The 144,179-nt window shown below is 44.5% G+C and overlaps 2 protein-coding genes across 3 annotated transcripts; one reads left to right on the top strand and one right to left on the bottom strand.

The window, feature by feature from the left end:
• The first annotated feature begins 34,157 nt into the window (after positions 1-34,157).
• On the top strand, positions 34,158-110,589 carry FER1L5 (fer-1 like family member 5). Its single transcript, XM_054997242.1, has 48 exons — positions 34,158-34,242; positions 34,773-34,828; positions 35,955-36,046; positions 36,642-36,750; positions 38,442-38,567; positions 40,241-40,369; positions 42,026-42,088; positions 43,734-43,784; positions 44,792-44,822; positions 47,387-47,502; positions 49,360-49,480; positions 51,197-51,297; positions 56,276-56,404; positions 58,085-58,198; positions 59,099-59,276; positions 59,420-59,544; positions 61,518-61,618; positions 63,089-63,278; positions 64,236-64,391; positions 65,369-65,503; positions 65,785-65,948; positions 68,122-68,236; positions 69,202-69,304; positions 69,467-69,630; positions 70,859-71,035; positions 72,893-73,022; positions 76,396-76,577; positions 79,448-79,600; positions 83,437-83,535; positions 85,108-85,269; positions 86,621-86,786; positions 89,348-89,401; positions 90,836-90,903; positions 91,063-91,185; positions 91,660-91,791; positions 92,125-92,280; positions 93,330-93,421; positions 94,596-94,766; positions 95,773-95,921; positions 97,312-97,451; positions 100,173-100,261; positions 101,132-101,227; positions 104,820-104,961; positions 107,294-107,393; positions 108,862-109,067; positions 109,668-109,777; positions 110,007-110,154; positions 110,327-110,589. The coding sequence occupies exons 1-48, from the start codon at positions 34,158-34,160 to the stop codon at positions 110,417-110,419; spliced, it is 5,892 nt and encodes a 1,963-aa protein (XP_054853217.1). The 3' UTR covers positions 110,420-110,589.
• A 3,892-nt stretch (positions 110,590-114,481) lies between these two features.
• Positions 114,482-132,705, bottom strand: LMAN2L (lectin, mannose binding 2 like). 2 transcript variants are annotated; one of them, XM_054997574.1, is made up of 9 exons: positions 132,549-132,705; positions 131,840-131,958; positions 127,100-127,217; positions 126,380-126,462; positions 122,222-122,254; positions 119,026-119,187; positions 118,792-118,906; positions 117,394-117,513; positions 114,482-116,531 (listed from the first exon to the last, which is right to left on the bottom strand). In XM_054997574.1, exons 1-9 carry the CDS (start codon positions 132,703-132,705, stop codon positions 116,389-116,391), a joined length of 1,050 nt encoding a protein of 349 aa, XP_054853549.1. In that variant the 3' UTR covers positions 114,482-116,388. The 2 variants fall into 2 exon arrangements, with proteins under 2 accessions (XP_054853549.1, XP_054853550.1); XM_054997575.1 differs by lacking the exon at positions 122,222-122,254.
• Positions 132,706-144,179: the final 11,474 nt, after the last annotated feature.

The following is a 144,179-nucleotide window of genomic DNA, read 5'->3' as shown; positions in this document are numbered from 1 at the left end:
TGAGTTCTTCAGGGAGAAAACAGAGGCAAAAAAGTCATTAAGTCTGTCTGCTTTTTCTCTGTCCTGCATCAGAGTTTCTCCATCTACTCCCAACAGCGGTCCAATTGCCTCTTTTACCTTGCGTTTACTTCTCACATATCTGTAGAAGTTTTTCTTATTGTAGCGAGCCCTCCTGGCCAGACCCAGCTCATACTGAGCTTTGGCCTCTCTGGTGGCTGATCTGCAGTGCCTAGTAACCCTCATATACTCCTCTTTAGAGATCTGTCCTTCTCTCCATTTCCTGAACATTTCCTTTTTCTCCCTTAGCTTATTCTGGAGCTCTCTGTACATCCACATCAGTTTCTTGGAGCCCTTAACATGTTTCCGTCTTGCTGGGATAGTGAGGGCTTGAGCTTGCAAAAGCTCATGTTTGAGAAGGGCCCACCCTTCACTCGCTCCTTTCCCTTCCAGCACACTCCCCCACAGAATGACTCTCATCAAGCCTCTGAGGGCCAAGCTACACATGACGAATGACACTTGAACGGCAAGTGGATTGAGTGGAGGGCAAGTGAACAGGGAGAAATACACTTGCTGTTCAAGTGTCATTCGTCATGTGTAGCTTGGCCCTCAGTTCATCGAAGTTGGCCGTACAAAAATCTAACCTACGAGTCTGGCTACGAACTTCCTTGGCCCCCCACAGCAACTGGAATTCAAGGAGGACATGGTCACTTCCCCCTAAGGTCCCCACCACCTTCATTAGATGAGGTTGGTACACTGGACATTCTCCCATTTCAGAAGCTACCGGGCCTGTCCTCCAATAGCAGCAGTAATAGTACAAGACCTGCAGAATATTTCTTGCTCCCTCTACAGCAAACTCCAAACACGTTTGAGCCCTGCACAGTCCTTCTTCTGTTGCCATTGTGCACATAGTGGGATAGCTTTTTTAATGCCACTTTTAATCACTTTTGACATTTTGCTATTCTAATGTTTTATGTCCCTGACTCAGATGACACAGGCGAGCCTAATCTTATTAGAATGTGGAAGCTAAGCAGGTTCGATTCTGGTTAGTACTTGGATGGGAAACCACCATGGAAGTCACAGTTGCTACACAGAGGCAGGGAAGTGGCAAACCATCTCTGTTCATCTCTTGCCTTGAAAACCCTACGGGATGGCCATAAGTTGGCTGGGGCTTAACATTTTACACAGACACAATGTTTTATGACTGTTTTTAATCTTCTTATGCTGTTTTGTTTGCAGTTTTATAAATTGATTTGAGTAGAAGTTTTCTATGCGGTGAGGACCCATAGCAGAAACAGCAGGTTGAGGGTAGGGGTTAGAGCTAGAAAATCAAATTGCTCAAGGGGAAGGGTAATCCCCTTACATATTTCTTTAGTTCATGCATTTTTATCCCACCCTTACTCCAAGGAGTTCAGGAAGACATACACAGAACAACCATGCATACTGAGAAAGAGAGTCATTAGCCAAAGCTCAAATGGGGATTTGAACCTGGGTCTTCCCGGTCTTAGTCCAACGCTATAACCACTACACCATACTGACTCGCACTTTCCTCAGCTCCTTTCTAATTCAGTATCTTCTTCAGTCTGACTGAGCATTTTTCTCAGAACTTTGGTAACATTGAAAGGGGACACAGCTCTCATCTCTCCTGGGCAGTGTAAGACCGAAGGCTACAAGGGAGGCTGGTCATTAACAGGTGCCTTGTGCTTTCAGCAAGAGCCAATTACCCTGCAAACACTTCAAAGCTGTCAGGGCTGTTTGTGGAGAACTGCCACAGATTAAAGAATGCATCTGATGCTGTAGACAGACAATGATGATTTAGAAACAATTCCAAAGTCCCATGGACAGTTTGGGGGAGACTAGAGCATGTCTATACAGCACACGGAAGGAAATCAGATAAGAGAAACCAGTCTCTCTAATAAAATGAAGTCACTTCCCAGTCAAATAGAAGATGCAGAGAGAGAGAAAACCCCTCTGTTAGGAGAATCCTGTTCCTGAGAGCAACAACCTATAGTTTTCTTCACTAACCCTCGTTTCGAAGACATTTGAGAATAAAATACACGAGAATAAAAACATACAAAAGACAGATACAAGAAGAAAAACTAATGGGAGCCTTGGGATGAGTTGCCTTAAACATAGTTCTTTCGAGCCCCAGTTGTTTTTAAAAGGAATGAATCTATAAAAACTGGTTTTCATTCTAGGAGTGGAAAGCCTCAAAAGCTGTTTAATCTTCCCTCTGCCAAAGGCTGGTCACCACAGGGAGCCATGCTTCCCACCAGCACAACATTGGGCTGAACATAGACATCTCTGGGATCTCATTTAGGCAGCAGGTGAAACAAGTAAAGGGAGAAAAGAAGAATCCGCTTGTGAATACATCCTTGAAATTAATGGGGACAAAAGCTATGCCAATTTCTTCCAGGAAAACTTGCTGTGTTTCATCTGGCAAGAGAACAGTTACAAGAGACATGGTGGGTGCATCAGCTGTGTACAGTGGTCTCATAGTATGGTCTGAAAGTACATGATACAGCAACTTTGATGATGTGAAAAAGATCTGTGGATAATCTTGTCTCTTTGCACATTGTGGATTACCCAGGTAAGGGCTGAGGTCTCCACCCATGTCCTGAGTGTAATAATCAGACGGACGTTATGGATTCTCCTCCATTCCCACATGTGCAGTGTCCAGTTTAGATCACAGCTGTGACATGTGTGGAGAAGGGGCTTCAGTTTCCCCCCATGCCTTTTTTCCCACTTGTAAAGGTCCCAAGGGTGCATTATTTGGCTCGATGCAGAAATTCATATGTGACTGTTATACATGACACAGGGTGGAGACCCTGGGTCCAACCTATGTTCTCTGGAATATGTAGATCAGCATATTACACTTAAGTAGCTGCCCCCAAAGGGAATTTAAAGAGATAAATCAACAGGAGCTGTTCCTGGGGAATCTGAAAACGTGATTAACAAGAAGAGCCATTCAAATTAATGAAAAATGTGCTATCAAGGTGGGGCTGAGTCGATTCGGTTTCATTTTCTCGGCCATGTCGGACGCTCCTCTTCGCATGTCCGAGAGGAAGCGTCCGAGCAGCCTGACCGGGCGGCTGATCTGCAAAGATTAGCCCCCAGGACTCCCAGGGAGGGAGTCAGGGTCCGGGACGCTGTGGGAAGAACCCTCTGGCAAATCCATGCAGGGGGTAAGTTGCCCGTTTGTCCCCATGGAGACCGGCAGATGTGCGCGGCACCTTGCGTGCTGCCGGGCCAAGGAAAACGGCAAAGAACAGGACTAGGCGGAAGCCTGTAAGTAAGCGAATCCCTTCTGTTATTACAAGCGTATGTGAAGGAGTGGTGGGATCTGAAGTTAAGAAGACTCGGATTTCTTCCCCCTCGCTGAGTTTCAGAAGGTTGGCGGTCCCCCCCCCCTAAAATGGCAGCGAGAAAGCAGAGTCCCGCTTTGGGCAAGTCAGTCTCGGCTGCCCTGCAGGGAAAAGCGGAATCGCTCGAGGACTTGGTCAAAAGGTCGGTCATCGAAGCCATAAAACCCTTTGTTGACAAGCTGAATGAAACAGATCAAAGGGTGGGCTTAATTGAGAGCGATGTGAAAGCCATTAAGGAAGTAGTGGGGGGGGGGCAGAGAAGTCTGCTCGGGAAAATGCGTCACTCATGAGAGCAATGAACAAGGAGCTAGAGCTGGTGGAAAACCAGCTGATCGGGCTGCAAGTGGAACGAACACAGACTGTTTTGCGTCTCCAGAATGTTAAAGAGGAGGAAAACGAGGATCTAAGGGAGCTTGCCTCGGAATTATTGGCGTCATCCGCGAGGGCAACTAAGGAAGAGGTAAAAAGCGCCATTTTGGAAGTCCGTCGGGCTTCTTCAAAATATGCAATGAAGCAGCAGCTGCCTCGCGAGATTTTTATTGAGTTTTCATCTAGGAAGGTCCAAGACACTATCCTATTTAACTCATATAATGCGGACTTGGACTTTCTGGGAAATAAAGTCAAGATACTGAAGGACGTTCCATTTCTAGTTCGGAAAAGAAGATTTAAGTACAAAAAGCTCGCAGCTCTCCTGAGGGAACGAGGGATAAAGTATAAATGGCTATTTCCGGAAGGAATCTGGTTTAATTATAAAGATCAAGCTTACAAGATAAACTCAGAGGATCAGCTAAGGGATTTTGTGGACAAAAATTAAGAATTCGGGCAAGATACCATGCAAAATGAAGAAGACTCGAAGCCTGAAGGGAGGGGGGAGGCAGCGAGCGCAGTGGCTGTAGCTGCTCAGAGAGAACTGCGTCCAAGGCCTAGGGGGGGGAAGAAGAAGATTTAATATGGGTTGTATTTTGTATTTTGCAAGGTCAACCACTCCATCATTACTTTATGAAGGTTTAAATTTTTAACTATGGCAGTATGAAGGGAAAACATTGTAGTGTAGTGTTTATTGTTTGTATGTTACCTCCCCCCCTTTTCCAGCCCTCCTTCCCCTTTTCTTTCTTCTTTCCCCTTTCCTAGTACTTTTGTAGTTTTTTATGTAGGTTTTTGTCTTAGATATTAAAATAAAAAAATTTCCCCCCCCAAAAAAGGTGGGGCTGAGTCACAGAGGATGTGCAGAATTTTCTGGGAATCCAAGGAAAGCAATGCAGGTCTGGGGGAGTGGAACTGGTGAGTGGCACATGCAGATACCAGGTGGTGGCAGCTGCACACCTGCCGAAGCCAAGGTTTGTATTCCTTGGTTCAGAAGAAAGAAGATCAGCATCTTTTAACACTTGCCTTTAAATAAGGCAAACAAATGTTTCAGAGTTTTTCAGGCAAGCATTAGATTTCTTCTTCAGCTCTTATTTCCTACCCACCCCTTTACCTGGTAGCTGTTGTGATAATGGTAATGGAGGTACTGGAATGGTCTCCCTTATCCACCAGTACCTGCAATGTTACTAAGCAACAGCAAAACTACATTTCCCAGCATCCCTGGCCTGGGGTGCTGCTGCGGCAGTGTTTATTCCAAGTGCCAAAGAGAGGTGAGTGGAGGAGAGAAGGGGCAAACCTCTGCCACAATTAAAAAAGCCATAGGCGCTGCCATCATTTCTCAAAGACATGCTGATTGGTAAGATATTCTAATTAGTGTTGTCAACTCTGGCTCAGGAAATTGCTGAAGACTTGAAGTGATGCCTAGGGAGGATGGAGTTTGAGGAGGGGAGGGAGCTTAACAGGGGTGTGATATCACTGTTTTTCCTAGACTCTATGATATACCATAAGAGTTCACCCTTTGAATTTGCCATTTCCTCCAAGGGAACTGAACTGTGTGATGTGGAGATAGGACTGCCAACTCCAGTTTGGGAAATTCCTGTAGATGTACAGGTGGATTCTGGAGAGGGTGGGGTTTGCTTGGCCGAATAAAAAGCCATAGAGTTCAATGTCCAAACCAGCCATTTTCTCCAGGGGAGTTGATCTCTGTAGTCTGGAGATCAATTGCAATTCTGACAGACTTCCACGTCTCACCTGGAAGTTGGAAACTTTACCTGGGGACCAGTTGTAATTCTGGCAGTACTCTAGTCATTAACTTGATGTTGGTAATCCTAGTCCTAATACATTTTCCTGACAAGATTTTCTAAACCAGGAAGGGCATGGTTCCAAAAACAAAGGTGGTGGCTATCACCCAGTATCCTGTCAGCATCCATCCATCTGAATCTATCCGTACACTAAAAAGTGGATGTTTCTGATATCTCAAGTACTGGCTGTCCTTTCATCTTGGCATCTAGGATGGATCTGGTAAGAGATTTAATCAGCAAAGAATCTTGCAAGAACACCTCAGCTGATGGCCAAGTTACTTCGAATGTGTTTGTGTGCGCGTGTCAATATTGCCAGGTTACAAATCACCTTAAACAATTGAGGTAGGTGAGATTTATGATGACAAAGGAAATCCTTCTTTGCTACTATCACACTGCCTCATAACCTGTAAATTGGTTCTATGGCACGAAACTTCTGTCATCTCACAATTCTCTCCCTGGTAGATCATGTGGTCAGGGCCTAGTTATTTGTGTTGTTGGGAGAAAAGATACAGGTAACATTCCGGCAACTTTATATTTCCCCACGCAGGGAAAACCTAACAGGTCGACATACTAATGTGAGTGATGGTTGTTCTGTCAAAAGCTGCTCTGCCTCAGGAAAGGGTTCTTTAAGGGATTTGGCAAGTCAAAAGAAGCCCACAGAGGCAAGATATCAACACAAAGTGATTTTAATTAACCTTTTAACACAAAGCAGCTAATTAAGGAGGCAAGACACGTCACAATATAACCAGAGAACAGTTTTTTACATCCCTTTTGGTCACGGGGGGGCTTCCCACAGTGACAGCCATGACCCCTGGCCTGGTTCCCCAGCAACTCCTCATCTCTAGTGAAATCCCAAATGCCGCTGCTTCCTCTTCCCTTTTATAGCATTTAATTTAATTTAATTTAATTTATTATATTTATATTCCGCCCTCCCCGCTTTCGCAGGCTCAGGGCGGATAACAAATACAAACATGTTTAAAAACATTTAAAAACATTAAATAATACATTTAAAAACATTTAAAAACATTAAATATAACAATTCATGCTGCATAGTGGTTCATACATGCCTCTGTGTTTGCATAGGGGTGATGGTTTAACCCCTCCTTCACGGGGGGGGGGGCGGGCACTGCCCGGCGTTAGCCATATGCCTGGCGGAATAGCTCTGTCTTACAGGCCCGGCGAAATGCAAGCAAATCTTGCCGGGCCCTTGTCTCGCAAGACAGAGCATTCCACCAGGTCGGGGCCAGGACTGAAAAGGCCCTGGCCCTGGTCAACGCCAGGCGGGCCTCCCTAGGGCCAGGGACACTTAAAAGATGTTTTCCGCCAGAGCCGAGAGTCCTCCGGGGCTCATATGGTGAGAGACGGTCCCTCAGATACGTCGGTCCCAGTCCGCGTAGGGCTTTGTAAGTTAACACCAAAACCTTGAACCTTTTGGTTCAAATGAAAGAAATACCGAGTTACATATCACTTCATCCTTATCCTTGTGTCTGTCCTTTAATGAGTCTTCCAGATCCCATAACATTGAAATGTAAACACCAGATGAATTAAATGGGCAACCTGTTGGTTGCAGCATCCCAGCAGCAGCAACTCCCTGGCAATCCACAAAATCATGTCAGCTTGAGAAGCTCCCTTAACCTCTTATCAGGAAGGTTGAACTGACAGCAGCAGTTAGTCCATCCCATGGCTGCCGACACAATTTTAAAAGAAATTGTAGTTTTTAAAAAATGGATGCAGGGCCATAGTCTGGATTACGAGTATTCCCTGGCTGTCCCAGGAGCTCTCGTTTCTCCCTTCTTGCCAAAATCAATTTGGATCTGTTTGACCAACTTAATATGGAAGCTGGTAAAGGTTTTGGGTCTTTCCACTATTGGGGCAAAGGTTAGGGTTATTTTGAGAGTAACAGCCATGTTGTATTTGTGTCTGCCTCTACAATGTATCCATTTTAAAAGGCTTGAGAGTGCCTTTGATAGAACTCCCAGCATTTCATCTGGTTTGGTCCTTAGACATGGGAAGGCTCTCGCTTTTGGATCCGAGCCCTTAAAAGGAACACAAAACAGCAATTGTTGGAGTGAAGTTTGATGCCCATCCACAATAGTCTACAATAAAACCAAAGTGGTCCATGAATCTTTCACTTACCTCTCAGCAAGAAGAAAAAGATCGCCTGGTATAGTGTTGCTTTTGTCATTGTTTCTATAGCAGCAGCAGCAGCGCTTTCAGATTTATTTTCATTAAAAAAATTATAATTGGATCTAGGGCTAGTGAATTGGAGCATACCACATTGTTTCTGATTCTCCACTTTGCTTGTACAAGGACGGATTCAGCAGCAAAAACAGATGTGCCAATTCATGGTTTTAAGGACAGGGTTGTTCTTTCCTTCCAGTTTTGTTAAAGGAGTAGTTCAATCCAAGCCCTGGAGTCCAGCATGTTAGGAAGATGGCATTGGTGTAGTTAGTGAGTATCCTATGCCCTCTCATTAAAGCAATGCAATACACTGGGGACCATAGGAATACCCACCAATCACAGAGTGGCATACTGATGACACCCATACAGTGTAAGGGCCAATCAAAGCATGATGGTGCTGGCATACCTCCCCGGCATCACCCTGTCTTCCATCTACCCACAGAATATTGTTATTATTATTTATTCAACTTATAGTCCACTCTCCCTGCAAGTGAAGAAGAAAGAAGAAAGAAAACACTTTGCACCCTGTGCAGTGGGGGATAGGGGGCTGCAGAATGCACGGTAGGAGATACCACCATCCTCAGAGCTCCAAATGTATGGGCTCAAATCTGCACTGAAACAAATTTCCCCCCTTGAAGAGAGACACAGAGGAAAGTAAGCATGGCCACTCTATTTATTTACCCTATCATCCTACTTCTTCACTTTGCTTTTCTGTTCAAATCTCTCTCATCATCCATTATGTGTAACTGCTAATTCAGTTGATTTATGACAGATTCACATCTAGCCTTTCTGTCTCAACCCCTTTCTTTTCCCCATTACACCAAGAATCTACACTTGAAAGATTCACGACAGAATTCATTACTAGACCTCTCTGCCTCAGCTTCCCCCCTCCTCCTGTAAACTTTCCAGTGGGAAGAGTTCCCAGTTTGATCTTCCTCACAGATATCTGAAGAAGTGAGCTGTGGACTCACAGAAGTGCACATTGAAATAAATGTTGTCAATCAGCCTCTGGACTTATATTTTGCTACAACATACTAACACCTATCCCTTTGCCAATCATATCATTCTGATATCTCCAAGACTCTGCTGGCAAAGGTGCGGGGAGCAGAAAAGCTAAAGCATCTTCCAGGCAACAGTTCAGGTCTCCAGGAGGGAAGAATGTCCCAAGGTACACCTTTTTGAAAGGCAAACAGAACACAAATACTAGGACGCACAAAGAGGACACACAACAGAACATTTAGAGAAGGCATTCCTGTTATCCCCCCACCACCGCAGATAGCTCACTGGGGGACAGCATTCCTGTAACACCATCACTGGCTGGCACTGAATGGGGTCCATCCTGCCTTCTACCTTGTCAGTGAATTGTCTGGAACAAACTAAACAAGGACAATAATAAGAGGTGGTATGAGTTCATGCAATGTGAGAATTAAGAGGATTTAAAAGGATAGCATCCCCTTGATTCTCTTTCATTCCTACACGTCTCACCTTCCCCTATATATTTCCCACATGTTCTACCTGCTAGAGGAGACAATGTAAGCATTGGGCCAACCCATCCCATTGTGGGTCTGCGCAGTGGGACTCATGTCTGTATTCCTTATTGGGCTGTTTCTTGGGGTTTGAATCTTGCAACATAAAAGATGTCATGAGCATATGTTAGGATTAGCGACTTCCCGGTGGGCCTAGAAATCTCTGGGAATTACAACTCATCTCCAGGCTACAGAGATGAATTTCCCAGGAGAATATGGCAGCATGTGAGGTTAAGAACATAAGAGAAGCCATGTTGGATCAGGCCAATGGCCTGTCCAGTCCAACACTGTGTCACACAGTGGCCAAAAAACCAGGTGTCATCAGGAGGTCTGCCAGTAGGGAAGGGACACTAGAAGCACTCCCACTGATTGCCTCCCCAAACACCAAGAATACAGCGTATCACTGCCCTAGACAGAGAGTTCCATCTATATCTTGTGGCTAATAGCCACTGATGGACCTCTGCTCCATATGTTTATCCAATCCCCTCTTGAAGCTGTCTGTGCTTGAAGCTGCCACCACCTTCTTTGGGTGAAGAAGTACTTACTTTTATCCATTCTAACCCGACTGCTCAGCAATTTCATTGAGTGCCCACGACTACAAGTTCTTGTATTGTGAGAAAGGGAGAAAAATACTTCTTTCTCTATCCCATGCATTGAGCTCTATGGCATTAAACCTCACTGGGACCCATCTCATCCACAAACTCCACCCGTCCCAGGATCTTCCCCCAAATCTCCAGGAAATTCCCAACCTGGAGTTGGCAACCTGGGTATCCACAGCACCTGCAAGTGATTGTTTTCTGTCTGCTTATGCCACTGTATGTAACATAGTGACTGAGAGGATGAACTGGGACTTGGCAAGTTGCTGGTCCAACTCTCATCTCTGCCACAAACTCACTAGGCCTTCAGCAAGCCATTCTCTTTCAACATCAGTCTTCTATCTACAACAGGAGGATAAGAATCATATGGCCTACCTTACATACCTGTTGTAAAAGTGTAATAATGTATGGGAAGGACTTTGAGCTCTGAAAACACTACACAAATGCTTATTACTAACTCTGTGTGTTTTTGAGCTCATAGGTCTATTTCCATAATCCTGCCCCCCCCCCGCCCGACTCCCTCTTTCATCAACTGTGAAAAGGTAAGATTTATCTGGAAAGGAAGATTGCATCTAAATTTGAGGGGTATTTCAAGAGGATCACTGCCGGCAGCAATAATTATTTTAATTCCTTGTCAGTACATCTTTGTATGCCTCATTTCCCAGTGTCTGTGTCATATGGCATGTTTTGCTCTGTGCTGTGAATGGAATTTGGCCATTCTCAAAAGCACCAAGTCACAGAAAGTTACAGTCGCTCAATAGTACCGACTGGCATCTGTAGGCTCTGACATCTGAAACATGCTGCAAGTGGCTTGTGCAATTATCTGTGTCATTTCAAAATATGGAAAGAAGCTGTGAAAAATGGGCTCTAATTACAGTGCTTTTGTCATGGCTTTGGGGTGGCAGTGGTAAAAAGTCTCATCTCCAAAAAGGAAGGGGGGAAAATCCTAAGAGAATATGAAAATAAGAACGTCAGGCCTCCATCAGCTCCTCCTGATGCTGTCAATATGAACAACTTCAACTCAAGTATTCTTTATAGGACTATTTTTGAACTTTGTTTCTGACACCACTCACGTCTTTGGAGATCATACGCACAGCTATTCTATTCAGCTATTAACAATAGTTATGTCAATTAACAGATCGTACGCATAACCAGGGCTTTTTTTCTGGGAAAAGAGGTGGTGGAACTCAGTGGTGGAACTCAGGAGTTGGACCACACAATGACATCACTTTGGGTTAGCTGGAACAAAGGGGGAGTTTTTTAAAGTTTAAATAGCCCTCGGTGAAAATGATCACATGGCTGGTGGCCCCGCCCCCTGATCTCCAGACAGAGGGGAGTTTAGATTGCTCTCCGCACCACTCCAGCGGCACAGAGAGCAATCTAAACTCCCCTCTGACTGGAGATCAGGGGGCAGGGCCACCAGCCATGTGACCATTTTCAAAAGGTGCCGGAACTCCGTTCCACCATGTTCCAGCTGAAAAAAAGCCCTGCGCATAACCCTTTTGTTCAGCTGCTAACAATGGACCCATCAATTAATCCACATCAGGGGCCAACAGTTGGCTAGGTCAGTCAGCTGTTAGAGGCCCCAAGAATCTCAAGGCCCTGGCAGCTTACCAACCCAGGTAACCACTGGCACTGCTTGGGCGAGTATAATGTTCATTCATGTGTTCTCTTCATTCTGCCTCTTGCCAGAACTCTCAGCTGGTTAGCATCTTTCTTAATACCAATCCACCCACTTCCAACTCTGTTGAGCACCAAAGAACAGTAAGGACAGTATGATTCTTCATTAAGAATCATCTCTAGCTGTAGGCAGAGTTTGCATTGGGATTGCATTGACTGGATCCAAGCATTGGGGCTGAATCTCATCTCACCACGTTGATCACCCTTAAATCAGCCTGCGTCTGAAAATCACGTTACAGACCAGACTGAAATGGATCGTCTGGGAATCTCTGGAGATGAACGTCCAACTCATTTTCAAACACCTGTCTCCCCCCCACCACCACTAATATTTTTTACATTTCTGCAACTTGAGAATGTGAATAGGCTCCTTGGAGGTTATGAGGGTTCCTATTTGTACGCTTCATCCTTGCCCTTCCTAGCTGATTAGATTGGCAAGTGGGGAACTGAGCTTTTTTGTGGCCTCTAGAGGGAAAAGGTGGCTCGTGCAGTCTTGAAAGAGGCCTGGTCCTTCAAAAAAAAAGGCAGCTAAACATCTAAAAGCCCATCTCTATACTTGGGCAAGGTGCTCAGAGGAAAGCGCTGGAGACTCATCTTGAGAGGTTCCAGGATGATGCATTCTGTGATTGTTTATATGCATTCTTGGCTGGTCTCTCTTTAACCTGATTTTTGCACACTGACTGCTTTAATTGCCCTGGAGGACAGTCTGCACAGGTTCTCTTGAATCTCTCAGCAGCTTCCAACATGATATCCTCCCATATCACCTTGACAGGATGGAGCTGGGAGGCGCTGTCCTGCAGTGGCTCTGGTTCTTCCTGGAAGTCAAGTCTCAGAAGGTGAAGATGAGGGCTACAGCACCACTTCTTGTCCTTAGACCTTTGTGAAGCTGCAGGGGTCTCCATGCTATTTAATGTCAAAAAGAAACCACTTAGTGAGACTGTGCAGAGCTTTGGGCTATACAACCACGAGTATACAGGTAACATCCATCTCTCTCTCTCTCTCTCTCTCTCTCTCTTATCTAATCCTGAGTAAGCTAAGGAAGTCCAAAAACAGTGCCCAAGATCAGTGATTGAGTGGGTGGGGGTGAACAAGTGGAATCCACAAGACAAAGGAACTATTGTTTGGAAACATATTTGATCCGTGACTGTTTGGGGGATGGATTGCACTCTTGATTCAGATGCTCAACATCAATGCAATCTTGGATCTAGTGCTGCTTCTGAATGGTTGGGGGTGGCAAGAAAGAGGGCTTTTTACCCACTTGAGCTGCTGCACCAGCTGCTCCCTTTCCTAGACTAAAAGGACGTGCTTGCAGTCAACTCATGCATTAGTGACAACCAGACTGCATTATAGTAATGTGCTCTGCGGAAGGAGCTGTCTTTGAAAGGCTTTCAGAACCCCTTCCTGGTTATTAACTGGTACTGGTTGCTCAGAGGATACGACTCCAATACTTTGTGCTGGCTCTCGCAAGACAGAGAGCTGGATTTTACCTTAAAAGCACTAAGTAATCTGAGACCAGGTTATCAAATTACTGCTCCCATATGAGACACATTCAGGCAATCCATTTTTGGAAGTCTTGCTTCATGTTCCTCTGCTGTTTGAGATGCAGACAGTGCTTACACGGGACAACGTTTTGATAGCTAAAGCATCAGGGTCCTTCCAGGGCAATCCAAAATTCTTACTGTGTCCAAAAAGGTGGGAAAAATAAAATGATTTACATTTGCAACATGAAACACGGATCTTTCAAATACTTCTAATGAAGTGATTATGGGTTTCATAAACAGGCCACAAAAGTGTCTTCTATAAGGAACATGGGGAAGGACTGTAGCAAAGTAGTAGAGCACATGCTTGCATGCCAAAAGTCCCAGGTTCAATCCCTGCCTTCTCCATTTTAAAAAGGGATCTTGAATAGCATGTATTAGGAAAGACTGATTGCTTCCATGAGATGCTGGAAAGCCACTGCCAATCATTGCAGACAATACTCACCTGTATGGACCAACGGTCTGATGTAGTACACAGCTGATTCATATGTAGCTGATAACTCCCCCAGTTTTTTGATATCCGGATTCAGCCATTCACAAAAATCCTCACAAGCGCCATACTTGATCATGCCCGCTACCACTTGTGAATATGAAGAACAGTTAGGAAAGTTTCCAAAGTACACCTTATCCAAAAGTCTTGGAGTTCTGGATTTCCTTTCTTGTTTCGGACATGGAACCTGCACATTTAGAATTCTTCAGTGGTCCATTTTTAAACAATTACAAATAATGTACAATGTCCTGTGTTTGGAAGGTTGCCAGAGTTTTCAGTTTCCTCACTCTATTTGGGTCTTTTGCCCTTCTCTATATTAACCTCAGGATGTGTGTGCTAATAAAAAACAAACAAGACAATTGCCAAAAAGCCATCTCAACATGCTTTCTGTAAATAAAGACAATACTTCCTATAAATGAATAATAAAAGAATACATATTGTCCATTCAATGTAGACTCCACCCAAATCTTCCTTGATATCTAGTTTCTAACAGATGACTAGCCGATGCATTTTAGGTTACAGTTAGCAGCCTGTCTGACCCTTCATAACCCTTAATACAAGAGCTGAGGGGGAGGTTCCCCTTCACTTTTAATAAGCAATCAGTCCACCACTACACTGGGCAGTATATTGTAGTGAAAACTCTTTGTCGGCTAATTTATGACACATCCTATTGGAACTCGAACGTACCTTTGTAAATAAGAAGAGGGTTTCATCCCTCCTCCTTTTGTCAGTCATCTATTGTAGCCCCCAATTGCTTTCCTTTCATAAAGATCCATCACCTGCGCCACGGGGATTTTTAAATGATTTGCTCTTTAAAAGTGGTTAGGGAATGAGCTAGGCATTGAGGTAATTAAGTTAATTAGGATCAAGGAAGATATCTGAAAGGCTAGGCTCGTGCCTGCCAGTGGCATACGCTGTTCTGGAGAAAGGAGGCAGATTGGAAACAAAACCAAGAATCTATTGGGGAGGCAGAACTGGATGAAGCAGAAGGAGCTGAGGACCTTTCTGCTCCCTGTTATGTGCCAGCAAGCATGGTTTTGCATGCCACAGAAGGTCAAACCAGATGAGCTGCTGGAAGGACCTCCAGGGTGTTCATAACAACCTGTCCTGCCGGACTGTAGGACCAATGCCAAGAAATCATCAGTAGAGCATGATATAAGTTCCCAAAGAAAGGATACAGCATTTTCTAGAGTGAATCACATATAGCCGGATGATGTTCTCTGCTCCCACATTGATCTGTGCCCTTGTCGTGCCTGCTTCTCTTAGCCCGTTGTTGCTGTGGACTTGACCCACCTGCCTATGACTGTTTCTGGCCCTTGGGGACTATTGTTTGCTGGATCTAATTTGACCTCTCAGCCTCAGGACAACCCGCTGTTTCAGTTTCCTGCCTGGCAAGCTGGTTTCGTCAGATGCAGTTCCAGCTGCCCCTTCTCTGGGTTCATATTTCATAAGTAGACCCTTATAAATTATTCCCATGCTACAGACAGTAGGGAAATCTGAGCCAGTCTAACACCCTTGCCAGTGAGTTCAGGACAGAGGCAAGATGTGAACTGCAGAGCTTCCTGGTTCCCACTGGTTGCCATTATGGCAATCAATTTCACATGCAGCTGCACTATACTGAGTCTGACCATCTGTCATGATCAGCATTGTCTACTCTGACTGGCAGCGGCTCTCCAAGGCTCGATAAGAGGCCTTTCACATCTCCCACTACATGATCCGTTTTAACTGGAAATTCCAAGGATTGAATCTGGGACCTTCTGCATGTCAGGCAGATGCAGTATCTTTGAGCCACAGACCCACCTGTTAGCTACCTCTGGCCTTCTAGAGAATCCTTTATTTTTCTGTTGCTTACTTTCATGCAGCTAAAGGCCAAAATCTGAATTTTTAAAAAGAGAATCCAGTCTCTGTACTACATCAAGTGGCTTCAAACCATGGCCGTTTCCACACATCCCAGCATAGTGCTAAACTCATGCAATGAAGGCATCTTCCTGGCACGATTTCTGACATCATCATGTCATGAAAACGGGTTCGTGGCACAATGATGTCAGAAATCATGCCAGGAAGACACCTTCATTGCATGAGTTTAGCACTATGCTGGGACGTGTGGAAACGGCCCATGTGGTCAGAAGAGGCAGAGAGAATCTTGCTTAGATGATGTGTTAATCATGAGAGCAACAACCCATCATCTCCCATACCACGCCTACTTTTAACAACATTTGAATTTTTATATGGGAATAAAAGACAGGTATATGGAGAAAAAACTAGTGGGAGTCTTGGAGTGGCTTGCCTTAAACATAGCTCTTTCAAGCCCAAATTGTTTTTAAGTGGAGTGAATCTATGGAAACCGATTTTCATTCTAGGAACTGAATAAACTGTTTAATCCTCCCTCTACTATAGGCTGGTCATCACCACAGGGAGCCGAGCTTCCCACCAGCACAGCATTAGGTGGTTTTAAGAACACCAGCTGAACACCAACATCTCTGGCACTTCCTTTAAGCAGCAGGTGAAACAAGTAAAAGTCTTTGGAGAAAAAGAAAGATCAGCTTGTGAATGCAACCTTGAAATTAACAGAGAAAAATGCTCTGCTGATTTCTTCCAGGAATGCTTGCTGTGTTTCATCTGGCAAGAGAACAGCTACTGCCAGGTGAAATTAAGGGTGGGTGTATGGAATGACCCCACAGTGTGGTCTGAAGGCATGTGATACAGCAACTTTGATGAAGTGAAGAAGATCCGTGGATAATCTCACCTCTTTGCACATTAGAGATTCTCCAGGTATGGTCTGAGGTCCCCACCCATGTCCTGAGTGTAACAGTCAGATGTGATTTGTGGGTTCCAGAGCACAAGTTGCCCAGTTCAGATCATGACTGTGGCATGTGTGAGAAAGGGTCTTCAGTCTTCCCTCTACACTATTTTCCTAACTTTTAACAGTCCTGGGCGGGGGGCGAGTATGCTATTTGGCCTCTTGGGGAAACCCACACGGGAGTCCCTGTTTATTACACATCTTAGAGAGATGGTGGGGGGGACCCAATCACAAGCACAGAAGCAGAACTAGTGGGAAAAGTGGCAAACCTACTAGCTACACAGAGAGAGGCAAAAACACATCAACTATGGGATGTATATGAAGTTAGATGTAATTATTTACCTAATGATAACTTACCATGGTGGGTTTGCAAGCCAGTAGCCTGTATGAAAGAGTTGAAATGGAGATTTTTTAAATATTGGAAATTTGCTGAACCAGTTTCAGCATCTGGTTTTGGAATTCTGAATTCCTGTATCTCTTTCTGAATGTGAAATTTTACCTCCAAATTAGAGACCTAGACCTAATTCCTACATGATTTGTAAGTAGCATTCACAGCTCATGTTTAAGAGAAATTTGCTTCTTACTGGGATTCTTGGAGCGAGAAGGGAGAGGGGGGAGATCCACAGATGAACCTGGAAACAAGCTAAGTTCGTGCACTTACCCAAAGCGGTTTCGGAATGACCTGCGGACATTTCTATTTGGTTTTAGCAAACTTGAAATATAAAAGCTTGATAAACGATCAGCACTTAGATATTGTCACATATGAAATACCATTGCATGTCATCTATAAATACTATTTACATGTCAGACATCAGATACTGCCAATAACAAATGAGGAAGTGGTGCCTGAACCAGTAGTGGCAGCGCTGGCAGTGTTCTGGCCTATCCTCCTGGTTGCTTCAAAGGCAGTGGCTCACAAGGAGTGGAGCAGGGCAGAGCAGAGAGACCCAGCACTGTCAGCATCCCCCACCCTCCCACAGAGGGGGACTCAGGAGGCAGAGGGCCAGTGGGAAAGCAGACATGGCATCATCCCATGTGGCAGCAGCCTGTGGCGCCATCCATGTGGCATAAACACAGGAGTCCTCTGGGAACAAGAGCGGTGCAAGATCTCACTGCCAAGATGGGACTAGGCAAGCTCAGACCAGAGGAGTGCAAAGAAGTCAGGCCTGTGATACAATAAGCTCTACCTCCCCTTACCTCTGACCTTGGGGAAAAATTGGGTGCCCAGCAGGCTTCAGGCCAGAGGGTGGGGGGCTGTACTCTCCAAGGTCCTGAAAGTCGGGGCTAGCTCTTTAGGAATCCACACAACTTTCATAGGATCTAAAACACAGGCATAAAATAGTCAGTGGATAATTAATAATACTTACCATATATACTTTTTATTATTACAGCACTTAGCCAGTACGTTTATCATATATATAGCACTTGAAGTGCACAAAGCACTTACAAGCACAATTGTGATCCTTACAACTGCCTTGTAATAATAATAACTGCACTTATATGCCATTCTTCTAGACAGACTAGTGCCCTACTCAGAGCAATGGACAACATCAGTGTTGTTATTATCCCCATAATACAGCTGGGGAGCTGGTGCTGAGAAGATTGGCTTATTCAAGGCCACCTACAGAGTTCATGGCAGTAATGGGAGTCGAACCAACAGAGTGCTGATTTGCAGTCCAACCACCTAAGCACTAAGCTACAGCAGCTAGTAAGGTAGGCTAATACTGATATTCCACCATGCTGAAAGGGGTGACTGCTAGCATAAACACCATGTAGTGAGAGTTCCTGGTTGAGATAAGATTTGAACCTGCAGCATCCAGGATTCTATGGCATGCTTTTCATAGCTATGTACAGTAGCTCCCAAATCTTTAGCCAGTATTCAAACTTTCCAAAATATTACTGTTGCAGAGGAGAACTGAGGGGACTTTCAGCTGTAACCTGGTAATCTAGCATACAAGAGATCAAAAGCAGATACATCTACTGATGTGATCAAAGCAAACTGCCCCCCTCCTCTGCACTCTGCAGGGTGCCCATTCACTGTGGCTTCAGCTATGCTACAGACTTGAACAAAAGAATCAGTCTTAGGTAGCCACCAATCTTGCACACATTAGATTGCAAGAAAATATCTGCACAGATCTATAATGGTCTGACATTTACAACTGCTGTTCTGAATTGTGTTCCTTCGTGTAACAAGGAAATCAATCCCATATAACTTCAAATAGCAAAGCTCTTGATAAATTAAGGACCAGCCCCCTTCCTTTCTTCAGAAGGCTTCTCCACTTATGCTACTTAACCAGCCATGGCAGGAGCCAGAAGCAATCCTGCAAGATGGGAAGATCCTTAAGCTCTCTAGAAACGGGAAGGGAAGGAGGCCCACTTCCTTAAAAATGGTGTTCTGGGCAAAAAATAATTAGCTTCTCCGGCTGGATGCCAGCTGAAGCTGCTGTCAGCAAGTGGAAAGGCCAGTATTTGAATTTTAATAGTTTTAACCAGACACCCTGCCAGGAAAAACATGATGTTCTGTGAATATTAAGTTTGTTCAACGCAGGACACATCAGAGCCCCCTCTAACTAGCAGAGGACTGTACATCAAGAGTAATTACAATACCATGATTCAGTGAGCCAGTTGAGGCTTGCCAGTTTCTTGTCTAACCCAGACATGCATGGGCAATTCCAGAGAACCATCACAAGAAGGGGGCTCAAAATGGCAGTTCCTGAAATATTCAATGAAGAGCATAGTTCATGCAGCAAAAATGTAATTGTGTACCAGATCTTATTTCTGGTGTCTCACACAAGAGAATCCAGAAGCCTGTGGCTGGTTGGCAGGATCTTAAATGGTCAACCAAGGAGAAAACAGGCAAGAAGAAGCAGATCAGAGCTGGCCCAGTTGACCCAGCAAAGAGATTAGTAGCCAGCAGCACCTGGACAGCTCCAAACACAGCAGCAGCAAATGACCGGGCGCCAGTGAGCACCTAAATATCCGGGACACAGTGGAGACTCCTCACAAGAGTCCTGCTCAGTAAGCATCAAAAGGAATGTGGCCCTGGTTTGCAGGTGCAGACAAGGACACTGTCTGATTACTTCAAATTATGCCTCCTAAACTGTGCACTCTGGTGTGCATGAAGAAAACAGGGGCACAAGCTGAGACAACTCTTCGCTTAACAAAGGATGTTTTAGTAAGAAAATCTCTCCAAAAGCACCAAGCCTAAACTGAGATTGGTGCAATATACAATAAGCTTTTATTTCAGCATGTCTATGAGCCCAGCTCATCCTCAAGTCTTTGAGGTGACTGAAACAGTGCTGGTGCAACAAGATAGATCTTTCTGACTTGCACTGCTCCAAAACTTCCCCAAAAATGCCATAAAACACACAGATAGGACAATGCAGTAAGGTCCACAGTTACTGTTGTCAGGGCTTGCCACTGCTGCTGCTGGGCGTGGCACTGGGCAGTCTGCTCCTAACATCATAGGGGGGCCAGGGATTCTGCAGGACCCTGCTCTGTGGAAGGAGGGGCGGTATACCTCACCCAGACTCCCTCTCAGTCCACTCGCTGGCCTGCTCAACCTGGCCTGCTTACCCTCTGCGTCCTCTTTCATTTCTTCCTCCCAGAGCTCTCCTCCAAACCTCCACACTTGCATCACACTGCTCTCACTCCACATCATCACTCCTTACTCACACTCATCACTACAGGGCTCTTCCCAGCCAGCTTTTATAGGGCTTCCTTCTACTGCCCCACCCCTCTTCCAGCCTGGTCTTGGGCTGCACCAAGCAGTTGCAGCTGGGGTAGCTGATCTGGCCCCACTGACCAGCACCAGCTGTGCCTTGTTCCCTGGCTGCCCAGCCTCCCTGCCTTGGCTGATTGCTGAAGGCCTGTCCAGCTGCAGTCCCCTGGCTAGCAGCCCGGCCTCCCTGGCTGAGCTGATGGCTGAAGGTGGGTCCAGCTGCAGCTCCTTGGCTGGTTGCCCAGGGCTTCTTGCAGAGTGCCTCCAATAGCCCCACCTGGAGTGGCTTGGCTTTTGGCAACTCCTGGGCCAGGCTACTATTTTCTAGCTGGGGCGTGGCTTTGGGTTGTTGGGGCTGCTGCTGCTTCTCCTCCTCAGGTAAGGTCTTTGGGTGGGTGACTGCTGGGCTCCCAATCCCTCTGCCCTTGCCCCTTTCTGCCTTGCTTAGTCCCCTTTCCTTCCCTAGGGGAGTGGGACTTGCTGGCCTCTCTCTGTCTCCCCCTGCCTCCTGAGGCCCTGGGCTTTTGCCCCTTGCCCCTGGCACCGGCAGGTTCTGGCTCCATTTTCCCGTGGGAGGGGTTGACCTGCTGTCCCCCGGCTGCCCCCTCTGCCTGCCAGTCAGACCGGTTGACCTGCTGTCAGCTAGCTGACCAGTTGACCTGCTGTCAGCTGGCTGACCAGTTGACCTGCTGTCTGCTGTCTGCCCCCTCTGTTTGCCTGTCAGCCCGGCTGACCTGCTGTTCCCTCCTACCAAGTCTGGGAGCTGGGACCCAGACCCTGGACAACTGCTAGAAGACATCTCAGCCCTAAGTGCATGTGGTAGAGCTTCCAAGCTCCATTCAGAAAGAGTCAGCCCCAGGTACAGAAGATGACACCCTGTCTGTTGCCATAGAGGGATCCTCCTCTGAATGTATCCTGCAGAATTGGGGGGGGGGGTAGGACTAGCCTTTGATTTTAATTACATATTTGACAAATGTATAAACTGTTGCCCTCAACTCATACAGAGTATGGGGTGCCAGGTCTGGGTTGGGAAATTAGTGAATATTTGGGGCTGCAGCCTATAGATGGCAAAGTTTGGGGAGGGAGGGATCTCAGCAGGGTATAATACCTCCAACCTCCAAAGCAGTCATTTTCTCCTGGGGGGTTGATCTCTGTAGTCTGGAAATCAGTTGTGATTCTGAGAGATCTCTGGACCTCACCTGGAAGCTGGCAACCCTAATGTGTGATAGCTCACAATTGTTATAAAACCATCACTGTACATCATTAAAGACCAAGGCATACAATGTATCATCCCCCCAACCAATTAAAATCAAGACTGAATGCTGCCTTCCCACTTTCTCTGAAAATTCAAAAAAATCTTCTGCTGCAATTATTACTTATTATGCTGCACAAACCTCAGATATTAATGGACTTTTCTTTATCATGGACATTTTCTAGTAGAAATACTCCCTGCTTTTGTGTGTTCATTCATTGCAAATCAATAAAAACAACATCTCAGGAAAAAATGAAATAATTTCAGGACTAAAAAGCATACCTACCTATACCAAGTTTGCTACCTTTATTGCTCATTCTATCTATTTTTGAACAGACAAAAGATTTATTCAGATCTCTATTTTTTTTTTATCTAACAGCAACATTGCACAAGAGACCAGCTCCCAGTAGAGGTAGATTCTGCCCATAAGTCTGAATAAGACTCACTAAGAAGATGAAAAAGGAGAAGATCAAAGAGGTTGCTTCTATCTGAGATTCTTCTAATAATCAGTAAGGAGACTGAAGGCTAAATGAGATCTGATCTTTTGTACCAGCATCTCAGGACACACAATAGGCTTTGAAACAGAACAAAAAGCACTACTGAATGTCCAAAGCATTATAAGCACAGAAAGACACAAATGTTTCCTTTGCAAGAGTTCAATTTAAAGCTTTTTTTAAAAAAAAGTATTGATTCTTCACTTCTTAACATCTTCAGTATTATCAGTAAAGGACTTTGATCTTCCACAAATGTACAACTGCTTACATGTCATTTGGCCTTAAGGAAAAACAGGCTGCATCCAGAAGCCATAAACAAACAAAGATTTGTTCAGAACAGACACAAACCTGACTTATTATTCAGTTTTACTAAATCCCTTTTCAGTTGTTATGTTTCTGGTGCTCCTACCACAAATATCAGGGTGATTATCTTGATACATGCAATTGCAGTTTTGTCTGAATCGGATAACGCATGTATTTTCCAGCTTCAGTACATGCATATGCATATCCTAGAAAAATCAGATTTCCTGATCATGCTTTGGCCAGTTGAGATAAAATGGCAATCACCTGTATTGAGACAATTTTGTTTAGTGTTTACTCCTAGCACTCATGGTAGAAGCAATGGAAACATAATGACAGAAAAGAGTTTAACCCAAACGACATGTAATGTCGTTTATTTGGACCAACCAAGATAACACAAATCAGCGTGCAAGCTTTCAAGTTCTTCAGAAGAATTCTTCATCAGACTTGACATTAAAAGTGGAGAGGGAACTTTTCAGGCCATACTCTTCTTCAAGCCTCTTTTCATCCCACATAGAATGCTCAGGAGTTGATAACAGATTAGATGGTTCCGGGAAGGTGCATCTTTATGGCTTCTGAGAAGGAAAAATGGTCCAGTTGAAAATATAAAAAGCAGTATTTGATCAAATATCTCTCTGGTGCTGAGTGGAACACACAGGTTCCTCAAAAGGCTGAGAACAAAAGGAAAACACGGTAATTACATTTTTTAAAATGGCAATTCATTCAAATGATGCAATAGATAAAGAGTAAATGGAAGCCGAACTGGGCAATAAAATTTATAAACTCAAAAGACTTGGGATGAGACAATGTTTACAAGGTTTCTTGCCCTCCCTTTTCCTCCCAGATCGTCTTGTTCCCATTGCAGAATCCTTCTATTTATCTAAATTCAGTGTTTCCAGGTAGATAAGAGATTGCTCTGCCTAACAACTCCCTTGCAGAATATATTACTGTTTTATGACAAAATCCAGGCATATCAGTTTCAAAAAGGAGGCCTTCCCTCAAATCGAACCTTCAACATGGCTTGATAATGCTGTGATCAGAGATCTGTTGTGCTAATCTGTAAAGTGTCTACATTTCTAACAAGTTCTGAGAATTATTATTGAGGTTTTGTCACAGCAAATGTATTGATGGTGTCTTCCTCCCTCCCCAAAGACTGCCGAGAGCTGCAAACATTTTAACTGTGTTTGTTTTGCTTAGATCCAGAATTTTGCATGCTCACCTGTACACATAGCCTCTGCTTGCACCAAAGAGGTTCTCCTCCAAGGAACAAAAAGATACAAGAAGGAGGCAAGCCTACCTTCCTCATATATCTAATTTTTACACATGTATCAGAATGATTCTACTTTGCATCAAATATTCGCTGACCCTTGGGCACTCTTTTAGCCTGTATAACCCATTGAGTGTTTTAAAAACGCTTTAGGTATCATGGGGAAACCAGATTCTCAGACTGATGATTCAACTCTGGGTTGAATTTCTACATTGTGTTTCACTTTGATTTTATAATCACTGTAATAACCTTTTTCTTTTCACTTTGGAATTATGTAGAAGTGTAATTACTTCGGGTGTCAAAAATATGCAATGTATAATCTTGTATTCATTTTTAGGTCTTCTGAAGAAGCGTTCTGGGAGAGATTTCAGACTGATTTCCAAACTAAGGGGTGTGACAGGCAAATGTAATTAACTGGGCCTATAATCACCGTAATTTCTAAGGTCTGGCCAACATTTATTTTGAGAACTGCTGCAACCCCCACATTGGAGTCAATTTAAGACTTGCATGTATTTCTCGTATGTATCATTACAGTAAGACCTTAACTTCTTCCAGTCTACTTAGTTGCTACACCTTAACTTATGAGAGTCCAATAGTGCAATGCTTAAAAAAAAATTACATTCCACTCAGCCCACTGAAGTCAATGGGTTTTAAATGGTGTAACTCTGCTTAGGGTTACACTGCAAAAGCACCAGGCCAGAGGAGCTTCCTCATTCTTGACAGACTGCCTTGTGGAGGTATTAAACTAGTCACATTATTCTTCCTACTTCTTAAAAAGATAAACACTCTAATTATTCTACATTAGCATAGACAATGGGAACCCTATTAGCTTAAGCCTCCATCTTAAGGTACCCATTGATCCAAGTCACCATAAGATAAGTATCAGTCCTAAAGACCCTACCAAAAGGGCAAGATTCTCTCTCCTAGGAGATTTACAATGCAATCCTAAACAGAGTTATGCCAGTCTAACCCCATTGGTTTCCATGGGTTTAAACTGGAGTAACTCTGTTTAGGATTGAGCTCCTAGGAATGCAGTGTGTTTTCCTGCCATGGAATAATTTCCAAGTTCATAGTGCTTTGTTCTGAACAACATATAGGACTTGTGCAGCTATCCAGGCCTTACAGATCTTGGAATCCTGTGTTGGAATGTGGACCTTACTTTAGGGATCCTGCAACTGCACTGCACCTAATCCTTGACTCTTTTGCCATTCTGGGACAAAACAAGGCTGCTGTTTCCCTGGATTTTGGAATACTTTGTATTCCTTAAATTATGAGTACCAAATAAGTAATTTTGATTTCCCATCTGTGATAAGAAGGTACTATTTCTTTCTTTTTATATTTTATGACATGATTTTTTTTCCCATGGACCAGCCTGTTTGAGTTAAACATTATTTATAATCAGGCATAAAACCTGAAAGAAGAGAAATTGAAGCACCCTCAAAAGTTGGGGATAGGTTGAGAAAGAACTAGAAATTCTGGGAACCTGTTGAGGATGCAAGGTGCAGAGGATAGCAAAAAGAAAAAATTCCATGTTTGGCCCTTCTGTTCTCCACTCTTTTCTTATTTCTATTCTATTAATGGAAATAGAAGACAAGGTTTTCCCCCTCCCAACAACTCATCCATTGAGTCTCAGATGCAGGCAGATGAGAAACAGCATGTCTGGCTAGTACAGAGAAGAGAAACTGGCAGAAACGTTGCCAAATACATTTGAATCCAGGGAAAGGAGAAGCAATGCAGCTGTGGTGATACAGGCTCCTGTCCCGACTCCCTCCCCCAACTTTTGACGGGTGCTGTACCAACTAAGAAAAAGGGAAGAGCCACAGATCATGGGGTTTTGGGAATTACCCCAGGCGAGCAGCAAATGATCAAACCCATGGGTCTTAAGCTGTACAGGACTGTCATAGATCATTAGTCTTCATAACAGCTCTGTAAGGTCTGCATTATTTCCCCCATACTGCAGATAATAAGATTGCCAGCCCTCATCAGGCATCTCCTGAAAAATTGGCAGGGGCAGGACTTACCCTAACAGTGACCTTCCAAAGCCCTGACATCACTTCCAGCTACATAACCAGAAGTGATGTTACCACGTCATGGAATGCTTTAGGATTCACCCCAATGGCTGTTAAAAAATAAAGGAGAGCCCAAATGGCCTCAGAATGCCTCTTCAGGGGAAGGAGGGACCCCCTCCCTCCCCCTCAAGCTGTTTCCCTGTGTTAAAATAGCACAGTGGGAATTTTCCCCCTATTTTTGCTGCTCCATGTGCACAGACTATTCCACGTTGAGCAGAAAAAACGGGGGCGAACCTCTCTCCTGTGCTATTTTGACATCGGGAAATGGCTTGAGGGGAGAGGGAGGCATCTCCCCCCACATAGGCATTCTGAGGCCAGTTGGGCTTTCATTTATTTTTTTAGCAGCCATTCCCCAAAGCTGCTGCGTGGCTGCAGGGAATCTGAGTTGGGTTTGAGGGACCCAACTCTTTAAACACCTGCACATCTAGCTTGACCCTAGGAAATCAAGATTTCTTGGGTTGTCGCAAAAAGGTGAAATATTCCATTCTTCCCCCCTCCCTCTTTTTCATTTAATTAAAACTTTTTTTAAAAAATGCATGCGGGTTGGTTAGGGGGACCCATGGCAACCATTTTGTGGTGGCACCTGCTGTCCTCTCTCAAAATCCCCAAAGTACCTGCAGCACGAAGGTCCAAGACCTTCCCATCCTGCCACCTAAGATCCTTTTTAACAAGAGATGCCAGGAATTGAACTGGGGATCTTGTGCATGCCAAGCAGGTGCTCTATCACTAACAGCCATCTTGTCACTCTTGGGGTGGGTGGAGAGAGACACAATGAAAGCCTCTGACTCCTGCCTCTGCAAGACAATGCAGCAGAACACTGAATTTCAGGCTGTGCCACGTTTGCCTTTTAAAAATAACACATCATACTGACAAGTCTGGCATGACAGTCTCATTATACAGGAACACATCAGCCAAACTCTGATCTTGAAATTGCAGGTGTCGCTAGTATGTTCACTTCATGGGTAAAACAAAAGGAGCTTATCCAGCTCCAGGGCCTACTAAATGCCTTCAAATGTTTTGTAGGAGGTAGAAGCAGTTTGATACGGCTGGCAGATTGCTATCCTGGTTGATAATAATCTGCTCAGCTCTGCTTGGGGAGGGATGAAGGCACATAATAAGAGCATCCTGAAGAGGGTGGGTTCGCTGACTAGTGGGGATGTTAAATAGGGTTGCCTACCCTGAGTGGTGAAATTTATGGAAATTTGGGGGGTGGAGCCTAGGGAAGGCGAGAGACCTCAGTGGGGTATAATGCCATCATCTACCTTCCAAAGGAGCCATTTTCTCCAGGGAACTGATCGCTGTATTCTGGAGATCAGTTGTAGTTCTGGGAGATCTCCAGGCTCCACCTAGTGGTGAGCAACCGGCAAGGCAATAACAGTGTTCTCCTAAACAGAGTTGCATCCTTGTAAATCCATTGAAATCAACAGGTTTAGAAGGGTGTGACTCTACTGAGGATGGTACTGTAAATTTCCCAGCATGCTCCAGAGATCCTATATCAAAGCAGCCATTTTTTAATCCATTAAAGTGCAGGCATTTGGGGTGAGGGGAATCTGATTTTTCTCCCCTCAAGTGTTTTTCTTCACCCTCAAATGGTTTCCACTGCCCACAAAATATTTCTCTCAAGAGTTAGAAGTTTTCATGTCCCCTCAAAAGGTATTAAATCAGGAGTTGCTCTTCCAGCTTTTCTTTTATCAGTACACCTGTATTTATTTTTTCATTTATACTCCACCTTTGTCTCCAATGGAGACTCAAAGTGGGTTCTCCTCTCCTCTGTTTTATGCTCATGACAACCTGTGAGGTAGGTTTGACAGAGAGGGTGTGAGTGGCCCAAGATCACCCAGTGATCTTCCATGACAGAGTGAGGATTCAAACTTGGATCTCCAAGATCCTAGTCTGACATTCTAACCGCTACACCATACTCACATTGACTAGTACTTGTGCCATTAACCAACAATCTTCCAACCCATTCCTCAGAACAACTTTAGATCTGTTCTTAATATTTTTATTTTTTTCACTTCATATACACAAATATATGTATGATTTTAAAATGTTTTTAAAACAATGTTGCCAGTCTGCCCTCTAATTCACAGTTTAAAGATATGCAATAGCACTAGAAAAATCGATATTGTCATTTTAATTTTGCAGCTCAGGTTGCACTCGCTTGATACATTTTTACTTGGAACCAAATTCCATTGACTTCATTCCCATTGATTACTGAGAAAATGGCAATTATTCTCAGACAATAGGTTTAAGCCCCTTTGATATAAGGTGGGAGGGAGACTTCCAATATTCAATTTAGCACAGATAGTTTTTATTTGTTTAAATGATTGTGCAAAACCACAGAAAACAAGAAGTCTATCAGCCGTTATTAGCTAATACAGCAAAATGGAAATTTCATGCAGGGGCAGATTGACTCTTTAACTCAGGGGTCCCCAACCCCCGGCCTGTTAGCAACCGGGCCGCATAGGAGGTGAGTGGCGGGTGAGCGCAGAGCCAGCTCCAGGGAGCAAATGAGGTAAGGACCGTCTCGTTGCTTGAAAACAAGCTCAGGGCTCCCACTGATTCTGCACTGTGGTGAGTTGTATAATTATTTCATTATCTATTATAATGTAATAATAGAAATAAAGTGCACAATTGTATCATCCCGAAACCATCCCCCCCCAACTCGGTCTGTGGAAAAATTGTCTTCCATAAAACCGGTCCCTGGTGCTAAAAAGGCTGGGAACTGCTGCTTTAACTTGCCTGGAAAGTTTCCAGGGGGCTGCTGGGATGAAGCAAGCCAAGCTGAGCCCCAGAAGCACTGAAGATGCCACGGAGACCTCCAGGCTCAGATCCGGGCAGCTGTGGCTCAGTGGCAGGTGAGCCTCTTCCCTTTTCCGTCTACACTGCTGGCCAAGGGCCACTCAGCTCAACTTGCTCCCGGGCCCTTTTAACACCCTAATCCATGTTATACCACTGAGTATAAGACAAGGGGGGATATATGGGGAACGGCCATCATACCCCACCTGTGAGTTTTTCCAAGGCTTGAAGACTTGAGGGATCTTAGCCTGATTCCGCAAGCCAGCTTTTATGCTCTTAATGCTTCTGTGATTTGGGTCAAGACAAGTATTGCCGATGTTTAGAAAAAGAAAATCAAAATTGCCTCCAGCCCCTTACGAGGCTTAACAAGGGAATCTAAGTCCTGAGCGATTCTCTGATGAAAGCAGCAATGTATATTATTAGGATTCTGATAAAAGTGGAGTCGGTTCTGGATCAGCAGGCCGCCATGCTTCCTCGCAGTGCTTTGAACTCCCTGCAGCTTTCTGAAAGACTTGCAGGCACTCTCAGTTACTAAGCTTAATACTTCTTCCTTTTTTTGTAAAAAAAAAAAATCACTTGAAAGATTTTTCAATAAAAATTTCTACCAGGCTGAAACGCCAAATCTATAATTTAAGTCCCCTGTGCAATCACAGCACCACTTGTGTTACTCCCCCAGCCAGCCTTGTACCTGCTTACCACAAATTGCTCTCTCAACAGTCCCTGGCTATTGAATGATTGACAAGTCTTAATACCATTAACCTAGCAAAGCAGACAAGATGAGGGATTTTGTAAGAAGGCAATGGGCTCCGAAGAGTGTCATTTAGGATTGCACTTTAAGAGTAGCAGAGTGGAAGGCAGACAGATCGGATTCCTGGGGCACAGCCTATCGGGAAGCCTTCAGCCTCACTGGAAATGCGGCTGGACTTCCAGGGGGATTTTGGGAAGAGAAGATGCCATTTGGATTTTTCTCCTCAGGCGCTGAAATGTCATGGGCTATCTCATTTTATACCTTTCCAGTTTTGCTGGAAAACCCATCATTTCATACCACACCTGCCAGTTTTCTTACTTAATCTCATTTTAATGAACTCCATTAAATGTTTTGTTGACGGCACATGGAACTCTTGGGAACAGATCCAATAAGATTTGACACTCTTTGTTAAACCTGAGGGAATCATAATAACCCATCACTGCTTCTGTCTTTCCATTTCATTGGTTTTCTGGTCTATGACGTTGCTTGCAAATGCTCCTTGCTCAATGCACCACGTTTGTTCTTTCCAACACCACCATTCTATGATTCTACTACAGCTTTGAGCATGGCAACTTACTAGCAGTGGAATCCTATGTCAAGTTACTCCAGTCTAAGGCAATTGATCTTGTTAGGGGAGTTTTTTTAAAATACTACTCCGCTTCCAATTTATGAGTCCCCTACTACCACTGACCCATATATATTTCAAGACACCAAACACAGTGATTACAGAGGAAAAATGGGTTTATTTCTTACATGGAATAACCCCAGGCACTGCCTCCATTAGGGAGAGACATGACCAGTAGCATTGGAAGGCCTTATCTATCCTTCAGTACAGATTGTTTACAGAATAAAAGATCAGAGGTTAGGATGAAACCCTGTCAAAATGACACATACGCCTTGTCAGACTGACGCAGAATGACACATTTTCCCAGAGAGCATGACATCTGACAAGTTTGAATGATAAATGAATTATACAAACATTTGAAAAACTGCAGCCATGTATCTGATATATTCCTTGGGAAGGAATTCATTCAAGGTTGAAGAAGGCTGGAGAAGGTCTGACTCTACCTGGAACTGCCGCAGCCCACCTGGTGAGGAAGGCTAGCTACAGCCCTGGTGGTGGAGAGTGCCCTCAAGTCATAGCTGACTTAATGGCAACCCATGATGGGGTTTTCATGATAAGAGACACAGAGGTGGTTTGCCATTGCCCATGGTCTTGTTGCCCTACCATTACATTAATATCCTGCCTTTGATCCTGACTTGCAGGATTGGCTATAAAATATAGCCAGTAACATAAACCTAAAACAATAATATAAATAAAATAGATGTTGTAAACATATGCTTTTACACCCTTTAAAACCGGGAAAGACTGCTCATGAATCTCCCATCATCACTTTTAGTTTGATCTTAAATGTGCCGAAAATACTTCCCCTAAGGAATAGTGGGACTCTGGTGAGAACGCTGAGAATTTTATGAGTAGAGAGAGATCCCTAGTCTCCTGTGCAGAATTTGTGCAGAAGACATGGCTGTAAATATGCCTAAACTTTATCTAACAAGCAGAGACATCTTGTGACCATATAGAGAATCAGCAGATCGCTTCCATGTAACTTGCAGAGCACTGTAATGTAAACTGCAAACAGATTTTAATTTTCAAGAGAGTTAAAAGTGTTAAGGTAATAGAAACCACTTCCTTTACATTGATACTTTTTTGTCCCACTATTGCCTTGGATCAAATACGTTTTACAGGGGTTTGAAGCACTACAAAAACTGAGGTTGCCAACTGGTCTAGAGAAAAACATCCTGTCCTTTAATAGAGATTAATGGGATGTTATTTAACTCCATGTCATGAAAAGCTTCAACTGTCCATTTATATTTCCACACGTAAAGCTTCTGTTAAAGAGTCAAGACATTTTTCTTCGGGCCAGCTGGCCACCCTAACAAAAATCTACAAAACCTTTTTGACTAGAGTTGATGTGACAGGTACGCATCTAATACGCAACATTGTCTATCACGTTGCCTTCACCATTTTGAAAAACTCTGCGGCTATCATGTTTCCAGTGTATGCCAGTATGTGGTTAGAGACTTGGAGCAGAATCTGGAAGACCCTTTCTTACTCTGCCATGGAAGTTTGATGGGTGACCTTGGCCAGTCACACACTCTCAGCATAGCCTACCTTACAGGGTTGTTGTAAAGATAAAATAGCCACTGTATGTCCCCATTAGGGAGAAAGGTAGGGTATAAATGAAGTACATAATTTCCATATGATACAGCACATGGCTGATGTCATCTTTGATTACTAGTTGTGGGCATTTAAAAAAATGTGACCCCCCCCCCGACCAAAAATGCTACAAATGTCAAAGGACTTTTCTGCCCATTGCAAAAATGGGTAGATATGCTGGGCCTTTTTTTTATTATTTTACTATGATGTGCTAAATTGCATGGAAGTTGCTTTTTCAGAATTGCTCTCTAGTTCACAATGAGAATCTGATTTCTTTCTCACATAACATTTAAAAAGTACCACCTGTTGCAAGTGCAGCAATCACACTGGTGTGATTAAACAAAAGCTTTATTAATAGAACTAACAAACTTGATAAGAAAGAGAAGAAACTAAATTTAGCTGCTTGTTAGCTGAGAGGGTTCTCTAGAGAATTTTTAAAGTAGCCCTGCTGTCCTGTCTAACTAACTTGCTGCCCCTGGCAGGATCTTCTTCTTTGCGCACATGACATTGAGTGGAAATACATGTTGCAAAGTACCTGGGGACGCTCAAGTGCAGGATTTTATATGTGGTCCTCAGTTCACATGCAGGCTGTCTTGCTCGGTGCACATCCATACCGCTTTCATGGGAGCTCCCTTTATGTGATTGCATCTGCGGTCTGGAGGGCAGAGTGCCAATTCAGCACTATTTTCACTGCAGGTTCCTTTGCCTTGCCAATTTGCATTTCTTTAAGGTGTGAGAAAGTGTCAGGATCTTCATTTCAATGAAAGGAGGAGGGGGAAACTGGAATACTTTTAGCAGTAGAGGAGGAACTGATATTGAATATGTGAATGTATTCATGCAGAGCAAATTGAAGTGTGACTGCAAGCGAGTGCATGGAAAGTTGGAGGGGGGACACATGAAATGAGGTTCACTTGAGCATCCCTAGGTACTTAATAATAGTAATATTGATTTATATACTGCCCTTCAGAACAACTTAACACCCACTCAGAGCAGTTTACAAAGTATGTTATGATTATCCCCACAACAAACACCCTGTGATGTCGATGGGGCTGAGAGAGCTCTGAAAGAGCTGTGACTGACCCAAGGTCACCCAGTTGGCTTCAAGTGGAGGAGTGGGGAATCAAACCCGGCTCTCCAGGTTAGAGTCCCACGCTCTTAACCACTACACCAAACTGGCTCTCAAACTGGCTCTCTTAGTAACATGTATTTCCACCCACTGGCATACTCCAACACCAACTGCATCTGAAAACTGGTGAAATATGGAATTTTAATACTGCATTAACCAGTAAAAACCATTAGAATGAAATCCACCAGATATTTTGAATCAGTTCATGGACTGGTCACAATCAAACAAAAATTTTGTGTGAAACCCTCTGAGTTTGGCTCTCTGTGGAAGTTAGTGGGGGAAAGATATTTTGTTCATGTGAGGAAGCGGTACGAAGTTTCTAAGAAGAGAGATTTCTGAGGGAAAGGGAAAACGTTTTGAGGAGAAACGTAGATGGAAACTATCCGAGGGGGAGAAGAGTCCTGTGCAGAGAACAGAGCAGCCTGGGAAAGAGCCTAAAGCAGAGCCACGGCCTCTGGAGATTGAGAACAACACCAAAATGCCAAAGAACACCACCACCACCACCACCACCGAGAACCAGCTATGCCAACCTATAGGTGGGGGCTGGTGATCTCCTAGAATTATAACTGGTTTTCAGTGGGCTCTGTAGTATCATGCCCTCCTGTGCTCCCTCCCCAAATTCTGCTACACCGCAGGATCCACCCCCAAATCTCCAGGAATTTCACAGCCCAGAATTGACCATACTACAGCTCTTCCAGTGGTAGGAAAGTTTGAGAAAGGCTTGCAAAAAGTCTCAGAGAGATAATAAAGAACTGCATCACCTCTGTTGTTCCAACTTTAACATGAGTTGCCTAAATCTGAGTTTTATATATTGTGTCTGACTTTATTGACCTATCTCTCCATGCTGAATAAATCCAGTTTGTATTTTATACATAAGAATAGTGAATAGTAAATGGTGATTCTCAGAGGATCTGGAGAGCTGCTTTGTAATTGCATTTTCCTTTATTTAGTAATTATCTGTTTGGTTAGGATCAGTGTAAGCCAGTGGGGTGGAGGCACTGCTACTTTTTCTTTTTCATTTCCCCTTCTATTAACTAATCAATGTCTCATACTTTCTTTCCTCAGTGGAGTTGATTGGAGAAACTGGGGTTAAATATGCATGAAGCTACCATATAATGAATCAGAGCATTCGTCTATCAAGGTCAGTGTTGTCTGTGGTGACCAGCAAGTAGATCTTAAGGGTCTCACAATGAGGTTTGTCACATCACCTGAGAGCCAGTTTGGTGTAGTGGTTAAGAGTGCGGGACTCTAATCTGGAGAGCCGGGTGGAGAGCCGGGTTTGATTCCCCACTTCTCCCCTTGAAGCCAGCTGGGTGGCCTTGGGCTAGTCACAGTTCTCTGGAGCTCTCTCAGCCCCATCCACCTCACAGGGTGATTGTTGTGGAGATAATAATAACATACTTTGTAAACTGCTCTGAGTGGGCATTAAGTTGTCCTGAAGGGCAGTATATAAATCAAACGTTATTATTATTATTATTCTTTCAACTGGAAATGCTGTGGATTGAACCTGGGCTTGTCTGCATGCAAAACAGATGGTCTACTGTTGAGCTATGGCCCCTCTCCAATTGTGACATCAGTTGTTAGATGTTTTGCTTTGTATTTACTATTTTATGATGTCATGCTGCATTAGATCTACTTCCTAGATACAGAAGAACCTTTAGAGGTTGGGAATTCTGACAAAGACTAGTAGGGGACTTTGAAACTGAGTGTAGCAGACTGCTAGAAAAAGACAGAATTGAGAATAGAAAGGATTTGTTAGTAGGAATTTGAAGGGAATCATAATCTGAGACTATAAATTAGGGAGGAAAGCACCAAAGGAGAGCTGAACATGTTGAGTCTGGTTATTGTGTCCGCTCACATACCACCAGAAATTGCTGACAATCCTGACACCTGTGTAACTGCCACCTTCAGAGGTAAAGCATCACTATATTCAAGTCTATTTTTGAATAACCAAACGTATTCTGGTCATGGCTGCAAGTGCACCACATTTTTGTAGGAGCACAGAAAAGCCGCTGAAAACGTTATTGGCCCTTTGGCCCATGGGAACATTAGAACGGCCCAGGGAGCGAGCAGAGCTGAAGGAATTTTATTCGCTATTGGGAAGACCTACGTCCCAACCTGGCTTTCCATTTTGGATGTTTCCATCTTACACTGTTGGGTAGAATTCAGAAGTTCATTGGCTCATAACTGTCATTGTCAAAGTTCATTGATCTTTCTTCCACTGGATAAATTGCATCAGAGAAGACCAGCTCCTTTCATAAGCACACACGGGAATTGCTCTAAAGTTCTGTCACAAAGAGCCCACAGGTTTATTTTCCCCAAGGAACCCACTGTAGTGTGTCATTCAAGCTCCTCTAGTGCATTTTCATTCATCCTGTATTATTAAACTGTGAACCAGAAGAAACCGAATGTCAATATTTACAGGGTATTTTGTTTCCCATAGATGTCACAAGAAGCACAAGAGTCATACAGAAGAACCAGGATCCCATTTGGAATGAGGTGAGCTCCTGAGACCTGGTGATGGACTCGCAAGGTTTGGGGTTTTGTCAAGATTTGAGATGATTCCCATGAATTAGTCATGTATGTGAGATACTCAAACACCAGGGTAGGCAGGTGAATCTGGCAGAAGACAGACAGACACTTGGCAGTCTGGTGGCTTTGAGAAAGAGTCTAGTGGCCTCTCTTTGTGACAAGTTGCCCAGAATTAATGAAAGCAGCAGATCTGTCTTAAAGTGACACGGGATTGACTTTTTGGAGTAGCCTCGAAGCTGTAAGATTTTCTTTTGGCCCACAGCAACAGCAGCTGAGGCCTAAGATCTCAACTTTCCCAGTTGACACATAATTATTCTCCTGTTAATTCCCCATCCTTTCATCCCCCTCTCTCACCCTTTTCTTCTGGTGCCTCTTTTATTTATCCCGTGGACTGTAAATTCACTGGTAGCATAAATTCACTGGGGAGCTGTCTCTCATCTGTATAATCTTGTATCACACAGATAATAGCTTGGATTCTGATTAAATGTTACACTAACGGAAGGGAAGGTGAAATTTCTGTCCGTTCCTCTTTCTTGCAGCAGATGCCAGTTTGCTCCTCATGCCATCCCTGAGGGCCCACTGTTCACCAGGCGCAGAATATGGGGGAGATCAAGAGGCTGTACTGGGAGGGGCGGGGGAGACAGGAACGTTCTGTTCTGCTGATGGAACTGCCTTTTGTTAGCAGAAAATTTAGTCTGACTTCAGCCCAATGTAATTGATTTTCTGAATGTAATTATTTTTAATTGCTTATTATGTATTTTTCTTAATATTATGAAGAAAAGATCATTGAAAATTCCCATTAACAACTCATTTTAAAAAAAGAATTCCACACATCTGCAAACAAAGGAGACAGTAGGTCTGTCTTCCTGTCTCCTGAACTGTTTTACCAGTACTGGCAGGAAAGACATTGGTGAAAAGATGAGAGGAAGAAAATGAAAAGGCTGAAGAAATTTATATCTTATTTTCTGAGAGGTGCCCATTTATCTCAAAAATATGCCCAGTTCTCCCATTGAACAGTAGAGGTGAACGCTACTTCAAAGCAACCTAAGAAGTAACTACCTTGTCTTGACAAGTCTTTTTGCTTACCCTGCAGACTCTTGTGTGGTATGTGGAAGTCAACACACTGGACAGCTCTTCTTTTGTAGATGTCCACCTACAAGACTGGAGCAGTTATGATGAAGACAGGCAAGTTACCAAAATTGACCAAAATGGGCTTCTCCAGCCATTGAGATGCTGTCCTGTCTTTTCTTCCTGATGTATTTTAGGATGATAGTTTCATACTTTCACAGCTATAAATTACAAAATGCATATATCTTTGTGAACAGATATTGAGTGAAATGTAGGGATTCTGATTCATGCATGCTTTCTTTTAGCATAGAAGTAAGATGAACTGCAAAGGTGTTTTCTCCCCCAAGGACTGCTTTTCAGTTTTTTCCAGTGGACAAATTGTAAATCTGGGGGCAGGGCACTGAAAAACAAAATCCCATTGAAATATTTTCTCTTTTGGAAAGTGTGAAAGGCCTTTAAAGACAGGCTTTTAACTCACTCAAAATGTGTAGTATTAAGGGTGCTTTGCTTTGCTTTGCTTTGCTTTGCTTTGCTTTGCTTTGCTTTGCTTTGCTTTGCTTTGCTTTGCTTTGCTTTGCTTTGCTTTGCTTTGCTTTGCTTTGCTTTAAAACCATCTACAGCAGGGGAGCAGAACTCAAAACGTTAAAACTTTAAAATAATGTTTATTGCATGGAAGCTGTATGCTGACTCCTGTATTTCCCTTCTCTTCTAGCTCCTTTGGATCTGCCAGTGTGCCCCTAGCAGCAGTTATTGAAAGACCAAACAGTATCATCGCTATGAAGAAAATGGCTCTTCGGGATCGTTTCCACAAAGCAACAAGTGTAAGCCAGAAAGGAACTATGATAGGATTTGGAGATCTGTCAATTGTTGTGTTGTCTTCAGACAAAAGTTAGAGTTCCCTTCTGTATTTGATTTTTCCTTCTCTTGTGTTGATGTAGATTTTGAGTCATGTTACAAAAATGTCACCTTTTCACGCATTGACTTGAGAAGTGTGAGATGGGGGCAGGCTCACTTTTTCCTGAACAGTTGGGTAGAATGATTGCCTGTAGATTTTTCTGGAAATATCCATGAGTAAAAAATATATCTGTTAAAATTTCTAACCCACTCAAACTTGTTTCTAGCTCAGCTGCCCCTCCATACACATACACATCCCACTGTAAATTGCTTAAAGTATATCAAGCACCTGAAAAAGGGAGAACCAGTTTGTATAACCTTCTCTGCTTTATTGCACCGAGGCAGTTATTCAGCATGAAAGAGAAGCTATTTGCAAGCCTGAATAAAGGGACAAAAAACTTTTTTTGCAGAGGAAAGGCATGAAATATTTCTAAGGGGTATCAAATGGCTGCAAACAACCCCCTCCCTAGGTTAGGATAACCTTTACTTTTTGAGCCCTATTTTTCCCTTTATCTGTGTACAAACTAATAAGAGTTGATGTTATTCTCCATTTTAGTGTCTTATCTCTATAAAGGCATCCCTCGTGCCTCCTGAGCCAAAAATCCCGCAATCAAGAAAAACTGCTTTGAAGAAATTACGTAAGTGTATAGGAATGGGTCCAGGACTTAGGCCAATATGTAAGTTGCTTCCACATGGAGCTCTTACTCTGCCTTTCCTCCAAGGCAGCATTTTTAAATACTGGGCTCAAATTAACATCATGCATTCAACTATTTTCTGTCTTCGTTTTGAGCTTCCCAAACCTGCCTGTAGTAGTATCTCTTTGGGAAGACTGAATTCAAAGCAGGTTTGGAGAAAATATGAACAGGAGCAAAATAGTAAAGAGTCCAGTAGCACCTTTAAGACTAACCAACTTTATTGTAGCATAAGCTTTCGAGAACTACAGCTCTCTTCATTTCTCAAAAGCTTATGCTACAATTAAATTGGTTAGTCTTAAAGGTGCTACTGGACTCTACTATTTTGCAACTACAGACTAACATGGCTAACTCCTCTGGATCTATGAACAGGAGCAAAATGCATATTTTTGCATGCACATACAGCTTTGATATGCACAAAACAACTACTAGGGTTTTCATTACTCTGATTCATGCACACAGTGGATAGCACATGTTCCCAATATACATGATTGTAGGACTCCTGGTACATGTTGATGTAATGTCAGAAAAGGGCTACTTGTGGTTTTTAGGCACATTTGTATTTACTTTGAGACAACATCCATGAGACATCTGGAGCAGTTAAGATTACATTGTTGTTTCTCGGGGCTTTTTTTCTGGGAAAAGAGGTGGTGGAACTCAGTGGGTTGCCCTCAGAGAAAATGGTCACATGGCTGGTGGCCCCGCCCTCTGATCTCCGGACAGAGGGGAGTTTAGATTGCCCTCCATGCCGCTGAGCGGTGCGGAAGGCAATCTAAACTCCCCTCTGTCTGGAGATCAGGGGGTGGGGCCACCAGCCATGTGACCATTTTCAAGAGGTTCCGGAACTCCGTTCCCCCGCGTTCCCCCTGAAAAAAAGCCCTGTTTTTTTCTGATCATTACCAGTTTGGTGTCCCGTTACTACGAAGGATTCGGTAGAAGAAGAATTGGCTGGGATTCAGAAGGCAAGCGGCGACGCTACATCAGCACCTGAAAGAAGCAGCTCTCCTCCAACAGCCAAGAAACCATTATCAGACAAGAAACAATTCTTTCAGGTAAAACAACATAACTCCTGAGATGAAAAGAGAGCTGCGGGTATGTTTGTGATTCCCAGAATGGGAGCTTAATGCTGGACCATGCCTAGAAAAGGGAAGTTAATAATCAAGAGATTAGGGCAATGATTTCCAAGCAGTATTCCATGGTTTCATAGGAAGGCTTTCAGAGATCCCTTTATGTCAAGATCACTATCTCAAACAAACTTCTTCTCTGAAAGTCTAATTTCTCTCCTTCCCTCCATCTTTCCTCACCATCTTGCACTGTGGATGCAGGACTCATCCTGCCATCCATTAACATCCTTAGACTAGATACATAGATAGAGAATGATCTCTCTTTTCTATCCAGTATGGAATTCCTACAACAAAGAACTCTAATTTCTTTTCTGAGTGTAAAACCCTTTCTGCATGGGCCAATTTCACCAGTTCAGTTCCCATACTGCAGCATTTTGTGTGTGTGATCATCTGTGCCTGATTTGCTACCATGAGTAGTCACTCCAACTACTATGTGGCTTTTCTGCAGCTCTGGGGCGCTTATGCCCTGACCTTTTTTAAAATCCATTTTTCAGTCTTCTGTTTCCCATGTACGTTCTTTATTCCATCTTTTAGCATTCCAATAAATTGATCCAGCATTCCAGCAATGCATCAATTCATTGCATGTGCAAGAAAAAGTGGGGGGAGGAAAGGGCTGGTGCTGTGATGAAGCCAATGATGGCATCAGTGACGAAAGTGACAGCACTCATCAATCCTGATGCATTTTGACATGATGCAGACTAAAAAGAAGAGCATCACACTGACCAAACATGAGAAGTGCAAAAGGGCCCAGACAAGCCGATTCCATGCCTTTCAGCTTGACTTCCGGGATAGTGAGGAGGGGCTTAGTTTCTTTCCTCTCTTTCCCACGCATACTCAGCCACACAAGCTCCCACACCTCGTGTTTTGCTGCAAACTATGCAGCTCTGCTAATAAGTCTAATCTACCGCATGGGGATGTTGTGAGTATGAAATGGAGAGAATTACATGAGCCACTTTGGGTAAACATTGTGGAGAAAGGTGGGATATAAATGAAGTAATAAATAAATAATAAATATAGCTGAACATGGGGGAGCAGATGAAGGTGGGTGGGAATAAGTAAAGGAAGCAGGGAAAGGTGTATACATGGGGGCTGCCAGAAGGAGGGAAAGAGGAATTAGTGTGGGGAAGGGAATACAGGGGAAAGGGAGATACTCCCTGAAAGTATCTCCACTGCACAACTGGGCCTGGCTCAGCCAACACCACAAAACTCATCCAAAGTTTTCCAAGAGAGAGGGTGCCAGGGGAGGGAAAGAGGGAAAGTGGAAAATGGAGTGGGGTGGGAGTGGGCAGATAGGTTGGCTAGTGGGTGGTAAGGAAAGGAGGTGGAAAAGGGAAGAGACTGTGGAGGCTACCACAGGGAAGGGAAAGACAAAATAGCAGGGGAAGAGAAAGTGAGATGTCCCTGCAAGTCCTTGTGGATCCCCCACTTGCAATAATTAAATTGATCACGTTGCTATAGCTTAGAACTTACCCACAAACCTTGAACCAACCCAGCAATATCTTCTGAGTCATTCTATGAAAATCTCCCAAGTTTGACCAATAGCACATCATCCCACAGACTCCTGCAGTGAGTAACATGGTTCCTTTTCTCTCTTGTTGCAGGTACGAGTATTGATCATAGAAGCCCGACAATTGCAAGGAAACAACATCAGGCCAGTGGTGAAACTGACAATTGCTAATCACACATTCAGGACAAGAATCAAGTTTGGGAATACCCCTTTTTTCAATGAGGTCAGCATGATGTGGGCTCCAGCTTCAGCTCTAGAGGGGACACAGTGCTTAGGAGAGGAAGGGCTTCCAGTTTTAGAGACAAATAAATTCATTCCCAGAGACCTCTGACATGGCGCCAGTTTGCTAAGAGAGATAGTAGAGAACACATAGAACTTATCACAGGGCTTTTTTTCTGGGAAAAGAGGTGGTGGAACTCAGGACTGCACAATGACGTCACTTTGGTTCAGCTGGAACAAGGGGGGAGTTTTTAAAAGTTTAAATCACCCTCAGAAAAAATGGTCACATGGCCGGTGGCCCCTCCCCCTGATCTCCAGACAGAGGGGAGTTTAGATTGCCCTCTGCACACGCTGTCTGGATATCAGGGGGCGGGACCACCGGCCATGTGACCATTTTCAAGAGATGCTGGAAGTCCATTCCACCACGTTCCAGCTGAAAAAAGCCCTGAATTATCATATGAATCATATCCTTTTGTCACAGATTTCTAGACTTTGAGAATGGAAACACAAGAAAACAACAGTTGTAGAGAACAGCAACAATTCCCCTCTTTCTGCTACCATGCCACAAGCCCTAATGCATGGTATCTATATAGCCATAGTAGAAGAAGTAGGGTATTTCACTGATGGTTAGGAGGAAGGGGAGATCTTCCTTGTTCTGGTTCCATACAGATCCACTGAGAGCAGAACCACAAGTGACAAAAGGCACAGATTGGACACTTGTCTGCTTCCCTCAAGTTTTGATGGGAAATGTAGGCATCCTGGTCTCGCAGCTTCGCTCTCTGACTGCTGTTCAATGGACTTTCAACTGTCACTTGTCCAACATTCTGCCAAGCTGCCTACATTTCCCATCAAAACTTGAGGGAAGCAGACAAGTGTCCAATCTGTGCCTTTTGTCACTAGTGGTTCTGCTCTGAGTCAAAAGACTGACTAGTCCATACTGCAAGCAGCTCCTGGTTCAGTAAATGTGAATCCTAAGAAAGAAGAGAGGACCCATAAGTCATGCAGCAGGACTGGAAAAGGTGCCTGTCTGAAACCTCAGTGATCAGCTGCCAATCACAGTGAATAGCAGGGATGAGCAGTTTCCCCCAGCTGATGGGGATTCATTTACTCCTGGGAATTAATTGAAATGATCTTCCCCTGAATCTCCTGGTACTCCAGAGAGTAAAGAATGAAGGTTCCTCCCTTTCCCTCCTTGATCCACTTCATAAGTTTAAATGGCAAGGTTTAATTGGTTAGATTAATCTGCAAAATCTTTAGTTGATTATTTGGGGATGGCATTTTTAATAGGAGGATTTCTGTTTGGGGGAGGGCAGTTTTCATCAGAGGTGTGTCTATTCTTGAGGTTGTTTTAGCTCTTGTGTTACTGTAAAAGAAAACTGAAAAGAAAATGTTAAAGATGGTCTTTGCTACTAAAAATGAGTGATAGGTTTTCTCCCATTTCTTTTAATTATTCAAAAAGGTACCTGTATTTTGAGCTTTTAGCTAATATGCAAAGTTTGATTCTTCAACTAAAAATTGTGTAATTTGTTGGTGACATAACTAATAATTGTATAATATTGTTTCTCCTGAACAGTTATTACCAAATACTAAGAGTGATTTACTTGGTTAGTTTTTCTCAGATGGTTGTCCAGAATTGATTCACTTTGTTGGTTTTTCACAGATGTTTGTCCAGAATTTCCAGGAGACACCCTCTGAACTGTTTGATGAATTAATAACCATACAGGTAAACAAGAGACTCCTGCTCTTTTTCTCTCCATTTACACTGGAACCTTTTACGTGATGCTGGGCCATAAGCTGCTTAGAGACCCAACAGGACGGAGAGAAGGAAGCAGGAAATGCTGGGATCAACATCTGAGGGGAATCCACCAAGCAAAGGAACAAAATAAAACAGAAGTCCAGTAACACTTTACAGATTAAAAAACATTATTCCTCAGGCACTTTTGTGAGTCAGAGTTCAGGTCTTCAGAAGCAATGAAGAGGAAATCATATTCTATGTTTTTCTAGGGAAAATGACCAAAGGGAGGGGGAGGAATTGGGGACAGGAACTGGTTTGATGTGAATCCTGTCATAAATCTTTCAAGTGTGATTCTCTGTGTATGAGACTGGAAGTGATTGGGTTGTTACTAGGCTTCCCAGTTGCGGTGGTGGGCAATCTCCTAGGGATTTGCCCCACTGCACGCTGATCACTGCCATCAGCAGGAGGCAGTGAAAAACCCTGGCGATTGCCCGCCACCGGCCAGCAACCTAGGATATCACGGACCAGATGAGCTCCCCGTGGGGCATGATGGCATCACTTCCTGAAGTGATGTCATCACGCCAGCTGTGGGCATACTCCTGTACTTTGCCAGAGCCAGTTTTGGCCCCCAGCAGGCTGAACTGGTTCCACGCGAAGTATTCATGCTGCAATAAATGTTGTTAGTCTGCTGCTCGACTTCTGTTTTATTTTGATACAATAGACTGACATGGCTCCATCCCCCAAGGAAACAGGAGCCTGGAATATCATTCTGGAAGGGCAGGTCAAAGCTGACTGTTGTTGCCCTAGCAAAGTCCATGACTGATGTTGAAGCTTTCATACCCCTTCCAGGTCAAGGGAAACCAATGAGCTTCCTGAATGGGTAGAGTCATTCTGAACATCATTCCTCTGAAAACCCAGCATCCATATTGATTAATGGCTTGCTGCAATGGGCCATTGGACTGAAAGTTCCCAATTCTGTCCCTGGCAGCTCTTGAAACAGTGAAATATGAAATGGTAACACTTGCTCAGTATGCCAGGTAAAATGATGGTACAGTCCTCCAGTTCAGGTGTTGGAACATAGAGGTGGCTCTTTGTGTGTAGGAGCCAAACTGTAGTTACAGCAGAAACAAAAACTGCCTTCCTGTGCCACTCTTTGAATGCAGTTAGGCTTACTTGTTGCATGACACTGCATACTTTCCTCCCTCCTCCACAACAACTACCAGCAGCAACCAGGGATATGATGTGGGGCTCAGGAAACACACGAGGAACTACAGGATCTGGGAAGAGAAAGAAAAAGACAACAGGAAATTTCAGTTTGGGTAGATGCTCTGTGCCTGCTTTAACAGTAGCTGTGAGGACCACACATTCTCCAGATCTGAAGACCGGCTACCCCATCTTAGTCTCAGCTTAGCTTTTACAATAGAACAAGCGAGGCATGAACTGCAGCAGAAGTGGTAACTCCAGTAAGTTCTCCTGTGTAACCATGCTCCCCCTTTTACAGCTGTTGCTTTTTCATTCTCCCACTTCAAAGCAATAAAAACAGTCAAGCCCTGAGTTCTGGTTTGGTTTTTTTATATATTTATATAGTTTTATATGTATGGTTTTTATATTTATTTGTATGTATTTTATATAGGTGCTGAACTCAAGGGCATTACGGCCAGATTCCCTCATTGGTGTCTTCAAGGTGAGGCCTGCTGCTTTAGCTGATGTCAATGGAGAGGCAGAATTAGGAAGCTAACTGGCATTGTATTGCCCTGATGATAAAGTCTTGGTTACCACACTAAGCACCCTGCCCTGGATAGCCCAGGCAAGACTGATCTTGGAATCTAAGCAGGGTTGGCTTTGATTAGTAATTGGATGGGAGACCTGCGAGGAAGGCCAGGGTTGCCGAGGCAGGCAATGGCAAACCACCTCTGTTAGTCTCTTTGCCTTGAAAACTCCAGTGGGGCGGGGGGGGGGGGGCTCTGTAAGTCAGCTACAAGTTGAAAGCACTCTCCATCACTCTCCACAATGGGAGAAAGCACTCTCCATCACTCTCCACACTGTGTTTTGGGCTGAATCAATTGGCTTCATAGACACGGAAAATAAAATTCTTCACTTTAGTTTTGAAGCTTTGATTTGTTAGCCCACCATACCAGATTATCCATTTGTTAAGGAGGTGCTGTAGCAGGAACCAAACTCACTGTGACTGTCTGTAATCATTAGTCTATTGAGGATTATTTTCTAATTCACATAAAATATAGTATTTTAACCGATTAAATGCCCATCGTTACAATGAAGGAGGGAGGGCTTGTGGCCTTGGGCTTTACAGAGGTCTCGGAGGAGAGCCCAGTGTCATAACACCACAAGAGCCCAGATGGATCAGATCATTCTATGCAGCCAAGCTTCCTGTTCCTCAAAGTGGCCAACCAGTTGCCCTCAGATGGTCTCCAGGCAGGATATAGAGACCAAAGTCCCCCAGCATTAGCACTGCAGATTGTTTTTACTTCTTGTTGGATGCTTATAATGATTTTGTGTCCTTACAACTTTTGAGAAATGAAAAAAGTTGAATTTTCAGATTTTAATTGTTTAACTTGACCTATTAATTTCAAAGTCTGAAGATTGATCAGATTTCATTGCAATGTCATTTCAAGAGCTCTGTCCTCCGTCCTTTGACAATTCCAATGATATCTTCTATTTCTCCCCCTGCAGATTGAAATTGGGCTTGTGTATGAAGCACCAGGTAAGATATTGTGGCCTCCAGCAGCACTTAAGTCCATTCCTTAGGAAATCAGGACCCATCAGTAATCAATACCTATGTGCAGGGCAGGATGCCAATTCTGTGCAAGCACACGTTCCAAATAAGCACTAATGCATATTGTTGTTGCTGTTATCTTCATTTATACCCTGCTTTTCTCCCAGTGGGGGCCTAAAGCATCTTACATCATTCTGCTCTCCTCTATTTTATCCTCACAACAACCCTGTGAGGTAGGTTAGGCTGAGAGAATGTGATTGGCCCACAGTCACCTTCCACGGCAGAGCAGGGATTCAAACCTCAGCTTCCCAGATCCCAGTCCCACACTCTAACCACTCTAACATGCTGGCTCTCTGTTAAGAATAACTGTGGATCTTAAATAATACTGCTTAATGCCCTCATTGACCAGATGGATTGATGAAGTTCAGAAGCTGTTGTGCATAAAACTTGCTGCCCTCCAATGCCACAGGTCTCTTTTTTTCTCCTTCCCCTGCTGCACATGCTTTACTGTGCTGGCAGCAGGCATGGGATACAGGGGCAATCTTAGTGATTCCGGGGTCCTGGGCAAGAATCCAGGAATTGGACCCAAAATCACTGCCTTCATCCCTCCGACACCCCCTGTGCTGGGGCCAAGGAAGGAGTGGCCATTGCCCATGTGAGGATCTTATGCTTATTTTGGCTTATTTTTCATTTATATCCTGCTTTTCTCCCTGATTGGGGACCCAAAGTTGCTTTTCATATCGTTCCCCCCACCTCCACTTAATCCTCACAACAACCACCTTGTGAAGGTAGGTTTGGTTTAGAGATTGTGACAGGCCCAAAGTCACCTAGTGGGCTTCTGTGGCTGAGCAGGGATTCAAAACCAGTCATCCCAGGTTCTAGTTTGACACTCGAAGCACTTCACCATGCCAGCTCTCCCTACTGAGCCATAGTGTCTTTCCAGGTCAGGAAAGACACTATGGGGAGTGTCTTTCAGGGTTTCAGTGGAGACTGAAATCCCTTTCCCTTGTATACTGTGGTAGGTTTCAGGAGCAGCGCCAGGGTTTCCAGTGCCCGCAGCTGGCTGGCCGGCTGGGCACGGGCACAGGCACGCGCACGCGCACACACACACACACACACACACACACACACCAGCCTGCGTGATAATGTCACGTATGACGTCATCATGGACATGCGCATGAGCCAGCCCGATTGCTGCAGCGGGCGGCTGGGATGGCACACGGGTGGCCTCCCAGCTCTCCCACTCAGTTGCCCTGCGCCGCCCCAGATGCCCGCTCGCGGCTGCTGCGCCTGGCTGGGGGCATGTGCTGGCAGTGGCAGCAGTGGGGGGCAGGAGGGCTGGGAGGCTGCAGCTCCGTGGCGCATGCGCACACCCCCAGCACCTCCTCTGGTGCCCCTTCCGGCACCCCGCACCCTGAGGCAACCGCCTACCTGGCCTCAATGGGCACGCCAGCCCTGGTAGGTTTGATTGAGAGATTGTGACAGGAAAATTGCACAAAACTCACGGCACAACAGCGTCTTCTTAGCACGATTTCCCATTTAATGGCATGATTTCTGATGTCATCGCGCCATTAAAAGGGAAGTCGCACTATGAAGATGCCATTGTGGCACAAGTTTTGCGCAATTTTTCAGAGGCATTAACAGGCATGTGAAAACGGCCCTGGTTAATTCCATTGCATCAAATCCACCAATGCTGCTGTCAAATGTTACCACAAATTCACAAATGCTACCACGAGCCTCACACATTTTCCCTAATAGATGTAAAACAAACTTGGTCCTCAAAGTCTGTGTCTGTTCTCAGGTTATTTTATGATTGCTTGAATTTGAATATTCACTGAATATTTGATATCAGTATTTGATATCATATTAGAGTTGATTTCAAAGATTACTGTAATTATTTTAAGTGTAACAGTATTTAGCAAGGCTATGCTGAATATTCTCTCCTTTTAATTTTCAGGTTAATAATAGCAATTTCAAGGGGAGGGAAATAATTCTCAAAAAATACCCTATGCAAATATTCTCCTTTTTCCAGTCCTCTTCAGTGTATTTTTATTTTCATTGGTTGCTGCTTTTCCTTTTAGACAGATGAATGATCCCAACCTATTGGTGATCACATAGTGTATGGGCACTATCGCTACCTTATATGGCCAATTAGATTTGACTGCATGATTATATATCACTGAGGACAGTAGAAAACAATTGCAGGTGTGGGATGCAAAAGCACATAGGTAAACATCTTTCCAAGAAGCGCCAAAAATGTTATTTCAAAAGCCTGGTGTTTTTCAACACTGCCAACATTTTTGTGGGAAATTGTGAAAAATTTCAGCTCAGCCTAATATTTAATATTTGAAAGTTTCTGCTTTCCATGTGAATGATAATGTGGGTTGGGGAAACTAATCCCGATTAGTTGCTATCTTATGTTGAATTTTGATTGTAAGAAAATATTCCTCTGATCATGTCATCAAGTGAGTCCATCATCAGCCCACAGAAATTGAAGGCAGATGGCCACTCAAAATGGTATGAATATTGGCCCTGTCATTTTCTTGTCCTAGGCCACGTTCTGTACTCCAAATGGCTGAGTCTCTATGACCCCACTAACCTCAATGCTGGGCTAAAGGGCTTCGTGAAAGTCAACTTATGTGTCCTAGGAGCCGGGGACCGTGCACCGGTAAAATCTCAACTTTACAACACCTTTTGGCTCCTGGACAGGAGCACAAAATGAGCAATCAAGATCATGCAATAGAATAGGCAATTTTTAAAATTGCGAGGGAGGACCCTGTGAGGAACTGCAGCAGGGAAAGGGGGGAAATTTACCTACTACTCTATTCCAAACTGGAATAGCAAACTGAACCTACCCTGTTCTATATGCATCTAATCAGGGCTTTTTTTCTGGGAAAAGAGGTGGTGGAACTCAGGACTGCACAATGACATCACTTTGGGTCAGCTAGAACAAGGGGGGAGTTTTTAAAAGTTGAAATCGCCCTCGGCAAAAATGGTCACATGGCTGGTGGCCCCGCCCCCTGATCTCCAGACAGAGGGGAGTTTAGATTGCCCTCCGAGCCAGTGAGGTGGAGTGACTCCCCTCTGTCTGGAAATCAGGGGGCGGGGCCACCTGCCATGTGACCATTTTCAAGAGGTGCCGGAACTCCGTTCCATTGTGTTCCAGGTGAAAAAAAGCCCTGCATCTAATAGACTAATTTTTTCTATGCACCAGGGATTGCCCAGCTAAATGGAAATTTCCTCCTTTGCTGTTAAAGGGAGTGAAGCAATGTTTTCTTTTCTGTATGGAAGAATTAAATATATTTTCAAGATGATAGCTGAAAAGATGGACATCAATTTGCTCCAAGGCTTAGCGAGGGCAGAAGGCCATGCCAGGTTGAGTTGGTCCCCTTGAAGTTTCTCATTGGCTCAGTTCCTGCAGCCTAATACAAAAAGGCATTTTCAGCCACTGAATACTGATACAGGGTGGGTAGAAAATCAGAAGTAAGTGATACTGGCCAGAGGTAAGCATCAGGATAGAGTTTTTTGTGTGCAATAACTTTGAGCGGGAGCAGTCTACCTGAGAGAGGAAAACATGGAATTTCAGGAGGAGTTTTCTTAAAGTTCCCCAGCTATTCTTAACTTGCCCCACTCCTACTTGGGTATACAGTTGGGAGACTAGAAACCACCTACAACTCTGACCCTGTCAGCTGCAGAGAGGACAAGAAGCAGTAAGTTTTGATTACTGGAAGGTCTATTTCCTAATTATAAACTTAGTGGGAGAAGCTGAACAAGAAGGAGATTTCACAGCCTCCCTCGAAGGTATTTGAGGAAAAAAGTTGGGTTCAGACAGAGACAGGCAGTCCTTAAGCTCCTATGCTTGGAAGCCGCTGCAGCTCTTTCACACAGCACCAGGGTAATGTAAGAAGTTGCTTCCACAAGGCCTAGTTCATCTAGTGCAGGGGTTCTTCCCAACCTATTTGAGCCTATGGGCACCTTTGGAATGTATTGGTTGGTTGGTTGGTTGGTTGGTTGGTTGGTTGGTTGGTTGGTTGGTTGGTTGGTTGGTTGGTTGGTTTCTGCCCCACCCTCCCCACAGATGGGCTCAGGGCGGCTAATAACATTCAAAAAATACATTAAAAGTCACAAAAACATAAAATCAATAATAATTTTTAAAAGTCATTAAAATAGTCCAGGAGCAGGCTATTTAAACAAATATTGGGAGTCCGTGTACGGGAATAGCAGATGGCCGAGGGCAGCCCCAGAGGAAGTGGTAGTCTTAGATGGAAGGAGGAGGACACCCGCTGGCACTCAGCCAAAGGCCCAGTGGAACATCTCTGTTTTACAGGCCCTGTGAAACTGTAACAGGTCCCGCAGGGCCCGGATCTCCAGTGGGAGAGCGTTCCACCAGGCCGGGGCCAGGGCAGAAAATTCTGACACAAGGTAGTGGGCACAACTACAAAATGGCTGCTGCAGTAGATGGAGTGCATTTTTCAAGAAAGATTTGTGAGGCAGATCAGAGACCTTTTTTTCTCCTTCCCCATAGGATGCAGATAAGATAAAGGAAGACCAAGATGGAGAGGACAATATTCTGAAGTCTGCAGCAGTGCCATCACACATGGCCACCCTCCAGCTCTCTATCTACCAAGCAGAAGATATTCCTCAAAGTAAGGGTCAAGAGTGGCTTTTTTTGTCATGACAAGGGGAGTTCTTGCCATGCCAAATCCAGATATTTGCACAAGAGAACCATTTAGGGAAGGAGGAAAAGTTTCCTACATATGGTTATGTCTCAGCATTTTTGAGAACTGTTTCATTCACCCAGGAGATAGCTTCGCAATGCTTTTGTAAAACACATTTTCTTAAACTGTACAGAAACGTGCACAGCTTCCTTCATTTAGGGCAAAGGTCTACAGTCTAGTTCAGCCTGGGGGCACTCTGAGAATGTTGAGAACAGATAGGGATGTTACGTGGGTAGTGATGGCTGTTACAGACCGCCTTTAACGCTGTAAAAAACCTGTCTCCCTTCATAAGAAGTGTGTTCTATCACCACCGGGAAAAGAGCATTGCCAAAGGCCAGTGAGCTCTGTCTGAGAGACAGGTGCAGGAACCCAATGTCTTTTTACTGAAACCCTTACATTTAAAAACACACACACAGGCACAGTAGGACAGGAGATATAAACACGACAGAAAAAAACTGGTGCTGTGGAAGAATGCCTGAAGTGACACAAGCTAGGATGAGAAGCTCCACATATTTTATATCCCTTTGGAGTCTTGTAACCTAATCCTCCTCTGCCCCTTGGCTACATGTGCTACAATAATACAAGTACTGTCAAGGCTACATGATACAAGTACATGGCTATATGATACAGGTACTGTCATGTTTCCTCCAGTGGGGCAATTATGGCTCCCCAGCAGACAGGGAAATCTAGAGTTACCTTACCTTGCTCTAGGTGGGGCCTGGAGATCTCCTAGATTTACTACTGATCTCCAGACTAAAAAGATCAGTTCCCCTGGAGAAAATGGCTGCTTTGGAGGCTTATACCCTGCTGAGCTCCTTTCCTTCCTCAAACTCAGCCCTTCCCATGCTCCACCCCGAATCTCCAGGAATTTCCTGATTCAGGGTATGCAACTCTAAAAATGGAATAGAGAGGAAGGCTTAATAACCTTTCCAAGCTGAAGTCCAATTGTAATGAGAGGGGCGATGTGTAGTTTTCTTGAAGGAAAAAAAAACCACCTGGGATATCTGTTCAAGGAACGTCCAGTGTCTTGTGTAATTAATGCAATTGAACCACTAAGAACTTTGTAAGGAATGCAGCTATGCAGGAGCAAATTTCAGACATTCCAGTACCCGTGCAGTACTAGGGCATGTGAAGCCCAGGAAACGGCAGAAGTCAGCAAGGCAAGACTAGCAGAAAGGCTTTCTGTTCTCTTCTCACCTGTGGCATAGTAGGTTACTCTGCGGGTGTTATTGTGGATCCTTGAGCTCTGTGGCCTGAAGCATTAGCAAAGAGGCATGGATGGACAGCACAGTTCAGATATGCTCAATAATAAAAGGAAATGTTACTATTAACCATTCCCCTCCCCACCAACCCAGCTTTCCTGAAACAATAAATTTGGCTACTGGCCCAAATTTCTTCTACAAAAAACACAGCAAAGAACTGGCTGGGATAGCACATATTTTATTAATATGAATAAGAAGGCTCAGCTCTTTTCTCCTAAATGATGCAAGTGACATCCTTATTAGGTGACAGAGAATAGGAGAGAGCTGCATTAAAATCCCTGCTCAGCCAAGATGTCTTTGGGTATCCATTGTCTTTCAGTCATAGTATCCCGCTCTTTAAAATACGCTAGTTGTCCAAGATGCTGCTTGCTTTCTTCTGCAGTGGAAAAAGACAGCACCAATTATTTCCGAACAAAAGATGATGTTGGTGATGGAGATGATCTTGTCGACCCTTCAGTAGAAGTTAATTTTGCAGGGAAAACAGTAAGTGCAGTGAAGCTCTGATTTTCTGGGAGAAGGAGAGCAGTGGCTAAGCAGAGTGGAAAGCCTGCAATTAATGAATGGCATCATAAATTATAATTTGTTGCAATCTTGCATAAATTACTAGCCCACTTATTCACAAACCTCTACAATATTCACTTGTGGCATAAAAAAGCCATGTTTTATCAAGCTTCCATGCCAGGTCAGTGAAGGTAACTCTCACTCACCACAAATAACTAGGCACGTAGCTGTTTGCAAACCTGGGGTTTTAGTAGGGGTGTCAACTGCCAGGTGGAGCCTGGAGATCCCCTGGCCTCTTACAAGCACTACCACTATCTCTCTCTGGAATAGTGTTTAACTGAGTGGTGGTGATCATAATCTCTGACTATCAACTTCATATGCAGTCCAACTAGGAATGCAACATGAATATGAAAGCACAATGCCTGCCTGAGAGTCTAGTTTATGTGAGGGGTTGGACATGTGCAATGTTGTATATGTTTAAATTGGCATGATGTTTAAATCAGGCCTCGGTCAAGTGAAAAGGACATACCACTTCTGCTTGTTGGCCTCTATTTAGCACCAGGATGTCATGAAAGCTCGGCTGAACAACACGGCTAATCTATGTTTATCTGGCTTCTTTTACAACATGCTCAGCTACGGACCAGAGTTGTGTTTGGGAGTGCTAACCCTGCATGGAACCAGATGATGTCCTTTCCTGTCCAGGTGAGCTGCAATGTTCTGAAACGGGAGGAACTTGCTTGTGGTAGGGGCCAAACTCCCCTTCCTGCCACTGGTGATGCTAGTATTTTGGGGAGGGGCAAGTGTAGCCCCTTCTCATCCATGATCCTGATGGCTGTCTGTTTCCTCCATCAAAGAATGGAGGGGAAAACACAGAATGAAATCTGTTTGATGCAAAGCCTGAACTTTGATTGTGTCTCTGGTCATGTGAGAAGGTGACAGAATCTTTTGGACTGCCTTTTAAATGCATATTTAGATGGTACTGAGAATTTTGGACTGCAGATTGTTTTCCTGATCAGGATGCCTTTCCATTGCAGGTGCCTTCCACATGTGATCTAATCAAGTTTACCATCCTTGACGGGCAAGTAGGAACACTTTGAGATCATATCTCAAATGCATGCAATATCTTGACTATATAAAGTCCCCCAAATCAAGAATCCATAGCTTTTGTACAGCACATTGCCTAGTGTTCAACGTAGTAAATATATCCTAACTCAGACCTGACTACACATTACATGAAAATGCATACAATAAGATACTACTCTTCTAGGCAGATTAGTGCCATACTCAGAGCGGTGAACAAAGTCAGTGTTGTTATTATCCCCACAATACAGCTGGGGAGCTGGGCTGAGAGAAGTGGCTTGCCCAAGGCAGCCTTCTACACTCGTGCCACTCATGGGATTCCAACCAGCTGGGTGCTGATGATTCTCAGCCTAACCACTTAACCACTATGCTACAGTAGCTCTCAATAGAGACCAGATGGCAAGCAGCTTCAGCAGAAGTGGGTTTGAAACACTGAAATGTTGAGCAAGGAAACGATTAAACACCTCTTCTCCTCACCACTGCTTCTGGGCTGAACATTATGCCCAATCAAAACTGATGTGCCTCAGTAATCCTTACAACAACCTTCTAAGGTGTGCTTCTCCATATTGCATTTTGCCTACTGAGATAAGATTTGAACTAAGGGATTCCAGGTAGGCACAGGAAGGTCTCAACAATTATAGGTATTTAAATAATGAATTGTGCTATTGTGTAAGCCAAGCATAACCTATATTCTGAGGCCATTCAGTCTTCCACACTGTTCTCAGAGAAAGGCAGACTTTTCCCCCCCTCAAGGGTGACTTGGCCAGCAGCTAGGAACATTAGGTGATTCTGAGAGAGTGGTGTGGGCATAGGCATTATGTTAATGCAAAAAAAAAGTTATCTAATTCCTGTAAATTACCTGATTTTTAAAAAAAGTTTTTTAAAAAAAACACTTTTAAAAATATCTAACCTCTTACTGTTGAGCCACAAAGAAAAGAAAGATATAAATATTTAAAATTAATAAATAAGTTTTAAAGACACTTCTAAAAAATACAGTAGTTAGTTCTTTATTGTGCCCCCTGCTATAGTCATTATTATTAAAAAAAAAATCCCTGGGATGCCATAGAGTTTCCAGATGCCATAGAGTTTCTGTAAATCCCCCCAAACTTTTCTGTTTCCCTTTGTTTTCTAGGGATGAATATTCAAAAAGCAATATTCTTGGGACCACCTTTCTCAGCCTATCCCAGAATTCTTTCACGGGGTCTGAAACAGATGGTAAGTAAATTTCAACCAGGCCTTGCCCAAGACATTTTGGTTGAGTCAGAAAGTCCAAATGGCAGCCCTTCTACCATGACCATGGGGGCAGGGATCCACCGCTTCCAGCATCTGCCCCCAGTCATCACTCACTCGGCTGCCAGTGGGGTGGAGGGCTCAGGAACAGGGCTGGAAACTCTGGAGTAAGTGCACTTCCAAACGCTCCTGCATCTCGCTGGGAATGACATCATTTGTGGCAGGATGTGGTATCCATGGATCATGCTGGGAGCCAATTCAGTAAAAATCACCCCCAAAAAACTAAATTTGGGGGCAACTTTTACTGAATTAGCCCCCAGTGTGACATTCATAGTGTGACACAGGGCCATTGGGTTTGTCAGGTCCCCGACAGCTCAAACCAGGGGGTGGAGGGGTTGAGGAGCATCAGGAGGACTTACCTTACAAGCACAAGTGTGGCCTCCACTTCCTTGTCACACCAGGAGTGATGACAAGGAAGTGCTCCAAAGCACATGGGAGAGCACTTGCGGGGAGGTCCCAGGAGTGTTCCTTGTGTCTTTCACCCACACCGGGGGAATGGGATTCCTGTGCAGGAGTGTTCTGATGCACACATGAGGTAAGACTCCACCAGTGCATCCCCAACAATCCCCCCATCACCCCACTTTCAGCCCTGGGGGACCTGACAACCCTAGGCTCAGTCCAGTACAAGGCTCTTCTGCACAAGCCTCTTTGAAACAGACAGGAGCTACGCAAGAGCATTACACAGGGCACTATCAAGTCCAAGACAGGCATATCATTTTGCCCTCTTACACTAGGCAAACTTCTAGCAGTTCTTCATATTGCCTGTGGCCACTCCAAATAACAATGGAGGAAAAATAAAGGCAAAAAACTCCAACCTAGTCACTGGCACATCACTTCTTTGTACAACCTGGAAGTGTCAATGGGTAGCTCTACGAATTGCTGGAAACTCTATGGTAAAATCATAGAGATTTACTGTAGAGTTGTATATATATATCAGGTCCCCGACAGCTCAAACCAGGGGGTGGAGGGGTTGAGGAGCATCAGGAGGTCTTACCTTATATGCACAAGTGTGGTGTAGTTGGTAAAGTGGACTGTACTACTTGAGTGTAGTCAGTGGCTGGCAACCAGCAGGAATATAAGGAGGATGCTGTCAGCACAATGGCATTACGTCACTTCCAGCGAAATCCTAGAAATGACACCATGCCTCTCTAAGCATTGCCAGAAACTCTATGGTAACATAACCCCATGTCACCAACAGCAATTTTTACTACATGTTTCTCCCACTAGCTGCCAGAACAACTGCAGGCAAAAGGAGCTTGGAGGGGGTGATCTACCACCCCCAGTGGATAACTCACAACCTCCAAAAAAGCTCTGAAATTGTGTCACCTCTTGTTCACAAAAGCCTAGACAGGCTTCTCTTATGCCCTATCTGTGTTCTTGGATTAGATCTGAACTTCCAGGCTGTGCTTCCCAAGTTAATTTCCTCCTGTTGATTTTATCCAGATAGGATTACCAGGCCTCCAGTTTTATCCTGACCTTCTGTTTGTGCCTTATTTTGAGGACCTTGGAGTGGCAAGTTGAAATCTCAAGGTCATCAACTAACCCACTTGCTTGATAACCTTTTCTCAAACTTCTGTGCATATCTACTCGTTAACCACAGGAGATGTAAATTGGAAATGGGAGGCAGAAATGACACCAATCTGCATTTTAGATTTAGCTCATAGTTAATCTCCATTTGTTTTTTAAAAAGTGTGCTGAATATCCCAGCTCTTTAAACCTTTAAATCTCATGATTGTGAATACACACATCCACAAAGGCCATCCCTAATGGTGTCCTGCCAACAAATTCCCCCGCCCCAGCTGTTTCTGCCTGTGCAGGAGTTGCCTATGAGGGGTCAGTCTGTGTGCAGAGACCTTTTCTAAAGTGATCAACTTTGAACGAGTGCTGACCTTTCCCTTACCACATGGTCTTGGATGTTGGGTTGCTAGGTCTCATACCCGTGAGCTTTATGTCACATTGAATAGTAGTACTTGCTAGTGACTTCTGCTGGATGTTGGGGCGGACGACAGGAGCGAATGAATAGGGGATCCTTTAGCCACTCTGCAGGCTTTAAACATATTCCATGCCATGTGACATTAATAAACTGAATGCTGTAGGAGCAAAAGAGAGCACAGAAGAGGATAACAGATCCTCTTGCTGACCCTTGGAGTAATCCCTAATGCCTGGAGTAGTTAGAGCAGTGTAGCTGGGTGAGAGAGATGCCACAAGCTGCTGAAAGGAAGTGTCAGAGATCTTAGATCTATACAGCAGGCAATAGGGTGGCTCTCTGGGATTGCCTTGTTTTTGTGATCAGGGCCGTTCTGGATGGTAGAGATGAAATCCAGCCCTGAACTGCCTGCAGGTTCTTTCTCTGTTTAACAGATCTCATTGGTGCAGAGAGCAGGAAATCGCTACCTGGACCACAGAACTCGTAGTTCAAACCCATTAATATTTCACTGGGCTTTGTGCAAGAGTACGTGCTGGTGGGTGATGCCCAGTGGGTCAGACTTTTCTATATACTGCTCTGTTGCCTTTAATAGTGTTCAAAACACATCTCCTCTCCTTGCCTCTCAATAGAGTGCATGCATGTTTTCCTTCTCCTTTTCTCAAGGTTTTATTGGTTTCAGGGAATGCTGCAGGGTTCCTGCCATGTTTTGGACCCACCTTCCTGCCCATCTATGGGAGTCCAAGGGAGTACATGAATGAACAGGATTTTTATGAGGAATTCAGCAGAGGGACAGTAAGTCTCATTCTCCAGTGCTGCAAATCTACCCTGCAAATCTCAGTTAGTTTTCCTCTTCCCTTATCGATGTTTCTCTTATAAATCCCATTCAATTGTATACCATCTACCGTACTCTTTGTATAGGGCTTAGGAGAATTTTATCTTAAGTATAACTTAAATAATATTAATAATGTAGTCGTTTAGAAGGAGCATTACAGAGTTTAGTTGAATGTAAACTGGAAGAACTGTGGGCTGAAACTGGAGACGTCATTAAGAAAGATTACACAAAGACTATTCCTATAGCCAAAAGAAAGGAAAAGCCTCGATGAATGACTGATGAAACTCTTAAAATTGCTAAAGATAGACAAGAATCAAAAGAAAAAGGTGACAAAAATAAACTTGCCTTCCTGAGGCAAAGAGGAAATAAACGAACCTTATAAGCAGTGATCTCCCTGGCTCTGTAGAGAGGGGAAAGTGACAAAATCTTCCAATCACTTTTAAAACTCAGCTTCCCAGCTAACATTGCGACTCTCTTCATATGCTCCTCTTCGTGTAAATTCATCTCTTGTAGTTTGACTATCATGTTTGTGACTTGTAATGAGAAGACAAAATTCAACAGAAAAGACAATAAGACTAGGAAAAGTTGAAGGCAGTAGAAAAAGAGGAAGACCAACGTGAGATGGATTGACTCAATAAAGGGAGCCACAGCCTTCAATTTGTAAGACCTGAGCAAGGCTGTCAGTTATAGGACATTTTGGAGGACATTCATTCATAGGTCTGTCATAAGTCAGAAGTGACTTGATGGCACGTAACACACACAGTTTCTAAGGACTAAGCTTCTTGAGATGGGAAATATTAATGGTGTTTGATTTGAATATTAGGGAAAGCTTGCTGGGGAGGGAGGATTCTAAGTTCCTCCTTTGTCTCTCTTATAATTTAAATAATTCTCCTCAAGCTGCAGCTAGCTCTGCAGGTGGGAAAAGACAGATGACAATGCTTAATAGCTGTTTTCCTCCATGCAGAGCTAATTGCAGCTTCAGAGGAGCTATTTAAATTGTGGAAGAGGAATGGGATGAAAAGAGTTAAACACCCTTTCCTCCAGCAACCATTCCTTAATTTTCAAACCTGCTGATTAGCTTTTTAAAAAAATACAAACATTTTTTACCTCAGAGTTTTCACATACTGTTTAATATGACCTACATTTACAATCCAAAGCAAACTTTCTAGGGAATATGTCCCATTGAATTCTGTGGGGTTTACTTCTGAGTAAACATGTTTAGAAGATCACCCTGAATATTTAGCAAGAATTTCACTTATGTTTGAAATTTTTCTCACTAATCACGAGACCTAGAATCTTACTTTAAAAAAATTCTCAGGGGTACACTCCTGGGAACCCCCTTAAAGAGTATAATCAGATTATACTCTGTATGTAGCATTATGCTATTTGTGTTTTCTAGATATTCCTCTGGTATTGAATTTGAATTGGCATATGTTGGGGAGAATACACAAGTTCTTGTAGCCCAATGGCCTCTTCTTCAAGCTTGGCACCTTATCTCCACTTCTGCAACTTTAGACAAAACTAGAAGATGGGTGTGAAAGGCTTCTTATACTCTCTGCCTGCTGTTTATTATTCTTCTGCTTCATAGTTTCCTCTTTTGAGCCTTCTTTCATGGCCTTTTTGTTCTGTATATATTCCAGGAAGAAGGGGTAGCCTATCGGGGAAGAATTCTCGTGGAGCTGAACACCATCATGGAAGCAGTTCCTAATCAAATTATAGAGGACATTCCTCAAGAAGCAGTTAATAAAATAGAGGTAACCATGGAACAACATATACTATATATTCTCTTATAGTATGCAAATGCAAATTCTCTTATAGTATGCAAATGTGGGAGACATCTCATTTGTGTCAAGATTTGGACTTTACAGGATGTAGCTTTGGTGATGGAGCAAGAAAGAAAGGAGGACACGCAATATAGGTCTTAGGGTATGGTTGGAAGGAACATGATGCAGCCACCTTGTTGAAACTAAGTAAGTTTGTATCTGGTCGTCACCTAGATATGGGAGTCCTCTGTCCTGTGATGGAAGAAAGGTAGAACAAAAATAGAGTGGAGAGTTGTGGGGTGGAGATATAGGGAACATGACATCAGTGTAAACCTGGAAGTGGCATAGGGTAGCTCTAGGAATCTCCAGAGACTCTATTGTAAAACCATGTTTTTCCCAGAAGTGACCTAGCAATGCAGCCAATGTCACTGTTAGCAGGGAGGCCATAATGGGAGGCCTGGTGGCCCTAGATAAAAATGTGATTAAATAGTAAGAGAACTTTCTGGGATTATGCCAGCAGCATCAGGACTTCTGGGAAACATTGCTATAAGCTCCCTTTCATCTACAGTCTCAGTTTTGCCCGTCCTTCCCCCCATCATGTATAGTGAGATATCACCCCATGTTGCTCTTGGGCTGATTTGTGAAATGCAAAGGCCTGCTGAAGCTGGGTAAGTTCCTTGCCTAACCTGCATATGAGTTAAAAGAACCGCTAGGTCAGAGTTTGGGTGGGACTGCCTCCTAGGAAGCCAGTTTAGGTACTGGATTGGAGAAGCAAATCCCTTCTCACTTTTTCTCATCTCATTATATGCTACTGCCAAGGACAAATGGTCTTGAGCCAGCCATTTGGGGTGATGCCTTCCTTTCCTTCTTTTCTGTTCTTTACTTTGGTAGCGCTACATGTCCCGGCACAGGTATGGGCTCTGTGCTGTCTTTTATTCAGCTACCATGTTGGATGATATCAAGGAACTGATCCAATTTGAGGTCAGCATTGGGAATTATGGCAACAAGTTTGATGGGACTTGCAAGCCTTTTGCTTCAACCACTCAGTACAGCCAAGCAGTGTTTGACGGTAAGGAGTTTGTAATAAAAAGGAGAACTGTAAGAGTAACGAGAGAGAACAAATGAGCTGGGAATTTCGTGAGCGGAAATCCTGAGAAGGAAAGTGTTGCTTGACTGAGAAAGGAAGTGTCATGATGACTAATTTCATTCCAGGTAACTGCTACTACTACCTGCCCTGGTATGACACAAAGCCCATGGTGGCCATAACCTCTTTCTGGGAGGATGTGGGCTATCGGATCAGCTGTCTGAACACCTTGGAGTTCATGTACAACAGGCTGGTGAGTTTAGGCACTGGCTGTGTAAAGTGTTCAAGGCAACCAGCTAAACATGCAGTGATGGGGGGGGGGTTAGGGGTAAGTGGGTTGTGTCTCTCACATGATCTTCTCATCCAGCACTCTGTCTCCAACAGAGAAGAAGTTTAAAAGCTGGGCATGATGGAGATTACCATCCCCAGCATCAGAAGGTATATTACCTTTGAGCACAGAGAGTCCATTGTTAATATAGTTAAGAACTGCTGATCGTCCATGAAAGGTGTCAGTTACCAGAGATGAATTGTCCCAGGGAGACTGGTGTTTAAATCCCCACTTATCCTTGAAGTACATTGGGAGACCTTGGAGCAGCCATCCACTTTCAGCCTTATCTACCACGATGAGCAGATGTGAAGACAAAATGCTGGGATGGGGGAGGCACAGGAATTAGATAGCTGAACAGGTCTCAAGTTATGCCAGATGAGTGATTCTTCTGTTAGGAGGTAGGATAATCAGGCCTAGTTGATGTTTGGCTTTCCATTCAAATTCCCATAGGTCCTTTATCTTAGTCTGTGGAAGATGAGGATTGCTAGTTATTTTAATGCATCTCTCATGGTGCTCCTTGCAGTTTTTCTTTTAAAATTTCATCTTCATGTTATATTCATTCTTGTTCAACCTGTTTACTTTTGTTTTCATTTCTCCCTTCTTCCTTTCCTCCTCCCATCTTATTGGGCAGACTGGGTTCCAGGGCTGGGCCGTTGGACACCCTTGTGAGACACTTGGGGCTGCAATTCACAGGGTGCCAAGAGACATGACAACTGGGGCACATTGTAAAGAACGTCTAATGTTTCACAAAAGGCCAAGGGGAAAAGATTCTCTTCATTCCCACACTAGCTTAGCAGCCTCCTGCTTAACTGATCTGGCCCAGCAGTGATGGAAGAAAGGAGAAAGAGGAATGCTCTTCCCTTCCCTCTGACCTCCTCAATGTTTAAATTGGACAGCCAAGTGCCATAATAAAGTATGTTGACCCATCATAACACACATTCATTTTCCTGTTCATTTTTGTTGTAACAGTAAGGGAGACAGTGCTTTCATTCCATTTTCCTGTTAATAAACTCACACATATCCCTACATACACATGCTACTTCTGAAAGTTCATCAGCCAGTGTCCACATATATTAAAATTGAACTCCACAACTATGGGCTAGAGGGCTAGAGGGCTACAAACATGTTTTGTTCTGTTTTTTTTAAAAGGTCAGGGGTTCCTCTGATGCCGAATTCTGTTAGCTACAAGATTCTATGCTTGTATATGGCAATTGCAGGCCAAGTGTTTGTGAGGAACACACAGCTTTGCTCTTGGCTTCTTGCAAGTGACCTTCCTCTTGCTTGTTAAAGAATGCAACAATTCTTTGAGGCCATTCCTTTTCTACTGGGACTCTCTGCTGCCCTTATTCCCCTCAACTGCCCCTACTGGGACTCTCTGAAGTCCCAGACCTAGTCTGGATGTCCACTGGTCTCTTGAATTCAAGGGAACTCTGAGATATTCTGTCTTTGGGTGATACCTTGGCCGATTCCAGACGGCCCTCTGCAATCCAAAACGTTGCGCGATGTCGCGCGTCATCGTGCGGAAAACGCGAAATATCGCATTTTCTCGTGCGAGTTTTGCGCGAGGTCGCGCAAAACTCGCGCGAGAAAACGCGATATTTCGCGTTTTCCGTGCGATGACGTGCGACAACGCGCAACGTTTCGGATTGCAGAGGGCCGTCTGGAATCGGCCCTTGTCATGTTCAAAAGCCACATGGGCTTCTTCTGACCTAGTAAAGTCCTGTGTGAAGTGAGACTCCTCTGGGAACAATTTCACACCTACTCTTCATCAGCCAGGCTTTCACTTTTCAACAGGTAACCAGGATCCCATGCTCTGAGGGCACAAAAACACCTTCAGTCAGTTCTAGGGTTGACAAATGGGCTGTCTACTTACCAACATGAGTCTCCTTTTCTAACAGAAGCAGAATCTGGATGCTCTTAAAGCCATCAGCAGTCCCAAGGATCCCAAAGTGGATATTGTTTGGAAGAAGCTTCAGAAGGAACTGCTGGAAGACAGCAAGTGAGCCGCTGGGAGGAGGGCTGAGGGAGCTTGGGTGGGCTTAGGGACCATGGAGCTGATGTCCAAAGGAGGTTGTGTCCAAGCAGAATTGTGTTGCATCCACGTAGCAGTTTTGCTCTGCCTTGATTCTCAAGCAGGAACGGCATTTTTCAGAGCATCCACATGACATCATCTTCTAATCATCTACTTTATGGGGTTCCCATGCTTTGTTCTGACCTTTCCCAAACCTGCTTTACTACAATCTCTCCTGAAGGATCACAGGCCACGTGAGTTTGCATGCCATGTGGATGGGAAGGAGCACATTTCTGAATCTTCCACCCATATTAGTGCCATGTCATTGCCCTCTTGCCCTCCATTTTCCATGCCATGCTACTGGAGGGCTTTTAATTAACTTTGAAAAATCATATATATATATATATTGCTCCTCTGAAAGGCTGCTATTTTCAGCTAGTTACAAAACCCTGGACTCTTCATTCCTTCATCGGATACATTTCAACTTCCTGTGTCCCACCCAAAAAAAGGTGGCTTGTGTGTATGTATTTCTGTCACTAGTAGCCACCAGACATCAGCGCTCATGTAGGCAAGCAGGGCCGGACTACAGTGGTCACTGTGGGGACTTGCAGCACCATGCCAGCACCATGCATGTTCCCCATGGGAACTCTGTTGAGAAACCCTGCAATAATGCCTCTCCTGAGATGCCATTTTGGTTCAGGGAAACAAGGGAGGGAAGGGGAACAGGAGTTCCCTCCCTTCCCTGTCCCAACCAGAATCAGGCCTCTGTATTTCTTCTAAATAGGATACCCATATAGAACTTGCAGCTTGTGCATGGCTGCAGCCTGCAACTCTGCACTGGCAACCACATGGAAAACATAATGTGTAATTCAGCCCAGAGGACGCTTGTTTAGCTAATTAGCTATACAAAAGCTTAAAGATGGTTATTTCTTCCCTTAACACAATAGCACTCTTGTTACTACAAAGAGTAAATTATCCATGTAAATTAACATCACAGCCTAGGCCAGTGAGCTCTTGCTAAACGTGGAGTACTGTCCTCCCAATCCATGGCGATCCCCTGGGCTCAGTACAGTACCAGAACCTCTTTTCATTGCTAAAGCTTGGCTCTTCCACGTGTGAAGCACTGACATAGCTCACACTGAATTTAAGCATAACTATTCCTCACATGCAGAAAGGCTGAGCCCCAGTGCTTTTGATTCTAGGAATTAATGCTCTGAAAATCCGTATTTTCTTTAATGGCATCTAAGAAATGTGGGTTACTAAATTTTTCTGCTGGGCTACACTCCCATGGCGCTCTGTTCTGCACTCTATGCATTCTTATTCCCCACTTGTTCCCCCTTTTCCAAGTTCAGTTCTGCATGCAAACATCAAGATTTTTTAATAAGGATGTCTGTGTTCCTTTTGCCATGTGGTGTCTAACTGAAGACCCTAAACTTTTTCTGCCTCCTCTGTAATCAGGAAGCCCCTTCCGGCCTTGGACGATCAGGTAACTGCCACCCTTCTGGATCAGCAGCTGAGGAAACTGCGAGTCCGGATCCTCCAACAAATCTGCAAGGCGGCAGAAAAGACACGTTCAAAGAACGCCCTGAAGAAACTGATTTTCAAAGCAGAGAACTGGCTCCACAAGATCGCTTCGATCACTCTAGAGGTACATCAGGGGCCTGAGGTTTGGTGATTATAATGTGACCTGCTTTAACAAAAAGGAAGAGGTGCTTCTATGTCTGAGGTGCTTGCAGCACAATGCCAGCACAATTGATTGATTGAGCAATGCTTCTGTGTTTCTTGGATGAGAGTTCACAGCACTGAGCTGTGACGAGGAGAGAAGAAGCTGGCCTGAAACATCCTGAGCTCCAGATTGCCAATATTTTATTTTCAGAAGTTCCAGAACACAAGGGTAGTCTCAGGAGGCAAGTTCTGTGGCAGGTCAGGGGAGTTGGTAGAGCCGCCAGCATGAGTTCTGTCCTCACAGCTGTAGGGTGGATTAACCTTTTAACTTACTATGAAACCTCCTGATGGGCTCCTGTTGTGAATGAAAGTATGCAGGGCTTTTTTTCAGCTGGAATTTGGTGGAACGGAGTTCCAGAACCACTTGAAAATGGTCACATGGCTGGTGGCCCCGCCCCCTGTTCTCCAGACAGAGGGGAGTTGAGATTGCCCTCCACGCAGCTCCAGTGGCACAGAGGGCAATCTAAACTCTTCTCTGTCTGGAGATCAGAGGGTGGGGCCACAGCCATGTGACCATTTTCTCCCAGGGCAACCCACTGAGTTCCACCACCTCTTTTCCCAGAAAAAAAGCCCTGGAAGTATGTATTGGTAACTTAATTTTTTTACTGCTACTCTCTCTCTCAAAAAAAACTTGAAACAACAGATGTGAAGTAGTACTTCAGCCAATTTTATTAACAGTACTGGGACTGGCCCCTACCAACTTACTTTTGCTCCAGTTGCTGGCAGCCAGGAGAAAGCCACACCAAACCCCAGTGGCACTGGTAGGACTGCATGGGCCTCTCCACTTGGACCTATCCAGCAGTGGTAACAACAGGTCTGTTGTCTCCTCCTGAATCTCCATTGGCTGAACACAGTGATAGTAACCTCTGGTTGTTCTTAGACCCAGATCAGCATGCCGGACGTGATCATTTGGATGCTGTGCAATGAGAAGCGGGTGGCCTGTGCCCGAGTGAAATCTCATTCAATCATGTTCTCTAGACCTAGCCACCGTACCAATGGAGCTCTATGCGGCAAAACTCAGACCATCTTTATGAAGGTAAAAAGATTTTCTCAGCTTTCATTGAAAAGAAGCCAGTTTCTAGGTCTTCAGGTTGCTAAGATGGCTTTGAGATTTGTGGGGGGGGGGAGTCAGGGACAGGGAAAAGCAGGGTCAGCTTTCCAACAAGTGGGAAAGGAGTATAAATTATGCTAAATATATACAGCAGGAGTTGAGTCCAGTAGCTGTTAGAGACCAACAAGGTTTTCAGGGTGAAAGTTTTTGAGAGTCAGAGCTCCCTTCTTCAGACTCCAGAGCCCTGACTCTTGAAAGTTTACATCCTGAAAATCTTGTCACTCTCTAAGGTGCTGCTGGACTCAAATCCTGCTGTTCTACTGCAAACCAAATATATACAAATAGCTTAATTTACATAGTTTATTCGGTGTGTAGAATTCTGCTTTTCTGAGTACAGAATTGGGAGGGGGTATTTTTTAAAAGATCATAATGCAGTCCTGGCTTTGAGATTGGGTGAGAAAAAAGTTCAAAACATTTCTTTTGGCAGAATCCACCAGTGCATTCTCCAGTACATAGGCCTTTTAAAAGGAGCACAAGCTGCACAAAAACAATATTATTCATTTCACTGAGCCAAAAAAAAATCCCACTAGCTTGTAAAGTGAAGGATTACAGTACATAGCAAGGAAGGGAAAAGGTAGATGGACAGATTGTAGTCAGTTATGGGGTTGGAACAGCGAGCCATAAGACAACAAAGCTGCATCCTCCTACCTGCAATTTCTGAGTCTGCTCCTTCCCCCAACATACACATCTTGCTAATCTCTTAGCAGCCATAGGCACGAGAAACGTTCAGTGTTTGTTTGAAAGCACTGGTCCTCAGACTGCCACATTCTGTACTGATTAGGTTCTGTGCATGTGCAATGAAATTGTAGACAGACAGTCAGGGGAAGAAATGACAAATCTGCATTTCCAACAGTCAGGTTGTGGAGTACATAAGCATAACTCTCTTTGGGTTTCTCCTGCAGAGCATACTGCCAAACCAAGATGAGGAATTTGATGTCCCTGTTTTGCTCCGGATACGGATGTGGCTTGGACAGCTGGCTGATAGTCCAGCATTTATGAAATGCTGTGAAGGGAGAATCCTTGTTTTTGCTGAGACGGTGAGAGAATCTGGACAGTTGCACAAAAACCGGCCATTTGACCCTGTCCTTGGGGAGGCCTGGCTGCTCAAATCCCCACTTATTAGCTATGAACCCTCCAGGTTAGGTTGGGCTCAGAGAGAGAGGAAAAGAAAACATCTCTTTCAGTCTAAGCTTCTACAGAGTTTCTGGAATGGGTACACAATGCATGTTGCCCTAAGATCCTTAGAGGAAGGGAGGGATAAAAATGGAACAAATAATCCTGGCCTGCTGATAGTTTTCCTTTCCTTTGATCTTTTCAGTATGAAAACCAAAAGAAGACCCATGGTTTATGGGGCACCAGGGACTTGATGCCTCACCCCAGCTTCTCAGATATCACTGGGGAAGTCAGACTCTCCAAAGACAAATTCCAGCAACCACGGGGATGGAAGTGGGATGGTGACTGGACCATAGAGCCCCAAAGAAGGTGAGTTCCTTTTCATGGCATAGCAGAAGTGGCAAAAGTCTGGAAAAATGAGCGTGTTTGGGGGGAGGATCCATGGTCATTGCATGATCATGAATTCGGCATCAAGAGGTGACTTACCTGTGTGGATGAAATACCAGATGCGTTTTCAAATGGAATGCTTTTCCCTGGAGTTGATACATACGTTGAACTGTGAGCAGAACTGGACGTTATTCTTGATGGACACTGAGCTGTTGCAAAACCCTCAGCTTTTATCTCATCATCCCTCCCCTCACCCCCCATAATTTTTAGGGATTCACAATACATGAGGTGATGTTAGTGCACTGTGTCAATTTCTCCATCCCAACGAAGCAGACCAGGAGATTTTGCAGCATGACATATTGAGGATGTCTTACTGAGTATGTTGAGGAGCCTTAGATGTTACGGCAGAAAGGAGCAGAAGTCCTGTGTGGTTCCACCCTCTGAAGAGCAATAGCAATAATTTAAGATATATATAGTGCTTTCAATGTTCAGCAGGCTTAACTTACTATATTTATTGAGTTAGTTGTTTGAACACTTGCAGACACATACAATTAGCAATTAAAATAATATGTCATTTAAAGCAATAAAAAGCAATATGTAGAGACCAGAAATATAACAGCATCACATCCTAAACCGCAGCAAGTTCAGACTAAGCAAACCCAAATGCTTGTCTGAACAGAAACACCTTCACCACTTTCTGCCATACACCAAGGAAGGGGTCAGTTGTGTCTCCTGGGAGGAGAGCATCCAACAGTTTTGATGCCACAGCCATCAATCACAATGAAGAATATGGTCCCACTCCTCAGGTATCCAAGCCAGGGATTTTTTTTAAAGGCAGTACTCACTGGTACAGAGTACCAACACCTTTTAGAGGGCTCTCCCAAGTCCTTAAGAAAACGCACTGATTCTACATATCATCTAAAGCTTTGATGGTTATAACCAACACTGTAAACTGGTAACCAATGAAGTTGGATAAAATTGGTATAATATGATCCCTGTGATTAGTCCCAAACAATAAATTGGAAGCCACATTGATTGGATTAATTACAGTTTCTGAGGACTTTCCATGTACCATGTAGTACACTTGTTTAATCTGAAGGCTGCCACAGCTTGTATAATGGCAGCTGGGTCAGACTTCTTTAGGAAAGGTCACCGATGGCATACCAGCCTAATCTGATAAAAGGCATCCCTAGCCAGCTGTGTTGCTAGGTAATCCGGGAGTTAGGTTAAGCCTCCACCCAGGGCTTTTTTTCAGCAGGAACGCGGGGGAACGGAGTTCCGGAACATCTTGAAAATGGTCACATGGCTGGTGGCCCCACCCCCTGATCTCCAGACAGAGGGGAGTTGAGATTGCCCTCCGCGCCGCTGAGGGGCGGGGCCACCAGCCATGTGACCATTTTCTCCGAGGGCAACCTACTGAGTTCCACCACCTCTTTTTCTAGAAAAAAAAGCCCTGCCTCCACCCATCCCCCTACAAATCTGACTCTTTAAGGTTAGGAGATTATGACCTCGGCCAAAACAAGCTGAGTCCTGCAGTACAGATCAGTAGAACACCCAACCAGCAGCTCTTCTGTCACATCTGGATTAACATACAATTTATTCAGCGTCATGCATCTTTTCACCACTATGTTTCATTATATTCACTGCTTCCTTAGGATGTGAGGTGAATGAGGAGGAGCTGGGTATCATGAGTATACAGCTAGTACTATAGCCTGAGCCTCCTAAAGTCCTTCCTCAGTGATACATGGTCACTGAGTAGAAACTGCTAGAGGTCCAAGAAGATAAACCGGATCACCCTCCCCAGTTCATCACCCATCCAAAGAACATCATGGTTGGCCTTAAATCCCAAGGCATCTTATTCAGAACTTCATGTTGCACAAATTGAAAGTTAGAAAAACAGGCCAAGTGCTTGCTCTGGGAACAATCAATGCACCCCATATAGCTAATAAGGCATCTAAGCTGGCGCTGATGTGAGTGATTTGCACACAAAAAATCGTAAAACAGTCATAGCAGGCTTCCTCCCCTCTTCTTGAGGTCCAGCACAGAGTAAGCCCTTAACTACTCAGAAAAACTCAGTGGACAGAGACAGCAGAGAACAACTCCCTTATGCCATCTTGATACCAGTTTCTTATGCTCTTTCATTGGTTCTCTCCAGACTGTTGCTGGACATAGAGACCAACCACAATGAAGTGCTGGAGGAAGTATTTGAGAACCAAACTCGACATTCTGAGCAAGGATGGAGACCTGCCCCTGTTCCCTACACTGATGTTGTAAGTGAAGAGAGTGTGTGGGGCTGATGATGGGCACAGGAAGTCTGGGGCTGGACAGGAACTTGATCTCATTGGACAGTTACATCAGTGGTTCCCAAAACCTCCTACTTCCAGGAAACCGTCTAGATTCTGATTTGCCTGCTAAGGCTCTTCTGTAAATATGCAAATTATCAGGGTGGTTGGTTGATATGTCACAAACAGAAGCTAGTGGTTAGGAGACAGTCTCTTGATAAGTGATAAAATACTCACTGGGGCTTGGAAAAGATGGTACCGCTCCAGCTGGGGGGGGAGATAGGTTTGGGAAAGGACATGACGAAGTAATAGACCATCTGCTTTGCTTGCAGAAGATCCCAGGTTCAGTCGCATCTCCAGTTAAAAGGACTGAGTAAAGGGTGATGTGGAAGACCTCTGCCTGAGACCATGGTGAATTCTTGCCACTCAGACAGGGCTGGCCTTATTAGACTGGTGTCTGTCTGTGTTTGTCTCTGTGTGTGTGTCCGTCTGTCTGACAGACTGAAAGAGAAGGAGAGGAAGGCAGAGAGCATGCTGTGAACTGGCTGAACTTGAAGCTCCCTCTGAGTATCTGATGCAGGGCAGCAGATCCCCTGTCTTGCAGGAGCGCCCCTTTGCCTCCACTTTATGATCCTTTTGTGAATTCATAAATAAAACAAACCTTACCAAGATGTCTTAAGTCCCCAGTGCTCTGATCCAAAGGAAACCATCCCCAGTAGCACTTCTTCTAGGGCTTCTCAGGGAAGTGGGCAGCATGTGTTGCTGTTGTTGTTAAAAATCTATTACTTGTTCAGCACCTAATGCTTGACACTATTTAAAATAAACCTTCTGAAATGTTGCACTTTAGAAGTATCCCTACAAGTCCTCAAATCTTGTGTGGGCCCAGTCCTTCAGGACTTCTATAGAATTAATTTTCTCATACAGAGTTTTATCCCATATTCTTTTGGCTCCAGAGTGGTGCTCCTGCTTCCCCAAAGGAAGAGATTGTGTGTCCTCCAGGCTGGCACTTTGAAGAAGCCTGGAAAGTGGAGGTGAACCGTGCAGTGGATGAGGCTGGCAAGTCTTCCTTTTTGTTGTTGTCAACAGGGCTGGTTCAAGGGTGTGTGTTTGTTAGGAGTCCTGGCTCAAACCTGATCTGGTCCCTGAGAGAGATGTCTGAATGTCCTTTGGAGAGAGTCTACTCCTTATGACCTTATGAGAGCACATTTCCTTGCTTAGGTTGGGAATATGGAGTTGGCATCCTACCCAACGATATCCCTCGTACTTGGCATGCAGCTGAGAAGACGTACCACACCCACCGGCGTCGGCGCTGGCTAAGAAAACGCTGCCGGGACCCTCAAAGTGAAAGCCGGGAACAGCGAATGGCTTCCTTTCTCCGTCTGGTAACTAGCATGAGTTGTTGGCACTCACCACTGAGATGGTGGCCAGGGAAATGAATCTCACCATGTAGGTCTCAACACCATGATGCACAGTTCCCAGAGTTTTTCCTGGGTTCTATCAAGCAGATGTGCACAGCGAGTTCCTGATTCTTCAGGCATGTGGAGGCTGATTCAAAATGGGAATGCAGCACTGAGACTTCCCCCTGCACTGTTTTCTCAGTTTATAACAGCCCTGTTGAGCTGTTATTTTCCCTGTTGGAGAAACTTGCATGTAGTCCATTAGTACATAGTGCAAATGCAATAACTAGGTTCTAACCCATGAAACTCACGCCACAACAAGGCTGCCATTAGTCAGTCATTTTTTGGTTGCAACAGACCGCATGGGTAGCCCTCTGTTTTATACCAGTAACTGCTGGCTGAGAATTTTGTTAGTGATTTCTCATCCTGAGCTGCAAGTACCTGCAGAAAGGGAATTACTATCGCATCAATTTAAAAATGTGATTCTGTGACATTGCATTGTTTTATTTCCTCTGATATAAAACTAGTCAATAATAAAGTAGTTTACAGCTAGATTCATAGATGGGCTACTTTGCACTTCTGAAGGATTAATTTCTTCTAAACTGCTGGAAGAGCAAATAAAACTGCAGTTCCACAAAGCCATTAATATAGGATTGCATTCTCCAGAAAAATCTGTGCTCATGTCATGGACAAGATCCTACTATATATGTATACAGAAGGAAATGCTCAAAGGTTCCACTTCTCCATGCATCCTTTCATTCATTTATATGTGTGTCCATATAGTACCTTAAGTACTGTTTGTCTCTCAGTAGTGAGCCAGAATCACTGTTCATAGTTTTTTAAAAATTTGTTTATAACTCTAAAAGTATGATTATGAAATGAATAAAATATAGTATTGACTTTAGCTAGCTGCTACGTGCTTAAGGTCTGAAAATTTACAATTGCTTCATGAGTGCAAAGGAGCCAGCCAAAGAGAAAGGGGAAGTAATTAATTAAGCAGGGAAGAGAAGGAAGAAGAATGTTTAAAGGGACAGTACACCTGAAAAACTTCAATACTACTTTTACAGTTCACACTGCACAGGCTAGTGCTGCCAAAAAAAGGAAAGAAAGAAAGAAAAACAACACGGGAAACACTGGGATATTTGGATTTGTGTATTACAACTTAAGACCTGCCTTTCCCCTGGTTCTGTTTTCTCTCTCCTATTTCCTGCAGCACTCAGACATGAAAATCAGCGGAGAGGAATGTTGGGAATATGCTCCCCTCTATGGATGGAAATTTCACCTGCAGAGGAAACCAAATGATGTGTTTCGACGGCGATGTTGGCGCAGGAAACTCACACCCGTGGTAGCTGGTCGTGTGCCCCCTATTTTCCTCTTGGAGGGCTCACTGGTAAGAAAAGGCAGATGCCTTAGATTCCACCTGCTCTAGCTGGGCTGTTTCTACAAGGCTTACCTTTGCTTGTAACGACCTGGAACAGTGCACAAAAACCGCGGAAGATAGCGTTTTCTTGCGTGAGATTTGTGCGACGTCATACGACGGCATGCAAATCTCGTGCGAGAAAATGCGATCTTCCGCGTTTTTTGCACGGTTCCGGGTCATTACGAGCAAAGGTGGAAAGGGCCCTGGTGTGGAGGTGATACCAACAGTAAAATCAGCCACTTTCCTGCTAAGAACCTTTTCTTGCATGTCCCCTGTTCAGGCAGATGAAAATCACTTTGCAACTCCATTAACTGATGGCATTATGGGTACCTCCCACACATTCCTTTCATTTCCTATTAATGTAATCATCAGCATTATCAATCTAAACAAGTGGCTGATACTAGTAAAAAGGTCACTTAACAGAATAGGTAGGTGTTTTTCTGCAGAGTTGGTGATCTCTCCAAATATAAAGGAAAATACTACTTTCTAAATTTAAAAAGAAGAATACCTCTTCCCACCTCTAAACTGAGCTTATGAGGGCGGAGATTCTCTAGGAGGCGCAGCTAGTGAAGGGGAAAGAAGGAAAACAGAAGAGAGTAGAAGCTTGCCTGTCCAAGTACCTAAAATATATCCCCAGCCTTTTAAAGCCTGCAGACACCTTTGGAATTTTGAGACGAGTGTGGTGAGTGCAACGCCGAAATGGCTTCCAAAGGGTAGAGCCAAATCCAAAATGGCTTCCATGGGAGATGGATCCAAACCGAAAATGGCTGCCTGAGGCAGTGGAGCCAAACACAATACCTCCCTTCTCACTTGGCAAAAGAATCACAGAAGGGAAATTTTAAAAAATGAAAACAAGAACAAGGGGAAAGAGACAGGAAGAAAGAAATAGGGCAATAAAAATAAATGAAAGAAAGCCTGAGGCAGTAAAGATGGGGAGGAATAAGAAGAGGGAAAGCCTGAAGTGGAATTGGAACCACAAGCTTGCATGCTTATCAGTCCTCCTGATCCCCTAGTGGCTTCGGCTGCTATTGCAGCTGTGGAAAATTCTTTCATTTGAATGAGGGCAGCCAATAACAAGACCTGCCTTACCACACCTCCATCCTTTTTTGGAGAAACTTGACAGGCACCAGGTGAAGTATTGGCAGGTGCTGTGGCCCTAGGGTTGCCAGGTCCCTATACCCTCCCAGCAGGATGGAGGGAACTGGCACTTACCTTTTCCTTCCTAGGAGTCTTCACTTCTGGGAAGTGATTTCATCACACCAACCATGGGCATGCTCACACACTTTCTGCAGGGCAGGAAGTTGGCCCCAGCAAGGCACAGGAGCATACCAGCAGTCGGCGTGATGATGTCACTTCAGTAACGACGTTGTCGCTCCCCACTGGAAGCACACTTGGTATGCATTTTCCCAGATTGCCTGCCAGTGGTGGGTGATTGTTGAGGGGTTTGCAATGGAGATTGCTCACCACTGGCGGGCGACTGGAAAGCCTATGCAGCCCCCATGGGTGCCTATATAGGGAACCCTGAAGCTTATAGTTCAGGGGGGAAATTTCTCATTTGTTTATTCCCCATCTCAATCCTTTGTGGCTCCCCAACCTGTAATAATAACAATGACTAGCAAAGTTAGAATAAATTGGGCAGAACAGCAAAAAAAAAATGAAAAGATTAATTATGAAAAGAATACAATTTACTTAATGTCACTCCCCATTTACACTAGTTGGCGCAGAATTTACATTAGCTGTGTGCAGAATTTCAGTTTTCTGTTTTAGGGCAGAGATGACTGTGGCCCTGAATAAAATAGTTACAGTTTATGGTTGTCTCCTGCTCAGGGTGTGGAAGCTGACAACCTAGAGAAAACAAATAGGGAGAAGAAAGAAGGTGAAGCGAAAGGACCTGAGAGAACTTCATCTCAAAGCCTGCTGAAGATGAATACTCCTCTTTTGTTTTGTGTCTTCAAGAGTGAGTAGCCTGCTTGGTCAGGGATGCAGAAGTCCGGAAATAACATCACCAACGCAACTAGAAGAAATTAGTTATGGTTTGGTTGGGCAGCATTATTTATAATTGTTCTTATAGGTGGGGTGTGAACTGATGAAGGATATAGCGGCATATTTGGCCGTTTTCACGTCTTACTGGCCACACAAAATCACGCAAACCTCCTGGAATGACGGCGTCTTCCTGGAGCAATTTCCCATCATGACTCCGTTTTGTGGCGCGATTCACACCACAAACCAGAGTCATGATGGGAAATCACACCAGGAAGACGCCATTGTTCTTGGAATTTTGCACAATTTTGCACAGCCAGTAAGATGTGTGAAAACGGCCTTTGTTGAATATGGCAGGGGGATAGCAAGAAGCATGCTAGTCGAAAGGGCCAGAACACACCCAAAATATTAAATTATGTTGCAGTATTACAGCATTGAACTAGAATCTGGCAAATTCAGGTTGAAATTCCCATTTGGCCACTAAGCTTTCTGCATAATATTGTGCAAGTGGCATATTCTCAGCCTTGTCCACCTCACAGAGTTACTTTGAGAATAGAATGGAGACCGGTGAATCACCAACCTGAACTCTTAGAGGAAGGGCAGGATTAAAATATTTTAGGGCCAGGTTGCCCATGACCCAGAATAAAATGTATTTAAAAAGATAGACCCACGGAAGTCAAATTTCTGTGCCGCAATTTGACTTCCAATTAGGCCTGTTCCAATTAGGCCTGTTCCAATTAGGAACAGGCCCTCACTACATTTTTAAACCTCTTTAAAGTGGCAGTAGTGTCCACGGGTCAGACCAATGGCTGTCATCACATCTAGTTTGGCCCTCAGATGCTTGTCATAAGATGACATACATTCATTTGACACTCCATCTTAGATTTGTGAGGGAGGGCAGGACAATTCTAAGTTCACATTTGTGAGGCTGAGGGAAAGGGGTAGAGTTCCCATCCCCCGGCTCAGGGCGGGGGATCTCCCAATCCTACCCTCCCTTCCCCGCGCCTGCTTACATGGCCGGCAGGGGGCGCGCTCCCTGGGGCACCCCCTCCCCGGGTGCAGGGCGCGCTCCCGCGCCGCAAGAGCAGGCGGTGGCAGAGAGAAAGCAGGCGGTGGTTGCAAGAGCATGCCGCTCACACTGCCGCCGCCTGCTTTCTCACCACAGCCACCGCCGGCACTGTGCAGCCAGCGCCAGCAGGGTCAAGGGGTGTGGCAGCAGCGGCAGCAAGAGAGTGAGCTGCGGTGGCCACAGCCTGCTCTCTCGGCACTGCCCACCGCTGTGCCATGCAGCACAGGGGCAGCAGCAGCCACTGCACGCACAAGAGCTCTCTTGCTGCTGCCGCTGCCCGTGTGCTGCCCGTGTGCTGCCTGCGCCAGCAGGAACAAGGGGCGCGGCGGCAGCAGTGAGAGAGACAGAGAGAGCTGTCCGAGCTCTCTGCCCTTCCTCCCTGCGTGATGACGTCAAAAGTGACGTCATCACGCACACCGGGAGCATGCGCGCGCAGGCACAACAAGGACAGCCCCTAATGAGGTAGGAGCCAGTGTCCCAGTCTCCCGCTGGGAGACTTGAGGGACCTGGCAACCCTGGAGAGGGGTAATATTGCAAGGAAACAACTTAAGCAGGCCAGGAAGAGGCTACAATTTATGCAAACTTCTAATTATTTTTCAGCCCCTGTTTATTACCAGCTACGCTGCTATATCTACCAGGCAAGGGATCTGATAGGAAGCAGCAATAAGGGCTCTGCAGGTGTGTAACAAAAGAAATGGTAACCCTCCCTCCCTTCTTTCTCTCCTCAAGTTCTTTCAAGAATCCTTTGAGCCGGGTGACACTTAATTCCCAGGGTGTTTCTCATTGAAGCTGGCAGAAATATCAAGAGTTGCCCCCTTTTCAAATTACTGGTATTTTCTCAAGTCTCTATATTTCTCTCTCATTCTACACAGCAAGTTTCTATTATTATAAACCAGTCAGTAGATCAATATATAATGTATACAAGCCAAAGGAACAATTCTTTTACTTAAAGAAAAAGTGAATGTTTGATCTGTGATAACACTGCTTTAAATTACAATAGAGTTTTTTTTAAAAAAAATCACCTCTAATGCCCTTAAATTCCCCATTACAATTCAGTCTTGACTTAACTCTTGGACAAGAAAAAGAAAATCTGAAATGTTGCCCCTGGAAACAGTAACTACCTAGCCTCCAGATGATGGCTGGAGGTCTTCTGAAATTACAACTGATCTCCAGACAACTGAGATCAGTTTACATAGAGAGAGGCTGATTCCGCACACATTGGATAATGCACTTCCAATCCTCTTTATAGATCATTTGGAATGAATATTTTCATGTGTGAAACAAAAAATCCTCCTCAAACGACTGATAAAGTGCATTGAAAGTACATTATCCAACGTGTGCGGAATCAGCCAAAATGGCTGCTTTGGTGGTTGGGTTCTATTATAACCTGCTGAGCTGTTAACTGTCAGGGCTTCCCCCAGAGAGTCATGGGAAATATAGTTTGATGAAGATTTCTCTTTTGGAGATTCCTCATAAAACTACAGTTTCCCCAAGAGATAGATTGAATAACTGTTAAATCAGTTTAGGGCCAAAATAGACATTATGGAGGAATCCATGTGTATTTATATTCTTCTGTCTACTGTTTCATGTGTAATATGGAGCAAGGAAGTATATATTTTTCACAGAAAATGAAGTGTGTGTATAAAGGTAGATAAAGTCAACTCTTATCCTGTTTTATCTCACTGCTTTCCATTGTTTGAAGAATATTTCCTCCGACTTCCTACCTACCCTGCCTTACACATGGACACAAAAATCAATATACATGGATTCCCCTGAAAAATCTGCACACGCTTTGTAGGATCAGGGCTCATTTCAAGGGGGAACGTGCCGGAACACAGTTCCGGCAGTTCCCCAAAGAGGTCACATGTCAGGTGGCCCCGCCACCTGACTCTCGAAACAGCCCGGATCAGGCCTCTGACGGGTGGTGAATCACTCTCCCACTCAGCAGTGGCCCGATCCTAACCATTTTGGGCCCAATTTCGGCCCTGAATGGCCAGGATTGGGTCCAAAACAGCCAGGTTAGGTGATGTCAGGGGGTGTGGCATATGCAAATCAGTTATGCTGATGACACACTTCTAGTGCTGTCAAGGGGCATGGCATATGCTAATGAGTTGTGCTAATGAGTTCCTCCATCTCTTTTTCTACGAAATGACCCCTGTGTAGGATAGATACTCCCCTTGTCTTACAAAAGCATTCAACAGATGTGAGGCAAGTGAATGTACCTGTTTGAGTCCATAGTGGTGAGTGACCTGCCTATTCTTTGACCTTTCCTCCCTTTTAGATCCTTTTGCCCACGTCTCCTTCCTTCACATAAGCCAGCCCACCCGGACCCTTTCTGGCACACTCCATCCATGCTGGGACCAGACCCTGATCTTTGAAAAGATCTTGATTTATGGAGACCCTCAGTCTGTTGAGCAGGATCCCCCACTGGTGGCTGTGGAGATGTTTGACTTGGATCCTGTGGTATGTATCAGAGTTTGATAGCAGATCAACATGGACCAATGGGCAGCAAGTCAAGACTTTTTTCTACCATCAGGTTTCAACTATTGTTAAGCTACCACAGCCCTGGCCTGTCCAGAAGGAATTCCTAGATGTATCACCCATATTTTTTTGCTGAGCATGTTGGGTAAGAACATTCGATTTTTAAGGGTGACCAAGCAGAGAAGACCACAAACTGGCCAAGAAGACATCAGCCCTTCTCTATTGATTGTCCCCAGCCCACTGTCTCTGAACAGGAATATTCTATTTCACTATCATGGCTAATTTTGATGAGACTTTTCCTCCATTAATTAGTTTAATCAAGCAAAGTAATCTAAAATGGAGGCTGTCCCTATATCTTGTGCTGTGTTAATTGTGCAGTTGTGTGGAGAAGTACTGTCTCTTGTACTTTTTGAACTTCCTTCTGAACTAGTAACTCCACAGTTCCAGCAGGACTAGAAAAATCTCATTCCCTCCATATGGCTGTGCTGGTCTATGACTGAAATGAATCATTCATTCATTCATCCTTCTGCATGATTCATAATTGTATAAACCTCCATCATGTCAACTTCCTCCCCAAAGGCATCTCTTTAAAAAAAAAAACTTCAAATGCCTCAAAAATATGTAAGCCTTCCTTCATAAGGAAGTTGCTCTTCTTTAGGTTCCCTGTGATGTCCCACAGAGGGGTTCTATACTGACACAGAAGCAATTCTGGATAGTTCTTGTGCTTTCATCCTAACATTGGCACTCACATCTCTTCCATGAGAGGGAATACCAGGGCTTTTTTTCAGCAGGAATGCGGTGGAACGGAGTTCCGGAACTCTTGAAAATGGTCATATGGCTGGTGGCCCCGCCCTCTGATCTCCAGACAGAGGGGAGTTTAGATTGCCCTTCCCCTCTGTCTGGAGATCAGGGGGCGGGGCCACCAGCCATGTGACCATTTTCTCCAAGGGCAACCCACTGAGTTCCACCACCTCTTTTCCCAGAAAAAAAGCCCTAGGGATTAGGGAATACCATCCCTCTGCACCCACTTTCACAGGAGGGGTGATCACTGATTGCTGCTATGACTACCACACTGCCAGCAGTTCTTTCACTTTCTAGGAAAATTACCTTTTACAGAAAGGAAGTTGTTCCACATCCTCCTTTATCATTTTGATTGTTCTTATCTGTAGCTTTTCCATCTCCACAGTATTTAATCCCATGTTTTTGCCTTTGAAGCATGTTACATTTTTAGTGTGAATTGCTAGTATTGTCATTATTCCAAATTCAGCTCCCTCTTCAGAATCTTTACAAATTAAACCTGTAATTGGATAGTTCATTTTAGATTTTCATATCCTACTCCTTCAACTTGTCAGTTCTTAAAGCAGCTTCCAATACAGAAAAAAAAGGTGGGTCAGTTTTGTCTTCAGAGCACATTTTGTATATGCTCACATGGCACTGCAGGCACCACACCAGACAGACAGCCCTATCACACAGCTACAGCTGTTCTGATGTATTTGGAACTATTAATAACATATTATAGAACTATTCTGGGTACGATCCAGGCCGTGTTTTGCTAACAGAAGTGGAGCATCCCCTGCCTTCCTCTTCCCCAACAGTCCCTTTTGATCCCTCAAAAAGCTGCGCTGAGAACTGGGCAATCTGCATGAGCAGAAAGCCCCAAGGGAGGCTATTCGAGTAAGACTGCACTTGTAGAAATTTGGTGGGATCCAACGCTCTGTTTTTTTCTAGCATTTTTACCAAAAGGACAAATACCCTCTTGGCTTTTAAATCAACATTGGACAGGCTCTTGCAGAATAAAGGAAAACAGGAAACCGCAGATGGAGTAGAGTCTTCACAAATGCGGGGGGGGGGGGCATGTCTTGAGCAGTACCCATTCATTTGGGGACAACTTACACTGGAGAAGTGTATGGTGAATTATGGGTCTGTTTTATTTGCCTGCCTCCCAATCTACCGCCCTTTAATGAACTACAGTATCTACTATTAAATTTCCTTACGGGGCAGATTGGGAAGGGCAAATAGCCTCGGAAAAGAGCCCCCCTGCAAGGAGGGAGGGAGAGACTGTCTGCCTGCTCCATCCCTGAGCACCCCTGGCCTTGCTCACCTAAAGGAGGGAGAAACATCCTACCTCCCCAGTGAGCTGCGCACAACCTCCCCATCACTCCTGTTCTGCCTGGTCCAGGTGCAGGGAGACCACTAGCCCACCAGGAAAGGTCCTGGTGGTCATAATGGCCAGTCCACCTATGGTTGTCATCTCTTGGTTGGGAAATTCCTGGAGATTTGGGGGGTGGAGCCTGGCTAGGGTGAGGTTTGGGGAGGGGAGGGACTTCAGCTGGATATAATGCCATAGAGTCCACCTTCCAAAGCAGCCATTTTCTCCAGAGGAACTGATCTCTGCTGATCAGTTCTAATTCTGAGAGATCTCCAACCACCACCTGGAGGTTGGCAACCCTAAGCCCACCCCTTTTCTTACTTTATATTATCTTACCTTGCCCTTGATTATACTGTCAGGGTTGGACTATTAATCCTTAGCACCTCTGTTATTTGCTGTCTATCAGTTTAGTGATAGTTTCATACAGGGCTTTTTTTCAGGGGGGATGCGGGGAGACAGAGTTCCAGCACCTCTTGAAAATACTTGGCAATAGTGCTTGAAAATAACATGATTTCAAAGAATCCTGTGTGTTTCTTCCACATTTCCCTCTTGAGAGTTCCGCCTCCTCTTTTCCCAGAAAAAACCTTCTGGTTTCATAACCACCATCATGCCAACAAACATCTGTACTTCCTGTTGGTTTTTGAGCCATTCTTACATATCCAGAGCACTGATAGCCCTCACTGTTTCTTTCTTTTGGGGCCAGGCTGATTTGTTCATGGGAAGGTGCTTCTGTACGCCAATAGTGTGCCTGGATCTCCAACTGCGAAAACTACCCCGTCTGAGAACTCATCCAGTTACCATCGGACAGAAAGCTGCAGGTCGTCTTCTAGCTGCTTTTGAGCTTCTGTTGGACAAGGTGAAAAAAAAACACAAGCCATATCCCAGATTCTTTGGGGCCCCAGTTAAAGGCACCACATCAAGAGAATGTCGTAGGCTAAAAGAGCTGTTATAAGCAGGTTTACTCAGAATCCTCCTCAGGTCTATATTATGGGACTTACTCCCAGGGAAGTATTCATAGGACTGCAAAATATTTTAATTTTAAATATTTATACCCCACTTTTCTCATTAGTGGTGTCCCTTGCTCTTATTGTCTCCACAGCAACCCTGTGACACAGGTAAGGCTGAGAGAGAGTGATTAACCCAAGGTTACCCAGTGAGCTTCAAACTGTGGTCTCCCAATCCTAGTCTTTCTCTATTTTCAGGATTTCTGAAAATAGTTGCTAAAATTACATTGATACCGAAAGAAGGGCAAGATCTGACCCTAGCAAAAAATTATAGACCTATATTGTTGCTGAATTATGACCACAAGCTATTTACCATGATTTTAGCAAAAAGACATTTCCAATGATTATTTGAGGAGGGGGACCGTAACAGTTAGGCTAATGTGCAACCAATAGAAGTCCATTCTGTAGATAGATGTTGCTTTATTTCATTAACCATGGGGTACCAGTAGAAAAGGTAGGTAGAGAGCCCTGTAGCGCAGAGTGGTAAGCTGCAGTACTGTGGCCCAAGCTCTGCTCATGACCTGAGCTCAATCCTGGTGGAAGCCGGGTTCAGGTAGCCGGCTCAAGGTTGACTCAGAGCGGAACTACAAGTGACAAAAGGCACAAGTTGGACACTTGTCAGCTTCCTTCAAGTTTTGATGGGAAATGTAGGCATCCTAGTCTTGCAGCTTGGCTCTCTGACTGCTGCCCAATGGACTTTTCAACTGTCACTTGTCCAACATTCCGCCAAGCTGCCTACATTTCCCATCAAAACTTGAGGGAAGCTGACAAGTGTCCAACCTGTGCCTTTTGTCACTTGTAGTTCCGCTCTCAGCCTTCCATCCTTCTGAGATCGGTAAAATGAGTACTCCAGAATCAGCTGTTCATGAACAAGCTGTTTATGAGGCCCCATTCTAAACAAACAGGTGGTTGTTGCTGTTCGTCAAGCCAGACAGTCTGGCACCTGCAATCAATTCCCTTGGCAACCAGAGGCAGGGACTGCCTGAACTCTGTCTGAATTCCTGCTGTTGCCCTGGAAACCGCAATCTAAGCGCAATTTAGCATGAAAGGCAGGTCTTCCTTTCAAGTGTGGAGCTCCAAATTTGTTACAAGGAAGCAAACAGCAGGGGGGAGGGGGGCTCGCAGCTCTGGTTTTGCAGACAGTGAGGGAGAGAAAGTTGCTGTTGGCATTTTGAGAGAGAGACAGGGAGAGTGCATTGGAACTTGAATTTTCTTTGTGTGTGGTGGGATAGGGATCTACTCCTTCAGGTTCCAGGGCTGCTGCCAGGCTCTGGGGCCAAGCTATTATTTATTATTGGTACATTTTCTGCTGCCTGCTCAGGTAAGGTTTCTGGGAGTGGTGTGGTAGGGATCTTGATGGCTGGAGGAGGGCCTGCTGGCCCCCATGAACAACTAATATGTTCATACAAGAAGTGCCAACCATTGAAGATTGGATCCACAAATTGCTGTATATGGCAGAAATGGACAAAATGACAAGGAAATTGAGAAACCTGGACTCAGGACAGTTTAACACAGACTGGGAGAAGCTGAAACAATATTTGGAGAAGAAATAGGAGGTGGGAGGAGAACTGTGGCAGTTTGAGAACTACTGAAGTACAATAAAATGTAGAGGGGGGTGACTTTACCGGGGAGGAGAAGAGGTAAAAGAGAATTTCTAAGCAGTTATGATATTAGATTGATATATATAGAATAATAAATAGAATATTGATAGAAAATAATTAATCATAAGGGTTAACTATAAGGATTGATTAACCAATAATATTTTCTTTTTGATTCCGTATAGTGTACCAAACTGAATATGTTTATTTGAAGCTGTATATGAGTCAAATTGATTGATATCATATATAGACTTATGATTGAAGGGGAATAGAAATACTAATGTAAACAAATATAACTAAAATAGAAAGAAGAAGATAGAATGAATAACACATAGAGTATAAGTTAAACTGGTTGATTTATATGAATGTATGGGTTACATAGTCTATGATATATAGAAATATTTGAAAGTGGAATAATGAAAAATGGGATAAATTGTTTATCCATTATGGAAAAAGGGACTCATAGTCAGGGTACAGAGTATTAAAAATAGTTAAAGAAGTATTGCTTAGAATAAAGGGAGAATATATATTTGTTAGATAGAGGAATATATAAAGAGTAAGGGAAAAGGGATAAAGGGTTGGAAAACTGTTGGAAGTCAACAAAATGGGGGGGAAAGGGAGGGGGTTAGAAATTGGGAAATGGGAATATTGACTGTAATGTGTAAACATTTGATCCTAACCCAATAAAAAAAATTTTCAAAAAAAAAAACAACTAATATGTTCATGAACAGGTCATGTTCATCAATGTTCGTTGTTCGTTGTTCGTGGATGGCAACGAACAATGAACACCATGTTCATTTTTTTTTCTGTTTGTGCCCATGTCTAGTCTGGAGATCAGTTGTAATTCTGGGAGAACTCCAGGCCCCACTTGGAGGTGGGCAGCCCATCTCAGCAGGCCCATCCTTCTAAATCAAGGCATCTCCGTGTGGCATCCTGCTCTTGCCTGGGCCCCATGCTAGGCTCTGCCATTGTCTCTGTGGGGAGCAGCTGTATACCAGAGGCCTGGGTAGGGCTGGAAATCTCCAGGTAGGACCTAGAGTTCTCTGGGAATGGCAGCTTCAGAGGGCTGATTCTTTGGTACACCACACAGAGCCCATCCCCTCCAAGCTCCCTCTCATCTCAAAACATCATCCTATGCAATTTCCACACCCAAATCTCCAGGAATTTCCTACACCAGAGTTGGCAACCCTAAGCCTGGGAGCAGGAGCAGCCTATTAGCTTCCCTCCAATAAATTGCAGTGATGCCTTTGTTTAGAGCGATGGATCTGTGGAGATGCAGCTATCCAGAACTGTCATGTTTAATATTAAAAATGGACAATCCTAATAACCGGGTTGATTTATTTATGTGTTTGAGATGCTGTTTCTACTCCAATGAGCTAACAGCCAAAACAACAAAAAATTAGAAAACATCCCCGTTTTAAAAACACAGATGTTGAAACCAGCCGTAAAACCATGTATTTCAGAAAGCTGTAGCCCATATATGTGATTTATAGAATAGTTAGACAAATTCTGACAGTTTAAGCACCATGGAGGGATTTGCACTACTGGGGCACTACCACCGAGAATGCCTTCTTCTTCAAAACCACTTCTATATAGGAGAGAGTGATCCTTAACATTCTACAGTCCTTGAATATTTGGGGTCTTATCAGACAGTGCTAGCCCTTTGAATTACACCCAGAAACAGTGATTAGTAAATCAATAGGAACTTCTAAGATGGAATCAAGAAAAGTCTCTATTACCAAGTGAGTCAGCCTGGGGTTCCAGGATTCCCAGTCCGGAGGCATGGTTTTTTCCCCAGAGAACTGAAGTTGGAATGAAAGCGGGATTGCTGCTTGGGATATGTAGTATTCTCATCCCACTTTCACTGCTGATAAATAAGCTTTTTGCACATTTTTGTATAGCTTCCCAAATCTATTTGGCTAAAGGTGACACTGGGTCAAAACAAATGAGCCTGCACACCATTGGAAATGAAACCCCTCACCTTCTCTCTAAAATTATCATCTGTGTCCAGACATAAGTGGCAACTCAACCCACTCAAAACTAGAAGCGTAGGCCTCCCTTCAACAAAACTCTCCAACTGCCTCTTGCAGGATGAAGCCTTGGGAAAGTATCCTCCACCAGCATGGAAGGACGGGGTATTCACCATCCCTAAATCAATCCGGCCCGTCTTGAAGCTGATGGCCATTGAGGTGAGCTGTAGGCCAAGGATCTAGAAGCTCTCTTGTGGACAAGTGCTTTTTTTTTTAAAACAGGCCATATTATGCATGGAACAAATGCTGAAGAGCCAACAACATTGGCTTTACCCACTGGATCACTCAAGCAGGAGGCAAAGGGCTTCTTAGTCCCCTACTCCCATTTTGAACAGCAAGGAGGAGACTTTAACAGGGAGTTGATGTGTTTGTGATGCATAATTTATGTAAATTGAAATGTTGTACTCTGCCCTGAGCCCGCCTGGTGGGGAGGGCGGTCTAAAAATCTAATATAATAAATATATAAATAAACATAAGGAGGGAGCTTTGTCAGAACCCCTGTTGCAAAGAGCCCTTTGCCTGTGTCTTGGAGAGAGCAGCTGAGGTACATAATAGAAACAGTCCACTGTTGCTTATTATATTGAAGAGGAGGAGACAAAGAGCCCTTTGCCTGAGTCTTGGCTGAGGGCCTGACTACACATTACTCTATTTCCATGTCTGCACTGCTGCATCCTGCCAAACCAGATGTTCCAAACTCCCAGCAGTTTCTTAATTTTCAGGCCCATTTTGGATCAGGACGACTCTGGCAAGCCACGAGAAGGATCTCAAGTCTTTCCCTCTGTACTGTTTTTCCAGCTTGAAATGGTCCTGGGGGAACCATTGTTTCCTTCATTGGGGAAACCTATGTGTATTGAGTAGGGTTGCCATATGCCCACTGGGGCAGAAGATGAAGGTGACTTGGCTCTCAAAGGAGGCTGCACCTGTCATCACCTTAGTACCATGCAGCCTCAGCCATATAGGAATGTGATTTCAAATGCCAATGGGAAGAACTGGTGACTTGACCGTAACCTTGGCAGTGTTCTTTCAGTGATTTCTCTGCAAGAGGGTTTTGAAAGCCATATTCTTTAGACAGAGCCATAATGGTACCTTTGAGAACTGAGCTGCTTCCTTTCTATTTAGCACCTAGATTCAGTTACGGTTTGACCTTTGCAGATGCCAAAGCCTCGGGAAGTGGCTTTTGTATTTAAAGTGTACATCTATTGAAAAAACTTTATTGCCTTAATTTTTGTACACATGTGCAAACGTGTTTTGTATAAACAAAAGCAAAGCAATATCCCATCTTACCCATCTGAGAAACATATAGCAAATGGATTGAAAAGAAAGAAGGAAGGTTGAACTCTTGCATTTTATTGGAAATCTCATCATCTATCATAGACTGACTGGTATAAACACATTTTCACTACACTGCTGTATTACAGGATGGTTAAAAGGCCTTTTTGTCAACAGGATTTTGTTAATATTATATTGAAACTTTTGTTTTCTGCACAATGTCAACTCTTCTTATTTTTTGGAACAAGATATTTAAAAAGAGACAGTAGAGAAAAAGAAGGGCTGAGAGAGAGGGCTCTCATACCCTGGGAATCTAGTTGGTCTTTAAGGTGCTAGTGGACCTGAATCTTGCTCCCCCATTTTTGTACTGAAACAAATCAACAAACTTTTGCAGATACGTTTTTCAGACCTCTCTCACTCCTGAGTCTATTTTTTAAAATACTGATTATGTCTTCCCTACAGATCCTGGCTTGGGGCCTACGGAACATGAAGACCTTCAATTTACTGGCTGTCTCTTCTCCCAGCCTCACTATTGAGTGTGGAGGGGAAACTATTGAAACACCAATTATCAAAAACATCTACGAAAATCCCAATTTTTCAATTAACATCTTTCTCATGCAAGTGGTGAGTAGGAGCCCACCTAGCCAGAAGGGGGCAGGAGAGATCATTGGCAAAAAGCGTCTCCATCCAAGGAAATGAAATTTGCAACAAAAACTGAGAATCACCATTTTGAATTTTGCAAATCATATTTGAAAATTAACCTTTCAGTGTTATCATTTGCTCTCAGATTTGAGCATTTTAGATGCTGGCAATCTGGTCAGCATCAAATATGGAAATCTCTTACATTATCATTTGTTTAAATCTAAATTATGTTACATGTCACGTTTCACGTACAGCCACACTAAAAGAGGAAGACTTTATGTGTAACCATTGAAGTAACACCATTACAGAAGGAATATTATGGTTCCTTTGTTTACTGAAATCACTCTCAAACAATTCTTGAAAACAGTAGAGGGGAAATGCTGAATAGCCAGAGTTTTCTTTCCATTTTGCCCCACATGGTGAACAGACAACCCACTTTTCAGTTTCCATATTAAAATTAAAATAGAATAAAAAAGCAGCTTGCCTCTTCACAGTGCAAGGTACTGTCAAGAATACCACGGCAGTATGTGTTCTTCCGTCAATGTATATGGTGCCATTGGGTGGATCTTAGCCACTCAGGGTAAGTTTTAATTTAGAAGACTTACACACATCATCCAATGCTGTAAGGTAAGAAAATGTGGTAGCCCACAGAAGACATGCAAACTATGTAGACATGCAGGACATTTCAGAAGATAGAGCCTTGCAGGGTAAATTTCCATATTTAGACATTGCTAGATATATGCAGCCTAAGCATGTTTACTTAGACATACTTCATTGAGGCCTGCCCTCAAATAAGGGTGCATAGAATTGTAGCCTTGGGGAGGGGGTGACATCAGGTTGACCACTGTGGAGAACATGATGGATGTTTAATCTGTTTATAATGCCTGTTTGTTGACAAACCCTCCAAGAAAGAGTGCTAGTCTTTATAGTAGTATCACTTACCACCACCACTCTAGAGCAAACTACCTGCATACACCTGTCATTAAGGTCTCTTCTTGCCAAATTGCTCAAAACTTGGCCTGCTCTTCACCTCCTACTTAAGCAGGCATGATGTGCTCACATCAGTAGTTGGTAGTCAGCAAACATTAAAAGCTATCAAAACTTGTTTACACAAGAATCTTCATGCCATCTCTGCCCATTTTAACCTATTAATATTCAAGAACCTGAAAGTGCTTCATGCTCGATATCAAAGTTCTGGAATCTCCATGCCAGGATATGAACCAAAAATACAGGAAATTTCTTCTGCGGACACACAGAAGTGCCCTTGTATTGTTTCATTTTAGATGGGTTTCCCTTTCATTTGCTTCATGTATTCTACATTGATCTCCCTTAGTACCTACCTGTTGATGAAGATTATGCACCTCCCATTGAGCTGAAAGCAGTTGATCATAGAGAATTTGGATACAAGCCAGTAGTGGGTCAAGCAACCATACGGGCTCTGAACCAGTACTTCTGTGACCCTTGGCAAGAGAGAAAAATTCATACTCTCCCTTTCAGAGGTAACTGCTATTTATAACTTCCTTGCTTGGCTCAAAGCACATGATTTCAGCTGCTATGAGTGGGATTTGCAGCAAAGTAGTATAAGATAAGATAGGGATTGCTCAACTCTTCCCCGCCAAATGTTTTTTTCCTCTGTGGCTTTCTCTGTACCACTCACCAGCTGCCTTTCCTTTTCTCGTAGAAACATAAGTCTGGGACCTACCCTACTGTTTTTTAAAGTTGTTCAGAAAGAGGATTCATACAGAGTTCCTTGCTGGGAGAGCAGGCTACAAACATAATGAATGAATACGCAGTCCTTTTGAATTGCATATGCACTGGGATCAACTATGTTGCACAAATCCAAACACAGTCCAGAAAAGATGGAACGACTATTGTTTGGTTATATATCAAATCAGGGATTGAGAAGTTAGAATGTTCTGACTAGGATTGTACTGCTTTTGAAGAAAGCTTCAGTTGGTGCACCAAGGGCTGCCTTTCTTTTACAAAAGGTGATTTTACCAGGGTGATCCGTGCTTGACTACTGCAGTACATTCTGTGCAGGGCTACCTTTGAAGACTATTCAGAAGCTTCAACTAGTTTAAAATACAGCAATGAAATTTTTATCTAGTACAAGTTACAGAGCACGTTTCACTTGTGCAAAAGAATTTTCATTGGCTAACAATGTGCTTCTAGGCTTAGTTTGAAGCGCTGGGTATTAGTTTTAAAGCCCTATCCAGTCTGGGACACAGGATATCACAAGGTGTGCTTACTGTTATGCGAACCTGCCCAATTAGAGTGTTCATAATCTGAAGCTCTACTTCATGTGCCAATGATGTGTGAACTAAGCTGGATGGCCATATGAGAGGATTTTTTCTGCCTCCTTTAGGGAATACCCTTCCTACAGATACTCAACAATCACCAAGGGCTTTCTGTTGATTATTGGCTATCGCCAAGGGCCTTCTGCTTTTCTAATGTGTTTTTAATAAATGATTATTTTATGCTGGGCTTTTAAAAAATGTTTATATTGGTTTTACACTGGCAAGCTCTTTCACCGGCTCTTGGTAGAGAGAGAGGAAGAGAAAAAAATAGAGAATAGGATGTAACAATTAAAAATATAATAAATAAATTGTTTGCTAAAAACAATCTGTTCCTGTGCATTTCTAGTGCCAAACCTTTGAGCTTGCTATTAATATCATATTTACTTGATTTTTCTCTCCTCCAAACAGCCATTTCCAAGGCAAAGATAAAAGGGGTGAGTGTTTCTGCCACTTGCAGTCATATCTCTTGTCTTGTTATTCATTTCCTTTCTTCCCTTCAAATGGGGGTCACAGCTTTACTTTATGTATTTGTTCAGCATGTTTTAATTCTACTTTTCTTCCAAGGAGCTTGGGCTGCCATACATGGTTCTTTACTCCTTCATTTTATCCTTATAACTACTTTGTGAGGTAGGTTAGGCCAAAGGAGAGCGACTGAGCCAAAGTTACCCAGTCAGTTGCTTGTCAAGAGAGGATTTGAACCTGGGTCTCCCCAGCCATGGTCCAGTATTTAACCACTGCACCACACTTGCTGTGAGGTAAAGCATATATTTTGTGTGCAGAATGTCCTGGAATCAAGGCCTGGTTTCCTGTCAAGAAAAGCACCTCAGGACCAAGCTACAAGTGACACCTGGCACAGGTTGGACACTTGTCAGCTTCCCTCAAGTTTTGATGAGAAATGTAGGCATCCTGGTCTTGCAGCTCGGCTCTCCGACTGCTGTTCAATGGACTTTTCAACTGTCACTTGTCCAGCGTTCTGCCAAGCTGCCTACATTTCCCATCAAAACTTGAGGGAAGCTGACAAGTGTCCAACCTGTGTCATTCGTCACTTGTAGTTTGGCCCTTAGACACTACAGTTAGGAAAGACCTGAGTCCTTGGAGAGTTTAGTCAACACTAAGTTAAAGGAACTAATTATATGAATAAGAATGAAGTATAAGTGCATATGACAGGAAGTCGTGCCGAGCATCATTGGCTTACTTGAGGAAGTAGCCTATCATGTCATCTGAGCAGTGCCTTGAATATCATAGAAAACTCCCAAGATAAGGCTGGGAGCAGTGGCACAGTTCACGCCTTGCATGCTGATGCGGTCCCAGGGTTTGGCCATGCTCATCATTACCCATAGAAAGGCTGAACCATTGCTATCCATACCTAGGCCATTGTGCTTCCCCAGCTGTCTGGTGAAAAAGGGCAATTTGCCTGCTGAGGGACCACAGTGTATGTTAATGATTATGAGGAGAGTTGCTGGCCATACTGCCAGCCTACAGAGGATATTGGCCAGGTATGTTGGGCCTCATCATAGGCCCATGTGAATAAAGTGTCCTCTTAGAGTATGCTGCAAACTTCCTCACACTGGATTAATAACAGCAGACAAGTTGCCTCTCATGGATGCTTGTCTACCATTGCTGTTCTTCTCATAGAGGTACCTTTGAGAAGCTTCCAAAGGACTCCAGGGATTCCACAAAAATAATTTGAAAACCTCTGGAATTAGGCTGAAATTTGTGTTGTTTCTGGCCTGGGATTTGTTTACTTCTGCTGCTTCTTTTAGGGACCGAGCAAAACAACCTCCAGGTTGTGGTTCTGGAAGAAGGAAAAAAAGAAGGTGAGTTACGTTGTCAAGGCTAACACTTGACTTTGACACAGCTGTATTCCATTGAATCAGTACCCAATTTAATCATCTAATTTGAGAAACAATGAGGGCATCTCCCACCTTTGCATTCTATGTGAATGGGAGAGACAAATGAAGAAGCAAAGGTAGATTTACCTGCCATGTCATACTATTCTCTGACAAAGATCTTGCAGGTGTCTGTGTACCAAACAACAAGAGCAAACCGAGATGTACTTACTATACCGATTTAAGGATACAGTCTAACAAAATGCCTTGTATATCATAGAATCAATAACAGTTTGAAAAAACTCTTAAATAGTTATATTGCTGGCAACAATCAATATGTGGAAGGTACAGTACATGAAGCAGCTAGCAGCAGCATACAATTAATAGAATTCAAAGTGCAAGAGTGCTTATAGATTCTTAAAGTGCAAAGGCTAGCTTCAAAGAACCACACCGCCCTAACCACAGAGTACAAACCCTGCAAACATGAGTAACAAACCGAAGTACAGAAGTATAATCCAGATTCCAATAACAGCAAAAAGCTTTACATAAATACAGTCAACAGTTCATACGTAGAAGTCTCTTAAATGAATAAATAGTAACTGCAACAGGTTTGCTAGCGAGGAAAGCTTTTTGCGGTTATTGAAACCTGGATTATACTTCTGTACCTCTTGTGAGCTCTAAGAGACAACAGCTGGTCCATGATCACCCAGGGAGCTTAATTTTATCCTCCCTTCCTCCAAGAAGCTAAGGGTAGCATCTATGGACTTTCTGTTCTCCATTTTAATTATCTTTTCCCTTTGATGTGAGTAGAGCTGAGAAGGAATGACTGGCCCAAGGCTATCCCCTGAGGGCTCAAACAGAGCAGGTTAGTCGTTCTGTTCATAAAATGCAGATTGCAGGTTTATGCAGCCTTGTACAGCCTTGGGGGCTGCGGGGGTCATCCCTTAATCCTCCTCCTGATTTTGTTGTTTGAAACCAGACTCCCTACTTCGTTATTAGCATTTTACAGACCAAAATGCATGGCTTTAAGGGACATCTTTTCTCCTTTTAAAATGTTAATAACAAAGCAGGGGAGCCTGGTTTAGCAAAACCTAGCAGAGATTGCAAAGTTAAAGCCCCCCTCCCTGACCTGTATAGCCCCACGGCTAAGTGAGGCGACAAATGGCATTTTATAGACAGAACAAGTCATCTTAACTATTTGAGCCTTGAATTTCATGGGGATTTGAACCTGAAGTCTGCCCAGTCCCAGTCCAATATGCACTGCTACACTGCACTGGCTTCCTTACATTATGAGATTATGTCATATTGGTCCAAACAGACGCATGTGCTTTTGCACCACTCCCCTTCGTTTCAATGGAAGAATTTTTCAGGGGGGTGTTCCTCTTGTTGATTAGTGATGCTGATTCCCCCCTCCCATTTGAGACATCAAGAAAACTGAGGTTGGACCTGAGGTCTCCATCTATAACAATTCCAAATGTGCTACTCCATCTGTAAGTCAAATAAGTCCTACTACCTATGTCTGGCAAAGCCCTGCAAAGTGGATGAGCTCGAAGGTTCAGACCCTGAAGGGCCAATCCATGTTGATGCTGTTGTGCTGAAAGTTTTCAATGAAACATGGTCCATTGCAGCTACTTTTCCTTCTCCTTTAGGAGGGGGCAGCAGAAGAGGAGGAGGAGGAGGAAGAAGTTGATTGGTGGAGCAAGTATTACGCAACAGTGGGGGATCTGGCAAAGAGCGGAAACTACCTGGACAAAGGCTTTGATAGTATGAAGGTAGGCATGTTACAGAATGGCAAGAGCCCGGCCTACATTTGTAATCGGCAGGAAGGAGCACTTTACCCTCTTCCAAATTTGCCCATTCTGCTCTGCAAACACATCCTCCCCATAGCTCTTTTTCCTCAGTTAAGGCTATCTCCAGCTTTTAGAGCTTAATTAGGGAGAAATGCTGGGGATCTTTTTCAGGAAGGAATTATAAACAGGGAAAGGGTTCAACACACCATTTCTGTCTACCAGTTCTCTGCTATAAGTACCATATACCCCTGCATTGGCCACAGGGTTGGGGGCCTTCCGTCTTCCTGGCAGTGTAAAATCTGTCCTCAATAGCTACCTTTGAGGCTAGCAGCTGGTCTGCAGCAGTGTGATTCATGGGGCACAAGAGCTCAGGAAAAGGCAGCTGAAGTCCCAAGCCTGCATGTCAGCTGTGCAGACTGTTCTTGTGCTGAGCAGATGTTCTCTGCCTACTCCCAGATCTATAACTGTGAGCTGGAAGAGGTGCCAGATTTCCATGGCTTGCAGGATTTCTGCCAGACCTTTCGACTGTACCGGGGAAAGGTGAAAGATGAGTCCATTGAGGACCCCATGGTGGGGGGTGAATTCAAGGTGAGAACTCATCTTACATTCTCTTTGTTTTCTGTTCAGCTACAAAAATCAGAAAAGCATAAGAGCCATACGCTGTGTGCTATATTTCTGAAATAGAATTGCCAGGTTTTTCCCCCAAGCAAGACTCCCAGGCCTTTGAACACTGCTCAAAAAGCAGGAAAACAGCAAGTAAGACCGATGACATCTTCAAGCCATGAACACCTTTTGCCTACTGATTTTCTTGCAGCTCATATGTTCAAGGTGCAAGATCCTTGACTTCTGCAGGTGAAGGGTGCAGGTGCCCTCCACTGGTGGCACATCACCTGCCTAAAAAAAATTCTGCTTTCTTTGTAGGGACTTTTCAGGATCTACCCACTACCAGAAGACCCAAATGTTCCACCCCCTCCACGCCAGTTTCAGGAGCTTCCTGAAAGCTTTCCACAGGAGTGTCTGGTTCAAATCTACATTGTCCGGGCCTTTGACCTCCAGCCAAAGGATCGAAATGGACTGGTAATTAGAGTTCCCAACACTCTCTCAGCAAACACCAGCAGATTTGCAGGAGGCGGGGCCTGTGGAGGGTCGAGTTTGCGAAGGCTAGGACATCTCTTCTGAGTGATGCTCTAAACTGCCTCCCTACGGTCTTTAACATACAGACTAGGGGAAATCCCTAGAGCATCACTACTGTGGAGGCCATTTTTTCTCCCCTCCTTAGTTCCTCAGGGATGGAAAATTAGGACTGGGGGCTGCTAACTCTCTGCCCAGACAGTTAAATAGGAGGTCTACCAGTAATACCAAATGTATTCCCTTGACTGCCTGTAAATATTGCTCCCCGTCCCAAGTTCCTGTGTCTTTTGTACAGACAGTTCTCTTATGAATGAAGCAGCCTTGGGTTGAAGTAGAAGTAACTTTTTTTCCGAGTTGTGAGGACAGTTTGCAAATTGCAAGACACCATTGCATTCCGTATACGTATCTTTTCTTCTGAGGAGACTCTTGGGAAAATAGTTCTGCAAATCTGCAGCATGATGCATTTCAAAAAAGGAAAAAGTTGGCTGTGTGGGGTATTTATTAGCTACCACCCACCATATCACCACCCACCTACTCTGCCCTCACTTATCAGAGCATTTTTTCTTTTTCAAATCTTTCTGTTCCAATGTAAAGGGTGAACACATACAAATGTACATGTAAAATAAAATTATTTTAAAATGTAGACAGTCCCCCCTGAATTGTGGAGGAAAGACCAATGGATGACTCAGCATTTGTCTTGTTGATATGTCTGGCTATCATACTAACTTTGGAGCCAAGCTCATATACTATGAGGGAAGTATCTTCTCTAACTATATTTTAAACAATATGTTTTGTCTTCATTGCTGACAGTCTTTTTGTAATATCTGTTTGTTTACGAATGTATTTTACTAAGATGAGCTAAAATATGAGTGTACAGTTTGTTACCATCCTCCCCTTTTCCCTTTACTGCTCCAGTTCATGGGCATGCATGCAAAGGGAGCTTTATGCCAGTGAAGGGGAGGATTTTGCCTATCGATCTGTTTTTCTCACTGCAGTGTGACCCTTACATCTGGATCAAGGTAGGGAAGCAAAAGCTGGGGGACAGAGAGGACTATATTCCCAACACCCTCGATCCTGTCTTTGGAAGGTAAGTCCAGCATGTCAGAACCCAGAAATACCGGAATGTCTGATCTCTTTCTCATCCTGTTCCCCAGTTATACAATAGATGTTACGGGAAAGTACAGAAACCTGAGGAGACCTTGGTACACATTTCCTGCCCCCCTCAAAAAATATTTATAACAAAGAAATGGTGAGGATGCAGTCTGAGCCCCTGGAGGGCAGGAGATCCAGAGTCAGTGACAACGTTCTTCTGTACGTGCCTCATTTTCTCAGTTTAGTGACCCATCAGTAATCGTGTGGAAGTGACAGTCTGTTTTAGAATATACTGTTGAGGGACTTACAGCTTACAGTATAATGTATGAAACTTTATTAACGTTTTAGTCAACAGGCTGGCTACTGTGCCCAAACAATTTTCCAGGGAAGTCACACATCACTTTGTGTCAGCATGTTTTTTTGCGGAAAAGGATCAGAAGTGGGGAAACTCAGATTCAATTTCCTTTTCCTGTGCTGTAGCATAGTGGTTGAGAGGTCAGGTTGTGAATCAGCACTCTGCTAGTTTGGTTCCCACTACTGCCATGAACTCTGCATTTGGCCTTGGTTAAGCTGCTCCTCTCAGCCCCAGCTCTCCAGCTCTCCAGCTCCCCAGCTGTATTGTGGGGGTAATGATAACACTGACTTTGTTCACCACTTTGAGTGTGGCACTAATCTCTCCAGAAGACTGCTATATAAGCATATTGTTGTTGTTGTTGTTATTCCTCCTCCTCCACTGGGTGATCTTCAGCCAGTCACTTTCTCTTAGCCTAACCTAACATACAGATTTGTTGTAAGGATAAAATGGAGGAGGAGAGAACCACATTTGCCGCCCTGAGCTCTTTGCAAGAACAAAGGTATAGAAATGTAACAGATAGATAGGGGGGAAACAATGCCATTTTCTCCAGTAATAACGACTAACATACAGGTTTGTTCTGAAGATAAAACAGAGGAAGAGAGAACCACATATGCTACCGGGAGCCCTTTCCAAGAACAAAAGTATAGATAGGAGAGAAACAATTAATGACATTTTATCTGCTGTGACAATAATGACTGTGCTAGGCACAGGGGAATTAAAAATACACACACAAATACCTGACATCTGAACAAGCAAGACACCGAATGGGATCAGAATAAATAACCTCACCCTCCTCTCCTGTGACTCCCCATAGGACATATGAACTTACATGCACCATCCCACAAGAAAAGGACCTGATAATTTCACTCTATGACTTTGATGTCCTCAGTCCTGATGAGATCATAGGAGATACCACCATAGACCTGGAAAACCGGCTCTTTTCCCGCTTCGGGGCCAACTGTGGGCTTCCTCAGACCTACTGTGTGTAAGTAATCAAGAATAGGAATGGGTATGCCTTTGGGGCAAACATAGGTGATTGCTTAGGGCAGTTTGTTGAAAGGAGCAGTGCAATTTCTGCAACAGCTGTCAACTAGAGGGGGCATAGACGTTCCTGGAGCACAAGTATTTACGGTGGAGAGAAGTGGCTAAGACACTTGCATCTGAAAGTACAGTGTACAGTGTACACATGTGCAGTTTTGCCTCTGGCACAGAATCCTGTTTAAAACAAAAAATACACTTCTTGTTCTTAAACCTGCAGTGATAAATTTTAAAAAGTGTGCCCACTGGTTGGTGAAATCTTGTAAAAAGGAAGAGTCAAAACAAGGCTTCCAGGAGTTGAGAGCAGAACTAGCAGAAACAAAGCGTGTTATGCAAAATGAGTGCAGAATTATACACATAATTTGGAATATTTTATTTAGACGGTAGAATTTGGGACTGCCAAGAATATTTCTACCTAGTGGGACATCAACATCTTTCCCTATGGGACCAGTACTAGAATCACATAGGAAAACGTTGCCATTTGAGGCTGCAGGCAGAGGCTTGCACATTTCCGTGTTTCTCCACAGATGACTATTCCTGCACATAGTAAACGAGTACTTCTAATTTTCTGTGTGCAAGGAATGTTATCCAATAAGAGAGTATTCAATCTTGCAACATACACCCCATGCATGAAGTGGTACAGTGCTGGAAAAACTATACCACTTCACTTTGGCCATTTTCACACATCTGTAACCTCCAGAAAATCACACAAAACTCATGGCTTAATGGCATCTTCATAGTCTATCATGATCCCATTTAATGGCGCGATTTCTGATGTCTTCACACCATTAAATGGGATCATAACAGGAAATCACGCTATAAAGACACCATCATGCTGTGAGTTTTGTGCGATTTTCCGGAGGGTTTACAGGTGTGTGAAAATGGCCTTTGTCTGAGCTAGACTGCACTGCCACAGACATCTCCTATCCCCTGATCCTTTCTCCCCCATACAGTTCTGGTCCTAGCCAGTGGCGAGATCAGCTGACCCCCAGCCAGCTCCTGGAGCATTTTGTTCGTAACAAAAACATATCCATGCCTGAGATCAGTGAAGATGGCAACAAAGCCACTTTCATGGACTCGACTTTCCTGCTGTCTGACTTTGGTGAGTCCCTCAATATATTGCCACAGAGGGAGGAGGGCAGAAAACTGGAACATATGCCTGTGCTGCATTCTGACAACCACATAGCAGGCAGAGCTGAGTGATGAAAAACAGGGAGATGTATGGAGCTTGTGCATGCTTGAACGAAAGAGATTGACAATGGCAACTAGAGACCCCACTGCAGAATCCAGCCCTTTGAAAAATACCACCTGCTCCTTCCCAGCTGGCAACTCAGAACGAAGAATGTGGAGAGAGCATGGGCAGCTATGGTAATAATAATAATAACATTCAATTTATATACTGCCCTTCAGGACAACTTAATGCCCACTCAGAGCGGTTTACAAAGTGTTGTTATTACCCCACAACAATCACCCTGTGAGGTGGGTGGGGCTGAGAGAGTTCCAGAGAACTGTGACTCGCCAAAGGGTACCCAGCTGGCTTCGTGGAGGAGTGCAGAATCAAACCCGGCTCTCCAGATGAGAGTCCTGCCGCTCTTTACTACTACACCAAACTGGTAACAAGAATTGCTAGCAGCCCTCCTGGGGGCGAGAGTGCCCACCTGTGTCAAAGTGATGTTTATGTCAAACTAAAACCAGCTCCACAGTATGGCTTGCTGGGTCCAGCAGCCAGATGAGAGGGGTGGCAAATTTGAGGCAGCAGAGTATGAGACAGATGAGTCTCATCTGTGGGATAAATCTGGGAAATTCTCTTGTACAAGCGCCCCTAAAATTAGCCCATGCTTACAACAGCTCAGTAGTTTTTTTTTTTTAAAGGCAGGAGAAATGTGCAAAACAAAGCATTATGTGAATTTGCTCAATTTGCATAATTTATACTAGTCACAGAACTCTGCAGAATTCAAGTTGCTTTGTTGTAGAACTATAATTTTTTAAAAGCCAGAATATACATGACGTTGTTTAGGGTGAAACTGCATGTGAAACTGGAGTTCTGTGATTGGCTCTCAAATACAGTACAGAAAGCAATCTGGATAGGGCCACAGCACTAAGTGAAGAGGTTAACTCTTTCACCTTGTGCTCTTTCCTTGTTAGAAAATTCCATGCCTGTGCCCCCAGGAGGCTTTAAGACCAATTGGGGGGCGGGGGTGGGTGGGGGGAGACAGGTGCTTGTATTGTGTCTATCTTTTTTTTTTCCCTATCAGATTTTAAAACAGTCTAGGAGGGCCATTTTCAATTACCAGTACTGAGGACAAATACTTTTAAAAAATTCTCCAGTGTGATGGCCTTGATCTATATCATTGCGATTCCAATGCATGCGCACACACATTACTTTAAGGGACTAATCCAACAGGATGTATAGTTTGGCCCTTAGATTATTCAGCCCTGGGATATCCAAGGCAGGTTTTCTAGTTAATAATATGATTCTGCTGAACTTTCAGAAACCAGAACACCTTCACACAACCACCTGGGCCCCCCAAAAGAGCGCATGGCCCTTCATCTCCTCCACTTATGTGGGCTGGTACCTGAACACATAGAGACGCGCGCCCTCTACAACAGTACCCAGCCTGGCATCGAACAGGTAACCTCATGGCCAGTGGGGGTTGAATAGGTTGGAACTGTTTTTAATTTTTAGTATAGATACAGAGTTAGTATCTTTTGGATGAGAATACAGTGTTGATAATGTTCTTACAAAAATTTTACAGAGTTCCAGGAAAGCAAGACTAAAAGTTGGTAGCATCGTACAAACATGCAGCGAAATGTAGTGATCAAGATACAACAGTGGATGTTTATGATGTAAAATGCCATGTGCCATCTGGTAACATCATAGATGTTTGAGATAAAGAACTTTATTGGTTTGAACACTGTGTTCAAAAGTCCTGGCCAACATTGCAGAAGTCTGCACATTTGTTTCCTTTATGGAATGCTTTTCATGTGTTCTTCTGTGCTGAGAAACCTCTGCTTCTTATTAAGGGTTCTGGAGAGTGTTATTAGGCCCATCGTTAATTCACAGAATGATCAGGCCAAATTTGTTGCATCTCCTGATGTGTGTGTGAAGTGCCCTCAAGTCACAGCCAACATGGCAACCCCTGCTGGGGTTTTCAAGGCAAGAGACAAACAGAGATGGTTTGCTATTGCCTACTTATGCATAGCAATCTTGGTCTTCCATGGTGATCTCCTGTTCAAGCACTAACCAGCATTGAGCCTACTAAGCTTCCAAGATCTGCCAAGATCAAGCCAGCCTGGGCCATCCAGATCAGGGCACATCTTCTGATACCTTGTGTGAAATAGAAGTGGGCATTATAGAGGACAATCCATAGTAGTGGGCCTGCTGTCTTTCAAGGATGCATGGCTGCATGTCTCTGAGCTGCATATAAGGAAGGAAGGAGAAATGGCTCAAGAGGCAGATCTTAGTCATGTCAGGGAGATCAAAGCAAGCCTGGACACGTATACCTTGCAAAGTTCCTCAGAGCCAGTCCCAGCACCTTTGGCACCTTCTGTTATGGCCAGGGAGAGACTGTGAGGCATTTGCTCTATCTGGGTGAGCTCCCAACCTCTCGCCCCTTGGCTATACTTTCTTCAGTTGCCACCATCAACTTCTAAATCTTTGTCCTTCACCAACAGTTTGGAAACTGGTGAGCCTCTGGCCATGCACAGAGTACCAGCAATGGATGAATAGCTAGGAATGTGGGTGAAGAAGACACCTTTTGACACAGCCTTGTTGTTAACCAAAGAAAGATCTTTATTGTAGTAAACTAGAGTATAACATATAGAGCCCAGAATATGAATGGAAGGTTAGATCATGACATGAAGGTTAAGCAGCTAAATATTAAAGGAAAGGAAAAGCTACATTACTCACTTCTAGCTACATTACTTGAGAGTCATTAATGTTACCTCTGCATCCTAAAACAGCTCTTTAGGATGGGTGTGCATTTTTAGGAGTGTCAGGAGATACGGACAAGTTGCTCCCTTATCTCCCCTTACTCCAGTTCCCGGATGAACAACACACACACAAAGGACTGCAGGTCTTTTAAACCTTTCCCCAGAGAGTCCTGAGTTAGAAAAGGCCTCCCTCCAGGTGCGAGGGCATCTTGGCAGCCAGGCATGTCTTTCCCCATCCACCTGGCTTTTATGGTGCTATCAAAGGTTAGGAAAACGTCAATTTCTGGGGATGCGCTGGCGTCTTTATTGTCCCCTCTTCTTGAGAAGTGATGTCTTTCTCAGTGTTTATTAAAGGCCATTTTAACATCTAAAGGCCTATTTGATATCTCTGGATAACAAGACCTTCAGATTTTTCAAAGGCCATTTTCCATGCTCATTTTCTCTCCAATTTCTTGCTGGTGCCTTCAGGATGAAGAGCTGGGAAGGTGATCTCGGCCCTTTAAAGAAATTCCAGGCTAGTTGATATAGCATAACATTCTCAGTGTGGGCTAGCAGCAATGTTCCCTCTAAGCTTTGCAATGTTGTGAGCTAAAAATCTACTTTGTGAGCCGAAACAACAACTTTCATTAAAGTTTTGAGTGCACCTCCTTTAAAAAAAAATTACAATCAAATTGTTTTGATTACAATCAAAAATCAGAGTATACTTCTGTATAAAAATAGATATGTCCATGCTGATTACAAAGGGGTAGTCTGTTGCTACAAAATAAAAAAGACATTCAATGGCACCTTAAAGACTAGCACATTTATTTCGAGATGAGCTTTTGTGAGTCAATGCTTACTTCTTCAGCCTCCTTTTGCACCAAGGCCAAGTTAAATGATACCTTCACCATGGTGGTGGCTGAGGCACTACCTCCTCTCCTCAGCTCTCTGGGGCTGAGGGGATCCTAGCGATTTCAGGCTGCATGGGTCAGGCCAGACCTGATCACTCAGCTCTGCTCTGTTCCCCAGCTAGAGAGCCAGCAGTGGCTGGAGGCGCTCTCTGGCACCACCCTGGGGGCCAAACCAGCCACAGCCAGGAAGGGAGGAGAGAAGTGGGATGAGGCTCCATCCCTGCTCCATCACTATAGGGCCCACCTGCAGATGCTGGCTGACTGGGAGGGTGGGGCCGCCTGAGGGTTAGTATCTGTGAGCTACATCTGAGAAGCTGTGAGCGGAGGAGTCAGAATCTGTGAGCAATTGCTCACGTGCTCACATTAGTGGGAACACTGGCTAGCAGAGAGAGGTCAGCTGGAGATTCATTTTCCATGGTAGCAAAGTTTTAGGAGCACCAGAAATGGACAGGAAAGCCAGCCTTCCCACCAGCAAATCTGTAGTGCTGAGGATTTCTTCATACATTTTTTTTCATCCTCCTTATATCCAGGGTAAAATCCAGATGTGGGTTGACGTCTTCCCAGAAAGCTTAGGTGAACCAGGTCCTGGTTTTGATATCACGCCGAGGAAGCCCAAGTTGTAAGTGAATATGCATATCCTAAACTCTTGAAATTCAGATCACATCACAACTGTACAGGTGACTTTTAGTAGGATTAACTGAGAGGCCATAGCTGAGATGCAAGTTCCAAATGCTCCACCTGGCTAGCACCTCACCAAGCATACTAATAGGGTGCCCTGTTTCACTAACCAGGACGTTGTAATCTCTCTTACCAATGTTTCTTTCCTGTTTGCATTGATTACATTCCTTAGGATCCAACATACTTTCCCCACCCCCATAAAACATCAAGTGAGATATACTTGCATGGGCCCTGTGCAAAGGGTTGCCAGCTCTGGGTTGTGAAATTCCTGGAGATTTAGGAGTGAACCCTGAGGGAGGGGAGGAATCCCAGCAGGGTATAATGCCATAGACTTCATCTCACAAAGCAGCCATTTTCTCCGAAGGAACCGATTTCTGTAGGCGGCTGAAGTTCAGTTGTAATTCAAGGAGATTTACAGGTTCCACTGGGAGTTTGGCAACCCTAAGAAGATTCCTGTGCTACAAAAAGGGCTACATGGATTGCAGGAATAGGAGAAACATGCCCAGATTAGCTCATATATGACATTCTACTTATGGTGCAGGTTATTAATTTGAAAAATGTGTATCTTGCTTTCCTCCCCTCTACCAAGCATTCAAGAAAGCTACAAAAACCTTTATAACAGGCAATCAGAATGCCCATGGACTTGCTTCTCCATAGAACTTATGTGAACTAGTCTTGAGTGCTCCTGGGGAACTCACAGAAAGTTTCTGTGTGCTGGGAAAGTTCTTATGGCTCTAACCTGGTGCTTGGCTTCAGCAGGGAAGGATTTAAACATCCACCCGCACCCAAACTCATCTTCTTTTCTCTCTAGACTTGAACTCCGGGTCATCATCTGGAACACACAAGATGTGGATCTGGAGGACACTAATATTTTTGGAGAAAGGATGAGCGACATTTATGTTAAAGGGTACCAAACCAATGGCTGATGGGTGAACCTGTTGCTCTGGGGGATTGACAGTGCAGTCCTAAGTAGATGCAGAGGAGCTAGCCGTGTTAGTCTGTAGTAGCAAAATCGAAAAGAGTCCAGTAGCACCTTTAAGACTAACCAACTTTATTGTAGCATAAGCTTTCAAGAATCACAGTGCATCTGACGAAGAGAACTGTGATTCTCGAAAGCTTATGCTACAATAAAGTTGGTTAGTCTTAAAGGTGCTACTGGACTCTTTTTGATTGTCCTAAGTAGAGTTACACTCTTGATTTCAGAGCAAGTCAGAAGAGCCCCCACTCTCCTGGCTTTTTGTAAACGATGCAAAACCAAACTATTCAAAAAGGCTTTTTACTCTAATGGGAGGGCTGTATTGTAGGGATGGGGTCTCAGATGCTTCACTAATGAGTTAGGGACCATAGACTTCATCATTATATTGCCTTACGTATTATCTGCTGCTTTAAATATGTACTCCTATGTACCACCAGTGCTCCATATTGTCTAATGTTAGTCCTAGAATTGATTATGTATTGGATTCTTGCTAATACTACGTCTTTTAAACTTGTACCTATTTACCCTATGGTATTGTTTATGAAATGTCCTTGATACTGATTGTACTAATCTCATACTGTGTAATCTGCCTTGAGTCTCAGGGAGAAAGGCGGACTATAAATGACATAAATAAAATAAAATAAATAAAAGTTGAAATACTGCTTAGGATTGCATTGAATGTCAAGTTGCCAAATGATTGCCCTTCCTTCTGCCAGTAGATCCGCTACCTCTTTCATATAGATTTCTTTTTAGGTTGTAATTCAGTGCTCCATTTGGATAAAGCAAAAATTCATTTAAAAATTGTTGCCTTTCTCAGAGGTATCAAAAGCATTAATACAGACAGAGGAGACCTGCAGCTAAAGATCCGGCTGGCTACTATGAACCAACATGTGAACAGCCTTTTCCGTGTGTCCACCTTCTGACAATGTTCCCCTTTTCTCTGAAAGGAGGCCACTGTTACCATAAATCAGATAGAGCCGATAACAGTTTCCTCTGTCTCCTTTGTCTGTCTTTCCAAATTTCATTTAGAATGATGTAAACAATGTTGCCCACAGTTTCATTGGGAAGGAAATCATTCCTTCAGTCATTTTGATTACTAGATCAAAGGATTTGGATAATAATGAGAAGCATAAAATCCTATTCATGTAGAATCAGGCTGGGATGATAGATAGCTTAATCAAGGCTTTGGGTCAGTCTAGACAAGATGCTGGAAGATTGGCAGGACAATCCTAAGCAGAGTTCTAAATCCATTGAGGCCAATGGGTTTAGAAGGTGCAACTCTGCTTGGAATTTAGAGTGGCAAACTATGGGTTGGGGAAATCCTGGAAATTTGGGGGTGGAGCCTGGGGAGGATGGGGTTTGGGCAGGGGAGGGGCCTCACCCTCCAAAGCAGCCATTTTCTCCAGAGGAACTGATCTCTGAAGACCAGTTGCAATTCTGTGACATCTCCAGGACCCACCTGGAGGTTGGCAGCCCTGTTAGGAACACACATTTTTATTGTTAAATAGAAGCTGCAGGGGGGGGGGAGAGAATTTGGACTGCAGCACAGAAGGGAGGAGTTACCTGACCCGCCCTCCTCCCATGCTGGTTTCCCAACTACAAACCATTCTTTCCACCAAGCTGCTATGTGCTCCATTGGAGGAAGCATATAGGTTGACTGTATGCTGTCTGAGAGTCTCTCTACATGAGACATCTGACACGTGAAGAATATGTCAGAAGATGCAATGGTAGTCGGGAAGGGTAGTTTAAAAAGAGCCAGCGGCAGAGTAAAGGCTTAGCTATACACTGGAGCTGTGTGAAGGGGCTGTGAAATCCCAAAAGAGAAACTTCAGCCCATTATAACCTCTCCAGGTCCAAGCCCAGCTCTGGAAGGCAGCTCCAGCCCATTTCCATTCCTCATTACCCTCTGGTTGTGATCCCACATAGTTTTAGACTGGAGATGTGAAATTGACAGAGCCTTCAGGAGGTGAAGATGAAATTAACAAACCCTCTGAGGAGTGATCTCTACAAGCTCTATCTTATTAAACTATGCTTCCCAGCTAACATTGCATCTCCCTACACTTGATGAACATGAGCTCAGGTGTCTCATGCAAAGGAACTCTGAATGTTTCTCCAACAGGGCTCTTGGAAGCCTTTGAAGTCAGAGAATCCAAAGAGTTTAACTCCCTCCCCATGCAGCCCTGATCAGAACCACCATTTCCTTTCAGCTTTTATTTAACTATAACCATGATTTGTTCATGATCTCTTCCAAAATATTATTTGGTCTGACCCTCATCTAGGTTGGGCCAGAAGAGGGATCTGAGACTCAAGAGCTCCACAGTGATAAAGGTTCAAGGAAATTGTATTGCTGTATGACCAGGGAGTACATAATTGCTACTAACCAGCTTGAATTGGGGATTCACACTTTGAAAAGCATTACTATCCATCATTACCACAAACAGATCCAGAGGAGTTAGCCGTGTTAGTCTGTAGTAGCAAAATCAAAAAGAGTCCAGTAGCACCTTTAAGACTAACCAATTTTATTGTAGCATAAGCTTTCGAGAATCAAGTTCTCTTCATCAGATGCATGATCCGATGAAGAGAACTTGATTCTCGAAAGCTTATACTACAATAAAATTGGTTAGTCTTAAAGGTGCTACTGGACTCTTTTTGATTTTGCTACCACAAACAGAGTTTACTATAAACAAAGTAAAAAATATAGATGAACATGACCTAATTTTAGGTGTGGCATACCTTCTTAAAAGTTTCCAGATACTTTTATCATGTAATTCTCTGCAATTTCTCACTACAGGAGCAAAGTGTGTCCCTTTCTCACCCACAGTGCCCATTTCAGCAAGCCTGGCAGATTAGACTGTTTCCATCTCCTTGCCTTTCCCCGTTTGTGGAGCTGGGAGAGGGAGGGAGGCACATGAAAAGACAGCTTCCTCCAACAACTGACACCCCAAAGCTCCACAAAGAGCTTTGGCCTGGGAACACCTAAAAAGAACAGTTTTCAGGCTATTTCCATCTAGCTTTGCTTAGAGATGGTTTCATCTTCCTCCAGCCCTAAGCTCACTGAACATTTCCAGCCAGCCCTGCCCAAACAGGCCAAGCATGAACATGAAACTTTTTCCTGGTGACTTTTTGTAATACTGATGCACCCCTATTCCTTCTGGAATAGGGACGTGCCCGTCTATTGAAAAAGGAGTAGGATGGTTTTAAGACCACCAGAAAAAATCAGGATGGCACCCCACCCCACTTGGAGCATATAACTGCTCATCATCCAATATGCTGGGAAAGTCCCTGACAGATAGAGACAAGGGCTAGATTATACACCCGCCTGGGACACTGATGGTTCCCATGTGCTTGCAACTCCTACCTTCACCTTGCACAAGAGCTATGAAAGAAAAGGGAACTCTCTCCCAAAGATGGCAGCAGGGTTGCAAAAGACACCATTCATACCTGATGTGCCCAACTGCATCCCACAATCTGGGATGAGGAAGTGTTCCACTGGGTGAATCCCACATCCTCATCTATGCTTCAGGTGGCTGGATGGCTTGGAAGAGGACAAGCAAAAGACAGATGTCCATTATAGATCTCTGGCAGGAGAAGGCAACTTCAACTGGAGGTTTGTGTTTACCATGGAGTATCTACCCATGGAGCAGGTCTGCGTCCTCACCAAGAAGGTGAGTAAAAACAGACCTTAAGTGTTTTATATGATTTATGAAAGGCTCTGCCCTTCCCGTAAGGCCAGTTCTGTGTTGACTTTCTCAGAGCTAAGAGAAACCACACTGCATTGCCCAAATCCAAACCTAGCCAAGGAGATCCCTGTGTATGTCTCCATCTGACTCACCAATTCCATGTACATCCAAAGGTGCATCAGAGTATGAACGTTGCATTGCTTTCAGTGGGCTATTCATTCTAAGGCAATTATACATTCTACTCATGTGCAAATACCTCCTTGAAACACAACTAGAACTCCATCTCAGTGCATAGTCCATAGGACTTATGCAGTCATGTAAACTGAAAAGACTTGTAAACCCAGTGGGTCTTGTAGCCCTGCTCCCTTCAACCACAACCATTTAGCACTTCCTCTCCCTTTAAAAAAACCGACAAGCAATATTACATAATAAAGGGACTTCTGGTCATGTCTAGAATGCCCTCAAGTGAGCCAGCACAGCCTGGCCCCACAGAATTCAGGGCAGGGCTTTCTTCCACGCAGGTCTGAGTTCTTGCAGTCCCTCTCTCATTTTCTAGAATTCTGACTCTGAAAAGCTTATACCTTGAAAATCTTGTTTGTCCGTATGGTGCCACTGGACTCAAGTCCTGCTGTTCGCTCATTTTAAAAATCCCTTCTGAACATCATGGGAGCACAGTCTAAAAGATTTCATGGCACTTTTAAAGGATGTAAGAGTGTTTCTCTGCCACTGCTAAACTTGGTGCCAGAACATTGTCCCTGTCCCTTCCAGCACATTTTCAGCACTGACCCAGCAAAGTCAGCAAGAATCCTCTACCTGCCTGGTGCAGAACAGGAATTGCCTTTGGCCTGCCTTGAACTTCCACCCTGTCTCAGCCGCTGATACTGTTTCAGTTTGCATTCTGGTTTGGGTTTTGATAGATTGCTTATGGCATTTTTGTTCTCTTCTCTCACAGTCATTACTTGATCATTCCGTGTTAGATCTGCAACTGCCCCACCCTCAGGTCCAAGCTAAATCATACAAGTCTCCACAATGAGTGTTTATTTATTTATTCATTTACTTCATTGATACCCCACTTTTCTCTCAAGTGGAGACCCAAAGTGGCTTACATCGTTCTCTTCTCCATTTTATCCTTGCAACAACCCTGTTGGGGAGGTTAGGCTACATGTGAATGACTGACCCAAGGTCACCCAGCAAACTTCCACAGCAGAGTAGGGATTTGCACATGGATCTCCCAGATTTTAGTCTGATACTCTAACCATTACACCCAAGTCCACACCCCTGATCATTTTGATTGCCATGTGCTTTTCATCTTATTTTCTCAGCAGCTCAGATAAAGCATTTTGCACAGGTGTAAATGTCAAAGAGACGGATGGAATATCTGTCCCTCCTCATGCCTCCCTAGCCATTCTGAAAAGGTGTTTGGTTGGAGGGGTGCTGCCATCTAGTGATAGAAGGGGGCAAACAGCAGCACTTTTATCTCTGAAATGTTCCTGTCACATAAAGGGCCTTGGGGCCAAAAGAGACATGGTGCTGGAGACCTGATCCTCTGACGTCTTTTTCTTTAGATCAATAGCAGCAATGTGGTGGTGGTGGTGCTATGTGCCCATGCGCTACTAGGAGAGAAGGCCTTTCTCTGTATGTTCCCTAGCACTAGTTCCCCTATCAAATTACACTACATTTCTGCTTTGAAATAACATTCCTTTGAGCAGCAGAAAATTCCAGGAGCAGGTCTGACAAGAGTCTTCTTCTAAGGAGTGAACACTGGACATTTATGGCATTTTTGTAATATTTGTTGTAAATGTACAAGTAGTATGCAATGGAGGCAAAGGAGTCTCTTACAGAACAGCTGATCCACAACCCCAAAGAGACATGGACTTCCATCAATTCACACTGCGCTGGTAGCTTTTCTTTTCCCCATCTCAAGCCAGCTCAGGGCATTTTTTCAGGGGGAACGTGGGGGAACGGAGTTCCGGAACCTCTTTAGATTGCCCTCTGCACCGCTGGAGCAGCACGGAGGGCAATCTAAACCCCACTCTGTCTGGAGAGCAGGGGGCGGAGCCACCAGCCATGTGACCATTTTCTCCCAGGGCAACCCACTGAGTTCCACCACCTCTTTTTCCAGAAAAAAAGCCCTCAAGCCAGCTGTAGCTTGCTTTGCAAAACACACACCTGCCTGCCCTGTCCCCTCAGCCAGGAGTGGTTTCCTCCTCTAATTACTAGCAATTTTCTGTAGTGAAGGGGTTGGATTGGTTGGGCCTGAAATGCGTATTGTTTGCTCTGTTATTTTTCAACAGTGTTTTTCCTTCCAACTTTGCAGCAACATTTCTGGAGTCTGGATGAAACCATGCAGAAAGTGCCCCCCAAGCTCATCATCCAAATTTGGGACAATGACAAGTTCTCTGCAGATGATTTTCTAGGTACGGAAAACATTTTGGTCTCAAGATAGGAAGCAGCATCTGGCGCTGACTCCTTCCCACAAAGCTTTTCCTTATCCTAATAGAAAATAATTTCCACTTTGCAAGCTTTGCTTCAGTCCATCTCCACATTTTGGGGTGGACACAAATGGCAGAATGTTTCTAGGAATATTTCCAAAGGACTATTTCAGTTTCCCTTTGGAAAATTCCTATGGCCATTTAACTGTAACATACCACACACCCCACATCCAAGACAAAAGGCGTGTGAAGAACTGACCACCTCATGAATTTTAGCCAGTGGCTTTCAAACTGCCTCCAGGATTCTGGGGACTGCTGAGCCGTGAGCCCTCAAACCTAGTCCAGGTGAGGGGTGTGCAGACAAGGATTTTGATATACTTTTACCTTCTGGAGCACAGCTGGCACTGCCAGGGCAGTGGTGAGCCCTTTACCAGCCTCAGGGCCCTGGTGAGTGCCCCATCTCATCATCTTTAGGAGCCAGCCCTACTTTGGATGTTCAGGTAACTGTTTCCAAACTGATTCGTTTGCCAAGGAAGCCCTGCATGTCACACAGGATTGGGGACATAATCTAGGGCTTGTTCTCAATTCAGCCAGGGTGCCAACCAGAAAAGGGGGGGCGAGGTTCTAACACAGGAAACAAAAAAAGGAAGAAAGCCTCAAAAAGTACCCCCAAAACAGATGTTCAGGGCTTCCCAACTTATGCTGAAATTAGTCTCTTTATGAAGGGAAATGATATACATCTTAAAGAATTTCAACAGCTCTTTTAATAATAAAATTTGATTTATATAAAACCCTTTAGGACAACTTACCACCCACTGAGAGTGGTTTACAAAATATGTTATCCCCACAACAGTCACCCTGTGAGGTAGGCGGGGCTGAGAGAGATCTGAATTAGCTGTGACTGACCCAAGGTCACTCAGATGGCTTCAAGTGGAGGAGTGGAGAATCAAACCTGGTCCTGCCACTCTTAACCACTACACCAAACTGGCTCTTAAAATAAGTAGGTTGATTAAAGGAGTATCTTTTATATTTACTCCCATTTTACAACTGACTGCTTTTTTGTGCAGGTATGTACCCCTGGTAATCTCACATTAAGCACTTATTTGAGGATAGCTTGGGAGGTCTTTTTTGTCCCTCTCCGGTAGCAGCGAGGCCTCTGAGATTCACTGCCAATCCTTGTGAACGGAACATATGCCATTGAGCACATGGGATTCCTTTGCTGATTCAGATTGCCAGGGAGAGGCATACAGGCCTACTCAGTACTTCACATACCCTGAATATATGCTCCAGAACATGTTCCTCAGTTCTCTGTAACATGCTGGGGTTCTGAGGCAGAGCAGGCATTGATACAGGAATCGAACACTGAACACAAATACAAAAGTCCTTGCCTACAGCTGGAAGACCACAGTCCAAATTCCCTGTCTTTCACCACACGTCACTTTCTTGCCTGCAGGAGTTCTGGAGCTCAACCTGACCAGCATTCCACGGCCTGCCAAACGGCCTCGTGACTGCACTGTGAAAATGCTGACGGAGGGCAGCCGAGACTCCTTTTCTCCATTTTCCCGCAAGAAGCCCAAGCGGATCTCTTTATTTGCACAAAAAAACTTGAGGGGCTGGTGGCCATGCATTGTGTTTGAGGATGACAAGCGGAGGGTCTCGGTAAGGAGAGTTGTGCTCAAGCCTTGGGGGCCTGGCTGGCCTGATGTACATTTTTACAATATAACAACATTCCATTTATATACGGCCCCTCAGGACAACTTAACGCCCACTCAGAGCGATTTACAAAGTATGTTGTTGTTATCCTCACAACAATCACCCTGTGAGGTGGGTGGGGCTGAGAGACCTCTGGAGACCTGTGACTGACCCAAGGTCATCCTTGGGTTTCAAGCAGAGGAGTGGGGAATCAAATTCGGTTCTCCAGATTTGTCTTGCTGTTCTTAACCACTACCCAAAACTGGCTTTTTAGCTTGAGAACAGAATGCAAATGATGATAGGAGAATGTGGACCTGGGAGGGGGAGCCACCTCCAAGCCACCCAGACTGTTCCTTCCTTGTTCCATCTTCCCCAGCTTTTCTGCATACACACTACGTGGCCATCATTCTAAACCCACAATGCAAATAGTGATGTCATAAGAACAACAGGGGGGTAGGGGGAGAGGCAATGCAACAGCAATGCAACCCCCTCAGCCTGCTTGGTGCTGAGCTTGCCCTGGGGAGCCCTTCCTGCCTCCATTGTGGGTTTGCTTCTCTGGCTTTCTAGGGAAAGGTTGAAATGACACTGGAGCTGTTGACAGAGAAAGAGGCTGAAGAGCGGCCAGCTGGGAAAGGAAGGGAGGAGCCAAATATGAACCCGGTTCTGAAGCCACCAGAGTAAGAACACCGCATACAGGTGCCCTCTTGTGTGGAAACCCTGGTGGAGGTGGGGGCAGATGCATGAATGCTTGCCAGCAGGGAGTATCTTGTGCATCCTGGAGCTTTTTAAAAAAGCCACGTCCACCCCAGCAGGCTGCCATGTGGCAGGGGAAGGGGATGGGTGAGGTCAGCAGTCCTAGCATATACCTGACAATATTGTCATGTCTATTGTCCTCTCTCTGGCCAGGAGGCCGGAGACATCCTTCCTATGGTTCACAGCCCCACTGAAGAGCATCAAGTTCATTGTCTGGCAAAAGAGCAAGTGGAAGATCTTCATGTTCTTCTGCTTCTTGCTGCTGGCCCTGCTGATTGCATCCTTCATCTACTCAGCCCCGGTGAGTCCTCTGTTGAGAGGATGAGGAATTAGGCCCCCAAAGGAGGCTGGGACTCTTCCGTATCATAATTAGTCATTCCAGAGAGAGAGAGAGAGAGAGCGACCTGGAGCTCTGCCTGCTCTCTGCCCCCCACCCTAATGTTCTGCCTGACCATTTTCCTTCCTCTTCTCAGGGCTACTTGGCCATGAAGCTAATAAATCCAATGAAAGGTTCCATCAAGATGCACACTCCCCCTACGAAAGAAAACTCACCTCGAGCAGAATGAACCTTGGTAGCTACTGATGCTGTTGCAACTCCGTTCTCCAGCTGCCACCATGTACTTGTGGGCTGTGCCTGATGTCGAGTCTTCCCTTGACTCCCACCTTGCTTCCATAGGGACTTCAGGAACAGAGCCCAGCGGCTTCTGAATCACCACTAGGCAAGAGGCCTCCCAAGTCTCTGTTACAAGGTGAACCCCACTGCAAAGTTCCTAAATAAACTGTTCCTGTCCTCCAATTAAAATAAAATATAACCAAAGAAGCAGAAGTTGGCCTGCCATTGTCCGGTGGATATTTGCTCAGAGGTAGTAAGGCCAATAGAGCTTACTTCCAGATAGTGTGACTAGGACTGCAACCTGAGTTGATTTGTTGGCTTATTATTTTTAGCCTGCCCATCCACCAAGGAGCTCAGGGTGGTTTGCATGACCTTCCACCCATCCACTGTTATCTTTAGAACAAGCCTATGAAGTGGGTTAGGCTAAGAGTGTGTGTGAGGGGCCTTAGGTCAGCCAGTAACCTTAGGCCTGTGCATGGCAGAGTAGATACCTGAAATCCTTTTATCTCATTTAGGATACATTAGGCAGCAATTTTTAAAGAAATGTTTAGGATTTTTTTAAAAAAAATTAATCCAAGTCCTTAACAAAACAGCAAGAAGCCTCCTAGAGGAGACATCCCTCTCCCCCCACCCCCCACTTCTAGCACAGCATATGCCAGCATCTCATAAAAACAAAAAGAGTACTTTGTGAGTTGCAACTGCTGTATTTATGTATGTGCAAACTTAATAATTAAGGGTTTTTTCCCAGTTTGGCAACAGCTGAGTCCTGATTAACACAACTAAAAAGCAACCATGAATGTTATGCCACCGTTTGAACACAAGGGACTATTAGGCAGTGGATTCCTCTTGGGGAGCTTGCTTTTTTGAAGCAATACTCTTCAACAGTACCTACTCCTCCATGCTACTATAACAGGAGCCAAGGTGGTAGCGGTGAAGCCTGCCTTGTGCAAGCATGCGTACACATTCTGGGCCGCTGTGGGAAATACCCTCTCCCCCCCAGCCCAGTATATCAAAGTCGTGTACAATTTTGCTTGCCCTGTACTAGAATGCTGGCCTGAGAGTAGGAGGTAAATATAATGCCCAGGGTTTTGGCTGTCTTAAGAAGGTCCCATTTCTAGTCTGTTTCTAGTGAACCAATTTTAGGATTTGTGTGTGCTAAATTCCCGCTTTCTAAAATCTCTTGCAAATACAGCCATCTTGCATCTCCCTTAAAATGAAAAATTCAGTGTCTTGTTTCCACACTTTTCCTAGTAACTGGGGTGCTCTGGCTCTATGTGCATCAAATGTCAGGCCACAGTAAGAGCTTATCAAGAAGTACCCCATCAATTTCACTATTTTCTGAAGGTTAATTATTGTAAGCTGCCTCATTTATAATGAAAAGTGAGATATAAAAGCTGGAAACACACACCTCCCCACATCAGTGATCAGGGACCACACTAAGTAGGAATGCCACACATCTTACAGCGGGCAGGTTTGGCAGGCATAGGATCTCCCTGCCTCCCTGGGGTCACCCAAGACAGTTGCTAGGGGCTGTGCACTTGGTGTAGCTGCTGCAGTCGTCCAACTCCACCTTGTAAGCTGCCCTTGCATCTACTGTGTAAATTTGTTAATTGCAGCCAGCTGGCAAGCAGCAAGGGCAGGGTCTAAGTGCCCCATCAGGTAACAGTGCAGATGGGGGAGGTCCTAATCACCCAGCCTTGTATCATGTGCTGCTGCAAGAGTCCCCTACAACTAAGGCCAGGCCCTTCTCTGGTAGCAAAGTAGGTCTCAAGGGGTCAGCTCCCTGCTCACAACCAGCTATTAATAAAATTAGACCCATTCACCCAGACTAAATAAAACCAGCCAGTGAGAAGGCAGGAAAGAGACTTCCGCATTTGTGTGGGTTTATTTCAAGACACAAAATTACATGTACAGAAGTGGGGGGGGGGGGGGTCATGCAGAAGCACAGACAAGGCTTTGAAGTGTATCGGGGGGGGGAAACAGATCTTCAAAAAGGACGATGGTGCTGGGTGGCAATATTGCTTTGCCGATCATGTAGCAAAACACTAATGGCGCCAAAAAGAGCCAGAACCATCCGACTGAAGCAACAAACCCAGAAGCCCTAAAGCTGCTTATGATGGAATACGGCAATTGGATATGGCCACTTCTGCAACCTTTAGGACAGGACAATCCTGCAGATTTTAGCTACTGGAGCCATCCCCCTGAGACTTCAGAACCAAGCCACCTCCCAGCAACCGAGGAGATGGTGCAGGCCAAAGCAATGGCTGGCATCATTAGGGACAGCCTTAATGAGCAATTCAAATGCTAAGATAAACAAGTAAGTACATGCCGTCACTTGCAACCTGAGTATAGGCAAGGCTGCCTTCCATTGGCCCAATAACTGGGCCAATCTAACGCAATACCATCTGCTTTGGACTGGCAGCTCTTCACCAAATCCTCAGGCAGAAGTCCTTCCCAGTCTTGCTACCTGGAGAGACTAGAGATTGGCTCTGGAGCCTTCTGCATGCAAAGCCTGTGCTGTTCCACTGAACTAGCCCAGGACTGCAGGAGCCCCAGAGTCACCCACTGCCGAGCCACTTGCAGAAGCATACGACTTTCCTGTTCACCCTTCTGCTGGAAACAGGTCCCCCTAGAGAACCCGAGGCAGTTGCTACTGTGAGCCAAAGAGAAAGAATGCGAGCCAACAGGAGGCAGGAAAATAGGCTACCCAACCAGCACCACGTCAAGAGCACAACCGAGGCCTCCAGGATCTGGCCACAGCTCTTTGTTTCATGCTGCAGGGAGGCATGGAGGGGTCTACTTGCCAAGACAAGCTGTATGTATCATGGCAGGCTATCTTACTACAGAGAACCAACTACCAGGCCCATATAGAGCACAGTTGCCTCCATTAACCACAATGAAATGCTGGGGGGGATTGTATGTGTGACCCTATATAAAAGTGTAACATACTTGAAAAGCAGCTTGTGATTCAAATGGCAGCAACATTTATGAGTGCCCAAGAAAAAAGGTGGGGGGGGGCACAGCTCTTGCTGGTAATAAAGGCCAAATGTCCCTCAAGGCCAGCATCTTTTTCCCTCGCAAAAGCCATGCAGGTGCTTCCCTGGGAAGCTAACAAGCACTGCAGGTACGCAGTAGTGCTCCCCTGCTGCCTCTCTCCAGGAGTTGATATTTTTGAGGTACACTCCCGTCCAGATACAAGGGCAGTTTTCTGGCACACTGCAAAATTTCTGGGCCTTTCCCCACTTCCTGATGTGTGAGCTGGACCGGCAGTGAGTCACAGGGACCTTCTCTGAGCTTCTACCCTCCTCCTCAGTCCTACTACTTCACTGGCTGAGGAGAATTTTAAAATATCTCATCTGTGGCAGAAGCATGAAAGAGACACACACACCCCATTATGGCTATAGGCAAAAAGGCAACTGAAATCTGATGCAACTCACACAGTAACTGTACAAAGAAGCATGCAAGAAGATAAGCCGCTTGGCAAAGCACAAGCTGGCTCTCACCCAGAGCCAGCTTCCTGTCAAGCGTTGACCTTCCAAGGGTTTTTGGTTTATCTGAATCAATCCTGCAGCTTCTTTGTCACTACTCCAAGTCACCACTCTGACTGTTCGGCTTCAATGTGTATTTCAAAAAGGCAAGTTATGATCCAACAAGTGCAAAAGGATGCTAGTTTGGTTCAAATTAGGAGATGAGCCAAACAAGAGGAGGTGAACGCAGCAGTGAAAAGAACTCCACCCCTTTCTGGCAATGTTTTGGGATCAAGCAGAAAGGGGACAAAAACATCTGGACTGCCGATTACTCATGTCCTGCGTAGGCCAGCAGCTCAGATTAGTCCTGTAACCAGCCCAGGAAACACTGCACTGCACCAGCTTCTTTCAATGGCATTATCACACAGCCCAAACTGAAATGCTAGGGAGCACTGTGATACTATCATGCTCACTGTGTGGTTGCTGACTGGTTGGGATCACTCAAGGAAAGAGAACGAAGCCCTCAGCAGGAAAGAAGGCACCAAAGCAGGGGAACATTAGCTTTTTTTAAAAAAGACCATTAAATGGTTTTAAGGAAACATTCTTTAGAGAACAACAAAAAAATGCAACAAGCAATTTTGTGTACAAGTCTACTTCAGACCCATCAGCATCACTTAACATGACCTTTGTGTGGTTTGTTTGTTTTTTTGAACTTTGACACTGGGAAAAGAAGGGAGAGGCTACAAAGGTAGTATGCGGTACAGTCCAGTGATCAGAGGGCAAGGTGAGGCTGGCCTGCTGTGCAGAGCATCTACCGGCCAGCCTCTACAGAAGCACTGCACAACACTTGTGGAAAGTGGCACTGCTCTTCTCCCCCATGGATTTAAGCCAGCTTCATGAGAGGAGAGCCCAGACAACATGTCTCCAGCAAAGAAAGGAGGAGAAATGTGAAAAAGCAGCACAAAATTCCCCTGGTAACAGACCCAGCAACAAGAGACATTTCCTTCAACCAAGGTCAATCCTTGGCAGACACCAAAAAATAAAAATATTCTGACCAATAAGGAAAGGGAAACTCAGAGCATGTAGGGAGGGGAGGATCCTCTTAGTCACCAGGAGATGGGGTGTTGGAATACCAGTCAGGAGCAGGTACATTCAAATTCCTTCGGAGAAAGGAGGTAGCGTCACAGCAACGAAAACAAGTTGTGTTTGCCCTACAGCAGTTTTGCCTTTTTGAAAGCAGCTTTCTACCTTTGTAGAGACCTTTGCATTTCAGCCTGTCTCAGGAAGCCCCTGCACTCTTGCCACGGAACGCTTGTGAATTTGCAGAGGATTCTGGAACTGACGCCGGGACATCCATGTGGGGCACAATGGACTACCTGAACTGCAAATGCATTCTCTAGAATATTCTAAGGCTGCCTCACAGTGGTGGTCAAAACTGAGGAGATTTTGCTGAAAACTGAGGCGTCTCCCAACACGCTTTCCTAGAGAAAGGAGGCCCTTATTTGAGTTTCTACACCTACCACCATTTGGTTATAAAAATCAACACGATCTCAATTATTCTTGGTAGATTAATCAAGGCTCTTTACCCTTGAAAAAGGAAAGGCACCTTTAATTCCTCAGGAAGGGGCTGGCTGCTATGCCTCACTTTGTTCGTTTACAATTTATTTATATAAACAATCAGAGCAGGCATAAGTCTCAAGGAAGGAAAAAAGGGATGAGGACGGGAGGAAAGATGCTTCTATTTCTTCAGGATGTGAAATAGCCATGGGAAGTAGCCACACTCATTTATTCACCAGGCTTAGCATCCATCGTTCCCCTATTCCACAAGCAGGAATATTTGGGTGGTAGGTTAGAGAATGGTGGTCTCTATTTTTTACAGCTACAGGCTCTCAACTTACCTAGTCAAAGCAGGTACTTCTTCAAGATGCTAGTGAAAAGAGGTCCCAGCAAGACATCCAGAGCACATGGCCTGCTTTCCCCCTATAGCACAGCAAGCAACACCATCTTGCCCCCTGCTGAACCAAAGCTCCTAGCTTCCAATCCACAAAGGCAGCTTCATGGGGGCACAGCAGCTATTGCCAACTGTGGGGTTCACTGGCTGGAGGTCTCTTGATTTTCCCACAGTGACACAGAAGTTCATTTCACATCACATGATTAAGGATAAGTTTATACCCATTGAGTCTTGCAGAAATGCCAGGGCTGTAAGCTCAGTTTGTAAAAGGCAAAGTGGAAAGGGGCAGGCATAATTGCTTCCCCCATTGAGGGCCAAACAAGGAGGCCCCCATGCCAAAAGCCAATCCCATTTCAAATTTTCAAGATCCAGATGGATTGGAGTCCTCATGACAGGGAAGGACTCATAGACTAGCTGCCTGAATCTGCTATCACCCCTGCCGATGCCATCAGTGGTAGTCTAGAAGGCAAAAAATGCCGAAGAATGGGCTAGGATGCTTCCTGATCAGTAGAAGTGTTTCCGGCTCTGTTCCTGCCATTTGTTGTAGACGATAATGCCAATGACGATAGCAAAGACCAAGGCAACCAGTGAGAAGAAGACAATCAAGAACAGAGCAAGGCCACTCATTGGTTCCAGAGGAGCTTCCACTGCAGAGGATGGACACAGAGAGGTTAGACTCAGAAAAGCTACCACCAACCACCACCTCTTTGGATTTGTTTGTACCCTCCACGTCTAGTAGAACTTCCAGTGTGGGATGAGAAGGTAGCCTTCTACACAGCCTGCCAATGGTTACTGATTAGGCACACTAGCTAAAATGGGACTTCCATGTTCAGAGATAGGAGCCCTTTAGAGTACCAGATACTTTTGACAAGACAACAAGAGAAAGCTATTGCATCATAATCTACTTGCAAGCCCCCCTCCTCAAGGATCTGGCTAGCCACTGTCAGAAACAGGATGCAGGGTAGAGCAATCCTTGGCCTTATCCTCATCTCGGTGCATTCAACTAAAATATGAAAGGGGAAGAGGGTCTGTGCTTTAGCTACAGGATGGAAATATACAGCATGGAAATGTATATTAAAAAACTGCTACAGGCTAGAACAGATATTGAAAAGCAACAACAGAAGTTGAGCCTCCCAGCAACCCATTCCAAAAAAGGCAGCTTTGGCATGCAATTCTTTACCCTCAGAGTTGGGGTTGGGTGGGCTGATCACCTGGGCAGGGCCAGTGGCACAGGTCCTTTCCCTTTATGGCTGCCAGCTTGGGAAGGAGATGACTGAATGGAAAGGAGCCACACGGCTGTTTCATCTACTCCAAGATCACAGAGAAGGGAATCTCAAACTGCGGCAGGTAAGTGTATATGTAAGTGTTCCCCGGATCTTCAACTGCTAGTCTCCAAGGGAAACACATGTAATAACTGAACAGACCCTTGAAACTGACCTCCCTATCTCAGCCTCCTAAGCAACCCCATGAGTGCAGCACCCACCCCACCCCGATTCCAGGCCAACCTACTTCCAGGCAGTTTCATGTTCTCCACAATGGGAAGAAAGACCTCTTTGTCCCGTTGCTCCTCTTCTGGTGTCCGTTGAACTGTCAGCTGATACAACTTCAGAGAAATGATGTCATGGTTATCTGGGGAAGAACGATGAGAGTTTGGGGCGCAAGGAAAACAAATGTGGACAATTCATCAACCCTACCAGTTACCCAACTAGATGGCATCCCACTTAGCCTTCACAATTGCCTTAAGTCTGGTTTAGGGCTTCTGGCCAGCTATCAACCTTATCCTGGTTCAATCTGGTGCAGAATTCATTCAACCAGCTCTCTTCCAACTCAGCACCTCTGCCTGTGGGTGAGACTGGTACAACCACTGAGTGGAGTGGAATTAGACTGCCTGAATGGACTACAGCAATCTATCTTAGAACATAGCAGCTTGCTCACAGTACAGTGACAAAGGAATCCACTGCTTGCTAGACCCATTCTGGCAACTTAATTCCACTGGCTTCTCAGAATTCTGAGAATGCAACAGCATTCAGAAAGAGCAGTCTGTCCATGGCCACTCAAGATTTCTACTACGATAGTTCAACCTCTCACTCTACCCACAGTCATTCATTCGGTTTTCCCACAACCTTTCCAGCTTGATCTTCTAGACACAGCAGTTAACAGCACTAGAAAGCCAATATGGGGTAGTCGATGATAAGGGAGTCTAATTCAAGTCCCTGGCCTGTCAGACAGTTCACTGGATGACCATGAAGTGTTGGCCTTCACTCCACAACCAGAGCAAGGGTACCACTAAGCAAACATTCAGACTGCAATGGGATTTGTGTAAAGAGGTAGAGGAAGGTAAACATGATGACATGCCATACAAAAAACATGAAAGGATCAAAAGTGGTTTCCACAGAGAACAAAGTCCAATAAGGCAGACACTGCCTGCAAGTTTTTAAAAATCCTCTCATTTTTTTTAAATGAGGGTGGGGATTAAGTACCACAACAGATTCCATTTCCACACAAGAATTCCACCCACATAAAACGGAAGGAAGAGTTCGCAACATTACTGATGAGGGCCCGTTGCCATTCTTTAAAATCTTTTCATTCCATGAAGTTCTTTGCCAGGCTAAACCAAAGCTAATGAAAACAAGGGTGTGGCTTTGAAGGAAGAGCAGAGAGGCTGCAGCTCAATGGGGGAGCAACTGCTCTGCATGAAGGAAGCCCGCAGGGCAATCCTTGGCATCTCCAGTTTAAAAAAAAGGATCAGGCAGCAAGTGATGCGAAAACTCTCTGTCTGAGGCACATGAGAGCCTCTGCCAGTCAGAAGAAACAATACCAACCGTGAGGAGCGGCCGTCTCACTCAGGATAAACAGCAGGCTGATATGCAAAAGTCAGATTTCAGTTTGTTCTAAAAGCAGGCATACCTGACAGGTCTCCTGTGACAGAAGATACTCCGAAGTAATATCCTCGTGGGAAATGGACCCCTGGGATGTCGATGCAGTCTCGCCACTCATGCTTGCCATCTATGTCAAGCAAGACCTGAAAAGGGGAGATTTTTATGCAGGCAAACCTTCCTCCCAAGTCCTCTCTGGGTCTGCGCATGAGGAATGTTGGGGGGGGGCAGGGAATCAACTGGGCCAAAGGAAAGAAACACTCACGGTAAGCCTCCTCTTCACATAGCGGATCACCAGGAAAGTGTCATGATTGAGGTTGCGCACCATTGCTGTGCACCCGCCCAGTTCTGTGGGCCTCCCATCCCTGTCGTGGTCATAGGCTAGGGAGCCGTTGCTCACCATGGCAGAGACATAAGGGAACACACGCTGAAGAGGAGATGGGATCACAGGTCAGGTGGCTACTTTTCACATTGCCCCTCAAAATCCAGTTGCTTCACATGAGCGATAGAAGGGGAAGGGGCATGCAGAGAGCCAAGGGCACCAGGCTGGATCTGCAGCAAGCAGGGTAACTAACTATTCTGTCAAGCATCTCAGCCAGAGATCACATAAACATGTCCTAGTGAAAGGTTACACCAAGGAATTAGGACAGGGAGGACCAACTTTTATAGATGGAGTAGGGAGTGTGCTGCGTACTTCGTTGCACAAACTGGACCTCACAGGTGGGCACATCCTCTTATTATACAGGTGCCCCTGACTGGTCAAGGATTCAGAGTTACAGAGCCCTGCACAGCCAGGATCTTGCATGCATGGGCTCTGAACACCTCCCAAATCAGATTTCAGCAGTCATCAGGTGATGACAGACCCTAATGAATGCTGACACTCCCACCTTAACTCTCACTGATACATCACCCAATTTCTGCACCTAAACCAAGTTCAGTTGAGACTGTTGACATTCACCATCATATCCAGACAGACCAGTGGCTCTCTGCCTCATTCGCTTCCCAGTACTTTTCTTCCTTCCATTACAAGTGAAAGAGGGGGCAAGCTTTATATTACACTGTGATAAAGGCTTGATAGGGATTTCATAGGGCTGAATTTGGTCCACAGACTGCCCGTTCCTACACTAGGTTACAGCCCAAGTCATATATTCTAGTAGCAGGCAGAATCTTACTCTAGGCTGAAAAAATCCCTTAGGCGTAAGAAGCCTTCCTTCAGTCCAAGCAGATCTTCAGTTGGAAGAAAGTTCCTTAGGCTGGAAGAAGGCTTCAAGCTTTGTTTAGTAGAATAGGAGGATACAGGCCATTTTCACAACAGATGCAGAATGGTGCATACTGATTGCTGGCAACAAAGGATTTGTTTTGGTTGTATATTCCACGTAGCCTTCGGCTTAACCGTCTACCAAATCCAGCAAGCAGCCTATCTTATCAGTGCAAGTTTGACTGGGAACAGGTGATCTGACTGGACTGACCCATCTAACCAAAGTAGAGGATGAGGTTCTTCTCGTCTGTCCTGCTGCCTTGCAACTAGAAACACATAACCCACAAGGTGAAAGAGAGAAGGGGCTGTTTAACACTACTAATGCAGAAGCATCCAGTGCTACCTTACTATGATCCTATTTGGGAGAGTAACAAAATTTGGGGTAGGTGCTACTGGACTCCTGCTCTTTTCTACTACTGCAGACAAACACATCTTGATCTATTTGGGAGACATAACCAAGAGTGTGTGCCAATGACATGCAAATTCTATATGTCAAAATGGAGAGTAGCTTGGTCTTTTTGTAAAAGATTTCTGACAGAACTTATTCCTACTGTATTTTATTATCTATAACCACCACAGTTCTGTACAAGCCTGCAAAATGTAGCCCAGGTACAGAATTCAGTTTCTGCTCATTTTAAAAAACCTTTTTAGCCTTTAGAGCTATAAAGATATATTTGGAAGGATTTGGGCCAGGGTCAAGAAAGCGGAGCCTGAACGAGACTTCCACAGTCAGGGAGGAAGAGCTTCTGTGCTTTGCATCTTTCCCTTTTCCCAAGGCTAGCAGAGGGAGGAGTATGCAAAATAACACAGGGTGGGGCAGGAGAGAGAGAAATTAGCCAAATATGTGTGCATAATACAAATAACAGAATTAACCTTTGCAGGCAGAGGATACAAGAAATGTTGTACTAGATCAGACTAAAGGCCCCTCTAACCCAGCATCCTGTTTCCAACAGCATCCAACCAGATGCTCATGAGGAAAGACCAAGAGCACTGGATGAAGGCAGGTGCCTCCCATCACAACTGCCATTGATAGGCCTGCCACACACACTCCAACCTTGTGGCCAGCACCACATCTCTCGGCAGCAAGTTCTACACGCTGTGGGTGCAAAGAAGTCACTTGTCTGGCCCTTGTCTACTGCCCTTCAGTTTCACTGACTGACCCAGCCATGCTAGCACTGTAAGAAATGGAGGGAATGCCCATCTACCAGGCAGTTTGGGTTACGTTGGTCGGGAATGGGGTGGGTGGGATGGGTAGGCATATTGGTCCGTAGCAAAAGCCAAAAAGGAGAAAAACCCATGTAATGATCTTGTATTAAGACAAGCCAAAATAAGACAACGTCGTTTGCAAGCTTTACAGTTCTCCAGAACTCTGCAGCAGGCTGGATGATAAGCAAAAAAACAACAACCGGGGAGGCGGGGGGTGGGGAGTAATAAGTTCTCTTAGGCCATGAGCTTAAGGCCTCCTTCTCAGCATCTTCTGTAGGGTGTTTTGCAGACTTCAGTGGTGGGGCTGGCAGCATGTTGAATCCTAGCCAACAAGGCTAAAAAAAAAAATGGAGGCCATCCAATTGGACACACAACCACCAATAGGTCATCAGATGTTTTAGAGGGACCAGACAGAACTCAAAGGACCCTTAAAAGGCTGGGCAGAAAGTTATTTCTTTGTGCACAATACACATCACCATGCTGGGATCTTAGCTTGCAGAGTCTGCCAGGCCACTCTATAAGATCTCATGTCCCCACAGAGCAGCCTCAGTGGAAAGAAGGAAAGAAGCTGTAGGCCAAAGGGACTCTTCTGTGTTAACAGGTCTGAGTTGGTCTTAGGTGGGTCTACAGATGAAGAAATGTGACCCGGAGCACGGGACCACAAGAGCAATCTCTGGCTGAGGCGAGGGATCTGCTTCCTGGTTCCACACAAGAGAGAGAGAGAGAGAGAAGGGCTCACAGAAAGCAACAAACAAGCAGGCAGAAAGAAAAGGAACGCACATGTTAGCCCCAAAGTGGCACAGCCAAAACAAGACAGGGGGGAGGGGGGAGATTCTGAACAAGGGAGAGACAGAGGATGGCCCCACCAAAGAGCTGCAGTTTAGCTACTATCCTACTGACTCAAAGCAATGCAGTTCCCTCACCCCAATGATATGTTGGTAACTAATACCAAGGAGGAAGAAGCTGATCACAAGATTAGGGGAGCATCTTCAAGTACCTGGTTTCCTGAGGAATATCTCCTCTTCTGAGCCTGAGGATCCATTAGCAGTTATTGCAAAGCAAAAAAAAAGGGGGGGGCGGATACAGAAGCGAGACACGGTCACCCGACAGGCAATTTAGCATCCATCAGTAAACTGGGAAACAAAACTTCACCCACCAACCTTGAAGGAAGTGCCAACTTTGCCCTTCCCCTGGCCCTGGGGAGGGACAGCCCAATTCAGAGTAATATTGGGGAGAGCTCTGCAATCCCTTCAAACATTTAGAAGGCACAGCGGGGAGATGAGTATGAACGACATTGGGGGTGTGTGGCCTAAAACAGACAATGAGTAAAAACAGCAACATACGCAGGCCAAGGAACAAAGGAGAGGGAACAAGAACCAAAGTGAATTTTATCCTTGCACAAAATGCACATGTTCTGGAGGGATTCCCCCACCCCTCAGCATGTTTTTCAGAATTTGAATCAGTTCTGCAGCACTTATGGCACACAAGGCCAAACACAGCCCACCAGCCATGCACTGGGGACTGCCAAGTGTTTGACAAGGTGCACATATTTTTTTAGTTTTTAGCAAGCAACAAAGCAGCTACATGGAGCTCTAAGCACATTACTTCTCCCATTTGTGTGCCATGAGAAAAGATTCGACCACTGAAATCACCTGTGAACCCAGTGCCACCCACAGAGGAAGACCCCACTGCTTCTCTGCTTGAGTCACTGCCCTTTCTATCAGGGAGGTGGTAATTCTGCTGCATCGTGCAAGTGGATTGTTCAGCCATCCCTCCCACAGCACAAAGAGGCATCAGAATTACCAATCTTTGCAAACATTTGCCCATTCTTTCACTGCAAGAACAGCCACTCTAGGCTGTCTTAATACCATTTGGGAGAGACATCTAGATCAGGTAATTACAAAGAAATATAGCAAGAGGGATTCTCGGGGGGCGGGGGGGAGAATTATACACCCTCTAAAAATAAATATTTTAATTTGCAAAAATAAAGTATTCCTCTAATTTTAATTAATGTAAAAAGAAAAAAGCTTCACTATCAGAAGTTTGGGATGACCCATCCTAGCAGTTCTTTCTACATCTGCCGTCTTGGGTCACAAGCTATGCAGGACAGCTGTGTTTCAAAGCTTGTTCTCCACTGTTTTTTCTACTACTCCTTCCTCTTCAACACCCTCCATTATATTACTAGTACACCCAGGTTATCTCCGTCAACCAGATCCCTTCCAGAAATCAGTGCAGGGACAAGCACCTGCCTTCTTAAGAGGCCTGCATGATTACCACCAGATCCCTGAGAAAAGGTTTTGCTGTCATTTTTTGAAATGAAATTAATGGCTTCTTCACTTGAATAGCAACCTGTTCCTTGCTTACAGAAAGCCCCATCAATCTGAAACTTCTCGCCTATACCAATGAACAATCCAGCAAAGACAAACATAGGAATCAGATCCTGCAAGACACCCAAATGCCAATGGTGTCCTCATATACACTACAGCAAAAGAATCATCTGACCTACCAATATCAACTCCCATTTCTATCAATATTGATGCCATTTCTGGCTCATTCACTTGTTCATCCTCTGATGCAATATATATACCGTCATCTGCCACTCTCTACACTGGATGAACAGGTCAAATGTGAGAGGGAGGACAGGAAGGGAGGAACTGGTGCTAGGCTCTTGTGGCCCTTTCTTACAAGCCCAGGGTGATGCCGACTGCCAGTTAGGGGTGAAGAAGGAATTTTCCTCCAGGAAAGACTGGCCAGGTGTCCTCGAGGTTTTGTCAGAAAGTAGCTGTGAATTGCCTGCATTGTTTAGGGTTTTGCACTAGATGACCCTTGGGGTCCCTTCCAGCACTGTGGTTCTAATCCCTACGCAAAGAGTAAATAGACAAATCTGATATTAAAAACTGTAGTACTCATAAACCAGCGGCTGAAAGTTTTAATCTTCCAGGGCATTCTGTTGCTGATCTAAAAGTCACTATTCTCCTACAAAAAAACCTTCAGAGGGTAATCGATGAATTTCTTTAAGAAGTTTAACGCTATCTCTGAAAGAGGTCTTAAGAGGGACCTCTCATTTCTTAACTCGCTATAAGTGGTATTATCTTGCATTTCCACATACAGATGCGAATTATTCCACATACAAATGCTAATTCCACATACAGATGCTAATTCTTTCATCCATATCTCTAACTTATTACTGTATATGTATTTATTATACGCTGATTTCACTTCATCCTGCACTAGATGGAAGTATCTCACACGCATGCTGAAGGAACCAACGACTCTTTGGATTGTCTCTTGTTTTGAATAGGCCTCTCTCTGTAACATCCTCCCCCCTTTCTGTTTTGTATATAAAATGAGGCCTGATATGCAACTGATGAAGTAAGCTCTGACTCTCAAAAACTTATGCGAGAACAAAATTTAAGCCTTTAAACAAACCACTGGACTCTGTTATATTTTGACATTTGAAAAACGAACCCAAAAATCTCCAAGTACGACACCCTTTGGGGAGCTGACCAAAGGCAATGGTTCAACGGCACCAGCAAACCACTGGAACTTTTGCTTACTGACAACCTGCCTGACCAACACTGCAGAAATGGAGGACGTGGAACTACAGAGCCTGGCCCAGAGAGTCTCTACTGCTCCTTGCTTCACATCAAGTTAAACTGCTTATGTTTTGTTTCACCATTGTTTCAGCTTTGTATTGGATTTCTGCTTTTCTTCAAATTTCTGCACTTCATAACTAATTGCATTGTTTACTGAATGTCCCAGCCATTGATCATATTGACTTCCACTGTGTAAACTGCCTTGAGTTTCAGTGTAAATAATGTAAAACAAATGAACAATCCTCCAGCATCAGGCTTGCAAAAAGGTTTCAGACATACAACCTCCAAGTGTAAGGGATTTCCTCACATGGCTTTTGCTCGAAACTACAGCCACCTTCCTCGGGTGCACCCAGTGACAAAAGAGACACTTTGATATTGTGGGATTCCCCACAGATGAGAAGCGCACACAATGCAATCGTGTAGGTGGGACCAGTCGTGTCAGCATTACCATCATGCTGATAGTTCCAATCAGCCCCACCCACATACCTGCATGATTCACATGCACTTTTCGGCAGCATGAATAGCATATCCTGCATGGAATCTCTTTCCATATCCCTGCCTGTGAAGGAGCACAAATAGCTCAGCTGTGCGCCCATTCAACTAGAGTCAAAGCCTTGAAGGGGTCTGCCTGGAGCAGCTAATACAAAAATGCAGATCTACAGGTTAGACATCGTGATATTGACTTGGACACAAACAGTAACAGGATTCAAGCTTGGAGTTGAACTCAAGGGGATGCCAATAGTAAAAACAATGCGGAATGGAAACACAATCCAACAGGATATGATTTAGGGATGAGGACACAGCTCCCAATTCAATCTCAGCAAACCGGTCAAAAACACATCCCAGACTTTCAAGAGTACAAACATTTCTACATAAGAAACTACGGTTTATGGTGACCAATAACAACCTCATCACTGAGACCAGACATCCAAATTAAAAACTACACGCATTTAGAACAGCCAATGTCACAATACTGTTTACTTTTTTAAAAAACTGAAAATAAACTAGCAGCAATTTTGTAACAGAAGGGATGAACACTAGCAATGTAAGACACGTTTTAGAAAAAATAAATCATATCCCGAGAAAATCAAGTTTCATTTCCAAGGGAAGAAGAGGATGTAGTTCTCATTGGTGTGCAGATATGCTTGAGTGAATGGGGTCAAAGCCTACCGAACCCTCAAGAGAGAAAGCTGGATAAGGTTTCCAATAATTAGGGAATGGACTTCCTACATAGCTTTTTGCCCCTCCTACCAACTAGCATAAATTACGAAGTTACATATAACTGATACAGGTTGCAGAATTTAAAACTTTCTAGGAACACTTTAGACTATCAAGGAAAAGCTAAAACTTTGTGCTCGGGCAAAGTATACACACCCCAGCCTGTGTTCATCTCATTTCACTGGTTCAGGAAGACTAGCTAGCAAACTGTCAAGTGACGTGACTCCTAATCAATCCCCTCTACCTGACTCCAACAGAGGGACAAGGCCATCAACAAGTCACGCCCCACCTCTCCCACCCAATTCCCCCACTGCAGTGGAGCTATTCCGAGGTCACCTTACCTCCTGTTGCTTCTCCTCATTTGGGTAGGTGTCTACAAACACTCCCAGCCCTAGAAAGTTATCCTTGCTCCCGAAGACAGGCCCTAGAACAGATTTCACTGAGTTCACAATGGGCTACCACTGACAGCTGCTTTGAGAACCTGGACTGAAGCTAGTGGCTCTTCAGGTGTGTCCCTGGCACATTTTCAGGATTCTCAAGGGGGGGAGGCTAAAGAGCTGAATCTTTGGTCAAAGCCTTTTCTACATGCTGGAAAGGCAACCCACTGTCCACTTCAACAACTTTTGCCTCTTCAACAACAGTGAAAGGCTTCCAAGAATCCACCAGCCAGATGCTCACAGCTCTCCCCCGTGCATGGATTCTCAGACTAGACACACAGAGCAGCTAGATTTTTAGAAATCAGCAGCTTTAAACACCCACCCGCCTGGCAGCTGTCAAGTAAGAAAATACAGAGATCTGTGAGGATCAAGCAAACCTGAAATGCAGCCCTCGAGACAAGGAGATTTAAGAACTTTTATTCCAAGGAGCATTTTGCTTGCTCCACATCTGCCATGACTCGTGGGTCTTACAGATGGAGATGGACCAAATAGAATATTGTAGCAATTCACAATAAACTTTGCCTTGCTAATATAGCCCTGCTAAAAGACCTGCTCATTGCAATGCATCTGCTTACAACAGCTGCCTTGAGAGCTGGACTGGGAAGGCACTCCGGGGGCTCTTACCTGGCTGCATGCGATCCTTTGTGTACCAGATTGCAAAGCCGTCCCCATTCAAGTTCTTCTTTCCTTGCCCATGGATTTTGAAGTGTGCTTGCATCTCCCAGTCCCTTAAGTAGCAAGGCTGTCAAAAAGAGAGGAAGGGACAGAAACTGAGATAGCAAGGGCATCCACACAAAAGCCAAAAAAAAAACCAGTCTCCATTCCAGTATCTTTTATGTAAGAATGTGACATGAAGGTTTCAACCTCTTCTGTGCTTCAAATCTAAACAACTTTAAAGCCTTATGTTTACTTGTGCCCTTCTTCTCTCCACAACGAAGACCCAAAGCAGCTCACAACATTGTTCTCCCTGTCTCCAGCTTACCCTCACAACAGGCCATGAGGTGGATTAGGCTGAGAGACAGACTAGCTCAGGATCACCCAGAGGGTTGTGTAGCAGTGTGGGGATTTGAATCCAGGTCTCCCAGGTACTACTCTGACACTAACTACTGCATCACACTATGTAACCTGCAAGGTTTCTTGAAAAAAGCTCTGGAAACTGTAGCATAAGGTTAGTAATAAGTCAGCTAAGAAACCCTTCACCCCCTTACATGGCCAAGATCTCCCCTTCAGTTGGCTGTGATAAGGCCACATGATCTACTTTCTCTTGAGTTCTCAGAGACCACCAAGGTATTTTAGATTTCTAAAGCAGCCTCTCCTCAATCAAATGAAACAAAACTATATTGAACAAGACTAAGAATCTTGCTTAAGAACATAAGCAGGAACCAACCAAGGACCACCTAGTCAAGCTTTCTGTGCAAAAAGCTAGTTTCTGAACCAGTTTAGTATAGTGGTTAAGAGCATGGGACTCTAATCCGGAGAACCAGGTTTGATTCCCAACTCCTCCACTTGAAACCAGCTGGGTGACCTTGAGTCAGTCACAGCTTCTAGGAGCTCTCTCAGTCCCACCCACCTCACAGGGTGTTTGTTGTTGTGGTGGAGATAATAACATACTTTGTAAACCGCTCTGAGTGGGAGTTAAGTCATCCTGGAGGGCGGTATATAAATTGAATGTTTTAGTAGTAGTAGTAGTAGTAGTAGTAGTAAAAAACCCAGCAGCCACCAGGAACTAGATGGTCTTCCCAAGGGCCCTGATCTACCATCCACTCACCTCTGGTGCAAAGATTCCTCAATGCTGTCAACAAAGAACTCAGCGGCTGCTCTCCAGTGCCAAACGGAGGGAGGGAATTAACATTCAGAGCTCCCTTGCCTCTGCTGTTTGCCACTCAAGGAGAGGGAGGATATTTTCCTCTAAGAGTTTTTCACTTTAATTTTTACAACAGAAGCTCACACTAGTTCCCTTTTCTTTACCTAACAACTGCAGTCCACTTTTCTGAAAGCTCAGTGCTTCAGAAGATGATACAGCTGACTCCAAGTACCAACTTGCCTGCAGAGAGCATGGCCTGATTTATATACAACACAGGGCTGAGGCAGCAGCCCTTTCCAGTAGGACGTTGTACTCCTACGGCATCTTGCTTAAAATGCGTGTCATGTAGGTGCTTTGCGTGGATCAGCTTGAACAAGATGTGGTGTTTGTGTGCACATACAAATCCTATAGGAAAGTGCTTGTGCTTCAGCCACCGAAATAAGGCCTAAGAATCACTCCAGGTAAGCAGACAGAAAAGGGCAGCCATTATAAACTGTAAGGTATATGGTTCTGTTCAGGTCTTGCAAGATATCAGTATGTCACAATGTCTAGCACACTAGGTGTTTCTAATTCTCTCTATGCCTTTTCAATCCTCCCACCTTCCTATCAGCCTTCCTACAGAGGTAAGAGACTGATCTTTCCAATTCCCTCTGCCCAAATTTATTTTCAAGTCCTAATAATAAATAAAGCAATTGCCACCTTGAAGTTCAGCGTTGTGAGCAAGTTAAAAGCTGCATTGTTGCAATGCCTCTTGCCAATAGCCTAAGAATTCTCCTGCCAGAGCTATATTTAGGATCCACGATAAGGTAATTAATCTCAGTTGGCCTTATTAAGATTTGGGAAAGCTGCACACAGACATAAAAACAAAGGATTAACATCCATTTAAGGCAAGAGCTCATCTACCTAGGTGAACAAGTTAACTCAACTGTAAAGATTCAACAACAGAGTTATTACCTGAACATTCCATCCTGCTAACACCTATATGCTGCCATTCCATTTTGCCATTAAGAAGCCTCCTCTTCCACCTCAAGGATAATTAATACCCCCTGTAATGATTTTAAGTAAATGTATGTGTCTTTAAATGCTTGGTATGGTACAGATGAAGAGTGGGGGTGAAAGAGAGGGATGAGTGAGTGATATGATTGGTTGATGACTGAGAGTGTGAATGCAGTTTTCAGTTACTGAGTGGAGAGAAAAGATTCAGTCAGGGCAAGAGAGGCAAGCTGTGTGCAGCCTGAGCTTGTTTATGTTGTCTGAGAGAAATATAACCCGTGTGGAAACCTGAACTGTGTGTCTGTGAAAGAACATTCAGTCAGGGAAAAGCAGGCAAACTGTGTGTGCGCCTGAGAAAGTCATACTTGTAATTGAGAGAGAAACTAATATCAAAAGCAGGCAAACTGTGTGTGAAGCCTGAGAGAAGATCTGTGTGATTGGGTTTAAGTAAAGTAACTAAGAATTGAGAACTACTCTTCTGAAACCATCAAGTTTTAGAAATAATATGAAACCAATACGCTTCATCTAAAAATAAAAAAGTTTACTTTGGTTTTTTAATATCCCAGAGTATCTGTCATTCCTATATCCCATTCCTATCCTCAGGGCCACATAGTACCATGAAAAAGCCTGACCCTTGGGCACATTACTAAAAGGAGAAATTTAAGTTATTCTGGAATTTAATTCCTGGTGGCAACAATCTACCAAGAGGGGGCAAGAATAAAAGGCTTAAACACCAAATCTACGCAAGAGAAAGAAAGGGGTTGTAACAGCCCCCCTCCCCATTGTTTTAGCCACAACAAGCTAGAGAGATGTTACAGGACACGGGGCAAGTGCTCAGGAGATGGAGAGTGAGAATTGCTCCACTCTAGGCCTTCTACCCGAGGCAGCTGTTCAGACATAGTTCCTGACTGACGAACATGCTTAGTTCTGCCAAATCAGTCCTTATCAGTTGGGATGGTTTTCTTCTCTGAAGCATGCATGGCCCAGGCCATTCAGAGGTTATAATTCACAGGCACAGTTGGTTTCCAAAATTATTGCAACACATAAAAAGCCTAACTGCCTCAGGGAATTGGAACAAAAATCCTTCTAGGTCAAAATATGTATTTCTGACAATGGACAGACAGAGAACCTTCTGGGAAGCTCATGGACAGGGTCTGAAAGCTCCTTTTCATACTGAGTTGCGGGGCACCCATGATCCTGGAAGATCATTTCAGAGAATCACCATGCTCATTTTCCAAATGTGACTAATTGCATCATAAGTTCAAAACCAGTCAAGTTGTTCAGTAACTCAAAAAGCAGAATGGCTGAAGTCTCTGGCATGAGAATTGGAGCGAAATGGACATAATAGAACAATTTATGCTGAAGTTAAATCTAACTTGGCAGAGCTCTTTCCATTGCACAAGATAGGGTCCAAGGTAAAAAAAACAGCTCCCTACACAGACAAGAACCACCACCTAATCCCTCCTACACACTGAGAGCTAACAATCTTATTCCACAACATAACCATAATGCCTCTTTCCCCATCATGCAATTATTAACATACACGTGACCTTTTCACACACGCCTAATCAAGGGAAGGGCTGTGCACAAATCTTTACATTAACAACATATCCTGCCCTAAATCTTCCACATACAGATCTTCCCTTAGGAAACAAACTGACAACTTATGCCTCCACGTCAGACATAAAGCTAAATGAATGCAGAGAGAGTTAGAAGCCCATTGAACTGAAAGATTCCAGGGCAACTTGATTTAATGAGAATATCCCATTCTTAATCAATTCACAGCCATGACAAGAGATGCAAAGGTCTGGAAAATACCACCAGGGCAGAGGCTTCCACTTTTTCAAGCGTAAAAATTGGGAAATTATGGGAAGCACTAAAAAAACCTATAGTTTCTCTCATATGAATGCAACCATAGGTTGGGTTCGCTAATGCTGGCCATCTCGGCATGACTATTTTCAGTGTGGTATGATTGGTCAGAAAGCAGCAGAGGGCCTTCGCAACTATGGCTCCCCATGCTGTGGAATCCCCTGCCCCAAGAAGCCCAGCCAGACGCTCATTGGACTAAGAGTGGAAAGGGTGGCTTGCCTGAGGACATCTAGTGAGCCCGTGGAAGAGGCAAAATTCAAATTGGGACTTTCCCATTTGTTTATATTTTTAAAGAGCATTCATGTCCTGCCCTTCCATTCTACAATTAATCCAGAGGGTGCAATCTAAGTAATCACTGCTTAAGTCAAGTAGATTTGCAAAGTCCCTCAAATGGGATTTCTTACTTGTTTAAAAGAGACAACTACTCACACAAATGGCTCCTGCGGCCAGAGGATTCCAAGCAACCCTGTTCAAAATCACTAAGCCAACAGTCATGCTTTCCCACACATTAAACATTTTCCATAAATCTCAATTCCCAAAGGAACCTCAGAATCATAATGCAAACAACTGCACCCTTCACCACATTCATTTCAGGTAGGATAACATCACCACCAAGAAAAATGGAAAGCCAATTATTTCTGCTGTAATGAAGTCCCAGGACCCATCAGCAGGTGATGAGGAAGAAGCACAAGTCTTACCACCCTGTTCCAGACAGCTCCCTGCTTGCTCTGAACATCAGGAGTGAGGCGCACAAACTGGGTCATAACCATAGCATTGCCCATAAGTTCCCAGAGAGAGGAGCTGGAAGAGCCTACACCTGCAATGTGAAAGGGAGGGAGGAAAGACACATAAGGCAGGGGTCTTCTCTGCATCGACCAAGTCACCAACAGTTCATCACAGAATAGGAACCATAGCAGATAAAGAGAAGGGGCCATAGAATCAGAAGCAGGCTCCATTTCTAAAGAGGGACAGGGAGCTGCTTCCATCCATATCGCCTAGTGCTCCTCTCCACTCTCTCCCATACGAATGGCTGCTATGCACATTTACAAGGAAAGTATTGCAATTTGGAACAACGTTGTAGTAGGCAGCCCTGATCTGAGTGGCCCAAATCACGGTCCCAGAAGGACAGGCTGGGTGCAGAAATTCAACATGTGAAACTGCAGAGGGACGGACCACCAGGAACAGCTAATCTTCAACCAGGTGGAAACCTCCCCACCCGCTTTCCCATCTCAGTCTGGGGAAATCTTCAAGACTGGCAACGCTTCTGTGCCAGGGCAAAACCGTGTTCTGAGAAGCGTCACTGGTGGGACTTCAGCCTGTTTAAAGGAACGCGGGCGGGTCCTATCCCTGATAAGGGGGAAAGCCTTCCGGCCACCCTGAGCCACAACAAGCCTGGGCGCAGCTCACCCTGATACGGCTTGGTGAGCGAGTGCTCCCGCTTCAGGTGCTCCTCCATCTGCTCAGCACGGGTCACCCACAGCAGAAGCAGCAGCAGGCGGCACAACCTCCCTTCGCGCCAGCTCCTTCCCCGGAGGTCCACGGCGACCCCTTCCACCACCGCCATCTTTCCCCCTCCACCAGACCCGACCAGCTGCTAACTCCGCCCTCCTCCCGTCTTCTTTCCCTAGGCGGCATCGGACACTGCTTTCATTGGCTTAACCGTTACGCACCGCCTCTTTCCGCAAAATGTAGAAACTCGATTGGATAAAAAGTTTAGCCGTCAACTAAAGGAGGGGGGCTTTTCATGTGTGCCCCAGGATGGGCTCTGGGAAATGTGGTTCGTTGAGAGATACCGCCCCCATCCCGTCTTAAAGGGGTACGAATCTATTTTCTGTCAAGGTGGGCAGGAACAGGTTAGCGTCGCCCACTTTCTGTTGCCGCAAATGCGTCCTGGAAGAGCCCATCCGTGTTGAAACTCAAGTTATGCCATGTATTAGTGCATAACTTTATTTACATTAATAATATTGAGAAAGTGCTTGTCACATGAAACTGCTAGCATTGGACTAAAGGTCAATATATTGTCTATTCTGGCAGGCAGCAGCTTTCCAGGGTCTCAGATCGGGATCTTTCACACCACCTGACTCTTTTAAATTGGAGATGTTGGGAATTCTACTGGGAACCTTCTAAATGCAAAGAAGGTACGTTACCATAGAGCCACACCCAGTGAAGGAAGCTCACGGCCTTTGCACCACTTGGCTGAAAATTAGAAGGCATGAACAAGTTGACTTCTCTGTTAGCAGCTGGATATCTGCACATTTCCCCTTTTATCTCCGCAAGTTAGGACTATTTCTTTTTCAAATGCACTTGCCCTGTGTAATCCGCCTTGGGTCTCAATGAGAAAGGCAGGCCATAAATAAATAAATAAATTCCTGCCAAGTTGGCTTCAAAGCAAGTATTTCAAGTGCCTTTATTTTCTTCATTTTATTCTATTTCTTTCCTGAATTATAACAACAATCATGCTAATATGTGTCCGGGGTCCGCAGCCCAGCCCCCGGACTTGCTGACAGGCAGCGGCAGGGGGCAGCCAGGAGACAGCAGTCCAACCGCTCTGTCTGGCAAACAGAGCCAGAACCTGCCTACTCCAGGGGGAAGGGGCGAAAGGCCAAAGCCTCAGAAGGCTGGAGGGAGCAGGGAGAAGCCAGCTAGTCCCACCCCCCAGGGGGAAGAGAGGGGGCTAAGCAGGCTAGAGGAAAAGGGCCAAGGCAGGGGGAATAGGGACACAGCAACAACCCAAACAGAGCCCTTACCTTCCAAGGAGGAGAAGCAGCCACTACAGCCCAGAGCCACCCCCTGGCTAGAGGACAGCAGCCTGGCTCAGGAGGTGCTAGGAGCCAAGCCCCTCCAGGTGGAGCTGCCACAGGCATTCTGGGGGAGGAGATGGGTAGCCCCGCCCGGCATCAGTGAACAGGCAGCACAGAAGCTGGCCAGGGCAGCTCCTCGCGAGCAAGGCCAGCCAGGCTCAGCAGCACATAAGCCGGCTGGGGCAGCTCCTCGTGAGCAAGGCCAGGCAGGCTCAGCAGCACAGAAGCCGGCTGGGGCAGCTCCTCGTGAGCAAGGCCAGGCAGGCTCAGCAGCACCGAAGCCGGCTGGGGCAGCTCCTCATGAGCAAGGCCAAGGAGACCTCAGCTGGGGATGGCTCGCATTCAATCCCACCCTGCCAGCAAGGCAAGGAAGCCAAGAAGGGATTAGTGGTAGGAGGGAAACACCTGAGGGAAGGCCCAGCTGGGCCAAGTCAGGAGATGGCACGAGCCTAGAAGGAGGGCAGGGCGGGGAAAGGAAGCCCTATATAAGGTGGCTAGGAAGAGCTCTGAGGTGGTGGGTGTGAGTGAGGAGTGATGATGTGGAGTGAGAGCAGTAGGATGCAAGGGTGGAGGCTTGGAGGAGAGTGCTGGAAGGAGGAGATGAAGGAGGATGCAGGGGGTAAGCAGGCCAGGTTGAGCAGGCCAGCGAGTGGACTGAGAGGGAGTCTGGGTGAGGTATACCGCCCCTTCTTCCACAGAGCAGGGTCCTGCAGAATCCCTGGCCCCCCTGTGACGTCAGGTGCAGACCGCCCAGTGCCACGCCCAGCGGCAGTCGCGGCAAGCCCTGACAATATGTATATAGCACTCCACATACCACCTTGTTGAGACATTTAGAGATAGAAGAAGGTATCAGAAGATGTGCTGTGGACTGGTTTACATTGTTCCTTATGGATTGGGCTCAAAGGGTGCTGGAGACAAATAGTCATCATTGTATGTGGGATTTGTCATATGGCATCCCACTAGGCTCAATCCCACCCCTCATGTTATTCAAACTATGTGTAAAGCCCTTAAGAGAAACCATTTGTGGTCCTGGAAGATGTCATCAATATGCTGAGGATACCCATCTCTGTATCACTCTGTTCAAATCACCTGACTGCTGTGGTTAAAAATGAACAAGCTGAAACTGAATCCCAATAAGTCAGAGGCAGTGCTAATTGCGAAGGCAGAGGTCTTCAAGGTCATTCCACTTCCCATTTTTGGGAGGTCCGCCTCGCTCTTGCTCACTTGGGTAAGAGCTTGAGGGTTATACTGGACCCAACATTACTCTTGGAAAAGCAAGTTAATGAAGCTGCAAAAAATGCTTTCTTTCATAAACATTGAGCCCATCTGATGGCTCCCGATGTCAACTCTGCCAGTCTGGCTACATGGATCTCAGCCATGGTGACCTTGAGACTAGTCTGTTGTAATGCACTTTACATAGGTGTGTCCTTAAAGTCATCTCAGAGGTTCCTTTTGTTACAGAATACCCATATTACATTCATTGTGCAGTCATTCTATTGGTTATCTATCAGTCATCGAGTTCAATTGGAAGCTAGTTTGGTGTAGTGGTTAAGAGTGGCAGGACTCTAATCTGGAGAACTGGGTTTCATTCCCCACTCCTCTGCTTGGTCAGCTGGGTGACCTTGGGTCAGTCACAGCTTTCTCAGAGCTCTCTCAGCCCCATCCACCTCACAGGGTGATTGTCATGAGAATAAGAATAACACTCTTTGTAAACCGCTCTTGAATGTGGCATTAAGTTGTCCTGAAGGACAGTATATAAATCAAATGTTGTTTTTCAAAGTTCTTGTTATCCCACACAAAGCCCTACATGACCTTGGCCCCTCATGTCTGCAGGATAGCCTCCCTTGCTATGCTCTGATGTGACAGCTATTCTCATCTGATCAAAGCCTTCTCAAGGTGCCACCCTGCAAATGGGTGATTACAATAGCTGCCTGTACACGTGCATTCTCTGTTGTGTGGCTCCCACACCCACTCCCACTTTGCACATTACAGCCTCCACACAGAAGCCACTGGAACGATTTCTGAACAACAGCGATTCCATGTAGCTGCCATACCATGTGAGAGCTTGGAGCTGCTCCTCACAAGGATTGCATGGAGATTTTCTAGGCTAGTGGCCAAAATTCATAGCTTATCAACGAGATCACTGAGGCTGAAACTGGTTTCCCCGTTAACAGGGTGGAGACAGTGACTATTCAGGGCAGTGGTTATGTGGTAACAACATGTGACAGTAGCATCAGAATTACAATTGCCTCACTACTGTAGTGCGCCAACATGTTAACTGTGGTTATCTGGCAATACGGTGACAAGAACTGCAGTTGTCTCTTAATGTATATGTTCATTGCAGGGTTGACCCAAGACCTAATTAAGAAAAGGCTATTGGACTGGCTTGCTTCCAATGGAAAAGCTGAGTTGTAAACAAGAGGAAAATGTAAATAATATAGCATATGCTCTTTTATAATATTAAGATTCCATTCAGCTGTCTGGTGTCCCTTATGTTATAATGATCATGTTTAATTTTAGGGTGATAACTTTTGAGGAAGATCTACTAAGAATAACTTCTGAGGAAAGTCAGCTACAAAACAGGCCTCCATCTAGATGTGTGGATTACTGCAACTTATTACAGAAGCTATTTATAATATCACAAGAATGGGACTTTTCTAAATTTGTGATACAAGATCACATTTGAGGGAAAACCATGTTTCAGTGTTGGAGATTTGGCCTGAACCATGGTCAGACCATCATAGGCTGAAGGCAAAAGTGAATATAGTCCCCAAACCCCACAAAATGGGAGGTCCAGTTAAAATGATTCACCCACAAAGGCTCATAAACCCAGATTCCAAAATGCCTTGGGGGATTTTAGAATTCTAGACACATGCTTCACAGAAGCTGCTGTAGGAGCGTGGAACACAAAGCTCCTAGAAGCAATTGACACCATTGCTCCTTGTCAACCCCTCCAGCCCTAGGAATGGAAGCCAGCACCATGGTTTACAACGGAGCTGGCTGACCTGAAGAGGTTCAGAAGACATCTAGAAAGACGCTGGCAAAAACTCGCACGGAAGCTGATAGAACATGCTACAGAACACACTGGAGGATCTATGAAGTGGAAATGAAAGTGGCAAAGAAACGTTATTTCTTGGCAACTATTGCATCAGCTAGTTCACAGCCATCCAGGGCCGGATCTAGGGTTGCCGGCGCCCAGGGCAACCCTAGTCCAGCCTTGTGCGCGTGCACAGCGCATGCGTGCGCTCCCAGCATGGCGTGATGATGTCATTTTGGTGACATCATCATGCGGGGGCTGGAGGCAGCGTGCGGGGCTGGGAAGCCACCTGCACCATTCGCTTCTCCGCAGGCGAATGGCGCAGGCAGCCTCACAGCCCCCCATGCTGCCTTTCACCTGCCCCACGGGACGGGGCGGCCAGCTTGCCACACAGCCTGTCCTGCAGGGCAGGCAAAAGGCAGCGCGGGGGACAGTGAGGCCACCTGCGCCATGCACCTGCCCCACAGGAGAGGGGGCAGGCGGCTGCCCCCTCTCCTGCAGGTCAGGCGAATGGTGTGGGCAGCCGCGCTGCCCTTTGCCTGCCCTGCAGGACAGGGGGTACGCAGCAAGCCAGCCACCCCCTGTCCTGCGGGGCAAGCAAAAGGCAGTGTGGGGGGCTGCAAGGCTGCCCGCGCCATGCGCCTGCCCTGCAGGACAGGGGCGGCCGGCTGCCCCCTCTCCTGCAGGGCAGGAAAATGGCATGGGCGGCCACACTGCCCTTTATACATATAAATTACATATAATTCACAATTAGTTTGCAATATACACTCAAAATTCAATTACTTACTCAATTACTTACTCATGTAAATCGGAAATTAACATGAAGTGGTAAACTTGGAAATTTTGAGTAAGTAATTGAATTTTGAGTGTATATTGCAAACTAATTGTGAATTATATGTAATTTATATGTATAACCTATGATATTGTATGTTCCTCCAGCAACTGTGCTCTTTGAAAAGGATCTTTTGAAACGGACCTTATGGGGATCTGGACCGTCCATTAGAGAGAATTATGGTCATAGAACTATCAATGTACACCAAAAGAATACAACCAAGGTCTATATGTGATCTGTGACTTTCACAGTGTCTGGGATTACTTTCGGACTGTACCCATATTGAACTGAAATATAAGGCGAAATTGACTCTATGTATGATAATTTGTGTCAGGTGTTGCCAGAAAGCATTTGCACTTTAATAGCAATAACTACAGCACTTGGAGCACGGGACACTTTAATTGATTGTTTTGGAGCACAGATGACGCCTACATAATTGAAGCTAATTTTGCATTGTAATATGTGGTATAGTTCTTGGGTATACTATATAATAAGTTGAAATATAAAATGTATCAATAAATATATCATTGATTGTACAACTATAGTGAGGAGACATTGTTAGTACACGGGAAATTTCTCTTTTCTGTCGTTGGATTCAGACCAGGGCATGGGACAGTGACAGCACTAGTAGCATTAGTAGATTATCCCTGTCTGAATATAGACAAAGGCCATGCCTCCTTATTGCGCCTCCTGGATCTATCTGCAGCCTTTGACACAGTAGACCATGCCATCCTGTTGAGGCATTTAGAAACAGAAGTGGGCAATAAAGGATGTGCCCTTGATTGGTTTAACTCATTTCTCATGGAACAGACTCAAAGGATTGCCGTCGGAGATCAGCTATCTCCAAATGGGAACTATCTTGCGGGGTTCCCTAGGGCACAATTTTATCTCCCATGTTATTCAACCTCTGTGTAAAGCCTTTAGGAGAATGCATTTGCAGCTATGGAGTTGGATGTCATCAATATGCAGATGACACCCAACTCTATATCTCACTATCTAGGTCCCCACAGGATGCAGTAGAAAGATCACTGCCTGACAGCTGTGGTGAAATGGCTGAAAAAGAACACATTGAAATTGAACCCAGACAAGATAGAAGTGAAGCTTGTTGGGAACGCAGAGATCTTGAAGGACATTGTACTCCCTACTTTCAATGGAGTTCATCTGACCCTTGGAGACTCGGTTAAGAGCCTTGGGGTTATACTGGATCCAGCGCTACTACTAGAAAAACAAGTTAAGGCAGCCACAAAAAATGCTTTCTACAACCTCACTCTAGCCTGGAAGATGGCTTCTTACCTCGACATGGCCGATCTGGCCACCTGGATCCATGCTATGATAACATCAAAACTTGACTATTGTAATGCTCTATACATAGGTCTCCTATCTAAGTTAACTAGGAAGCTCCAATTGGTGCAAAATGCTGCAGCACAACTATTATCAGGAGCGAGCAGGAGCATGAACATCACTCCCATCCTACAGTCACTCCATTGGCTATCTATCAGTTACCATGCTCAGTTCAAGGTACTGGTTATTACATACAATGCCCTTCACAGCCTTGGTCTGGTACACCTATGGGACTGCCTCCCTTCTCAATTTCTCCGCAGCAGCTTTGCTCATCTGAACATGGTCTCCTGCAGGTGCCACCCTGCACATGGGTGAAGTCAACAGCAGCCCGTACATGGACTTTCTCTGTGGTGGCCCCTACCCTGTGGAACGGCCTGCCTGAGGAAGTCAGAAGAGCACCCACTCTCCTGGCTTTCCGCAAACGATGCAAAACCACATTATTCAAAAAGGCTTTTTACTCAGATAGGAGGGCTGTATTGTAGGGAGGAGGTCTCAGATGCTTCGCTAATGAGTTAGGTACCTTAGACTTCACCACTGTGTTGCCTTACATATTATCTGTTGCTTTAAATATGTACTCCTATGTACTGCCTGTGTTTCATGTTGTCTAATATCAGTCCTAGAACTGATTATGTTCTGTTTCAGCATTTCTTCAACTCTGTATGGGATCCTTGCTAATGCAATGTCTTTGTAAACTTGTATTTATTCACCATATGTCATTGTTTATGTAAATATCCTTGTCACTGTATGGAAATGTCCCTGATACTGATTGTACTAATCTCACACTATGTCATCCGCCTTGAGTCTCAGTAAGAAAGGTGGACTATAAATGACATAAATAAATAAAATAAATAACATTATGTTGTGATCTTTTTCTGTCATTTATGTAATACGTGAGGAACCATATGTGATTTCATGATATAATATAGTATCCATAAATAACACTGTTGTTTGTCTTTTCATTTTTTATACTATGATCTCGGGGGGGGGTTGTGCATGGAGCAAAAAATCTCTCCCTCGTCTCTCACTTTCTCTCTCAAACACATATTCAGCAAATCCCCAGATAATGTGAAGTAAGTATAATCCACTAAGTTGTTCTTGTGTGCAAGTCCCATCAAGAAAAAAGTTGTGCGACAATGCAGCCGTGTCCTTGTACTCCTCCTATTAATGTCAAAGTATTTGTGGATTGAATCTGTGCTGTCCTTAATGGCACCCAGCCATCAACTGAGATGTCTGTCTGATTCACTGCCTAGTTTATTGCGAGCTTGGAGTCTCATTGCTGTGAGTTCTATGGGTTTATGGCATGCTTGAGGAAAGCCACCAGTACCCATAATGAAAGGAATGGGAATGTGTCTTAAGGACTGTAAATATTACCTTGGTACACCTTAATTGTGAGGAAATGGCTCTGTACAAGCACCCATCAGGGGCCCCAGAAGGTTACTTCCATCCCCAGGTGAGAGGCCAGATGTGTGATTGTATGTAAAGAAACAGCATCTTGGATGCTGAAAGACACAGGCAGAGAAGTAGACAGACACTGCTGTGAGTTGGCAGAAGCATTTTGGGAAAACAGGATCTCTCTTTCTCTCTCTAATCTGATGTGGGTAGTGGATGTGCTGCCCCATAAGAGTGCCTGTTTGCCTCCACCTGTGCTCTGTTTTTATATTTGTAAATAAAGCAAATGCTACAAAAAAGCCGTACGTCTTTGAGACTCTGTCCTACAAAGGGAACCAACCTAGGCGAGTGCTTCCCCTGGGATGTCTCACTGCTCAGAGGAGTAGAGAATGTGTAACAATATTTTAAGAGAAAAAAACTCTGTGTCCCTGTTTTGTTTAAATTTAAGACTTTATGTGATGTTCTAGTGTCAGCCTTCATTCTCTTTGCCCCTACTGCAACAATTTCATAAGGTGAGTTCTCTTTTTCTGTTGTTACTTCAAAATTGTTTCATGGGGTGCCATTGTGGTTAAGTAGCTTCACTGAATAGAAATTACTGTGGCATTTGCAAAAAACAATGAAATTATTTTTAATGCTCCATTAATGCTGGCTGGAAAGGGCAACATTGTTCAGTTCGGTCCAAACTCAACTGTTTTGGCTTGGATCCGATAAATTATTTAAGCTCAACACAAGGTCTTGAGCTGGCTTACCCAATGGTACAGCTGACACACAACGTCATGTCAAATTACAGTTTTCATATTTGCCTTTGTTTTTAAAGCAGTTTTCCATGAATTACAAGGAGAGGCAAATCTAAAGTTCCCTTGGGCTTTGATAACTTGTTTCCACATCCTTCAGATTGTGGCTTTTGCTTATAATTATCCTGCTTGATGATGCCTGAGCTGCAGCTCAGCTTCTGATAAATTTAGCAGAAGTCATCATGAACTACAAGAGCTGTGAACAATGACTAATACATTCTTCCCCTTCTTTCATGGAAGGGGAAAAAGAGATCTCTAGAGATAAAATTCCTGAAGGTCCATATATACGCCTTAATGCAGAGAGCTACAGAAGGTAGCCCCGTATATAAAAACTGCTTACACATTTCACCCCAATTAATTTGCCCCTTATAGAACAGGCACTTTTGATAAATTCAGTTTTTGTGATTAATGTGGCTTTCTCCATCTTTGGTGACTCCTCTAGGAACTTTAGCAAAGATCGTAAATGATCACTGGGTGAAAGAATTCTCCCTTAATATAGATGAAAACAAAACCTAGACAGAGGCAGAGGTTTTAAGTGAGCAAAGTTCATTTGCAGCAGGACTTTTGAGTTCAAATGTAAAATGTATGGAATTCTACCATCTGTGCTGTACTTAAGGCAGACAGCATTGCCTGTCATATGATCAGGTTCAACAGAGAAGACGTTCAGTTAGTTAAACAAGTTAAATATTTAAATGCATGTTTAAGAGAACCAGGCAGAACCAAGCCAGCAAAGACAGACACACACGTTTCCAGAAAATCTTCCTTGGCATTTTTAGCTTCAAGGAATTTCACAGAAAAGTCCATCCTTTACAATTCTGTTAAAAGGAGTAGGCAGTGGTAATAGGGACCCCAAGCAAGAGGAAAACTTGTAACATTAAAAAGGGATTTGGCTCAGAACCCCCCCCCCCCTTTAGTTCTTCTGAAATGACTATGGGCAGCATCATTCCCCTGCAGCAAAATAATGCGCAGAGAGTAATAGGAATAGCCTATACATCTAAGCCGAGTTACATTTTCTAAATCCATTGTCAAAATCAATAGGCTAAGAAGGGTGCAACTCCACTTAGGACTGTACTGTAAGTACTGAATGGGACTGACAAGGATTTAGCCCCTTTGCGTAGTGTGCTTGTCTTTAGTCTGGAGTCTTGAGGCATTTAGTGATTCCGCACATGTTGGATAATGCACTTCCAATCCTCTTTATATATCATTTGGATCGGAATTTTTTGTGTGCGGAACGAAAAATCCACCTCAAACGATTGATAAAGTGCATTGAAAGTGCATTATCCAACGTGTGCAGAATCAGCCATAATTACTGGGAGCAAAGTCGCGGCACAAACAAACTACAGCACTTCTCTCTGATACATTGTCTCTGGTAAAAACCAAGGATGGTTAAATATCCAGCTGTTGCGTGGCTTAGTGGATGCTAGATCTGGTAAATGGTGAAGGGGGTGGAGTGAAATTCTAACAGAAAATACTAATAGTGCCACCATCCGGGCATAATGGCTTAATTCCTCCTGCCTCATCATGACCATACAGTATTAGCTCTTCTTTGGCACACCCGACTAGGTATTCTCTGGTGCCTCCTTCTGTGACTCAGACTGGTCCTTCTAGCAACTCCTGGCATGGGTATTAGTGTTGCCACATAAATATGCTATTTCCATACTTTGTGCAATATTGCCATCGGGCCCTGGAAGCAACATCTCCAACACTTGACAATTCTGACCTGGGGTGGGGGGGGGGAGTAACACAGCTGCCATCAAGTTCAGAAGAGAGCTCTGGACAGCAGCAGTTATGAAGCCTGAACCCCAATAATCTGGTCATCTCAAGAGATGAGAGCAAATAAATTTTTCAGTCATTCTTATATCAGAGATGGACAGAACTCTGTCAGGGAGAAGGGTGGCAAAGGGGCAATAGGTGAATCTGAAGCTAAAAAGCCTAGCAGGATTTGCATTCTGAGAAACAGAAAGGCAGTATGAAACACTTTTGAATGGCCTTCTGGGGTTACAGAGATGGGTAAGAAAATTCAGTGAAGTGGAATCTGAAAAATTCAGTCAAATTAGAATTTTCACACCAGGTTGGGTTCATGACATCAGATCTCAGGGCTTGGTCCCAAGACTCAAGAGGTAGGGTTCATTCTTAGGGTTAGTAGCAGGCTGAAATTAGGGGTGTGCATAAAAATAACAATAATAATATTTGATTTGTATACGGCCCTTCAGGACAACCTAATGACCACTCAGAGCGGTTTACAAAGTATGCCATTATTATCCCCACAACAAAACACCCTGTGAGGTGGGTGGGGCTGAGAGAGCTCCAGAGAACTGTGACTAGCCCAAGGTCACCCAGCTGGCTTCAAGTGGAGGAGTGGGGAACCAAACCCGGCTCTCCATATTAGAGTCCCACGCTCCTAACCACTACACCAAACTGGCCAAAATTCATACAGGAATCGCTGCTGGTTTGGCTTGTTAAAGTGGCTTCCAGAATGGTGGAACAAATTAGGGAAACAGGGCTGTAATTAATACCCCTCCCCAAAAATGCATGTGTTTCCTTTTGATTCTTACCATATAGAGGCCATGCAGGCAAGCCAGGCAGCAGCATCTTGTTTTCCTTAATGGCAAGCCTGTCTGCACTCGTTAATGATGCAACCAGTTTGATCCAAAGGGGAGTGACTGAGCCTTAGTGTTAACTCTGTTGGTGGGAAGGGGATGTGCATGGCACACATGAGTGCATTTTTTCTTCAGTGCTTCCTAAACAGTGGCATTGGCATTGAGTGGCTTGTAGGGATCAAAGTTTTGCTTTGCATTGAGGAGGGAGGCAGCAGATAGCAAGGTACTGTTGGCACTAGTGTTG

Source organism: Eublepharis macularius, chromosome 14, assembly GCF_028583425.1.
Source record: "Eublepharis macularius isolate TG4126 chromosome 14, MPM_Emac_v1.0, whole genome shotgun sequence".
Lineage (NCBI taxonomy): Eukaryota > Metazoa > Chordata > Lepidosauria > Squamata > Eublepharidae > Eublepharis > Eublepharis macularius.
Note: the sequence above shows the minus strand (reverse complement) of the source record. Positions and strands in the feature narration are given on the sequence as shown.

What these genes read in the sequence shown, in the direction of transcription:
- FER1L5 (XM_054997242.1), top strand. Translation starts at nt 34,158, where the DNA reads ATGTTGAGTCTGGTTATTGTGTCCGCTCACATACCACCAGAAATTGCT. An exon ending in GGAAGAAGGAAAAAAAGAAG is followed by an intron (nt 89,402 to 90,835) that starts GTGAGTTACGTT and finishes CTCCCATTTGAG; the next exon opens with ACATCAAGAAAACTGAGGTT. An exon ending in CCAAATGTGCTACTCCATCT is followed by an intron (nt 90,904 to 91,062) that starts GTAAGTCAAATA and finishes CTTCTCCTTTAG; the next exon opens with GAGGGGGCAGCAGAAGAGGA.
- LMAN2L (XM_054997574.1), bottom strand. Translation starts at nt 132,705, where the DNA reads ATGGCGGTGGTGGAAGGGGTCGCCGTGGACCTCCGGGGAAGGAGCTGG. An exon ending in AAAGGATCGCATGCAGCCAG is followed by an intron (nt 126,463 to 127,099) that starts GTAAGAGCCCCC and finishes AATCTGTTCTAG; the next exon opens with GGCCTGTCTTCGGGAGCAAG. An exon ending in ATGAGGAGAAGCAACAGGAG is followed by an intron (nt 122,255 to 126,379) that starts GTAAGGTGACCT and finishes ATGGATCCTCAG; the next exon opens with GCTCAGAAGAGGAGATATTC.